General features: G+C 41.4%; 6 protein-coding genes across 9 annotated transcripts; 1 reads left to right on the top strand and 5 right to left on the bottom strand.

Annotated features, from left to right (window-relative positions):
- The first annotated feature begins 10,284 nt into the window (after positions 1-10,284).
- LOC144712718 (hydroxyproline O-galactosyltransferase HPGT3-like) lies at positions 10,285-17,369 on the top strand. Its single transcript, XM_078586997.1, has 12 exons — positions 10,285-10,467; positions 10,547-10,610; positions 10,682-10,725; positions 10,831-11,009; positions 12,108-12,168; positions 12,417-12,489; positions 12,618-12,741; positions 12,854-12,941; positions 13,158-13,208; positions 13,901-13,972; positions 15,663-15,775; positions 16,862-17,369. Exons 1-12 carry the CDS (start codon positions 10,337-10,339, stop codon positions 16,882-16,884), a joined length of 1,023 nt encoding a protein of 340 aa, XP_078443123.1. The 5' UTR covers positions 10,285-10,336; the 3' UTR covers positions 16,885-17,369.
- A 1,006-nt stretch (positions 17,370-18,375) lies between these two features.
- Positions 18,376-33,298, bottom strand: LOC144712717 (Tetratricopeptide repeat (TPR)-like superfamily protein). Its single transcript, XM_078586996.1, has 24 exons — positions 33,043-33,298; positions 32,365-32,426; positions 31,192-31,284; positions 28,170-28,242; positions 27,339-27,632; positions 27,187-27,254; positions 26,651-26,785; positions 26,282-26,323; positions 25,644-26,183; positions 25,409-25,560; positions 24,668-25,148; positions 24,477-24,539; positions 24,285-24,386; positions 23,876-24,202; positions 23,703-23,795; positions 23,452-23,553; positions 23,271-23,375; positions 22,999-23,132; positions 22,299-22,482; positions 21,549-21,680; positions 21,326-21,438; positions 21,160-21,241; positions 19,544-21,026; positions 18,376-18,615 (listed from the first exon to the last, which is right to left on the bottom strand). The coding sequence occupies exons 1-23, from the start codon at positions 33,110-33,112 to the stop codon at positions 19,752-19,754; spliced, it is 4,722 nt and encodes a 1,573-aa protein (XP_078443122.1). The 5' UTR covers positions 33,113-33,298; the 3' UTR covers positions 18,376-18,615; positions 19,544-19,751.
- Positions 33,299-46,836: 13,538 nt separating this feature from the next.
- LOC144713314 (uncharacterized) lies at positions 46,837-49,625 on the bottom strand. Its single transcript, XM_078587895.1, has 2 exons — positions 47,827-49,625; positions 46,837-47,184 (listed from the first exon to the last, which is right to left on the bottom strand). The coding sequence occupies exon 1, from the start codon at positions 49,558-49,560 to the stop codon at positions 47,833-47,835; it is 1,728 nt and encodes a 575-aa protein (XP_078444021.1). The 5' UTR covers positions 49,561-49,625; the 3' UTR covers positions 46,837-47,184; positions 47,827-47,832.
- Positions 49,626-50,147: 522 nt separating this feature from the next.
- Positions 50,148-55,186, bottom strand: LOC144713313 (Disease resistance protein (TIR-NBS class)). 4 transcript variants are annotated; one of them, XM_078587893.1, is made up of 4 exons: positions 54,687-55,163; positions 53,925-54,029; positions 51,433-53,841; positions 50,148-50,554 (listed from the first exon to the last, which is right to left on the bottom strand). In XM_078587893.1, the coding sequence occupies exons 2-3, from the start codon at positions 54,009-54,011 to the stop codon at positions 51,475-51,477; spliced, it is 2,454 nt and encodes an 817-aa protein (XP_078444019.1). In that variant the 5' UTR covers positions 54,012-54,029; positions 54,687-55,163; the 3' UTR covers positions 50,148-50,554; positions 51,433-51,474. The 4 variants fall into 4 exon arrangements, with proteins under 4 accessions (XP_078444019.1, XP_078444017.1, XP_078444018.1 ...); XM_078587891.1 differs by having other exon boundaries at positions 50,148-50,346; XM_078587894.1 differs by lacking the exon at positions 50,148-50,554 and having other exon boundaries at positions 52,603-52,787; positions 52,865-53,841; positions 54,687-55,186.
- Positions 55,187-68,762: 13,576 nt separating this feature from the next.
- On the bottom strand, positions 68,763-75,925 carry TCP-1 (T-complex protein 1 alpha subunit). The gene is made up of 17 exons (XM_078587512.1): positions 75,645-75,925; positions 75,353-75,417; positions 75,116-75,205; positions 74,942-75,028; positions 74,804-74,863; positions 74,585-74,635; positions 74,370-74,465; positions 73,992-74,057; positions 73,430-73,647; positions 72,935-73,031; positions 72,634-72,720; positions 71,814-71,948; positions 71,617-71,721; positions 70,798-70,926; positions 70,589-70,692; positions 69,937-70,027; positions 68,763-69,012 (listed from the first exon to the last, which is right to left on the bottom strand). Exons 1-17 carry the CDS (start codon positions 75,715-75,717, stop codon positions 68,926-68,928), a joined length of 1,641 nt encoding a protein of 546 aa, XP_078443638.1. The 5' UTR covers positions 75,718-75,925; the 3' UTR covers positions 68,763-68,925.
- A 4,084-nt stretch (positions 75,926-80,009) lies between these two features.
- On the bottom strand, positions 80,010-86,006 carry LOC144713337 (spliceosome-associated protein 130 A). Its single transcript, XM_078587924.1, has 3 exons — positions 82,611-86,006; positions 81,119-81,610; positions 80,010-80,261 (listed from the first exon to the last, which is right to left on the bottom strand). Exons 1-3 carry the CDS (start codon positions 85,626-85,628, stop codon positions 80,124-80,126), a joined length of 3,648 nt encoding a protein of 1,215 aa, XP_078444050.1. The 5' UTR covers positions 85,629-86,006; the 3' UTR covers positions 80,010-80,123.
- Positions 86,007-107,500: the final 21,494 nt, after the last annotated feature.

Genomic DNA, 107,500 nt, shown 5'->3' with positions numbered 1-107,500 from the left:
AAGAGGGGGAAGGCAATGAGCAAAATGCTGGCGAAGAAGAGGAGGACGGAAGCGTTGTAAAGGCCGTGGAGTAGGGAAGTGATTGTAGTGCTAGTCTCTGAGGGGGGAGCAAGAAGTTGCTTGAAGGCCACTCGCAGGAGAACACCTGCGATCATCTCTATCGTCTCCATATCTTTGGAGGTCTTCGGAAGAGAGGGAATAGGTTGAGTTGAGAAAATGTGTTCTAAACTCAAATATAAACAGTTAGGATGGGTCAGTTTCTAAACTCAAATAAAAAGATTATGACTGGTATGTGAAGGGCGTGAGGTCCACGTGCCAGCGCTGGATGAAATTAAGGGAAGGTACTCCTCTGCCTTAGGAAGTAAGTAGGGAAGGACACTTATATTGAGGAGTTTTACTCGCCTCCGCCGAGTGGTAGGGAACGACACGTACGGGACATGATGCCCTGGACGTGACGGGACGGATGATGATGCATGACGAATGGTGACGTGACCAAATGTTTGTCACGTCACCGTCTCGTCACGCGTCTGAGGATTTTTAAAAATTCCATCACGTACTCGTCACGCGTCCTTTCTTCCTTGTTCCGTCACATCACCGTCACCGTGACGTCGTTACCGTCACCCGTGACGGAAATAATAATGTTTATTTTTACTATGTTAATAAACATAGTCGAAGCATAATATTATTTATTCTACTATGTTATTATTTATAATATTTATTTTACTATGTTAATCCGTCACGGTCGTCATCCGTGACAGACCTGTCATCACGTCACGCGTCCGGGGTATCTCGTCACCGTCACGTCCCATGCATTCCGTCACCATCACCCTCACGTGATCCGACACATGTCCATCACGGTGACGTGTGACGTGGCGAATGATGTTTGACGTTCCCTACCGACTGGTAGCTTTGGAGTCAGCTCGGGAGGCATCTCAAGATGTGGAGTCAGCTCGGTGGTCTTCTGATAGGGACATAAGAAGATTAGTTAGTAATATCAAATAAATAATATACATACTTGTTAGAGATTAGAAAATAGGATTCAATATATATAGGATCAAACTATAGACAGTGAGGATTAAATCATAGGGAGTTATAACGGTCAGGATTAAATCTTGACATATCCATTATACACGATGGGTCCTTAGCACCGATCAACGGTTGTGATCGGTGCACTCGATATGTTGTAATGGTCAAGATTAGATAACAAGTTCGTTATAAAAGACAGGTATAAGGCACCAATCAACGGTCGTGATTGGCGCACCTGATCTGTTACTACGATCAAGATTAAAAAAACATTTAAAACTTGTATATCCATTGTAAACTGTTACAATAGATATATATACGATAACTACTTATACTTAAGTATAAATATACAACAAATGTTTCAATGACGACTGGCGAGTTAATACAACAATCTTGATCTACATCTGAGTCTCTTTCTCTCTTCTTCCTCTTCTATAGCTTTTCTTTTCTTCTTAGTTCTATATTCTTTCCCTTCGCCTCTTCGTATGGTGATTTGAGAAGATCAAACATGGTATCAGAGCCAATGGTCACCAAAGCAGAAGGAACAATTGTTGCAGCATCTTCTTCAGATTTTTCATCTTCGACGAGAAGCAATGTCACTATTGGAAAAGTCCCGGTGAATATCCTGCCAGGAGCTACTGTCTTAGTCAAGCTCAATGATGAAAATTACCAGACATGGAAGACCTCGGTTCTTCCTATTCTTCATGGGGTACAGCTCGATGCAAATTGGGTACAGATGTCTCTCTCTACAATCAGGTAAATTTTTTATTTCGAGACGTTGTTTTTGATGAACATATATTTCCATTTGCTTCTAACATCTCAGATGGAAAATATTCAAGAATACTTGGATCTCACCCAAATGTAGTATCCAATATTCCAAACATTGATAAACCAAATATAATATTACCAACATCACAAATATATTGGTAATAATATAAATAACTCATCAATATCTCAATCTATACTGGAAGAACAAAATTCTGATGCTTCAGAGTCGATTAATACTCAAGAAAGTTTTACATCAAATACTGATAATATTCATGTTTTAGATATTTCTAATACAACCAATGAAACATCAAAGTTAGATAAGTCTGTTTTAGATATATCTTGCACATTTGATCGAACACCTGAACCAGGAATTCCGATCAAAATAAGAACTGTAAAGGATGTTTATTCCAGAGATGATAATAAAATTACTCATCTCTCCTTTTCAGCTATAAAGCATCCTATTCCCGAGTGTTTACTTGCAAGTATTAGTAACATATAACCGAACACCTATAATGATGCGTCAAAAGATAACAATTGGATGCTAGTAATGAAGAATGAATATGATGCTCTTATACAAAATAAAACTTGGATTTTAGTACCCAGGAATCAAAATTTTCATGTTATAGGTTGTAAATGGTTATATAAACTAAAATATAATACTAACGATACAATAGACAGATATAAGGCTAGATTAGTAGCTAAAGGTTTCAAACAACAAGAAGGGTTTGCTTTTAATGAAACTTTTAGTCCGGTAATTAAGCATACTAAAATTCGATTACTACTCTCCATTGCTATTAGAGAATGTTGGAAAATACATCAACTTGATCTATCAATGCATTTCTACATGGAGAGGTTGAAGAAATTGTCAATATGTATAGGAGCAAACTATGGACAGTCAGGATTAAATCATAGGGAGTTATAACGGTCAGGATTAAATCTTGATATATCCGTTATACATGATGGGTCCTTAGCACCGATCAACGGTTGTGATCGGTGCACTCGATATGTTGTAATGGTCAAGATTAGATAACAAGTTCATTATAAAAGATGGGTATAAGGCACCACTTAACGGTTGTGATCGTCGCATCCGATCTGTTACTACGATCAAGATTAAAATAACATTTTAAACTTGTATACCCGTTGTAAAGTGTTACAAGGGATATATATACGATAACTACTTATACTTAAGTATAAATATACAACCAATGTTTCAATAACGACTTGCGGGTTAATACAATGATCTTGATCTACATCTGAGTCTCGTTCTCTCTCTTCTTTCTCTTCTATCTCGTTCCTTTCTTCTTAGTTCTATATTCTTTCCCTTCGCCTCTTGATACGGTGATTCGAGAAGATCAAACAACGCTCCGGTCAGAGTCTGGTTTTGCCAAAAACCCAAACCTATACCTGAAGTCTCAATCCGGCCTCAAACAATTTGGTCTCATGTTGAGTAGTCAATGTGATCGGCGAGAGTAAGAGGGGAAGGGAGGGAGAGGGATCAGATGAGTGGGAGAGAGTGTGTGTGAGATTGAAAGAGGGATAGGAGGAATTGAGAGGGAGAGAATGCGAAAGGAAAGGGACTACAAGAGGGAGAAAGTGAGAAAGGGAGAGGGAGAAGGCGAGAGGGACAGAGCGAGAATGAGAGGGAGGGAGAGAATGAAAACAAGAGAGAGAGAGAGGGAGCAGGCCTGAGGAGAGAGTTCGAGAGGTAGAGAGTGAGAACAGAAGATAAGGCAAGAGAGAAAGAGAGAGAGAGAGAGAGAGAGAGAGAGAGTGAGAATGGGAGAGAAGGTGAGAGAAAGAGAGAGGAAGGGAGAGATGGAGAGAGTAAGAGAGGAAGAATGAGAGTGAGAGAGGGAGCGAAGGATAGACAGTGAGAGAGGGGGGAGATAGTGGGGGAGAATGAGAGGGAGAGAAAGAGCAGGAAAGAGGGAGAGCAGAATAGAAGGTGAGAGAGTGGGGGAGAATGAGAGGGAAAGAGAGCAGGAGAGAGGGAGAGACTGGGAGAGAACGAGAGGGAGAGAGGGAGAGCAGAATAGAGATTGAGAACGAGAAGGGGAGGGTGAGAGAGAACAAGAGGGAGAGAGTGAGAGAAATCAAGAGGGAGAGCAGGGTAGAGGGTGAGAATGAGTGGGGGAGAGTGAGCGAGAACGAGAGGGAGAGCAGGGTATAGGGTGAGAATGAGTGGGGAGAGTGATAAAGAGAACGAGCGAGGGAGAGTGAGAGAGAGCGATAGGGAAAGAGAGCGATAGGGAAAGAGGGTAACAGGGAGAGAGGGAGAGAGAAAGCAGGAGTGAGGGTGGCGGGGAGAGAGGGAGAGAGCGAGCCTGAGAGAGGGTAACACTGAGAGCAGGAAAGAAGGCAAGCGAGAGAGAACAAGAATGAGAGCAGATTGAGAGAGGGGGAAATAGCAAGAGCAGGAGGTCTTAACAAATACTTTGGGATCAATAAAACCATGCAAGCACTAGAATATCAATTCTATTGGCCTTCGCTCAAAAGAGACGTGAGAAAAATCGTCTCCCAATGCCTTACCTATTCACGGGCTAAGTTTAGCAAAACATTGTTTTAAACACACCTTTACCAGTACCCACTAAGTCATGGGACGATATTAGTAGAGATTTTATTTTAGGTATTCCCAAGACCTCGCGCCATCACGACTCAATCATGGTCGTGGTTGATAGGTTATCCAAGATGGCACACTTTGTGCCTTATTCCAAGACGGCTGATGCATCAGGAGCGGCACAATATTTCTTCGACAATATCGTCAAATTGCACCGAGTACCCAAGAATATCGTGTCAGATCGTAATGTGTGATTTATGAGCTATTTTTGGAAAACCCTTTATGGGAACCCAATTAAAATTTTTCATGGCTTACCATCCTTAGACGGATGGTCAAACAGAAGTTGTCAATCGTAGTCTTGGAAACTTGTTGATATCCATAGTAGGTGAAAATATTACTACATGGGATCAGGTGTTATCCCACACGGAGCTCACGTTCAACTCATCGGTGAACCATACTACCGGAAAGGCACCGTTCGAAATAGTGTATGGTCAACTACCACGTAAACCCCAAGATCTCGTACCATTAGAACCGTATGCTAGAATTTCAGAGGATGCATATGATCTTTCTGAGCATATTAGAAGCATGCATCAACACATACATTCTCACATTGCGTCTCTTAACAAAAAGTATAAGGCAGCTGCTGATTTAAGACGATGGTCCATTTCATTTTAGGATGGTGATTTAGTCATGGTCAGCTTCTGTCTCTCGCGAACCAAACTTAACCTTCAACCAGGCATAAGTAGGTAAGGACATGGTCTGGTCTTGGTCCGGTTTTAGCGAAAACTTAAACCTAGACCTGAAGTTTGGTCTGGTCTCGGTCTCAGTCCAGGCTCGGTCTGGTCCGGTTTTCGGACGGTCATGGTGACTAGTCAACATTAAATTGACTTGGTCTTCTCACTACATCTAATGTCACTTCTAGTGCTGAAGCAGTGTTGAATGAGAATGAGAATGAGAATGAGAGCAAGAGAGTGACACTAAGAGAGTGCAAAGGCAGAGAAAATACCATAGGGAGAGAGTGAGAGGGCGAGACTGAGAGAGAAAGAAAGAGAGAGAGAGAGAGAGAGGGAGAGAGTGAGAGGGCGAGACTATGAGCGAGAGTGTGAGGGGGAGAGATTGACAGAGGGAGAGGGTAAGAAGGAGAGTACAAGAGAGAAAGCAGAAGAGAGTGAGAGATGGACATAGGCGGAACGAGGGGGGGTGAGCCAGAGAGGGAAGTGAGGGGGAAGAGGGAGAGGGAGCAGGCAAGAGAGAGGGAGTTCAGTAGAGAGAGATTGCGAGAGGGAAAGCGTGCGTGTGAGAGAATGAGAGAGGGAGAGCGAAAGAGAGGACTCGAGGGAGAGAGGCCGAGAGTGAGAGCAGGAGAGAGGGTGACAGAGAGAGGGGATGACAGAGAGCGGGAGAGAGAACGAGAGGGCTTGAGAGAGAGGGAGAGAGGAGGAGAGGCAGAGCAGGAGAGAGGTTGAGAGAGAGGAGGAGAGAGGGCGAGAGAGAGAGGAAGAGAGGAGAAGAGGGAGTGGGAGAGTGGTTGAGAGAGACAGAGAGGAAGAGAGGGCTAGAGAGAGAGGGAGAGAGGGAGAGCAGGAGAAAGGGTGAGAGAGAGAGGGAGACAGGAGGAGAGGGAGAGCGGGGTGAGAGAGTGAGAGAGAGGAGAGGGAGAGAGGGTGAGAGAGAGGGAGAGAACGAGATAGAGAGAGGAGGAGAGGGAGATCGAGAGAGAAGGTGAGAGAGAGGGATAAAGGGAAATAATATCAGTGGGAAAGAGTGAGAAGGGGAGCAATGGAAAAGGGAACGAGAAATGGAGAGCGAATGAGAGAGAGAGAGCAAAACCGGAACATGGGAGAGAGAGAGAGAAAGAGAGAGAGAAGAGGAGAGGAGGGAGAGTGGGAGAGAGAGCGAGAGAAAGAGAGGGAGAGAACGCGATAGGAAGACGGATAGAGATAGAAAAAGAGAGGGGGAGAGTGATAATGGGACATACAGCAAAAGGGAGGGAGGGAGAGCGAACGAGAGAGAGAGCGGAACAGAGGGAGAGAAAGAGAGGGAGAGAGAATGCACGAGAGATTGAGAGAGAACGAGCAGGAGAGAGAATGAACAGGAGAGTGAGAGAGAACGAGCAGGAGAGAGGGAGAGACAATGAGAGAGAGAGAACACGCAGGCGAGAGGGAAATTGGATGACAGAGAGAGAGAGAATGAGCGGGAGAGAGGACGAAAGAGCGAGAGGGAGAGAGAGAGAGAGAGAGGGAGAAAGGACGGAGGGAGAGAGGGGGAGAGGGAGAAAGAGCAGGTGAGAGAGAGTAACAGTCTTCGGTCCGATGTGCAAACCAGACCCGGACCGGAAGGTTCGGTCAGCCCTAAAAAGGCTGATTGACGGTTCGGTTCGGTCCGGTCTGACCAAACTTCGGCCAGACCATGTCCTTCCCTAGGCATAAGTTTGCAGGGGGCTGTTAAAGACACACGTCCTTAGTCAGAAGACTTGTGAAGTTACTGCTTTGTCGCCACCTCACTCTAAGCGCCACTTGCCATAACGTGTCATTAAGCCAGACAATGATGACAGTGTCGGCAGACCTGATTCAAATTCTTTCAGTTTAGCTTACAAACCAGGAACATCCGTTCCTATATATTTTAAAGTGAACTAACTATTGTGTATTGAGAAACATCATCTGGTTATCTTCATTGTCGTTTGCATTTCATTCGTCAACAACCAGAGACCAGTTGAAACTAATTTTACACAAGAAGCAGTAAGCAATAGATAGGGAAACCAGCGAGCACTGTAGAGACTAGAGAGAGAAGGTGGAGTATATAGAGTGAAGATCACGATCCCGCCTCCATATATAGATGAACGGCTAGGATATAGAGCGAGAAACATGAGAGAGAAAAATACAGAAGACACTGTACATAGAGAGTGTTAAGGCGGAGTTCTACTCGGCACAGTCAGAGGATGGCTCGATAGGGACTTAACCAAGATTAGCTAGTAATGATTAAACTATCGTATACTCGTTAGAGATAGAAATTAGGATCCAATATAAGTTTCAATATAGAATAGGATTAAAGATAGAAATTAGGATTAAAGATAGAATAGGATTACTCAACAGAATAACTGTCGCAACAGTCTACCGATCCAACGGATGAGATCGGTGGACCCATGTGCGTTATAACGGTCACGATTACTTGTGACCGTTACAGCTCTCGCACCAATCCACCGATCCAACGGATGAGATCGGTGGACCCATGTGCGTTATAACGGTCACGATTGAGCACTTTTGAATTTATATCCGTTGATGTCGTTACAACGGATATATATAAAACAACGGCTCATTACTATATTTACAATTACAAATCCCCTATATATACGCAACTCATGTAAACACTTAAATTTGGGGAAAATACAACGATCCACTATTCCAACTACTCGCTCAGCGTTCATCTTTCTTCTTGCTTCTTCTTTCTTCTTCTCTCTTTCTTCATCTTCTATCTTCAGTTTCTCTCTCGAAGATCTGTTACAGAGAGAATATCATGATCCCTCCATATGAAAATGGATGGCCAATATAGAGAGAGAAAATAACTTTTCATTAGGGTATGACATTTTGGATCGGGGACCGGTCGGACGGGACCAAACCGGGATCGCCGGTCCATCATTTTAGGGTGGACCGGCCATTCGGGCCGGATCCAGTCTGATCGTCAAACCAGACTTGGACCGGATTAAAATAAATAAATAAAAAATCCCTGCCTGGTCGCGTCTCCCCTCCCCCCCCTATCCCTTGCTTTCTCTCTCCCTCCGTCTCTCGCTTTCTCTCTCGTGCTCTTTCTCGCCCCCTCTCTCTCCCGTTCTCTCTCTCTCTCTCTCTCCCGTTCTCTCTCTCTCTCACGCTCTCTCTCGCGTTCTCTCTTTCTCACACTATCGCTCTCCCGTTCTCTCTCTCTCTCACGCTCTCTCTCTCGCGTTCTCTCTTTCTCACACTATCGCTCTCCCGTTCTCTCTTGCACGCTCGCTCTCTCTCTCTCTCTCCCGTTCTCTCTCTCTCCCGCTCTCGCTCTCCGGTCTCTCTTGCACGCTCGCTCCCTCTCTCCCGTTCTCTCTCTCTCACACTCTCTCTCTCCTGTTCTCTCTTTCTCTCTCCCGTTCTGTCTTTCTCTCTCTCGCTCTGTCTCTCTCTCACCTTTTCTCTCTCTCTCTCACGTTTTCTCTCTCTCACACACTCTCTCCCTCTCCCGCTCTCTCTCCCGTTCTCTCTCTCTCTCTCACACGCTCTCTCTCTCGCACTCCCGTTCTCTCTCTCTCTCTCTCTCGCACTCTCTCTCTCCCGTTCTCTCTCTCTCGCACGCTCTCTCTCTCGCACTCTCTCTCTCCCGTTCTCTCTCTCTCTCTCTCGCACGCTCTCTCTCTCCCGTTCTCTCTCTCTCTCTCTCGCACGCTCTCTCTCTCGCACTCTCTGTCTCCCGTTCTCTCTCTCCTGTTCTCTCTCTCTCTCTCACACTCTCTTCTCTCTCTCCCATTCTCTCTCTCTCTCACACTCTCTTCTCTCTCTCCCATTCTCTCTCTCTCTCACACTCTCTTCTCTCTCTCCCATTCTCTCTCGCGCGCTCCCTCTCTCTCCCTCTCACGTTCTCTCTTTCTCTCCCACTCTTTGAGTGCCTCTTTCTTGCTCTCAATCTTGAGAATGTTAGTTTAACCTTGTTTTTTTTTTCCTCCAACTCTGTCAAGTTTGTTTCATTGTATTTCAAGCTATCTTAGGTTTCTCCACTCTACACTCTTCTCTGTCAAGTTTTCTTCATTTCTTTTAGGCTTCTTCTCTTTTTATTTTATTCTTCTTTTCATCATCCGTTCTTCTTTTGCTTTCTTTTTCTCCTCGTTTTTATTATTCTTGTACTCTTATTTTATTCTTCTTTCTTCTTCTTTCAATTCTTCTTTTATTTTTTCTTCTTCGTTACGTTTTTCGTACTATTTCCTTCTTCCTCTTTCTCCTGATTTTCTTATTTCTCATTATGTTTCTTTACCTTCTTCCTTTTGATCTTCCTTTCTTCTTCTTTAATTCTTATTTTATTGTTCGATTATTCTTCTTTAAACCTTCTTTTCTTCTTCTATTTTTATTTTATACTTCTTTTCATTTTTCAAGATGGGCTTCATAAGTGACTTTGAAAAAAACTTTCCCTTTGATGAGAAGTTCATACCATTTTGTTCATTTCTCTATCAACATGATTATACCGGACCGGGACCGTTAAACCCTACTTTACATAAGAAGCAATAGAGAGAGAAACAACGAGCACTGCAGAAACTAGAGAGAGGGAAGACGGCACAGTAGAGATGGAGCACGAAGAAGAAGATGGTCCCTCCATCTGGAGATGGACGGCCAGGATACAGAGAGAGAAAACCGAGAGAGAAAGGACAGAGCAGACGGCAGAGTATATAGAGAGAATATCATGATCCCTCCATCTGGAGATGGACGGCCATGATATAGAGAGAGAGGCTAGCGAGCACAGCAGAGTCTAGAGAAAGAGAGAGAGGATGACACAGTATAGTGGGAGCACGATGAAGAGGATTGTCCCTCCATCTGGAGATGGACGGCCAGGATATAGAGAGAAGCACTGTAGAGTCTACAGAAAGAGAGAAGATTACACAGTAGAGAGCGAGCACGAAGAAGACGGTCCCTCCATCTGGAGATGGACGGCTAGGATACAGAGAGAGAAAGGACAGAGAAGACGGCAGAGTATAGAGAATTAGAGAGAATATCATGATCCCTCCATCTGGAGATGGACGGCCAGGATATAGAGAAAGAGAGAGAAGATTTCACTGTAGAGAGACGGTGGTCCCTCCATCTGGAGATGGACGGCTAGGATCTAGAGAGAGAAAAGACGGAGAATTTCCCCACCCTGTGGAAACTAACTTGACCGAAGAAGATGACACAGTAGAGAGTGAGAGATACAACTCTATATATATAGAGAGAGAAAAGGGAGAGAGAGAGATCTTGCATTTCTGTTTGAATCGGGGGAATGGAATCGCGGAGATGGAAGCCACAGATACGAAGTTCAGCTTCCTTGTTGAATTTCAGCGGCGGCGGTAGCAGAGCTTCCTTGATCATGTGCTTCATCGCTTGCCTCGCTTGGCTCTACGTCGCCGGAAGGTACCAATTCTACGTGATTTCACCTGAATCTCTCTTAGAATGCTTCTAATCTTTGTTTCTGTTGTTTGATTCGATGTAGGCTGTGGCAGGATTCTGAGAACCGCATGATGCTCACCAGCTTCCTTGATCAGAGCCGATCCGAGGTTATTCTGTCGCCGGTGATCAGTTGAATTTTGTTCTGATCTCTTAAATCACTTGATCGCGAATTTTGCAGCGTCCGAAGATCCTCACTCTGGAAGATAAGCTTATTGGATGCAAGTAAGCTGTTTTCGGTATTTAGGTTTAGTTTTCGCGATGATCGTCAATATTATATGTTGAATTTGTTTGAATGACTTAAGATCAAGATTTGTTTGCTCGACGTAGAGGATTGGGAAAGAGAATTTCGGAAGCAGAGATGGATCTGACTTTTGCTAAGAGCCAGGGATACCTGTCGTCGATGTCATCATCGTCTGGAAATAAGCTTCTTGCTGTTATTGGGGTGTACACTGGGTTCGGCAGCCGGCTTACTCGGAAAGTTTCCAGAAGTTCTTGGATGCCAAAAGGTCTTGCAATATTCTCCTTCAGTTCTAATTAATTACAAAAAAGATCTATATTATATTGATACTCGTATTCTTCTTGGCTATACCTAGCCAATTCTTTAAATGCCCCATCAATATGAGGTGCCTGGCTATTCGAGGACCTGCTAACTTTCATCTTGTTCATTTTGATAAGATCTCACCTTATTTTGATTATTTACAGAAAAAAATAAATATTTCTTTTGAAGGAAATTAAATCTCGAATAGTCAGGCATCTCAGTTAGCGTTATCTTGTTTATTTGTATAAAAGTATATGTTACATCTTGAGGACATTACAATTTTCAATTAGCATATTTTTTATCTTGATAATTTCCATAAGTCTCGAGGACCAGTTACCTTTGACCTTGTGAAATTCCATTCGAAGAAATATATGATACTCCTATAAGACATTGACTTTTTAATATTTATCGTGTTAATTTCCATGTCCAAGGACCGACCAACTTGTTGCATACCCACTCCAGCAGCCATTTGATTTTTTATTTTTCTCAGAAAAATTGGGTTTCAATAACGTTACAGTTTTCCATTTTCTGTTGTCTGAATTGCCTCACATAGCACCACAACTTATTTGGCTTGATCTTGACCGTTTGATTGTATCGGAGTTTAAACACCACATTTTTGGCTCTCTAACTTTACTTTCGATATCCCTTAAAGATCAACAAGCCAAACTTTGTTTCTAAATATCCTGGAATTTCAAGTCTTTCCAATGACCTTCTGGTTCATTAGTCTACTGATGCAGCCACTGGCTGTGTTAGCTTTTCATTCTCAATTTTATTGATAGCGTTTGATCTTTGAAGCCACCCTTCTTTACTTTTATTAAATCGTACATTTTAAAGTAGATATATTACTCTAGTTAATCCGTGTGCGATTCCCACATCTTTGATTTCGTTTACAGGCTATCAACTTCGTTACAATCTTGGTTTAAGTGCTTGCTGCTTAATAATGATTCCTTCTGGCCGTGCTTGTTTCTATTTTGATTGAAGTGTATCTGTGTCACCGTCTTCGTTTACAATAAATGTAATCACTACATGTTATTGACTGTCAGTTTGTGTTTTGTGTTGCCTTTAGGGGATGCTTTAAGGAAGTTGGAAGAAAAAGGTGTCATAATACGTTTTGTGATTGGCCGAAGGTTATCTTTCCTCCCTCTCTTCCCCGTCGCTTCATTCTCTCTCTCTTTCTACCCCCTCCCTTCCTTCTCTCTCGCTCTCTTTCTATCATCTCCCTTTCCTCTCTCGTTCTTTCTCTTTCTCAATTTCTAAAGGGCCGAATGCTATTAGATTTTATTTTCCTAACGTTTCAAATCAATTTTGAAAGCAGACACCTGTAGTTTTGTTCTGTGGAAAATTTTAATGCTGATACTCTAGATTTCCTTGACAGTCCAAATCGAGGTGATAGTTTAGATCGCGCCATAGATGAAGAGAATCGCCAGACAGAAGATTTTTTGATATTAGTAAGTTTTCATTTGAAAAAACCCCGAAAATATCTTAGCTTTACCAATTTCACTCTTACTGCGCTGTTTTTTTAAAATCAGTGGTATTTTAATTTTCAACTTACCTCATCGGTCATTTTTATTTGTAGGAAAATCATGAGGAAGCAGAAGATGAATCGGGAAACAAAGCTAAATATTTCTTCAGCACTGCATATGAGAAGTGGGATGCAAAGTTTTATGTTAAGGTCAATGATAACATCAACATTGATGTGGGTTAGTAAATTTTGCTTCTTTGTCAGCTCCGACCTTTATCGACGAATCTCTATCAATCTATTTAACTATATGTCATTACATTTTACTCTTCTTCTTCTTCCAAAACCATTAGATGGACTGATCGAAACTCTTCAAAAGCACCGCAATAAGAATAGTACATATCTAGGGTGCATGAAGTCTGGGTCGGTGATAGCTGAAGAGTGAGTTTTCTGCTCTGCTGAAGGATCTTTTTTTTTCTTTCAGACTCATGACATATGCATATTTCATTTTTGCTAAAATCTTTCAATAATCATCCTCTCAAATCTTATCTTAAACCATGTTAGTTCACGAGACATGGTAAAGTAAGAAGCATTCTTAATATCATCCTTCTTTATGAACTTAGTTTTTTCTGAAAAAAACTTAGTTTGTTATTGCAGGGGGAAGCGGTGGTATGAACCAGAATGGTGGAGATTTGGTGATGAGAAGATGTAAGATTATTTAAGATCTTAGCTATTTCTATCCCTTGATTTATTTTTGTTTTATCACCCTCTCATTATCGATTGACTGCTTCTCTCATTCATTCTTCTTTATGAGGAATACAGCCATATCCTTTGAATTTTGTGTCTGCATAACAAAATGAAACTTTGGTATCAAGCCTTCCAATATTTATTTTTATTCCCGTTGATCTACATTTACAACAGAACAAAGGTAAAAGCTATAGCTGAAAAAGCATGGATGCTAACTTTTCATCTTAAAATCAAGATGTTTTTCTTCAACACTCCCCCATCACACCTGCCTATTTTATGGGCCAAGCGTGCAGTGTGTTGCTTCTGGGATTTGAACCTCGTTCCTGATACGATATTAAGATTCAAGCAGTTACCAACAGTGCTAAAAGTTATTGATGATAGCAAGGGCGCTATAATTCATCTTAAGCAGGATGTTGTTCTTCAACAGGAACGTAAAAAGTCAGCCTTAGGTTGTTGAATTAGAGTAATAAGTATATTTTTTATTGTCGTGAAATGATAATGAATAAGTGTTCTTCATGGGTATGTTATTTTGACCAGGCTAACCAAACCATTAGTATTGTTTCTTCTTTAAATGATTGTTTCCGTACATTCAGTTTTATGTCGATATAATCTGATACTAATTTCATTTATTTTATTTTTCTTCATTCCTTCAGGTACTTTCGACATGCTGCCTCATCATTATTCATCATATCGAAAAATGTAGCTCAGTACATCAACGTCAACAGGTTTTTCCTGTGTCCATTTTACCCCTCTTGTCAATTTTGGCTAAACTAAATATAAAAATACTTAAATTTTATTTGTTATTTGATAGGATCCTTGATAGGATCCTCAACCTATTTAGGGGTAGTTTGGTTATGTTAGCCCATAGGGGGATTTCAGTCATTTGGAAATTATGTATTTCCTTTAAATAGGGATGCCCTCCCTTTAGGAGGGCAGCCAAGAAGAAGAAAAAAGAAGTGTTCTTGTCTCTCCTCTCCTCTTCTAGGTCTGGCCTCCCTCTCTCCCGCTACGATCCCCATCCTTCGTGATTGTCTCTTCCTGACCGCATCTTCAGGCGGCTCGTCCTCAGCCGATCTCTACCCCCCTCTTCTCAGCCTCCTCTCGGTTCCTTCCAGTTTCACCTCTCTACCCCGGGAAATTCTACCTCTCCTCGTCCTCTACCATCCTTTCGATACGAACCTAGATCCAGGTTCGTATCATTATTCCAATAATTACGTGATTTGTCTAATTCGTATCAAGAATCTCGGAGAGTTTGATCTGGAGAAAGGTTTCTGAAAATGGCAAATCGACTTTGAATCCATAGATTGATCGTAAATGTTTATTACACAGACGCAAACATAGACAAGGGTCCTCCCTCCCGGCTGCAGCCGGTGCTCTGGTCTCTCGGTCATTCCTGGCCGACTGGGAAGTGTCTTCTTAAAAAGGGGAATTCTGAGTTTTTTCTCCCTCCCATACCTTATTTAACGGTATTCCACACATGTGCGAGTTTAATCACACGTGTGTCTCATGGAGACCTTCCTCTTATGCCTCCCAGGCCTAGCTGCTACCCCTGCTCTGGTATCACAGTCGTTCCTGACTGAACGGGAACTGACTTCTTGAAAAAGGGAATTCTGACTTTCTTCTCCCACCCGTGCTTATTTAAAGTGTTTCCCCCACGCTTGCACTATTAAAGTGCGAGTATTTTCGCTCGTGTGGCTACGTGGCCACCTTCCTCTTGTGGCTCCTGCAATATTGCCTCGAAAAGAATTTATCACGGTGTTACCTTTATCTGGTGTTCAGTGGTAACCTAAGTCGAACTGACCAAAAGGCCTACCTGATCGGCCCAGTAACCCTGTTTTGTCATTTTTGAGTTTTTTTCATTACGCTCATTAAACCAAATATCAAATATATAATATGTTGTACGTATTTTTTCAATTGATATATTTGTATATGGACATTTTTAGTATGATTCATTTTAATAAATTTATATAACAAACTTTAATTCCATTTTTAGATTGGCATATTTTTTTTCTTTGTATGTTTCTTCTGGACCTAACGCAGTCAGCTCAAATGGCTTGTCTACTCACGTTTTGGGTTTTTGTCATTAAGCCCGTTAAGAAAATAATATAATATATGCATTTTTTTACTTTAATATAAGGCAGGGTTAAAGAATTTTTAGAATCATTTTTTTTTTCTTTTTTTTGCGGACACTCTTTTTTATGGGTCCTGCCTGACCCATTAACCCAACAGAGCATTATGTCTAATTATGTGGCTTAGTCCCCTCAGACTAATTGGGTGTCTTATGCTTTTTCTCTAATTGCAGTCACTAAATATTATTGGACACTTGAATGTATGTTTAACCATTCTCTGTGTCTAAATTTACATTCATTTTCTGGTTTAAAAGCTTACTCGAAGCTCTTTATCATAATTATGCAGTGCAACTCTGAAGAGCTACGCCCATGACGATACATCAGTAGGATCATGGATGATAGGACTCGATGTAACCTACATTGATGATAATCGGCTCTGCTGCGACGGGACGAGACAAGGTGACCAGTCACCCACTCTTTGATCCTTTTCTCTCCCTCTTTATCTAAATAGATCAGTATGTAACCTGCATCTATATGTACATATGTTCATCTCTATCTCTACCTTTCATATATATCTCTCTCCTCTCTTCTTGTTCGCCATCCTTGATGATGGGGATCATGACGATGAATGGGCGATGAAGAGTCGTCATCGTGCTGGTCATTCATCCACGACATAATAAGGGACGAAGAACGATGAGGAAATTGTCTTCGTCATCGTCTTCCCAGTTCTCAACCGATCATCCTACTTTTTACCCCACTCTCACTCTATCCGTATCTCCACTTATTTCTGTCTAACTCTTCATATGAGTAGCGACTGTCTCCCTCTCACATCTCTCCGTCTCTTCCTTTCTCCACTTCCCCCTTCCCATCTTCCCCCCTGAAATTCTCGTCCACCCATCGTCGTTATCCAGTTTTTTCCTGAAAGTCGTGATTGTCATATCGTCACACTCGCTTGTGATGATGATTATTGACGATTTCTGGATGATGATGATGGCTTTGTCCTTGGAAGACAAGATCCATCATCGATCACTAGTTGTTAACCTCCTCTCATTATACTCAGAGTGTGCACTCTTTGGCAATGCCTAGACTGATCATCTCTCTCTCTACCTACCCTACAAAATAATATAAGGTACATGATCTATTGCTACATTCTGGCCCTTTTGTCGTTGGTTTTGTCGATTTTCTGCAGACATTTTAAATTGTGGACGTTTATTTAATCAAACACTGATATGATACTCAGCGCCATAATTTTTTCAAAGAATGTGACCCATCATCCATCAACCCCCATTAGAATCTTTGTCTATCCCTCTTTACATTTGCCTTTCTATATATCTATTCCTGTCTTCATCTCTCTCTCCATCATCAATCCATCATCTATAGAAGATACAATCCGTTTTCTATCACTTTTTTTAACCTTATTTCTCATTAATTTTGTTTTTGCCCGTATCCTGAAATAAGGTGGTTTCTCAATCTTGCTGGGAATTGTCGTGTTCTTTCATTTTATGTTGACATGCTGTTGACATCCCATCGGTATATTATTTTCAGAGAAGTTGTGCTCATTGGGCTGAGTGGAGGAATAGTCAGAAGTATTTCAGAGAATTTCCGGTTCTCTCTCTCTCTCTCTCTATCAATCTATCCATCTCTCTCTCTATCTATATATCTATCTATCTTCAATTCTTGCCTCTTATCAATTCGAACATTACTCTGGCCTATTTTACAAAAAAAACTAAAGTGAAAGAAATGGTGGCACTGGAAGGTTAGTCGACAAGTTGATTGCCTCAGGTCATATTTCTGTTAAGTTGTTAGTAAAGTGTGCAGACGCGGAGGGGACAATGATTCCGTCCGGAGACAAATATTCGTCTCGTCCAGGGGCTTCGGACATCGGACGGGTAGATTTTTTCGTCGAGGGGCCAAAAAACTGTCACTTCCGAGAGCAGTGGATGACGGGCAGGGCCGAAAGTATGAAATTTTCTGTTTATTTTGTCTGAATTCACTGATGAAATTGTCTGGCAGTTTTACCTCCTAAAAATTCAAGTCAATTAGGCATTCCCTTTATCAACGACCACCTTTTTCGCATCATGATGTTACTTGATGTTTCTTCGGGGATAAATATCCAGGAATTCCCTTTAAGTGGTTAGTCCGGGATAAATATCTCCTATTTTTGTTGGAATAGATAGGAATTACATGCGACTAAGTAGAGTATAATTCTGTTCTGATCTTGCTGGAAGTCGAGATGATTCCTGATGTCTTTACCTTTTTTCGCCACAGCTCTTATTGCAGCAAAATTTGTTTCCGGCTTAGTTCTTAATTGTCATTTACAGCAACTCTGTTTGAATTTATGTCATCTTTAACGGGTAGATTCTAGAATTCTTTTTATGAAGCGGCTGTTTCTTCCGATAAATTGAATAAATTTTATCGTCCTGGATATACAGGACACACTTGAAGTAATCTAATTTGATTTTTTATAAAATTCCTTGTAATTTTTTCTACAATGCAAGACCATAGAGAAATTGATTTTTTTGAGATTATACTGCACAAAAAAATTTATTTTACAGGGTAATGAAGCACACAGCAAACAAAAAGGGGAGACTCCAAAATTTTGGAAGATAACAAAAGTCTCAGATGTCGGACTGGACAAATTCTGGACGGGACTGTGTTTTGAGACGAGCCGAAAAAATGGGACATGGGACAAGGACGATAACCATCCCAAACTGACCAATCATACCGTCCCAGACAATCACGCACTTTAGTCTATACTTGATGTATATTTATATATATATATACATCAAGGCATCATGATTATCATGGTTTAGATATGTATATCTATGCCAAATAGTGATAGAGACAAGGAGGAAGAAGAGGGGATAGAGATTACTTTATACTTCTATCTATCATCATACCCTCTAGAATATTGTATATTCTGGTGAAAAATCATTTTACATCTATCTCTCTATCTTCAAATATCTAGCCCTTGATCCTTATATCCGTCAGAAGAAATTCAATTCCTTAATATGACTATCGCTATATCCTTGTATCCATCACAATAGAGACAAGAGATATGAATAAGAGCACATCTGACATGCATTCATCCGTCATAGAATAAAAAATTGACTTCAAATGGAAATCAAGATAATGAAAGTTTTTGAAACCCAGATCAGAGTTAGTGTGGCAATAGAAGTACGGTCGGTGAAAATCTCCATGAAGAATCTGAGCTTGGAAAAAAAAACTTTTTTAAAGATTGGGCGGGCAGCAGCAGGAGTCTCTCCAATTATTTTTTGAGAAACGCCTTTCAACGAACACTGAAAGCAAGAAAGAATAAATAAAATGTAATTAGATTCCGACGGACGGAGATGCCCATCTGAATAGAGTGCAATGAAAGTTAAATAACAAAAAAAATCACATTTAAAAAGTGATATGTCACTCAGGGGACGTGCCTGACTTTGCTGTCTAATGGAGGTGGGAGGGATGGGGATCGAAGACTAACCGTCTGAAGACATAGTGAGGTAGAGATGATCAGGAGGGATGGGGATCGAAGACTAACTGTCTGAAGACGTAGTGAGGTAGAGCCGATCAGGAGGGATGGGGATCGAAGACTAACCGTCTGAAGACGTAGTGAGGTAGAGACGATCAGGAGGGATGGGGATCGTAGAGGGAGATAGGGACCTTGAACGTTGAGGGAGAAGAGACGAGAGTTTCCAAGGGAAAAATACTTCCTGGTTGGCCCCCTAAAGGGATGGCTGCCCTATTTGAAGGGAACACGAAGAGATGAAAAGAGGGGACTGCCCTTGAGAAGAGTTGGGCATCGTATCAAAATGCAAGAGACAAAAAACAGTCTCATCCAAAACCACTGGACGACTTTGTATCTCTACTGGACTCAAATTCTATACAGATTATAACCCATCATTTAGTCCATAAGATGGATGAACAAATTCTACGAAAAAACATTTTCCAATCTTCTCGTCTGGGAGGGCCTTTTGAGAAGATCTAAAATCAGAGTGGATGTCCATTGAGGTTAGATGGAGAATAGAGGAGGATATCTAAGGACTTCCTCTTCATTTCATTCTTCTTGGATTTCCTCCAAGAGACCAAAATGCCCTTATTGGGGGATGAAATGGCAGGATTACCCCTCACATGAGTTGATGCTTGCATCAATCTCATGCAAGAAAAAAGAAACATCATCTAAAAAGGGAAAGGCCAAATAACAAAGGAAAAGATAAAAAGTCTAACCTTTTCTGGCATGAATTGTTCTTCCCATGGAGTTCCGATGCGGCTTCTCATCTTTGGGGCCCTCTTATTATTTTTTTAGGAAGAAGAGCGAATTGAATAATCTAAGACTGCCGATTATTTCCCCATGCTCTGTACACCTTATCCATCATCACCAATCATCTGATAATTTTTTTGGGTTAAACCCTTGGAACATCTCTGGATGATCATTTCAGCCCGCAGAGGAGCAAATTGACTGCGGGCCAATGAGACCATTGACACTTCCGCTGAACTGCTGCTTATTCTTCCTCTTCCTCTCCACCTTTGTGAACCCCTCCTCACTCTCGCTCTTCACCGATGACTCCTCTTTCAAGGGAGAGACCGGCTCCTTGTTTACTCCCTCACCAGTCTCCAATGGACTCTCCTCCCCTCCATTCTCCTGAGGAGCCAAATTGTCCTGGACAGACTTCACAATGAAACTCAGCAGGATCTGCTTGGCCATGTCTGACTCTTTCGGCCTCTTCCCCTTCCCATTTCTCGCGTTTTCGTCATCCGGCTCATCGCCTCCTGCTTTGGGGGAGACTTTCCCTGGAACAAACTCTGCTGCATGGGGGTTCATTGAGCTGGGGGAGTTGCCGGCTGCGGCAGTGGCAGGGGACTGAGGAGCCCCCCGGAAGGAGCCCCCCGGCTTGTAGTAAGAAGGGGACTGAGGAGGAATCACTAAGCTTGGATTGAAGGGCGGGGCCGAAGCCGAGAGCTTGCTGTTCAGTCTGCTGGCCTCTGCTGTTTTCCTTGGATCAGCATTTTTATCAGTCTCTGCTTGAGTCAATCCTTTCTCCTCCACACCCTCTTCACCCTCCTGATTTTGATCCCCACTAATGTGGTGATCTTTGATCTCCTCTTCCGTGGTGGCCTCTCCTGCTTTATCCATGACTGGTTTCAGGACTGATCCGGGAGGCGAGACCGCCACTTCCTTGTAGGAGATGGACTTTGATGCCATTGCAGTGAACCTGGCGATTAAAGTAGGTGATTTGAGGGTCTGTTCTGCTCTGGGTTCTTGTTCTGCCACTTTTGTTTGCTGCACTTTGGGAGTATCATCAGTCAAGACCTTGTTGGAAACTCTCGAGGTGGTCGTCTTTGGCGCCGACGATATGGGTTTTCTCTTGTGTTCCTCGCCTGGAAAAGAGGCGTTCAGCTTAAGCCGGGGGAGGGCTGGCCGCCTGGCTCCAAACCTTTTGTGCGCAGTGTTTGCCGATGACCTTCCTCTTGAGATGGCTTCCTGCCAGCCTTCATCTGAGTCGGGTTCTACAGTTTCCACGCTTGCTGCAAAACTGGGTTCATTCGGAACGAGTGTAGTGGGTTTGTCGGGTAGTTCAGATTGAAGCTGCGCTGGGATTTCTATTTCCTTGTCGCCAAGATCGTTGGTAATTTCTGACGACTTCCCCCCTTCGTCGATCACCTCATCGGCGTTTAGGGTTGGGGTTTCTTGAGAGTTCCGGGAGCTGCCCTGAAAAGCAAGAACATCAATTCATGTAAAATGATTTGGAATTTTAACACTGGACAGATAAAAGCAGGTTTATCAGATACTTGTCAGATATTTCATCGAGGGAATAAACATGGGATTGTTTCAAGTAAAATACCTTTGCCCGCGGTTGCTTTTTCTGGGCGTCCCTATCCCTCGCATCTTGATCCGGATTTATGAAATCAAGAAGATCTGAGACGCTGAAAGCGTCAAGTATTTTTAAACACGGTGCAAAGAATGTCGATTTTAAAGGGAAATTGTGCGAGAAGCAAGTTAATCGCTACCTAAGGTGGCCTTTGCTGGCTATGGAGGAATCAGGCTTGGGAATTCCCTTGCGAGCGGCCTCTTGCTGTTCCAAGACCTTAGACTCAAAATAATCAAGCCACGCGGCGGCATCCTATGAAATTTAATCACCCGAATCAGTAACCAATATGGAATGGAACCCTTGAATTACTGTCTTTTGAAATAAAGGGGTAGAGATTACTGTTTAACAGTAAGTGATAATACCTGGGTACGGAGATCTTCTGGGCCCAGTTTAGCCTGGAGAATCTGCAGCGTGGTTTGTTCGTGTTGCATGCTCAGGGAGTAGGCATCCATCATAGAAAGAGCAATCGCAATCGCATGGTAGCTGGCAGCAGTCTGGAATCAAACACACGGGAAATGATGTTTAGTTTGATGTACATTTTGGGTATAATCTGTTGATTTATGAGAATGGTTGGAGAAGAAAAGGAATCGATCACGGCAAGGTATAGACAATGTTCATTTACTTGGAATCTATAGACCATCAGTCAGAAAATTTGTGAGACTGATTGAAGCAGAAAGGAACTGAAAAACTACATTAATGTTTTTCAACTTATTGTTTCTATCACCCAATATATAGATAATATTTTAGTCTACGGACAAGATCTTGAGAATCTGGGAGAAGGATTGAAAGCCTTCGAAAAAAAAAAATTTCAAGGTATTTCTTTTAATCACAGAAAGACCTGGATACATTTTCATTTACTCGGAATATTTTGACAACAGATTCAATCAGAAATTCGTGACACGGGAATGTTCCAAGAAAATTATGAAGCATTTCATTTACTTGGAGTATAAGGATTACAGATCTCAAATATGAAATCCTATGAGAATTATTGAAACTGTAGACACATTTACTTGGAACAAAATGGTAGAGAACGAAATAATCTTCCACACGGTATTGTCCGATTAAATGAAATGAACGATCATGAATAGGGTGTCAACTGAATCCTGACAAACCTGAATGTGGTCAGCTCCCAATAATCTCTTGTTGCACTTTAGGGCTTCATGCAAATAGCGAAGGGCCACATGGACATTTCCCATTCCTTCTTCCATCATAGCAACATTTATGTATGTGGCTGCCGAGTTGGGATGCGACAGCCCGCAGCAGAAATGAAGAAGATAGAGCGCCCTGTTGGCATACCTGAGGCACCCAAACATGGCATTAACGAACTGACATCACACATGATAGAGAACAAATGTTATGCTCAATTCACAAGGAACAAGAAGACAAGGATACGGACAACCTAAATGATTCTACCAGTTCATGACTTGGAGGAGACTACAACTTGCCAAAAGGACTCCCTTTATTATATTCTCTCAAGGTGGCAACATATATTAAACGGATGAAGATATCAAAAAGATAAAATACAGAAATACCCCTACCATAAAATCCGACACGGAAAACCTAGAGTAGAAAGTTTCACCTACATACTATACCACTTCGTTTTCAATGGTGATTGAGGACACGAGGATAAAATTCCAAAGGGCAAATAAACATTGTACTGGAAACCCAACAGAGAACATGTTTACAGGTAAACACTTCAGGGACATTAAAAGTAGGATAGACAGATGACGAGAGTTTGGCTAAAAGTTAACTCATGCAGATGATGAGAGGGACTTAAAGTTAACTCATCCAGATTTTAAGGAGAGAACATACTTCAAAGCTAGTTCAATGTGCTGGAGACGATAGTAAAACACAGAGAGGTCCCCATAGCTTTTCATTGTCTCAGGATGATCAAGACCAAGCTCCCTTTCATTAATATCTAGCGCCTTTTGCTGATATATTGTGGCCTAAAAGAAAAACAAAACACTAACCACGGTAAGAAAGCAAAAAAAAACAATAATTTCTCAACGAAAGACAAGAAATATCCAATAGCAGCACCAGTTTCTTCCATTCTCTGACAAAGACTAGTATATTCAAGGAAATACCTGATTAAAATCTCCAGTGTGATAAAGTACGACAGCCAAAAGACTGTAAGCACCCGCTGTCATCCGATGATAAGGCCCACAGACAGCAATAATCTTGGACAGCGCCTGTTCAGATTAACGTAACATTTAAGTTATACCCCTCTTCCAAGCAGAAAACTTAACCATAGAATGAATTTCGCACCTTTGTTCCAAAATTAACAGCATCCTCCAGCTTTCCTTTGTCCAGCGCAGTTTTGGAAGATTCTAACAAATTTCTCCCATCCGCAGATGAACAAGCGACATGCTACAACAACATTTTTAAAAAAATATTGATAAGATTTGACTGCAACAAGAATTTAATTCATCTTACATTTAAAACGGGTCTCTCTGTAATTTGCTTTTAGGCTTCCTATTACTATATAAGGATTTACACAGCAGGCCATTCAAAATTACCTTACAGACAGGAACGATGCCGATGATGTCAGTCTTATCAAATGGGCTTGCACTGTCCATGTCATAGTCTCTGGGCGCCATTTCCAGCCCAACCTACAATCATTAAAATCCAATGAGTGGGAAAAAGGCTGTGGATCAATCCTATAAAAAGCAAGCTGGTTCAACAAACTAACCTTGTGGCAGAGCCCCCGTAGGAGAATAAATTTTCTCAAAAAGGGGAACTCGTTTTTCAACTCCCAACGATACCTCTTGGAAATAAAAGCCCTTAACCATTTCATCCTGAGTGCATTATCACTGTCATCATCATCAGCCTGGTTGTTGTCATCGCCTTTCTCTGAGGAACGAAACAAGAAATTCAGAGCTGTGGCTATTGCCGCAGAAAGACTTGACCCATTCCCAGCCCTAGCAATGACAGCCAGTAAGATGTGCTTAAACGCCCTTGTCACCATCTCATGTATGCATAGAGATTGAATATGAGGGAGCTTCTCAGCAAGTTCAATCTGTTGGTCACAGAAAAAAAAATCAATTAAGAAACAGGAAGGGGTGGGTAAACCAGGTCGTTGGAAATCGTTTTTTGCTCACCACACGTCCCAAGGAAGATATTTTGAGTCCCCTCATGTGCATGAAGTCAGTAAGAGTGCGACCATCAACAGGAGAGAGTTCAAGTGATGCGAAGTCAGCGACCTGTTGGAATAAAGCGTTTAGCTTGAAACTGATTTCTATTAAAAAGAACTTTTCTAGCCGCAAATAACATTGTATTGTTTTCTAAATTACCAATTTAGGGAGCGCAATCTGATGATAGTACTCCTGTGCCATCTTGGTTAGTTCATCCAGAGACTGCCAGTTCCAATCATAAGAACGGTAAGGCACAGTATAAGATTGAGAGCTCTCGCTCTATTTTTTATGAAACTTGAAGACGAGATTTAAAGATGGCAAAAACAGATAACTGGTGTTGATCTGAAGACCTTTAAGTGTAGACCAGTTCCTGATTCTTTTAAACGCAGGAATGCTTCTTCAGACAAAACTTTTTGTAATTCAACTTCTTCAATAGATTCTCCTGTCTCTAATCTATCTCCTTCTACTGCTCCCGTCCCAGTGTTCTTGTTTAGATCCGAATCTGACTTCTTCTTTATCTTCTTCAAGGGTTCAAATTTCATGCCAAGGCCTCTGACAGATAGCTCCTCCACAACGGCAGCCTCTGAACTGTTCTTAGAAGGCTCAGTCGCCGGAGTATCCTTCTTCTGCAGATGTTGCATCCAGCTGGAACCAAGTTCCCATCTGATGGCGTTCTCTGAATCCTCAACGCCCTTCTCCAGACTCGTCAAACTTTCACGGATCACGATTTTAACTAACAACTCTGCAGATTCTCTTCCTTCATCAGACTCAGAGGAACCCTGACTTTCTGATGAAGACTCGGAGCTGAATTTCTGGAGAAGAAGCCTTAAGCTGTACACAACAATTAAGAAAGAGTGTGAATGGGTAAGTAGTCACTCAGGAAAACCGAAATTTGTTTTTTATTATATGGCAGATAAAAATGGTTTTCGTCAATGTTCTTATTTGGACTGAATTTGTAATTCTATGAATGTTTAAAAGAAGATGTTGGGTTGGCATAATCCATTTTCAGCTTATATGCGTCACAAAATACTCCAAGTTTTGGGAAGAAGCAAGGTTCCATATTTAATTCAAGTTTACTCCATGAAAAAGACCTGTTCAGATTCAAAGCGTTGGCTCCTCCATCTGGTTGGTCTTCGATCACAATATCGGACCCGGATTGGCTCTTTTTTCCTTCTTGTGGGACTTTCACAGTGGCTGTGTAACCGCAGTGCCTGACGATGACAACACCCAAAGTCGCAGTATCCTGAAATCTCACCAGACACTCAATTAGTTCAAATTTTCATTTCATTTTAGAAGAAAAAAGGCCACACTCGGAGAACAGCTTACATGGAAAACTACATTTTCATCGGCTGTCAAACCCTTGAGAAGATTTCTCTGGGTGATCTCCACAACAGGCAATCCTGATGATTGCACCTCATCAATCCTATCCGCTTTCTTGACGCCAGCATCACCAATGTCTCTTTTGATTGATATGATCATGTCCCCAATGCACTCTTCATGCAGAATTGAGCCTGACAGAGCTTCCGAAGTGGAGTTTGATGGAGAAAGTTCACCCCGGTAAAGTTGCTGGATTTTGGAAACTGCCTTGATGATAGCTGTGTCGACGAATAGATTATGCAATAAGAAAGCCTTCCTATCTCGTGACAACCTCTCTTCCTCTGTTTTGCAGGAAAGAGACGCAATGGCTTCAAAATCTGAAGCCCACTTCCTCCGAGAGTGCTTACTGTCTCTTCCTTGTCCACCTCCATTACCCCCCCAGTTCTCGTCTTCTAGTGGCAGTGACGGAGTTTTGGTAGACTGGGAATCGAGGAAAACTGGAGGAACTAACCATGTATTGGCGCGGAACCCAAATGGGAGATTACCAAACTGAAAATTTTGGAATAGTTTTAGCCTTTTAGTTGGAAAAGTAGATTGAATTAAGAAGTTATACTCTATTTTTTCAATGGATTAATGAGTATTTGTACCTTGTTGTGCTCTTCAAAAGCCTTCATGAGCAACTCATAAGCCTGCATGTGATTCAGAGGAAATAAGTGTAAAAAGGAAGCAGCTTAAGTAGATATGATAGGATCCCAGTTGGATAAGTAGGATACAATCTTTGATTTAGGAATTATCTAGAAGGAGAGATTGGGAAGAGAGGGAGATGTCTGAATTAAGATCGTCAGCGAGAAGAGAGATTTAGGACTTCTTTGGGAGAGAAAACTTCAAAATGATTCTCGCAACATGTACTTTAAGGGAATTTTTTTAGGTACAGGAAATGACCAAAATACCCTTGGAGGGGTGATTGCATCAAAGACAGAGAGGACAGAAATGTAAATGGAAACTTGAGCACTCACGTTTGAGAATCCCCGGCTCACTTGGCGCAAAAGATCTACCAGGGTATGACTCTGGTGAATCTGCTTTGAACCTGTCACTCGGAACCCTTTGACGGATGCCATGACGGTGATCACTTTGCCATTACAGACCTTAATCTGCAAGACATCACAACTTCCATGAGTAAAAGAAGAAGCCTTTAATATTTATCAAGGACATAAAATAATTCGCATTATTTCGTTCTGAGTAGGTAAATGATCGAATTCGAGGCCTTTGTGATATCAATTCCAATCGTCGACCTTAATCTGTACCTAGAAACCAACCTTTGAGACTAAAAAAAATCGCATTATGTCATCGCTTTACAGTAAAAAAGAACATAATTCAAGACAGTTCGAGAATACGCATGATCAAATTCGCCAGTAGACAACATCAATCCACAAAGAGATGATAATTTCCATGACCAAGAAAGGAAGACGACCAACCACAAATGACAAAAAAACAATTCTCCCTCGCCATCTCTTTCAAAAATAAAACGAAAGCAATTTGAGAATCGTCTCACCTCCAACTCGAAGTAATCTCCTTCCTGCCTGTCCGCAGCATCAACCGAGTTCCCAAGCCTCTTAATATCTACATCCGATGGATCAAACCACAATATATTCCATCAAACCGTTAATTCCCCAATCTGATCACAAAACGAGACCGGAAACTCACATTGAACGGGGGAGCTGACGTGCGACAGCGAGAAGAAATCGTAGAACTCGCTAAGCCTCGGCGTCGGCTGAATCGCCGCCATGTCAAACTTCTCCGAGATCGCTGGAATTTCATCTTCCGTCGGCGATGAAGATCCATTGCCACTTCCCGGAGAAGCGATCGATTTCGCGTTCGCGGCGATCTGCTGCTTCTTCGCGATCTTCTGCTGCTGCTTTTTGAAATTGTTCGTGCTGGCGACGATGTCCAGCAACCGCCGTACATGTTCTTTTACGCTTCTCTCGGTCCCGTACTCCTCTGCACTTATTTATAGGCACAAAATGTCCGATCTATTAAATTTTAAATTTCAAGGGTTTTTCTTTTTAAAGCACTGTTTTCTAGGGTTTTAACGATAATTCATATCCGTTCGGATACTTTGAAGGGTATTAGAGAGCCAATACCAAAAAAGGGCACAAATAAAAGATAAATGATAAGTAGGGACCAAGCGAGACATCACGAGGCATTACTCGTCGTGTAATATTATCTAAATTATTTATTAAAATCATGTTTATTCACCAATATCGATGAGATCTTATAAATAAAGTATTAATCCTAAATAAAATCTTAGCATTAAACCCCAAAATATGACGATGAAAACGAGGGCTCTCGGAGTAAAGAGAGAAGGCCAAAAAAAGGCAGCAATAAAAGATAAAAGACAAAAAGGTTATCGGAGTAAAGTCATTAACAAAAAACAGATGTGGACAGTCGTGCGATTTCAGCCGTCCGATGTCGCACTGACGGGGATCTCAACACGAGGACTAAGAAATTAACGGCTAGGATTTAATTTGAACTGACCGTGAGCGATCTTTAGCAGGCAGGGTTTGAGAGAAGAGACTTCCACTGCGTCTCCAAGCCTGCTTCCTCTTGTCTGCATAGGGATGAGAGAGAAACGCACATGAGAAGATACTTTCTAAGAGAGAGAAAGTGGTCAATTCTGTCTCGATTCTAGAGAGAGAAAACAGGGAACTGTAGAGAGAGATAGGCACATGAGAGGGTACTATCTAAAGAGAGAGAAAGTAATGAATTTTGTCTCGATTCTAGAGAGAGAACAGGGAAGTGTAGAGAGAGAAAGGCACATGAGAGGGCACTATCTAAAGAGAGAGAAAGTGATGAATTCTTTCTCGATTCTAGAGAGAGAGAGAAAAAAAAATGTATAGAGAGAGTCACATGAGATGGTACTATCTAAAAAGAGGGAGTGATGAATTCAGTCACGATTCTAGAGAGGGAGAACAAAGGAAGTTTAGAGAGAGAAAGAAGGAAATGGTTGAGACATCTCCCTCTCTCTCCACCTCCCTCTAAAGTAGAAGAGAGATAAAAACGAAGAGAGAGAGAGTCTGTTTTTGGTTGGCTCTCAAAAGGGGATGGAATTTAGAGAGAGATAGAGCTGTCTTCTCAGAGAGAACAGGATAGTATAGAGAGAGAAAGGGTATTGGTTATGACTTTCCCTCATCAAAAGAAGAGAGAGAAACGAAGAGAGAGAGAGGGTCTGCCCTCATTTCTCTCTCTCTACAGAATATGGTTGTGAGATATCCCCCCTCTCTCTCTCCACCTCTCCATTTATTGCCTTCTTTTATCAATCCTTGGGTTTCCTACGAAGAGAGAGAAACGAAGAGAGAGAGAGACAGTCTTCTTTCTTTTGCTTTCCAAAGGGGATGAAATCTAGAGAGAGAAAGAGCAGTCTTATCAGAACGAACTGAAAAAGATAGGGCATTGGTTGTGACTTTTCCCTCATCAAAAGTAGAAAGATAAAATCATTATCGGTTATCCTACAAAGAGATAGAAACGAAGAGAGAGAGAGAGAGAGAGAGAGAGAGAGTCTGCCTAGACTTTTTCTTTCTAGAAGATACGAACCAGAGAAATGGATCAGTCCTCTAAGAAAGATGAGAAAGGAGTAGAGCGAGAAAGAGGCTATTTGCTGTGAACTTATTTTAGATTTTACTCTTTTTCCAACACCTCTCTCTCATCTTGCCCAAGAAAATGAAAACAACTCATCCCTGTGCACTCAGAAGAGAGAGAAACAAAGAAAGAAGAACAAGAGGAAAACGATCAGTCTTCTGAGAAAGGGCAGTGAGGCTTAGAGAGAGAAAGAGGGAGAAGAGAGAGAACAAGAGAAAAAGGAACAGTATTCTGAGAAAGGGTAGCGATGCTTAGAGAGAGAAATAGAGAGAAGAGAGAGAACAAAACAAAAAGGATCAGTCTTCTGAGAAAGGGTAGTGAGGCTTAGAGAGAGAAAGAGGGAGAAGAGAGAGAACAAGACAAAGGGGATCAGTCTTATGATAAAGGGTAGTAAGGCTTAGAGAGAGAAAGAGAGAGAAGAGAGAACAAGAGAAAAAGGATCAGTATTCTGAGAGAGGGAGAAGAGAGAACAAGACATAAAGGATCACTCTTCTGAGAGAGGGTAGTGAGGCTTAGAGAGAGAACAAGACAAAAAGGATCAGTCTTCTGAGAAAGGGAAGTGAGGCGTGGAGAGAGAAAGAGGGAGAAGAGAGAGAAACAGCACTTTCTTCCTCTCTCATCTGGCGTAGAAGAAAAAAAACTTATCAATGTGCACTCTCGTCATTGCACTCAGAAGAGAGAGAAACAAAGAAACAGAGGAGATCTACCCTCTCATCACTGCACGGATAAGAATACGTGCTGTGCATTCTCAGATGAGAGAGAAACAGAGAGAGAGAGAGAGAGGAAGGGGTCTACTCCCTCATCTCTGATCACATATGATATAAAACGCAAGTGGGTAAGTTTGTAGGAGAGAGAAACAAGGAGAGAGAGAGAGAGAATGCACACCCAGTCTCTCTCTAAGGGCCATGCAATGCATAGCCGGAGAGGAAAGAGAATCGACAGAGGTTTTCCTCTCTCACTGTAGTTTCCGCCGAAGGGAAAGAGGTGTCACGGACAGAAAAAGACAGAATGAAAGGCCATCAGAGAAGATGCGCGGGAAGAGAGAGAGAGAGAGAAGTGAAGGTGGAGCCGATTTCTTCGGGGGAGAGAAGTGAAGACGAAGGGAAGTTTCTCTCTCTACAATCGGCGAAGAAAAAAAGGGTTGGAAGAGAGAGAGATGTAGAATAAAGGCACAGCAAGTTTCTTTCTCTACATTCGGCGGATAGAAGATGCGTAGAAAGAGAGAGAGAGAGAAGTCGGAGAGAAGGATGGGAAGAGAGAGAGAGAAGTTAAGGCGGAGCCGATTTCTTCGGGCGAGAGGATGGAAAGAGATAGGGAGAGAGAAAGAAGTGAAGACGAAGCAAGTTTCTCTCTCTAAAATTGGCGAAGAGAAGAAGGGTCGGAAGAGAGAGGGAGAGAAAGAAGTGAAGACGAAGCAAGTTTCTCTCTCTAAAATTGGCGAAGAGAAGAAGGGTCGGAAGAGAGAGGGAGAGAAAGAAGTGAAGACGAAGCAAATTTCTCTCTCTACAATTGGCGAAGAGAAGAAATGTGGGAAGAGAGAGAGAGAGAAAGAAGTGAAGACGAACCAAGTTTCTCTCTCTATAATTGGCGAAGAGAAGAAGGGTGGGAATAGAGAGGGAGAGAGAAAGAAGTGAAGACAAAGCAAGTTTCTCTCTCTCTCTACATCCGGCTGGATAGAAGAAGGGTGGGAAGAGAGAGAGAAGCGAAGGCGGACCCAGTTTCTCTCTCTCTCTCTACATCCGGCTGGATAGAAGAGGGGAGGGAGGAGAGAGAGAAACTGGGTCCGCCTTCGCTTCTCTCTCTCTCTCTCTACATTCGGCAGGAGAGAAGAAGGGTGGGAAGAGAGAGAGAGAGAGAGAGAGAGAGAGAGAGAAGTGCAGAGGGAGGAGTTTCTCGCTCTAGGTAAGGGCGAAGGGATTACCGAGTGGGAGAGTGAGAAGCTCGTGAGATGGCAGGTGGCGGCATGCGATGCGACGAGCCTGCGGACATCGACAAGTCTGTCGGTGGAGATTCCCTGAAATCAATTCAGCTCCTCAAAATCAATGCCCTCTTTCTCTCTCTTCATCTCTCTCTCTCTCTAACTCTCTTTCTCTCTGTGTTTCTCTCTCTTCGGCGGAGAAAACCAGAGAAATCCCTCGATCCGATGAACACGATGAAGATCTTTGAAAAAGTTTGAGACGGCGAACGAGAAGGACGAATTTGTCAATTTGATGATGAGTTTTCTGGTTATAACGGAGAAGGAAGATGATGATGATGATGAATAATAAGAAGATGATGATGATGATGGTGATGATAATGATCAAGAAAGGAGAAGAAGAATATGATGATGATGATGATGATGATGATGGTGATGATAATGAAGAAGAGAAAACAAGAAGAAGATGACGAGGATGATGATAATGAATTAAGAAAGAAAGAAGAAGAAGATGATGATGATGATGATGATGATAATGATCATAATGATGATAATGAAGAATAAAGAAGAAGCAGAAGAAGAAAATGATGATGATAATGAGGAAGAAAGAAGCAGATGATGGTGAAGATAATGAAGAAGAAGAAGATGATGATGATGGTGATGATAATGAAGAAGAAAGAAGAAGAAGAAGAAGAAGATGATGATGATGATGATGATGATGGTGATGATAATGAAGAGGAAAAAAGAAGAAGAAGAAGAAGATGATGATGATGATGATGATGATGATGGTGATGATAATGAAGAGGAAAAAAGAAGAAGAAGAAAAGAATGATGATAATGAAGAAGAAAGAAGATGACGGTGGTGATTATGATTATGAAGATGAAGAAAGTGAAGATGTTTAAGAGGATTAAGAAGAAAAAAAGAATTAAATAAGGCGAAGGATAAGATGAAGATTAAGAAGATGAAGATTAATAAGAAGAAGGATAAGATAAAGAATGAGAAGAAGAAGAAGAGGATAAAGAAGATGAAGATTAATAAGAAGGATAAGATAAAGAATGAGAAGAAGAAGAAGAAGATTAAGAACAAGTATACGAAGAAGGTGATAAAGATGAAGATTGAAGCAAAACAAGACGAAGCAAAAGTTGAAGAGGAGGAAGAAGAATGAATAGATGGATTACCTTGAGAATGACCTGCGCCTCATTCGGTGTCGTTACAGTGATGTCAATGGCGGCAGGAACAACTGAGGATAAGGTGAACAATGAAGGTTAGAGAGAGACATAGAGAGATAGAGATAGAGAGATACATAGAGAGACAGAGATAGAGATAGAGAGATACATAGAGAGATAGAGATAGAGAGATACATAGAGAGATAGAGATAGAGAGACAGAGAGAGATAGAGATGGAGATATGGAGAGAGACATAGAGAGAGAGAGATAGAGATAGAGATAGAGAGATAGAGAAATAGAGATAGAGAGAGACATAGACAGATAGAGATAGAGAGATAGAGAGAGACATAGAGAGATAGAGGGATAGAGATAGGGAGATAGATAGATAGATAGATAGAGATAGAGAGAGACGTAGAGAGATAGAGATAGAGAGAGACATAGAGACATAGAGATAGAGAGATAGAGAGAGAGAGACATAGAGATAGAGAGAGAGAGAAGAAGAGACGATATTGTGGTCGATGAAACCGATGAAAGTCGGGAGGAAGAAGAAGATGAAGATTAGAAAGAGAGAGGATGAATTCAATGAGAGAGACAATAGAGAGAGAGAGACAGACAGACAGACAGACAGACAGACAGACGGAGGTCCAGAAGAAGGAGGAGGTTAGAGAGAGAAAGAAGAGAGATGCAGACCTTTCTCTTCCTTCTTCTTCTTCTCGCCTTTTGCCTTGCCTCCCTTGCCGCGGCCGGTCTTGGGCGCCATTGAGAGCTCAACCAGTTGAGTGTTAGTTCTGCAATTTCATGCCACTTCTCCCTCTCTCTCTCTATCTCTATCTCACTCTATCTCTCTCTCTCTCTCTAGCTCAACACTTGTTCAGAGGAGCAGGAGAGGAAGAGAGGAGAAGAGGAAGGAGAAGGAGAAGAAGGAAAGGCCTCGTGGATAGGATAAGGCGGAGAGAAGGAGGGGGGGTTTTGGGTTTTACCCTGCCATGGATTTCTGTTCATTTCTGGCCGCTCGTTCCTCTCTCTTTCTCTCTCTTGATTCTCCCTCTAGTTTCTCTCTCTTGATTATCACGACGCCCTCCTCTCTTTCCCTCTCTCTCTCTTGATTCTCCCTCTAGTTTCTCTCTCTCTTGATTATTCTCTGCGTCCTTCTCCCCTTCTCTCTCTCTCGATTCTCCCTCTAGTTTCTCTGGCTTGATTATCTCTGCCCCTTCTCCCCTTTTCTCTCTCTTGATTATCTCTACGTCCTTCTCCCCTTCTCTCTCTCTCGATTCTCCCTCTGATTTCTCTCTCTTAATTATCTATACCTCCGGTCTCTTTCTCTCTCTTGATTATCTCTACCTCCGGTCTCTTTCTCTCTCTTGATTATCTCTACGTCCTTCTCCTCTTCTCTCTCTCTCGATTCTCCCTCTAATTTCTCTCTCTTAATTATCTATAACTCTGGTCTCTTTCTCTCTCTTGATTATCTCTACGTCCTTCTCCCCTTCTCTCTCTCGGTTCTCCCTCTAGTTTCGCTGTCTCGATTATCCATACCTCCGGTCTCTTTCTCTCTCTTGATTATCTCTACTTCCGGTCTCTTTCTCTCTCTTGATTATCTCTACCTCCTCTCTTTCTCTCTCTTGATAATCTTTACCTCCGCTCCCTTTCTCTCTAGATTATCTCTACTTCCGCTCTTTCTCTTTCCTGATTATCTCAATCTCCTCTCTTTCTCACTCTTGATTATCTGTCTCCTCTCTTCCTCTCTCTTAATTATCTCTCCCGCTGCTCTCTTTCTCTCACTTGATTATCTCTATCTCCTCTCTTTTTCTCTGTTGATTCTCCTCCTACTAGTTCCTCTCTCTGGCTCCCATCTCTCTTCTGATTATTTCTCCAGCTCCGGTTTCTTCCTCACTCTTGATTATCTCTTTTAACTATTTCTCTCTCTCGATTCTTCTATCTCTCTCTAGCTTCCCTCCTCTCTATCCTATTTTCACTCAACCTTCTGTCTCATTCTCTCTCTTGATTCCCTCTCTAATCCTGTCTGTGGGCTCTCTCTCTCTCCTGTTTTTCAATCAAGCTTCTGTCTCTTTCTCTCTCTTTGTTTTCTCTCTAGATCCTGTCCGTGTTCTCTCTCTCGATTCTCTCCCTAGCTTCTCTTTGTCTCTCCAGATTTTCTTTCTAGATCTTGTCATATTCTCTCTCTGTCTAGATTCTCTCTCTAGCTCCTGGCGCTTCTCTTTCTTGTTGCTCTCTCAGTGTGGGGCCCACAGAGAAAATGGATGTCTGGATGCGGGCAATGACAGGCCGCATCGGCGTGATGGACGGCTCTGAACGTGCCACGTGGACATCTCGCAACCTCCGCCTGCTGGCCGTCGGATTGGATCTGATCCGACCGTCATATCCAATAAGACTCTGCTACATGTGATAAACAATACAGAAGGCGATCAAAGCCGCGTTTTAGAGAATTTTATAAATCTTACTCTCCATCTGACAACTTTAATATTATTATTTATTTGTGGAACACGGGTATCTGAGGACTTCACACGTCAGAAAAATTATAATATTCTGATTGGGCTAAGTTACCCCCTCTGCTTCTATCTTTAACCACCAATTTACTAGATAATGGGATTTCTAAATAAATTAATCATGTGGCATTGTTTTGCTAGAAGCTTCTTGTTTATGGGCATTCATATTTTATCTTGACGTGAATCCTTCCTTGAATATGTTTTAACTGGATTATTTTCCCTAAATTGGCTCTCTCTTTCCTCTATCCTCCCTCTGTCTCTCTATACCTATATCTTTATCCATCTCTCTTCCTCTCCTTAAGTTACCTCTACATTGATATGTATGTATGTATGTATGTATGTATGTATGTATGTATGTATGTATGTATGTATGTATGTATGTATGTATGTATGTATGTATGTATGTATGTATGTATGTATGTATGTATGTATGTATGTATGTATGTATGTATGTATGTATGTATGTATGTATGTATGTATGTATGTATGTATGTATGTATGTATGCATGCATGCATGTATGTATGTATGTATGCATGTATGTATGTATGTATGCATGGATGCATGTATGTATGTATGCATGCATGTATGTATGTATGCATGCATGTATGTATGTATGTACGTACGTATGTATGTATGTATGTATGTATGTATGTATGTATGTGTGTATGTAGTATGTATGTATGTGTGTATGTAGTATGTATGTACGTATGTATGTACGTATGTATGTACGTATGTATGTACGTATGTATGTACGTATGTACGTATGTATGTACGTATGTATGTACGTATGTACGTATGTGGCCGAAAGTCAGAGCTTCTCTCTCCTCCGTCGGAGGAAATTTGCTCATAACTTCTCCATCCGACCTCAGATCGAGCTGAAAGTGGTTTCATTGTATCCGGAAGGCTATAATCTATTGGAATCGATTCAAAAATTTCCTGAAACGGATCAGTATAGCTCATTCTAGAGGAAATTCAAGATCGAAGGTAAGTTTTCACTCCCGAATTTTATTTTTCAAATTTCGGACAATATACAACCGGAATTATTGCCAAATTTGTGCTTGAATTGTTCGTCACGGGGAGAAGATTCGCAAGGTATAATTTGTGCTTGACGTTCAAACACGTCAAACAGCCAGCGGGACCAGCCAGCCCGCCCATCTGACGTGCTTGACATGTCAGAGAATTACAAAAACAGCCAGTGGATCGAACGCTCACGAAAAAACGAAAACAAAAAAAAAACGAAAATTACAAAAACGCCCAAAAACAACCCGATCTTGCGCTGCACCCCGCAATCAACACTGCGGGTATCGTTTGTCCGACTATCCGGACCGTCTGCGATGACAGGTGTCACGCTGAGGACGGTCCGGATGATGGACCTCCGATGGACCCCCATCAAATTCAAAAAAAAAGAGCCGTTGCCGATGCACTTACCGCCGGCGCCCCCTTTTTTTGACCGTTCCACGCCGCCTCCGCCCGCATTTACTGACCCTTCCACGCCACCGCCCGCTTTTATTGACCCTTCCAAGGCGCCTGATTTCTTTGACTGTTCCACAACGCCATCGCCGTCAGATCTACCTGCGGTCCATCTGATAGAAGGCCAGGATGATCCCACGTCCGCCTGTCCACAAGGATCTGCGAGAGAGGACGCCACGTCGGCTGAGTCAATCCAAGTCGACTCTGTCGACTTGGATGACTTAGCACGTGGCGATTCGGCGGGTTTAGGCTGAGCCGAACAGATCGACTCGGCCTTTCCTGACCGAGTCGATCGGGCCGACCGGGCCGACCGGGTCACGAACTACCGAGTCGACCTAGTCGACTCGGCAGTTCAAGAGCAAGTCGACCCGATCGATACTCACCCAGTCGACCCGGTCAACCCGGTCAAGCCTGACCGAGTCGAGCGGGTCGATCGGCACATGGTCTACCGGGTCGACTCGGTCACCACTAACCGAACTGACTCGGTCAACACTGACCGAGTCGACCCGGTCAACACTGGCCGTGTGGTCTCGGTCAACACGGGCCGAGTTGACTCGGTCAACACTGACCGAGTTGACTCGGTCAACACTGCCCGAAACCCCTTGATTGAGTTAGTCACTGTTGACCAAGTCAATCAAGGAGGGGTGGCCCACCAGGACCAACCAAAACCTAATGACCTGGTCACTATGGATGGGGCCGACGCAGCTACTCTAGCCACACATGCACGTATCTACATCACTGTTGACCATGTTGACCGGGTCATCCCCACACACACCCTAGCTACATCACTAGACACAGGGCCACCCCCTACGAAGACATGGGCAGCGAGAGTGGCGGGTCCCTCCCATACACCCTCTCCCACTACCCACCCCAAGACTACGATTCCCCCCCGCTATGACGACACGATTCCGACACAAGGTTACACTGACTCCGAAGGCATACGTTTAGTCACCTTCTCTCGGGAGGAAATATCACGAATGGCCGCCCCATTCGCCCATACACTTATAGGTCGGTTCGCTACGAAGCAACCACTTATAGATGATATTATGAAAGTCTATCTAGCGCAAAGGAATTTCCTTGATCCTGTGGCTATTGGAGCTAGGAATCACAGGAGCGTCTTCATCCGTTTCCAGCTTGAAGATGATTTCAGGAAGGCGTGGAGCCGCACTACATGGACGATCAAGGACTCCCTGATTCACACCTACCGATGGACAGCGGAGCAAATAGGGAGCTCGCGCGAGCAAGGTCCTCATTTTGTCCCGGTGTGGATAGGATTTCCCGGGCCTACGTCCCCATCTCTTTACACCGGCGGCCTTAGAATCCCTTGCTAGTGCTATTGGAACCTTTATACGTGCCGACAAGGATATCCATCTTTTCAGTCGACTTGGTTACGCGCGGGTATGTGTGGAGGTAGACCTTCTTGAACCCTTACATCGTATGATACTCATTCGCAATGGTGATGAGTTGATTCGCCAGCAAGTTGTGTATGAAAACCTTCCACGTTTTTGTACACACTGTAGTCTACTAGGTCATACCATCCACACATGTCGTCAAAAAACATTGACGACATCATCCCCCGGGGAGGAATTTCTTCCTCCTTTGGCCTACGATGACTATATAGCTGCGGCGACTTCCACCCCCACGAGAGACGGCCTAACGAACGACCCTCTACAGGCAAGCCCTCCTCATCTTCTGCCTCGCTGGATATCACCTCTGTCCCCACTTCTACCACACGAGCTCCTACGTCCATCAATCCTCCCATAGCTAAGCCTTCCCTCCCAGCCTCACGGTGGGTAAAGAAGGGCGCTGATAAGCGCTCCAAAACCCCACCACGAGCTAAGGCCCCTTCTACTAGCAAAGGTAAGGAGGCTAGCGTCCCCCCACTGACCTCAAACATCTTTGCCCTCCTAGAAACCATAGAGGGACTAGAGGAGGATGATTCTAGGGAGGCTGATCAGACCATCGCATCCTCTTTACCCACCATCTCTACGAGACCGACATCCCCCCTTCCCTCACCACTGCCTTCACCTATCCCATCGCCTCCCCCACCACATCGCTCACCTCCACCTACATCCCCTCCATCCACTCCACTCCCTCCCCAACGCCTCGCTCGCCACCACCTCACTCATCCCCACATTCCCCCTCATCGCCACCCATCACTACCCCTAGCCTAGCGCCACCCATCCCCACCCCTTGCCTATCGCCACCCATCCCCGCTCCGAGCCTACCCCTTCACCCTAGCCACACTCCCCCCCCACCGGACATCCTCACCTCCTTGCCCGACCTCCACCCATCACATATACCTTTCGAGCGGGAAGGATGCTTGACTCAAAATCAAGCACCAATCTCTAGTACCGAGGACACTTGTGGAGATACTAGAGGCCACACCTCCACAGGAGACGAGGACTATGTCGCCTCCCTCTCTAAGAAGTCAGACGTGGACACTTCCCCTTTACCAGGTCATCACTCGGATACCCCGGATCCACGTCGCGTATATAACACCCGATCGAGGGTGCGTCACACGAGTCAATAGTTCTATGATTCCAAGTATTGTTTGGAATTGTAGAGGGATCCGTAACCCTCTAACCCAATCACACCTCCTCTCCCTAGTCAATAAGTACAACTTGGGAATAGTTGGACTTATTGAACCGATGATTACATCGGACTGCTCCAATTCCATTGCGGGGAAACTCGGAATGGATCATGTTCACTGTCATCCGTCGAATAAGCTCTGGCTCCTATGGAAGTGGGACCTACTAGCTGAAGGGACCCAGTATGCCACTTTTGACATAGCAACCTCCCCAAAGCCCTATAGGATTACTATAGTATATGCCTCACATATACACTTAGTGCGGGAGGCCTTCTGGGGGGAACTCGCCTTACACATTCACTCTCACTCACAGCCTGAAGACCTCCCTTGGATTCTCGCTGGAGATTTCAATTGCATACGGGCAGTCAGCGAACACCAAGGGGGGCGCCTACTTCGGCCACTTGTCGAGCCTCCTACTATCGGTGAGAAGTGGACTTGGTGTAATCAGCGTCAGGCCGATGCACATATGTACCAACGGATCGACCGTTGTTTCACCAATAGTGCGGCGCTGATGCAGTGTACCATCGTGATTGAGCTCCTCCTGCGCTATTATTCAGATCACTCACCGATCCTCCTTCTCCCGGACTCGAGTAATCGAGTTCGCCGCACACCATTTCGTTTCCAAGCCATGTGGTTAGAGCATAACGACTTCTGTCGTTTTGTACACAGCCATTGGCATGGAACGATCTCGACTTCACCTATGGAGAATTTCAGCTATCCCCTGAGGAATCTCAAACTCCACCTGAAGTGGTGGAATCGACATGTTTTTGGAGATTACCACGCGCCAGTCGAAGCACTCAAGATAGAACTAACTGCCGTCGAGCGGCAGTTGCAGGATGTTTGGACGGACGATGTGGGAGTGTGTCACACTCGACTAAAGGAGTAGCTTGAGACTGTCATGCGGCGCCAGGAGATTCTCTACCTCCAGAAATCGTGTATCCAATGGCTACGCGAAGGTGATAGAAACACACGTTTCTTTCACGCCTCGATCCGTCACAGATTTAGACCCAATTATACGACTCTACTAGAGACATATAATCAGGACCCCACCCAACTGGCAGATGCAGGAGTGGCATTTTACCGCTCGCTCCTATCCTCACAACCCACTATGGTTAGTGAGGACCTTCTCGCTTCTATCCCTCACTTGGTGACCGACCAGGACAGCGCCCTCCTCACAACCATACCCCCTCGAGCAGAGATCAAGGAGGTCGTCTTTTCCTTGGCTAGGAACAAAGCCCCCGGACCGGATGGATTCTCCGCGGAATTCTATACGGCTTATTGGGACATCGTAGGCACCGATTTGGTGCTAGCTATCAAGGAAGTGTTTACGCGTAAAGTCTTCCCTCGTAGTTGGAAATCTACTTTTTTGGCACTCGTACCAAAAGTGGCTCTTCCAACTACCTTCCGAGACTTTCGCCCCATTAGTCTATGTAATGTATGCTACAAAGTTGCATCCAAAATCATTACTAATAGACTACGGAACCTCCTTGAGCGACTCATCTCGCATGAGCAATGTGGCTTTGTCAAGGGTCGACAGATCCATGACAACATCATGTTTGTGCAAGAGCTAGCCCAATCCTTGGACGCCCATATTCCGGGCTCAAATGTCATCATCAAACTGGATATGGAGAAGGCCTTCGATCGAGTCGAGTGGAATTTCCTCACCCTAGTGTTGCGCCGCTTTGGTTTCAACACTGAGTTCATCGATCTTGTCAATGTTTGCATAAGAGAGAATCACTTCTCTCTTTTGATGGGTGGAAACTCCACTGGATTCTTCACGGCCACGAGAGGTCTTCGGCAAGGTGACCCTATCTCGCCTACCCTTTTCATATTGATGGAAGAGGTCTTCAGTCGATCGCTCACCCGTGCGATCGATCGCGGCCTCATCCAACCCTACTTTACGAAAAGGGGATGCCCGATCCTTTCACATTCTCTATTTGCAGACGATGTTATCCTCTTCCTCAATGGATATAAAAAATCCATTAGGGAACTTATGAGCGTTCTCACGACATACGAGCAAGCTTCGGGCCAGCTTGTCAACGCCTCGAAGAGTAGCTTTATAGTTGGTCCTTCCACTACTATAAAGTGCCCTCAGATCATTCAACACTATACTCGATACTCACGAGGATGCCTTCCTTTTGAATATCTTGTATGCCCTATCTTTTTGGGACCCGTGAGGCACGACTATTTTGATACTTTGTTGGGTAAACTCCGAAAGAAACTAGAGGGATAGAAACTCCGTTTCCTATCACCCGGTGGGCGCATCCAACTTATTCGACACGTCCTCATGAGTATCCCATTGCACATGCTGGCGGTTCAGTCAATATCTTCTGTGGTTCTCTGCTCAGTGGAACGACTATGCGCACGTTTCTTATGGTCCGGTCACCTCGCGGGAGAATACCGCCACCATTGGGTTTCTTGGGAGAAAGCATGTCAGCCGACGGACGAGGGGGGTCTAGGGATCAGACGCCTCACGGACGTCCAGGACATGCTTCAAAAGAAGCTCGTATGAAGATTGTGCATCACATACTCATTATTGGGTTGTTTTATTTTCGCCAAGTATGGCGAGTGGGCCCATCGTGAGGCTGACGTTCGGGGTCCTCGGGGCTGCCACTGGCTCCAGCTGGCCCAGGTCACTCGCTGGAATATTGGCTAAGGTGAGATTAGCGCCTGGTTTGATACCTGGCATGCTGACGAACCACTCGCGCTCCATCCACAGTTTGTCCCACACGAGGTGCGACTAACAGTGGCACAGCTGCTTAGGGGAACACCCAACACCGACTGCGGGAGCATGGCCTCCCTCTCGATACGCTACGTGAGGTCCAGAGAACCTCGCTCGGGTCCACCCCTGACCTTGCCATTTGGACGCTCACACCCAAAGGCACATACTCATGCAAATCTTCATGGGAGCATTATAGGGAGAAATCCCCCATCCAGCACTGGGGTCGCCGCATCTGGCATCCGGCGATCCTTCCTCGAGTTTCCTTTTTCCTCTAGAGACTCTTGCATCGCGGCCTACCGACTGATGATTGCATGACTCGTAGAGGTTACTCTCTCAGTTCCCGTTGTCACTATTGTACCACAGTACCACACAGTGAGACCATGGATCACCTCTTCTTCCAGAGTGAGACAGCACTCGCATGCTGGCACCTCGTCACTAACCGTTGTCGTCCACTGACTCCGTCTGAGTGTTTTGGCAAGTTCCTTACCTCGCCAACACGCTCTACACGGAGCCCCATTCCACACATCACCATAGCCTATCTACTATGGGAGATATGGAAAGGGCGAAATTCTTCTCGTTTCGCAGGTAAGTCCATGCACGTCGTGGATATTATACGTCGAGTTCAGCTGTGGCTAAGGCGCATTCACCATCTACTTTCCCCTTGAACCAGCACATCCACACTTGCTTGCGACCTCCTCCATTCCGTGGGCATTCCGGCGACACCCGCCCCCATCCGCATTTAGTATCGGGTTGTTTATTGGCTAGCACCCCCAATAGGCATCCTTAAATTGAATGTGGACGGTGCTGCCAAAGGAAACCCGGGGCCCGCGGGGGGCGGAGGTACCTACAGGACCATACGGGGAGTATACTCTTATCGAGGGCGGGAGTACTGTCTTTCCCCACCGCGACGATGCTTAAGCACCGAAATCAATATCCGAATTCGCGTCGCAAAGAAACACTTGAGAAAGAGAGAGAATAAGTGGAAATCCAAACCAAGTGTAATTCTGTCGGCGGTGGAAACTTCTCGAGAAAACATTGGACGGAGAACACTTTCGACACCAAAGGGTTCAGGCGTACGTCGGCACCGTAGTGCGTGAAGAGGATGCGGGAAATTTCGATCATGGCGAGGCTGGGCGAATCCGGGCGTTGAGCGGCCCACTAGACGAGAAAGATTCTCGGCGTTTCGGGCGTTGAACGGCCATGGCAGATAGTAGATGGCGTCGTCATAGAGTCAGGCGAGGCGAATACCCGTGCGCGAAGTGCGCATAGGGTGCACAGAGCAGCGCGCGCGCGGACTGCGCGGAATGGGTGGAGCGCACCCGGAGCGCGCATAGCGCGCGCGGCTCGAAGCGTGGACGGCGTCGACGACGAACCGTTGGACGGCCTCGACGACGTTGGTGGCCGGCGTGCGCGCGCGTGGCGCGCGGCGCGGCGGCGTGGCGCGCGGGCGCAGGCGCGGCGGCGGCGCGCGCAGCGTGGCGCGGCGTGGCGCGCGCGCGCGGCGCGCGCGCGCGCGCAGACGGCGGCGCGGCGCACGCGTGCGGCGGTCGGGCGGCTCTGGGCGACCTTGGATGTGCGGCCTAGGCGGCCCTGGCGGGGCTGCCTGGGCGGCCCTGGGACGGTCTTGGCTGGGGCGGCCTGGGCGGCCTGGGACGGTCTTGGCTGGGGCGGCCTGGGCGGCCCTAGGACGGTCTTGGCTGGGGCGGCCTGGGCGGCCCGGCGGGCTGCTGGCGACCTTGGGGGCTTGGTGGGCAGCTCGGCACCTAGCGGGCTGCCCGGGCGGCCTTGGCTGGGGCGGCCTGGGTGGCCCTGGCGGGGCTACCTGGGCGGCCTTGGGCGAGAGAGACGGTGAGAGGGAGAGGGAGAAAGAGAGAGAGTAAGAGAGAGAGAAGGTGGTGAGAGAGGAAGGAGAGGGGGTGGAAGGCTAACATCGCTAGGCAGCGGCGGGGCGGCGGCGGCGACGGCTAGGGTTAAGAGGGATAGGGGAGGATGGGCAGTCCTCCAAGAAGAGTTAAAAAAAACTCAATTCTTGAAATTATGACTGCCTACTGTTTCTTGAAAACAATGGCCTATATATAGGCCTTGGAGGAAAAAAAATGACGAGAAATTAAAGACGTGCGCCGTGTCACGCCAAAGGGCAGTTGTGGATCTGCCTCTGGCGTCGTGTCATGACGCGCATAGGTACGTGTGTGGGTGGAGACGTGCTTGTCGACGGTTGCGGCGTGTTGACTTTGGTGTTGACTTCGGTTGACCGTGGCGGGTTGACTTTGGTTGACTTTGTCGTTGGGTCCATAGCAGGCATGTTGACTCTGGCTGACCATGGCGACGCTTTCTACGGTTATGTGTTGGCGTCCTCGCCATCACTAAGGATCGCTTACGCAACTTTAACATGAATCAACCTGATTGGTTGTTTAGTGTAATATGATTTGTGGATTCATACGTATTAATGGCTACAAAACTGACCATACTCATCATATGAGTGAGGTTAGATAGTACTGTAATATCTTCCTCGAGTATCCTTTAAATATGAATGTTTGGAGCACATGCTTAAAGACTAGTGATCTTTGTATTGTGATATCGTCTTAATTCACTTAGTCCAATCATGTATTCATAGACTTCATTAAAAGAATAACATGTGCACTATAATGAATACATTGTACTAATAAACATAGAACAATACACAAAAAATGTGATTGGCATGGCGACCACATATATTTCCATCAAAAGTTTCATAAAACTCCCTAGATAAATTTCATAGTCTACGTTTTCATAAATATTTCTTAAAAGTTTCCAAAATTATAATATATCCACCAACATCGAAAAACCCTATGCATCTGATCTTCGAGGCCTATTTATCATTCTACTTAATAGCCCATGTCAGCCCATAGGATATCAAGCTATATCTCATGCCTACAAGACACATAGAAGTCTGTCAACTCTCTCATAAAACATTTACAATCAATTACTATGTATGTATAATTTTTATTCATGCGAGACTCCAAATTACTTAGGGCATGATTTATCGTCATACTCTAGATGGCCATTTTGGTTAGTAATAATGTGTGACAGAAGCATTGGAGAAGGATCATCAAATGGACTGGCTTAATGGAGCCACATTGTAACATCTAACATTACATGCATAATTTGAGAAACATTAGATCAGAGAGGCCACTCCACTAAATGACTTTAGTGCTTGAAATCATTGGCCACCCTATTATACATTTTGTACCAAAGGTTGGTTTTTTGTTTCATAATCCATTGATATAAAGCCCTGCTAATAATCCATATGGCTATAAAGTGAGAGGAGTGTGAGATGTGATATTTGAGCTATATGAGATGTCCTAATCAAAGTGAATGTCATTCAACCCAAAGGGAGAAAGAATGGTAATTACCATTACATAATGTTCCAACATGAAATGATGGCCCAATCCCCTGAATATGAAAGTGTGGGAGAAGTATACATATAAGACATATTTTCCTCTAAAATGTCCTCTTTGTGTATGGTACACCAAGAAGATATTAAAGAATGTATGTGTTTGACATGATTTATTATGATTACCTCCTAGTCTTGTTTTATTATATTTGCAAAAATGTGTTTGGCTGTCAAATCGTTTTACCCCACATGATTGGGAATCAACTAACATAATGGTATTATCTACAGCAAGGGTGAACAACTTCAAAAAGGAAAAACTCTTCTAAAAGACTTCATAACAACTTTATGTCAATGCTTTCTAATAAAAGGAAGCACATTAATCAGGCTAAGGTAAAGGTAAAAGGGGATTATTTATCTTTGATGGGTCGCTGGTAATGCATTAACATAACTTTTTGGTTAATAGAGGAGAAACGCTGATTTTGGAACAGATATCATAAAACTTAAATAAAGACAGGGAATTAATTTATGGAGATTTAGGAGTCTGATTCAGCAAGCCTATTTTTGATTTCAATAACAGACAAATATAAGAGAAAATAACCGAATTTATTTGTAAGATAATTTCTGTTTTATTACAATTTATCTATTTAGGTCTATATTTTCCCGATTAAAATACTACCATTATGAGACCCAATGTGGGTCTTGTATTGGACCCACTTCTAACTCTATTGTTGACTTAGGCAAGGCAGATTGTTTATCACCTTCACCTCAGGTAGGTCCTTAAAAAAATCTGGACTGATACAAAGTAAACAAATGCTGACAGAATTGAAGTAGAGTGGAGTGTTTATTCAACGCTATAAGGTTGAAAGTTTCAAGGATTAAGATAATAAAGTGAATTGAAATAATACAGATTGTGGATGCTCTATATATTACGGTAATCAGAATGCATGCTGCAAACATCTAAGAAAATGAATCAATTCTCAATGATTTAAAAAAAAACTACAAAAATTTTGGCAAACACTGAGTGCAAATAGGATAAAGGAGATGACCTCCTGAAAATTGCAGACTCATCTCCAAAGACTGCAGCACAAGAAACAGTTAGTCGGTGGCAGGGAGATTACCAGTACATACTGAAGACTAGAGCTTGACTTCAAAATAGCCCATAAAGTTTCCGCCTTCTGGCTGACCATGACACTCTAGGTCATCCGAAATGCTGTGAGGTCACCTCTCAAATCCATAGCACAGCCTGTGACAGCGATAATTCGTCTTTTTAGTCAAAATTTCCAAATCAAGGACAAGTTATTTAGACTTGACCTGCTGAGTAAGTGACATCACCTCATTCCAGCAAAGAAAATATCGAGGTCAGTCCATCACTTTGCTTCAAAGAAGATGCTGGTAGCATCAAGTACCTCCAAGACCATGATCCACTACAAAGTAGCTGGTGTCGGCTTCTTTGAGTGAGTAAGATTACCCTCTATCATAAGAACAAGTTCAAAGAATCTAAACTGAGATGTGACTACATCTATCTATCCCTCCAAGACCATATTATTGGTGTTACCTTTGGATGAGGCAGTAAGGTTACCTTCTTTCAGTGAGACGATCAGTGGTGGAAGTAAGGTCACCAAAAAACAAAGTGCTGAGTGGTTACTTCCTTAACACTGAGAGGTCTCCAATCTGTAGGCTTTCATCTGAGCCAACTGCATAACCAACCATTTGGCCATGGTAGTAAGGTTACTGTTACGGTACTCCTGAAGTAATTCGGAAATGTAACGGCCAATTTAGCCGAGACTTCCCCACCGGACGTTCAAGTGGACAAAAGACACTCGATTCAAAAAAAAGAAATCCGTTCCCAATAAGATAACTGTTCCAAGGGTCAATCGATGAGAGGAATATGAAGTTCCAAAGAGAGAAACGTAGCGACGAAGAAAAGATAAATGCCGGATCGGCAACGACTCCAGCAGATGACGAGAGGATCTCCCGCTCTCTTCCGCTGGCTCCCCGTAACACTACTCACAACTTCTTATCGTTTCCCTTCTTCAGGCGCCTTGGCGCCTTACATGTTGTTCGCCATCCTCGTCCCTTGCAGCGTCTGACCCGAAACGGTTGTTGCGTGAGCGACGTGAACGCACTTTTGCTTTTTCCGTTTTTCCAAATAAGCTCCTTATCAGTTACCTCCTTTCATATAGCCCCGCAAAAATTTTGAGGTTATTGTGAGGCCAACAGGTTATTGGTTATGCAGAGAAAAGCCAACAGATAGAGGGTCTCACTTTAACACTAAAGTTTTTGAGGCTAGTTGAAAAGAGGTTACCTTACTGCCTTAGACAGGAAATTGGGAATATGGCTGTACAGAGCAAAACCTACGGATTGGGGGCTTCACAGTAACCTTGAAAAGTTTTGGGGACTCGCTTAAAGGAGGCAATCTTATTGTCTTAAACAGCAGCAATCTGAATGCTTTTCTCCACAGCAGCAATGCACCTAACCATGAGAATTCAGCAACAAGGTTTCCTCCTTTCAACCAGCCTCAAAAACCTTTTCAAATTACTGTGAGGCCCCCAATCTGTAGGCTTTTATCCACAGCAGCAATGCACCCAACCATGAGAATTTGGCAACAAGGTTTCTTCCTTTCAACCAGCCCAAAAAACCTTTTCAAATTACTGTGAGGCCCCCAATCTGTATGTAGCCTTCCCACCGTCGCGGCCACCTGCCTGCGGCGGGGTAAAGTTACGCCTCCCTTTAAGCGGCGATGGAGCCGAGCTCCATAGAAGCCTCCAAGACGGCAGCACTAATGCCATCTACTGTAAAGCCGAGTCATGTTACCTCCTTTTAAGGAAAAGAGCCCCAGAGAACTTCAGCAAGTATGGTGGCGATATGAGCCTCCCCCGCATCCGCCTCCCTCACACAGGCCAAGATGAGCCCCTTGACAGCAGCTTTCTCTCTCCTCCTCATCCCCGCCCCGATCTCGACCTGCACGGCCAACCGCCTCACGCAGCCAGCAAACGGCCGCCTCCTCGGCCCAACCTCCTCCTCGGAAACCCCGCCGAGATCAGACAGCTGCAGCCCCACCAGCTTCCCCACCACGCCAGCCCCTACCATGGCCTCCACGGCCTCCTTCCTGGCGTAGTACGTCATCCGGAGGATGACGTCCAGCGCGGCTTCCGTCATCCCGGCGTCGTCCACGTCATCCAGAAGGGCAACGAGCCGGGGGATTTGACCGTCCGCCTGGAGCTCGTCGACCAGGGCGGACTTGATGGCGCCGACGAGCGAGCCGAGGGCGCGGACCGCGGCGGGCCGACCGGACCCGGCCAGGGACCGGTGCACGGGGGGGCAGCCCATGATGACGTGGCCGACGAAGACGTCGCGGTTGAAGGCGACGGCGGCGGCGACGACGGCGGCGCAGCCGTCGCGGACGGGCGGCGGCGCGGCGGCGCAGGCGAGGGCGGCGGCGGCGGCGGGGAAGACGGCGGAGTCGAGGAGCAGGTCTTGGAAGGCGCGGTCGAACCCCCGGTCGAGCCGGCTGTGGAGGGCGTCCAGGAGGAAGATTAGGGCGTCGGTCGATGACGTGTCGATCGATCGGAGGGAGGCGAGGAGGAGGCGGAGGACTTCGCGGTCGATCCAGGACTGGATCTCGGACTGGATCGAGCGCGCCACGTGGCGGATCTCCTGGCCGTTGGATCGGGCGGTGGAGAGGCGGCGGAGGCGGGAGAGGAGCGCGCGGAGGGAGGAGAGGGCGGGGTCGGCGGAGAAGATTCCGCCGGATTCCGATTCCGTTTCGAGCGCCAGCAGCGCCTTCAGCGACGGAGATTCCTTCAGATCCTCGCTCTTCCTCCTGTTCTTGATCTTCTTGCTCTTGTTGTTGTTCTTGTTCTTGGTCGATCGGAGGTTTGGATCTTCTCGATCCGACGATCCGCCGCTTCCTCGTTGTTTTTCCTCGTTTTCTGTCGGCGATCGGAGACGTTGATCTTCTTGATCTGTTGTTTCTCCTCGTTCGTCTGCATCGTTCTTCTGCTCCGATCGCCCTAAATCTTCTCGATCCGGTAATAATCTGCCTCTTCCGTCGTCCGCGTTCTTCTGCTCCGGTCGCCTTAAATCTCCTCGATCCGATAATAATCCGCCTAGTTCGTCTGCCTCGTTCTTCTGTTCTGATCGCCATAAAAATTTTCCGTCCGACAATAATCCGACTAGTTCATCTTCCGCGTTCTTCTGCTCTAATCGCCAAAAATCTTCTCGATCTGACAACAATCCGCCTCGTGCATCTTCTGCGTTCGTCCGCTCCGATCGCCGTAAATCTTCTCGATCCGATACCAATCCTCCTGGTTCATCTTCCTCGTTCTTCTGCTCCAAACGCAGAAAAACTTCTCGATCTGAAACCGTGGCTCGTTCTTCTTCCACGTTCTTCCAGTTCGATCGAAACCGATCTTCACGATCCGCCGATCTGCAGCGCGCTCGTTGTTCTTCCTTGATCTTCTCCTTGCCGCCGCCGGCCAAGTGCTGGAGATCTGTGCAAGCTTTTCTCAGAATTTCGAGCGCGCGCAGTACGAAATTGTCCTCCATCTCCGCCTCTTCTGAAATCTCTCTCGCTGTCCGTTTATATACAATCCCTCTTTTTGGTGGGAAGATCGAGCGGAAAGTCGTACCGGCCGGCTCGGAGGAAACTGAAGGCTCACGTTAACCCGGTGTTCCGCAGGATTAGTTTACCCGGCATTCTCGTAGCTTCTTCCACGTGGACGAAGAAAAGGATCACACGTGGCTTTCGCCTTCTCGATTGCCACGTGGAGCGCTAATAAAGCTCCACGTCGTCATTAGATGCCAAGCGGATCTGTGGGACCCAGTCGGTTTTGTCCTCTTATCCGCAGATGAATCAGGCTCGCTCCATGGACGGTCAAACTGTTGCCACGTCACGATGTTCTCATTGACACGTGGATAGGCAAAATTTAGCCATGAAAAAATGACTTTGAGACAAATTTCTCTGCCTTCTTTTACAGTGTTGGGATCGGCAGCCGTCATCGTCATCGTCATCGGCTTGTACCGATGACGAGGGTCAGTGCCCTTTATGACGTCAACGGAGAATGAAGACGGCTTCCTCATGACGATGACGACGACAATGAAGGAATTTTTTTTTGTTCAAGATTAAGTTGATGAAATATAAAATATTAAATTAGAGTAGGGCATTGAAAATTTATTGTTTACATTCTACAGAATGTTTATGGCAAGCGAGGGATATAATTTAATTAATAAACATATAAGCAATAAGCTTCAGGAAAACAATAATTTAAAACAAAAACGCAATCAGGGCAAAGTTGGCATGAAACGCATTCATCTGCTTGAAGACCGTCGCAGCTTAAAAACCAAAGGAAAGATAAAATGAGTAAATTATCTATAATTTTGATGATATGAGACAATAAAGGGAAGTTTTTTTATACTTTCAAAACTAATATTATAAAAAATATCAGTTCTCCCAGGGATGTATAAGGACGGTTTGGCACAAATACCTTCCATCAGCACGAAGAATACTTCATAGAGTTGTGATGGCAACAGAGGTTTGTGACTTGGAAAACACAAAAACAACATTCATTCATAAAACTAGTGGAATGTCCATGGCAACAGAGGAAAATGAGTTTCATGCATTGATTAATCAAAACATTTAAGGCCAGCAAGGAAACACGTTGTAATAAAGGGCATAAATTGACAAAAAAATCAATTAATTTCAGGAAGAACAAACTTTTCGTTTAAATACTTTTCTTGATTGACCAGTGGTCATCAACTTGATAAAAACCTAAGGAGTAGTTAAATCTGAGAACAAAATATTTTAATCTGGTCTCCACCGAGGATGTATATTTTACTCTCACAAAATATTTCTAAAAATAATTTTGGAAGAGAGAGATGGCAAAGAAAAGAGAGAGAGAGAGAGAGAGAGAGAGAGAGAGAAGAGACAGAGAGATGAAAAAGACCAGAATTGAGACCAAGTGCCCAGTTCATCAAAATTGATCAACAGAAGCCATGATTATAAGACAAGCTAAATAACATATATTTATCACAAAAATTAGTCAGAACAAGAGCATATATTGGAATCAAGGACGAAAATTGGCGCCAATTACCATTTATCAAACTTAATCAACAAAAAATCTCGGTTATGCAACAAGACCAATGCCATAGATTTAGTAAAAAAAATGAATCAGACAGAGGATGGTTGTTGGAATAAGTTCTAGAATTTAGCAACACTAATAAGCAAAAATCTGGATTGTCCAATAATGTGAGGAATATATTTGTCAAAAAAATTAATCAGACCAAGGGCACCAGTTTATCAAAAGAAGTCAACAAAAGCTTTGACTCTACAATGAGACTGATTGCCGTATATTCATCAAAAAAATTGATCAGACCAAGGATGCATGTCAGAACTAAAGACCAGAAAAGCCATAAAATTACCAGTTTCAAGGATCCTGCAACAAGAACAAGCTTCTCTGCCATTTATCTTTTCGCGGTTGGACTTTTGTGCATTAGCTTAAAAAGTGTCTCCAGGAGAGTTGCTTCCATATAAGCTAATTCTTCGTGAAGACCGGAATCTTCTTCTTTCACCGATGTTCTTTTTCTGAAGATTCTCCGACTTAGACCACCAACTTTGGCCATGTTGCCATCCTCCATGAATCTACCAACCTTGGCCGCTTCCAAGGCCTTCATGGCTTGCTGAAGAAGCTCCAAAGCAGCCCCATACCTCAATAAAACCGAATAAGTGTGCCACGCAAGAGGAAGAACACACTTTCTGATGAAGTCCAGAAGCAGCGGCAGCTTCAAGTATATCGCACCAGGGTCCGAACCAAAGTTAAACAATAGAAAAGAAGCTGCCCATATGTGCTCAGCATGATTCCTGAAAAAATCATGATGAATGATGGCGTTTACCATGGCATGAGCATCGACAAAGTTCCCAGTTTTCCTGGAATAAAGCTTGATTATGTCATGGAAAATAATGGAATCACTTCTAGTGCAAGATCTAGCTACTCGAAGTCGAACCAGTACATCAATTGCCCTCGATTCAATCTGTCGATCATGAGATAACTTCCGACATTGTCCTGCACATAGCCATCTCTTCCAGTTGTGATTTTTGGAGTCAAGTTTAGGGGGGATGTGGGAGGCAACTGTGACTAGAAGATGAACGGGAACTGGCGAGGGAGCAAACCAGCCGCATGCTTGAGCTATTCTGGAGGCTAGCCGACCGTGCTCGCCGAAGAGATCAAATAAGGCAAAGCAGGCATCCATGAGTTGAACCATTCCTCTATTATGCGACAAGATTGGGTTTTGATGACCAAGCCAGGTTATGTTTCTATGAGGCATGTGTTTAATCACATCGAGGAGTCGTGTAGGGCTAATGGAGATCTCCGATAAGATTGCACTGATGATTGATAGCCCCAAGGGGACTCTACCCACTTTTTCTTCAAGGGACTTGAGAGCAAAAACCTCTTCAACAGGTAAACATTCCATGCTCCTCTTCATTAGTGTTAATGCTTCGGCGGCAGACAAGTAATATAATCTGATGGGTTGGATGTTCATTACCTGCGGCATACGGGTAGTGATGATTACATGGGTAGATTGACGGCCAAGAAGAGGGAGAAAGTCAGAAATTTGCCACTGGTGCCACCACTCTCTTTCACTCTCCAAGTTATCAATGATGAGAAGGTAAGGGATGTCTCTCATCAGCTCCCTGCGAACTCGAGAAACGCACTGCTCCTCCAGATTACCAAGCTGCGTCGATTCACTTTCTTTGAGCATTAGAGAACTGTCTATCCCTAGACATGGAAGCAGATTCAAATAGTTATGACAAAGATATCTCGCTTCTCCCCCCACCCAGAGAACCATCTTATACCTTTGTGCAAATCTGTGAGAAAACTCAACAGCCAGTTCTGTTTTGCCGATGCCAGACTCGCCACTGACACAGGCAATCCCCATCTCGGAGATATCAAATCTTGATGCCGTTTCTTCCTTTGGGTCGCTACCCGTATGCTTACTTTCCATTCTGATGAAATCATCGGATTGGTGTTCTAGAATGCCCGACCTATCCATTGACTTTAAATTAGGAGTCAAGGTAAAACTTCTCCTGGATTTGGTTTCCAAGTACTCATTACCTTCGGTATAACCAAATAACTTTAGCTCAAGCTGCAGAAGCTCCTCCTCTCTACCAACAAAATTCTCATTCCTTGGGAACAAGTGCTCAGCCCCTGCCACTGATTCCTTCCAATTCCTCACTTTCTCTGAAATCTCCACCTTCCCAAACCTCTTCCCCACAAGAGAAACAGCCTCCAAGATACACTCCCTCCAATTGGTTTTCTGCATAAAGAGCTTGAATTCCCAGGTAGAGAGCTTGTTCACTGTCTCCTTCCACTCTCTCTCTAAACCTCCATAGCTTTGCCAGAGAAAACCACCAGCATCCTGCCAGAGACTCCCTCTCCTTTCAATGATATCTCTCATTAAACATTCTTCTTGGCACAGCCCAAAGAAGATAGCCACCAAGCTTCCTCTCTCTAGAAATATATTCAGTTCTTCCATGGCATATGGGCTAGAAAAGGTCTTCGGGGTGACCATGATAATACCAAGAGTGGCAGAATCAATGGCGTCTTTGCCCAATTGGTGGGCCCACGCATCGTTGTAGCTACTTCTGTTTTCCACAGCGCAAATGACTCCATGAAGCTGAAGCTCTGCTCTGAGCCAGCGCACAAACCTAACAAGAGATGGGTTGTCCTCGCAAAGGCTTATGTAGGCATCACAGTTCTTGACCTTCAATGAAAGAGAGTTTAACCGATACACGGAGTCGTATTGATTGGGCGATTGTCGCCTCGAAGAATCCTGAATCAGAAAATTTTTCAGTTTTTTAGAGTAATTGGTCCTTTTTTTTGTACAAATCAAAAGCTTAAGAAATGGAGAATTACCAGATTATCTGCACCCAGAATGTCATCACCATATTCAATAGGTTTTTTGTTACGTTTGTTTAGAAGGATTTTTTCCTCTCCTTCCATTGCAGCCACTGTTTTTTCCTAAACAAAGAGGATACAAAAGAACTCCAATAACTTGAAGAGATCATTGCAGAAATAAAACACTATCACAAAAAGGTTCCTGCTAAGAACTTAGGAAACGGTTCGGACCGCAGCTTCATCCAGACATTTATAGATAGAATTCAAAAGTATCAGACTGATATTTCGCGGAGCAATACAAGGAGAAAGAACAGCTAGATGGTTTAAATATTTAGAAAAAATAAATGGATGCATTCAGCATTTTTAAATTGAAACGATCATGGTCATACAACAGCCGAAGCAACTCGAGTTTGATTAGGATTTTAGATTACATATTTCTTTCATGATTACCAGCCACCTTCCGCCAAAAACGTGCCTCCAAACATTTAAATATTAACACGAAACGGAAGTAAATTGAAGATTTGGTTGACATTATCTACTGAACCGATATAAATTTACAAGCATGCAGTCGGCGCAGCTAATTTTACAACGAAATCTCGCCGTTTCACTGAAATCCAACAGAGTCAATCGAAAGTCGAAGAAGAAATCGAAATAATCAAGCATATTAGCAGTCGAAAATGTCATTTTCCAGACGATCAAACGAGAAAAAAAGCCATTTCCGACGCTAATCAAGCAGAAATTACACAAAAAATACAGATGTGAACTTGACTAACAGGACACCTATGCGAAGTGATCTTGAGTCGCGCTCGATTTCAGCAGATTGGGAGAAGAGACTTGCATGCCATCTTCGATTCCCGCGGATTCTCTCGCGCAGAGAACAAGTAATGATCTGATTATAAGAGAGACAGGTCATAGGAAATTAGGAGTCTACGCTGTGCTCATTCGAAGATGAAAATTTAGAGAAAAGATAAAGAGAGAAGGAATGAGAGAGAGAGAGAGCGAATGAGAGAAGGGATGAGAAGGAGAGAGAATCAGAGAAGGGATGAGAGAGAGAGGAGAGAAGAAAGAGGGAGAGAATATGAGAGAAGGGATGAGAGATAGAGTGAGAGAGGATAGAGAGAGATTGAGAGTGGTGAGAGAGAGAGAATGAGAGAGACAGAATGAGAGTAGGAAGAAGAGAGAATATGAGAGAAGAGATGAGAGAGAGTGAGAGAGGATAGAGAGAGAAAGAGATTGAGAGTTGTGAGAGAGAGAGGATGAGAGAAGGAAGAAGAGAGAGTGAATGAGAATGAGAGAAGGAAAGAGAGAGAGAGTGAATGAGAGAAGGGCAGAGAGAAGGAGAGAAAGACAGAAAATAAGAGAAGGGATGAGAGAGAATGAGGGAAGTGAGAGAGAACGAGAAGGAGAGAACGGAGGAGAGAGAGCGAGAATGAGATAAAGAAAGAGAGAGAATGAGAGATGGAAAGAGAGAGAAAAGAGAATGATAGGCGGGAGAGACGGAAAGAAGGAGCGAGAGAGAGAATGAGTGAAGGAAAGAGAGCGAGAGAGAGAGAGAGAGATATTGAGAGAGAGAATGACAGAGAGGGAGAGAGACAGACACAGTAACAGAAACCGACAGAGAGAGAGAGAGGGAGAGAGCAACAGGAAGAGAGAGAGAGAGAGAGAGCAAGAGAGAGAGAGACAGAGACAGGAACAGAGACGGACAGACCAAGCCAGAGGCAAGAGAGACAAAGAGAGAGAAAGAGAGTAGAGAGAGAGAGTGCGCAAGAGATAGAGATAGAGACAAGCCCAGAGGGAGAACGACCAAACAAGAGGAAGAGAGAGACGATGAGAGAGAAAGAGAGAAGTAGAGAGAGAAAAGAGCGCAAGAGATAGAGACAAACAGGGAGGGAGAAAGACCAGTACAGAGGCTTAGAGAGACGAAGAGAGAGAAAGAGAGCGTACAGAGAAACAGAGACTGGCACAGAGAGACAGACACAGAGAGAGATGAAGAGAGAGAGAGAGAGAGAGTAAGAGATAGAGAGAGAGAGAGAGAGACGAAAGAGGAAGCGGGAAAGGACTGAAGATATATTTGAATGCAAGAAGGCTTTCTATTTTATTTTATTTATGCTGCATAAAAAACATGGCTATTATTTCAAAAAGTTATTTTGTTTAAAAACGTTAAAATATAAATAAATTAGTGTTCCGTAAAATGTTAGATTTACTAAGCAGACCATTCGTCCACTATTTGCCGCCTGCTGAAAAACTCACGTTATGCTCAACATATTATCCATTTTTAGTATGCATAAGTTAAGTAATAATGCATTATTATTTCTTTTTTTACTTATTTTTTCTTTAATAAAAAGGTTAAGCATTAATGCATCATTGAACAAAACTGTTACGTTCAAGTTTGATGGAAATGAGATATTGAATGCTGCTTTGGTTTTAAATTGAGTTTGATACATACTTGATTAGAAGTCTTTGATATAGCTTAATTATCAAGAAATTTGTATTTTTTTCCTCTTATTGACAATTTACTGTATCATCAGTAAATAACAGAAAGCCATACATAGTCACATGGCCTCATGATTTGATTGGACGATTACCCAAGCTTTGGTAAGCTTGACTCCTGATGATATGTACTCATGAGTCATGCTTGGAATGTGTATTTTATAATGTTTTGAGAGTCATTTGGGAGGAGATAATATCCAAGCCATGGTGAGGCCCAAGATAAAAACCCAAACAAAGGCCCAAGGACTTCCAAAGTCTACTAAAGAAATATGAAGGTGCCCAAGGCCAAGTCAAGGGTGCAATGATTCAAAATTGGTACACACTTTCTACACTTTTAGGTACATTATAGGTGTGGAAGTAGTTGTTGTGTAAAATGATATTTTCAAGGGAACTAGGATGTGGATTTAAGGAGGTTAATAATCCATCCTGACTTTCCTTTTGATGGCATCCTGACTCTCCACTTTCATCATCAACGTTATCTTCTGACCATACAATTTATATGAATACGTGTTAATATTTATATGTGTAACCTATATCATGCTTCCCTTTTATCTCACTACTCCATAATAAGTCAGTCATACCCTTTTCCCCTTAGCCAATAATTATCATTAAAAAATCATAATATTATATAATAACATTGCATATAACCTACATGACCTAATTATCATCTCTTATTCATACGTATTCATCTGTACTCTCCCAAAGTCCATCCTCTCACTAGTTTGGTTCATTGAGAATCAACCCTTTCTTGTCTCATGCTAGTTATAAAATTAAGGTTTTATCAATATGATTTTCATGAACTTATGAATCAACAACATATCATTATCCTAAGTTTAGTTCATCGACCATGAAGTGAGCCTAAAGCAAACATTCATCAAGACATAGCATATATAGTAAATACTAGTGTCATTTTTTACCAACGTCATTGGCTCCAGTTTTGAATCTGGACGAAGCTACAATACTATAAATTATAAGTTATTTTAAGTGCATTTAAATTTTATTCAATATAATATATAACATTAAATATATGAGTGTAAGTTTCATTATCTTATGCTCATACATTTATTTAGTTACTATTTTAAGTATTCATAGAAACGTCATCAATTTTTCATATTTAAAATGTCATGGATATTTTATTTTAATATAGAAAATTTTAAAATGTTAGCTATGAAATCCCAATTGAGTAGGCCATTAATGTGTGTATTTGATGATGGAGAAAATGTTAGAAATTATTACATTTTATTCAATAATGCAACAGTAAAAACATGAATTATACTATATTATGAATTGTATCATTATCTCTGAAAAACATAGATTCCTTCATAATAAATGCTTCATGTTTTACATACCAAAATTTTAAATTATATTATGCTGATCATTCGAGATAAAGTTTGCATATTTATTTATTGTTTCCATTACCCATATTACAATTGTAATTAAACCATCTTTATCTATATGAAAATAGCATATCTATCATTAATTTTTAAAATGATGATTTTTAAAGCTAAAACAATTTAGAGAAGTTCATAGTGTTTGATTTTAGATAAATTTTAGTACAAGCTTTAGAAGAAAAATAGACATAAAATGCATTGAAGAAAAGTTCTCAATCTATCACTCCAAGATAAACATTATTTTACACGTTATAAAAATAGTTACAAATTTGAAAAATCAAACCTACTAGTCATGAATTGACAAATAACAGCATAAGTATCAGGGTGGGCTATTATGATTGGGTATTTTCATAAATACTCAAAACAGTGGAATTTACATAGTTTTGGGACTCATATTTTTGCATTTTAAGAATTTTTCTCATAAAAAATTAAATAAGTTTATAGTGTTGAATTTGAGATAAATTATAATCCATATTTTAGAAATAAAGCATAAATAAAATATAATTTAAATTACTAATTTATAGATCCATGAATAAGATAAATAGTTTTATATGGATAAAATTTACATATATACCTTATTACAATTATTTAAAAAATCTAAACCTTGTAGTCGTGAATTAAATAATTCCTTTATTCTGAAATACCTGTATGTTCCTCATGGTGGGTCGTTAGGATCATTGGGAATTTTGATTAATATTCTAAATAGTGAATATAACATAAGTTTCAGATATCATATTCTATGTTCTCTAACGTGCAAAAAATTAAAGATGGCTATAGTGCTGAACTTGATGTAAATTGTAATATGAGTTTTATATGTACGAATACATATAGTATAAAGTTAACTATAAATTTTACTTTATTAACTAATGACTATCGTTAAACTATCTCATTATAACATAGCTAACATGAATGTTATAATTGAACTATCCCCTTATATCACAAATATTACTGGTGCCATTAATTTGTTAAATTATTTTTTTATAACACCATTTTTATAATACATAAATACTTTCAGCTCATGGATTTTTACAATTGATCATGAAGCCACACTGCTAGCTTCGAAGCATCAAATGAGTTCAAAAAATGCACTTTCTAAGGTTCCCATGTTTCTTTCTTTTACAATTATGATGCATACATTGTACCCTAAAATTCACTCTGCAAATGACAATAAAGTAAAAAAATTTATGTGTAAAAATTTTAGATGGCTTATTTTACCCAAACTACTCATCCTTGCAATAAACCTACATGTCATCATCAACATCGTGAACTCAATGATTTATGCATTAAGTTTCCCACTTTTGAATGCGAGTGTAACCTGGATAATAAAAGGCACTCTTGCACAAGATTAGTTGCACATAGAGAACAGAACTCTTGCACAATAGTAGCAAATCAAGGGCAAAGTTGTGTGCCAATGTGGTTCCATCATTAGAGCATTGTATCATCGTTTGTTATTTGATCGGAAACGTGTCTCACAGTCCTCTTTGGGGGGGAATCACATGACATTTCCCCTTGTTACACTTGTGCAAGAGTTCCTTTTTTGTATGACAGTAAGCCAGTCTTCTTAGTCAATGAATATAGCCCCAACTCCAAAGGATCTTGTTTTCTTCCTCTTAACCCCAAAAAAGGGTAGTTGCTGGTGCACAAATTTTGAGGCATTCACGTTGACTTTAGGATATTGGGATAAACCTTGTTGAAATGGTCAATAATGGAAGTTTTTTTTGTCGATTGGCTCTTTGATATCATATTCTCAAACTTCACGATTTCTTCTTTGTATCTTGGTAAGTTTTTTGGATTGATGTAGCTAGCCTAGGTTTCAATTTTCACTCCAAATTCAAGATAGTGGAGTTGGCAAACTGTTGTATAAAGGTATGAAGATATCTTGTTAACATTATTGAAATGGAAAGGACTTCCATGACTCTTTCATTATGTTCAAACCACTAAAAACTCGTCTTGTTCTACAAAATGGCTCTAAAATGTTGCAAAAGTTGGACGACATCTCCCACTCATCATGGGAGATTATCACGTCCCTACCCATTGTAGCCAATGTCTAAACCAATGGTTTGGCATTGGTTTCACATTCCACCAGTGAGGCATTGACTATATTGTGTTTTTTTGCTCCATGTTATAGTCCTGTGGGATGTGTGTATGGTCATTTTATTGAATGTCTTTGTATGTCTTCACATGTTTCAGACATCATTGAATCGACGCCTGGATACTGGTGACCCTAAGATAAGTCAAGCTCTTGAACCATGAAGTTGGCTTACACCACCTTAGCATTCCCAATGTCATCCAAACCAATGATGTGGCCTCTATATGCAGTGTCTTCTCCTTCATGGACTACAGCTCCATATGCACTCTCATCCGTACTCTTTTTCAGCCAGAGACACTTTATTTATTTCACTCTTTCTGTTATTTATGTTTCTTTCTGTTATTTCTTTTTTTCCCTTTATGCCTAATCGGCCCATTAAATGGCCCACTACGTGTAAACAGTACTCTGGTATTTAAAACCAGAAAACCTAATGAAATAATCGTGTTCATCCAATACGGGAGTGCTCTTCCTAGGGTTTCTTGGCATGAGAGAAGCTGAAGACAGAAGTTCATGGGAGCACATGGTATTAGAGAAAGGTTGGAAGAATACACATTATCTTCCCCGTGTCGTCCAGTGTGTGTCTTCATACTTCTCCTATCGTCTTGCGCACCGTATACTAGCCTCTGTGAAGCCAAAGCGTCCAATGTCAAACTGTGATTAGATTGACGACAGAGTCGGGAAACCCTAGGCAGCACTCTATCACGAAGGGGTTGTGGATTTGTTGGAGTCATCTCGTCGTAGTGCTGCTGAAATCTGTTAGTAAACTGTTCAAGTGTGGTTATTTTGTTTTCTTTCATAAATGAGATTCATAGTTCACCAGACATTACTGAAACTGTGACCTTGAAGATATTACACCAATCAATGGCAGCTGAGAAAGAGGAGTCTAACGATCTTGAAATTGTTCACCAGGATCAGGGTTTATTTACTTTTATCAACCATGTGACAGCTGAGTCATTGAAATATACTGGACTTAATCTTCTACGCTAGCGAAAATTTGTTGAAATGGTCCTTGAAGCATGAAGGCTGAAACAACACTTGGTTGAAGAGATGAAGCCGACTAGCTCTCATTATGCAGTGTGTAAGTTTGTTGATTCCACTTTCAAAACCTGGATTCTTGGAAGTATGAGAGGAGATCTGATCCCTAAATATCTTATACTTCCTACAGCAAAAAAAATTTGGGATAAGATACATACAAGTGTTCTACTGTCCAATAACGATTGGCATATCTATGAGCTTATCACTAAAGTGACCTTCCATAAACAAGGAAGTAAGACAGTTCAGGAGTATGTGTGTGAACTCCAGGCCCTCTAGGATGAGATGGACCTCTATAGGCCTGTTGTTGAAACAGGTTGTCCATGCCAACACTCTACAATGAAAGATTGGCTCTATAAGTTCCTTATGGGACTTAATCCAGACTACGATTCATTTTTGTGCCAGATCCTTAATAGAGAGACAATCCCAATCTTGGAGCAAGCCATACAGCTGACTCTTGAAGAAGAATGTCATCTACAACAGCCATCCACTATCTCTTCGGGTGAGATTGGCTCTGGACTTGTGGCTACCACTAAAACCCAGCCTCCCAAGTCTTATTCACAAGAAGGGAATGGTCAGTTGCAACAAAAGGAAAGGCCTACATGGCAAGCCAAGGAAATGATTATTTGTACGTATTGCACGAGGAAGGGGCATAAAAAGGAAACCTGTTGGGATCTGCATGGCAGGCCACCCAAGTCGGCTATAGCTCATATGTCAAATGGCCAGGATACAAATTCATGCGAGAAGTCGTCTAATGGTGGGGATGATGCTCCAACCCCAACACTTCAGGATATCTATGCTCATAAGGAAGAGTTGGATAAATTGAAGAATCTTGCATGTCCGGCCACTACTTCAATGATTTGCACTAGTATGCATTCTACTTCCCTTTGATGTCCATAAATCATATCAGAACGCACAGTGTATTGTTGACTCTGGCGCAACTGATCATATGACACCCATCTCGTCTAATTTTTTAGAGTATTCCACCTGTATCGATAGTCATCATGTTTTCACTACAGGGGGGGAAACTCTTCCACTGTCGGGTATAGGAACTATCAGAATAAGACATCTGGGACTGTTGAAACATGTTCTGCATGTTCCTATGCTCAAAGCCTAGCTAATCTCTCCCCAAATATTGGTTAAGGATTCCTTTGTTTCTCTAAGTCTTGATTTTGTTGGTAGTTTTGTATATGACAAGTAGCAAAACCGGAGGATTGGACAAATTGAAGAGAAGAACGGCCTGCTGAGCTTGGAAGATGGTGCATCGGAAGTGCTGATGGTGAGAGGAGGACATCATATTGAAGAAGATAACCTTTCTCTAGTAGAACAAGTTAAATTGTTTCATTGTCGTCTTGGACATCCGTCATTTGAACTTTTGGGGAGAATGTTTCCAATCTTTTCTTGTAATGTAAACCTATTCAACCTTATATGTGATGCTTGTCAGTTTGCTAAACATGAAAGATCATCATAGAAAAGAAAGAATGAGAGGAGTGACAGGCCTTTTGACCTGATGCACATGAAAGATCCTCATAGGAGTGACCACGTGCTTTATCGTCTCTATCTGGTGCTAGGTGGTTTATTATAATTGTTGACGACTGCACTCGACTGATATATTAAACACTTAATTGTCTAGGTGCAGACTCAATATGGTGTACTGGTGAAGAAGTTCAGAACAGATCATGCTAGAGACTACTTCAATGCAATGTTAAAGGCATACTTTCAAACTCGTGGGATTATCCATGAGTCCTCTTGTGTCAATACACCACAACAGAATGGTGTAGCAGAAAGGAATATTGGACATGCTGTTGAGACGATTAGAACTTTACTTGTTCACCGGGGAGTGCCAAACTTTATGTGGGGTGAAGCACTACTTACAGCTACGCATCTTATTAATCGCATGTCGTCAAAGGTCCTAGGTTTTAAAAGTCCACAGGACCTGATGACTCAATTCTTTCCTTCTGTCAGAATGAGAACAGGCCTGAACCCAGAATTTTTGGGTGCACAAAGTTTTTTCATGATCATCCTCCCGTCAGCAAACTCAGTGCAAGAGCACTGAAATGTGTGTTCGTTGGACATACATCAACCCAAAAGGGGTAAGGCTACCATCCTTCCTCCAAGAAAGTGTTCATCTCTCTTAATGTTACCTTCAATGAGTCAGAAAAATACTTCAGACTATGCAATGGGACTATGAACTAGAAAGCCAGAGGGAAAGTCGAAGAAGAATTTTCTTTATGTCATTACCATTTGCAACAAAGAGTACCAATGAAAAGGAGGACCGATCATCAAGTACTAACATTGAATAGTCTGATGGTCCAGAACCAGTTTTTGAAGAAGGAAGCCCCATACCAGTGCCAAGAAATGTGAATGATGATGGTGTTGAGAGTGTGAATCATGATGGTGTTGAGGGACAAGAAAATGAGGCTAGATTGCCATGGATAGAAATGGATACAGATGAATGTATAGCGCAAAAAGAATTGACCCTGCCTTAATAAAGGGGAAGAGGAAGTGTACCCAATGTCACACTTCATTCGTTACTCACATCTGTCTATATCATATCAAACTTTTATTGCAAAAAGTGATGTGATATCTACACCAGGGACAGTGGAAGAAGCTGTGAAAAATTCAAAGTGCAAGGAGGCTATGGATGTGGAGATGGATGCATTCATCAAGAACAAACTCGGGAGATGTCCACCTTACCACCTTGGAAGAAAGCTGTGGGATGCAAGTGGATATATAATGTCAAATATTATGCAGATGGTACCTTACAAAGGTATAAATATCAATTGGTAACCAAGGGATACACTTAATGATACGGGATTGACTATGGTGAGACATTTTCTCCTATAGCAAAATTGAACGCCATACGTATCCTTTGAAGCCAACGTGAATTGGAAATTGTATCAATATGATGTAAAAAAAAAATGTATTTCTGCATGGGGATCTAGATGAGGAGATATATATGGAACTTCCAACTGGATATTGTCAGTCATGATCCAAAGGACAAGTGTGCAAATTGAATAAGGCATTGTATGACTGAAACAGTCACCTAGAGCATGGTTTGGGAAGTTCTCTCAGGCCATGAAATGTAAGGGATATCGACCTAGTATTGGAGATCATAACCTGTTTGTGAAGACTAGTGAAACTGACAAAGTGGTTGCTTTACTTTTGTATGTAGTTGATATTGAAGTTATTGGTCATGATGAAGATGAAATAGCTGTGATGGGCCAGAAACTTGCTCAAGCCTTTGATATCAAGTTCATGCGACTGGTGCGTTATTTTCTTGGTCCTGAAATTGCATATTCTCCTAGTGCTATCTTCATTTCTCAAAGGAAATAAGTTTCGGATATTTTGAAAGAGAAGGGCATGAGCAACTGCAAGCCATCATTGATACCCATTGATGCTAACTTGAAGCTTGGAATGTGTGAAGAAGCTGTTCCGGTAGATTGTGTACAATATCAAAAATTAAATAATCGGTAAACTTATCTATCTCCAAAATTCTAGCCAAGATATTACTTTTGCAGTGGGACTGTTAAGTCAATTCATGCATTGTCCAAAAGAACCTCATATGCATCAATCGACCAATGGATATTGTACATTTATTGGAGGTAGTTTAATTACCTGGCAGAGCCCCATCCTCCCCATCACCATAGCTTATCTTCTATGGGAGATTTGGAAAGGGCGAAATTCGTCTCGTTTTGCAGGTACACCTATGCGAGCTGTGGACATCAGGCGTCGAGTTCAGCTGTGGCTTCGACGCATTCAGCCTCTCCTCACACCGCGAGACAGCCGATCACCACTTGCATGCGACCTCCTCCGCTCTATTGGCATCCCAGTGACCCCCCTCGCCACCCGCATCCAGTATCGAGTAGTTTATTGGCTCCCACCGCCAGTAGGCTTTCTCAAATTGAATGTGGATGGTGCGGCGAAAGGGAACCCAGGGCCAGCAGGTTGAGGAGGCATCCTACGCGATCACACAGGGAGCCTCCTTCTTGCCTTCTCTTCTTTTTATGGCGTACAAACTAATACAGTAGCCGAGGCTATGGCGATACGTGATGGTCTCCTTCTCTGTGAGGAACGGAACCTTCATAATATCGTCGTGGAATCGGACTCACAGATATTAGTTGATATGTTTCGTACAGGCACATGCTCCCAGTGGCGACTACGTCGAGCGTGGAACGACATCATGCGGTGCCGCTCGCGTATCGCGTGCTTTAGTCATCAGCTGAGAGAGGGAAACCAGACAGCTAATGCCCTCGACAACCATGCGGTACACGCTCGCACCCACTCCACTCTTTTCTATTCTTGGCAGGAGCTGCCGCCCATGGCCCGAGGATGTCATCAGCTCGATCGTCTTGGCTTGCCCTCCCTCCGCACACGCCGCCTCCTCGCGACGCCCGGCCCGCGGGATTGGAGGATCGCCTGGAGAGCAGGCGTACAAGGCGTGGACCGCGCCCGCCTCGACTAGAGCGTCACTCCGCCCACTCCGAGCACACATGACGACGACGAAGAACCACCCCGACTAGAGCGCCACAAAGCGCTACAATGACCTCGTGGAATCGCTCCAGAGAAACGACGACGAACACACTTTCTCGAGCGTCCGCGAGGTATCACTCATGTATCTTTTCTTTTCCCTAACTATGGGTGTGGACAAGTGGGATCCGAGTGTAATTGGGATATATATACTCGATCCACGCCCACAAACATTGAAAAATACTACACTTTATAAATAAAAACCCCCTGGGTGGCACCCAGGGCACGGCTGGATCGGACTACGGGCACAACCCTAGGGTTGGACGTACCCGGCACCGTGATTTTTGTCAAAAAAAAAAAGTTTAATTACCTGGCAAAGTAAGAAGCAAAAGGTTGTGACGAGATCATGTGCAGAAGCAGAATTTAGAGTAGTAGGCAATGGGATCTGTGAAGTCCTGTGGATCAGAAGTATTCTAAAAGATCTTCAAATATCACAAAAAGATCCCACAGTATTATATTATGACAGTAAGTTGGCTATTGACATAGCTCATAACCCAGTTCAACACAAAAAAAAAATCATGTTGAGATTGATCGACAATTCATTTGCAAGAAGATTGAATCCAAAGTGATTCAAATGAAGTACATTCAGTCAGCTTACCAAGTCCCAGATCTTCTTACCAAGGGTGTTGTAGGAGGAGTATTTCACCAGCTGTATTCCAAGCTGGGGATGCAGAACATCTACCTACCAGCTTGAGGGGGGGTGTCAGCCGGAGACACTTTCTTTATTTTAATCTCTGTTATTTATGTTTCTCTCTGTTATTTCTTTTTTTTCCCTTTATGCCTAATCGGCCCATTAAATGGCCCACTACGTGTAAACAGTACTCTGGTATTTAAAACCAGAAAGACCTAATGAAAGAATCAAGTTCATCCAGTTCGGGAGTTCTCTTCCTAGGGTTTCGTACTATGAGAGAAGCTGAAGACAGAAGTTATTGGGAGCACACTATTGTTCACATTCTCACCCATATTCTTCTCTACAACCTGAACTAGGGGGCATTATTACTACAATGTAAAATAACCTAAAGTTGGCTTGGACAATGATGTTCTGACATATGGGCAACACATGGAACATGTCTATCCACAATTACATATTCATTTACATCCCTCAGTTATTTAGCAAGTAGCATCATCATTCACCCACTACTTCTGGCATTATGTGAGGAGAAAGCAGTAATATAAATTAGAAATAATTTTCTTTCCACAACTACAATCACAACGCCAATTAAATAAAAGTAGACCACGTCTCTGTCAAATTTTAAATTATTCTAGCATCTAGCGCCTTTGTATTTATTGCAAAAGAGCTGGCCTTTTAGATTCCTCCACATCGGCAAAATAATTGTATTTAATAAAAAAGATCACCATTATAGCTCAAGTCACGTAATCATTATGACACCTTCAATTGCTATCTCAGAAAATTTATATCATGATAACATGTCAATAAAGTCATTTTGTGCCAAATTTTATTATATATGCTTGATGTTTCCATGGTAATTCATAAGTTATCACATTCTGTGATGGCATTATCTAAAATTCAACGACATGTGATAGGACAGGGAACAGGAAAAACTACTTGTCAAACTTCATTTCATGACTAATCATCTGTCCCGCCACATCTGAGATAGTTTGAACTCTATTAAGTCATAATGAATTTCATGATTACATGATTAATCTATTCAAGTTTTGTGAGTTCGATTCAGGAATTGATTGTGGTAATATGTAAATTATGTTACCTTACATAAAATAGTAAGGTTTGATTTGTTCACATTGATTTTATAGTTATGAAACACAATAGCTTGATCAGAGATGATGTTGATCACACACCATTGTTTTCACAAGCAATACTAATGAAATAAATAATCATTGTTCTTGTTGGAAGAGAAAAGAGTGTAAGATAATCAAACTAGGATCTCCACCAGAAGAACGGCATAGCATAGGCCACCATTTCTGGAGAGATATTTGAAGATAATACAATTAAACGTAAGTTTATATGTTGAATTCACTATTCATTAGTGTTGCAAGTTGAAATGGTAAAATGAAAACTAGACAGAAGCTAATTTATATAAAATTTTGGGAGAAGGCAAAATGGTAAACATTAAATTCTCCTACAGGTTCAAAGTTGGACTTAGCCTAGCTCACCAATTAAATGCATATCAATATGATCCCAGAGAAATACCCTCATCAAGCATTTCCTAGGACAATACGCTGGAAAGTAAAAGAAATATTTTATCAGCCATATTTTTGTTCAAAAGTGTATATCAAAAACCTATTTTGATATATTATAAGGTCAGCATTGGACAGCAGCTATATGAAATAGTGATAATTATTTAGCATCAAGGTGAACACCCACACAGTCTTGACATTACAAAGTGTCTGAAACGCTAAACTTAGTTATGCATACTGGGTGTTGATAATTTGCTTATTTTGACAAAGTGGGTGATGATATTAATCTGTGTTTACTTCGAGATGATCTTCATATCTAGCCGCGTTTTTATGGGATTGAATGCAGATTTAAGGAACACATTTGATGTTACAACTCATGCAATAATGTATCAAAATAAGATTTATCAACTTATGGATGAACAATGGAGATAATAATTTTACAAATGAATCAATCGCGAAAGGATTACCATCATTGTAGGCCAGAAACAAAAAATAAAAATATAGATCATGACATTAGCGACTAAAATCACCTTAATCTTGTCGGGAGAATTCCTACTTGTAAATATTGACGTGAATCATTATATACAGATTGAGGAACACAATTGATGTTATAACTCGTAATTTTTCTATTTTGATACACTTGCATATATAAACGTAGTCAAAAGATTTATCAAATATGCACCACAGCAATAAAACCAGATTTTTCAATATTTCCTTTTAAAATTTGAGATTGGGAGACATTTTAATTATAAACATAGAAAAGAGGAAAGAAAAGAGGAATACACAATAGACATCACTAGTTAATCATGTACTAATGTAAATCCAAAAACAACTACATGCGACAGTTATCACATGAACAACTATTTTAGAAGTTATGAACAATTAGAAGTTACCAACAATAGGAGTGCTGCGCCAAGATGCATTCTCTAAGAACTAGATATAGATTTTCTTTAATTTTCATCGCATAGAATAAACAATATCACATCTTACAGAATGAACCCTACTTGGTACCATGAATTGATAAAAGATCTGCGTGCTGGCCGTAATCATGTCATCATAAAAGAAAAAGATAGAGATATCAAAAATTAATATCGTACCCGACTGAGAAAAATTTTAAAAAGAGAAGGGTCAACTGATGAAATCTAGCCCAAATAAGCAAAAATAAAGTTGGACCAACAGATGAAACCTTACCTAAATAAGCAAATTCATAAAATTCAGAGTGTATCACCAAAACTGACGGAACAGCCTTGTTCAAAAGAAAGAAGGCATACCCCATTGGCTGAACCAAACTTCTAATCCACATCTTGGGAATAAAAGAAAGTGTAGCCTTCTAATCTTCATCATTCTGACTTTCATCCTTCAAAAGTTTTATCATGTCATCAATCCGGAGAATAGTGATCGCCGCCTCTGTCGCAAACTGCAATACGAGAACAAATTTGGTTTAAAATGAGGAAATACTCCAATGCCTACCTCTCCCCTGTAATCCACTGAATATATACATCCTAACCAACGTTAACAAACAGTGTCATGGAAACAAGAGACTTCAGGAAAGATATAACCTAGCAGACTCCCTCTCTATATATATATCCCTGTCCCCCCCTCTCTCTCTATCCCTCCTCCCTCTCTCTCTCTATCCCTCTCCTTCTCCCTCTCTCTATATATATATATCCCTCTGTCCCCCCCCTCTCTCTCTATTCCTCCTCCCTCTCTCTCTCTATCCCTCTCCTTCTCCCTCTCTCTATATATATATCCCTCTGTCCCTCTCTCTCTCTATCCCTCTCCTTCTCCCTCTCTCTCTCTATATATATCCCTCTGTCCCTCTCTCTCTCTCTCAATCCCTCTCCTTCTCCTCTCTCTCTCTGTATATTCTTCTGTCGCTCTCTCTCTATCCCTCTCCATTTTTCTCTGTATATATATCCCTCTGTCCCTCTCTATAAATCTATCCCTCTCCTTCTCCCTCTCTCCCTCTCTCCCTCTATATATATATATATCCCCTGTCCCTCTCTCTCTATCCCTCTCCTTCTCCCTCTCCGTCTCTCTCTATATTATATATATGTCCCCTGTCCCTCTCTCTCTATCCCTCTCCTTCTCCCTCTCCCCCTCTATATATATATATATATCCCCTGTCCCTCTCTCTCTCTCTCCCTCTCCTTCTCCGGCTCTCTCTATATATCCCTCTCTCCCTCCCCCTCTCCCCTCCCCCCCTCTCCCCCTATCTCTCTCCCCCTCCTTCTCTCTCTTTCTCTCTCTTCCTCCTCTCTCTCTATCTCCGTCTCTCCCTCCCCCTCTCTCTCTCTACTCAGAATTTGTACAACAAATTGCCCATTATCAGAAAAAGCACCTGTATTATCTTCACTTTGCTCATGGCAGGTTCTATGACTCCAGCTTCAAGGTTGTTCCGAACAGTTCCTTTGAGAAGATCTAATCCCATGCTATAATATAATAAAAAATAGAGAAAATAAGATAAAATTAGAGAGTTTTTTTAGCCCACATAGAAATTTCCGATAAAAATCAAGCCAAGAAAATATATAAGATAGGAGAAATATGGCTTAAAGAAATGATGCCTATGACACTGTTTCTCGATTTCTCCTGAAGCGCCGAATTTGACACAGAACAAGTTATGGGTTGTTGACGAGTATTGGTATCTATGCATGTAGCAAGCATCTCGATTTAATCAGGATACAAATAACAAAAAGAAAAAATAAAATCATTAGCAAAATAACGTTCATATTTTTAATATTTCCCTTTAAATAATGCAGATTGTTGGATTCATCCCTATTATCTTCATCATGCATCCAATTCTTCGATGTTCAACTTATGGTATATTACAAAGAATTCGTTATCTATGATGAATCCTTGGGGATTCTTACACAGGCGGATTATTTATGAATGGAATCTTGAAATTTCATCTTTAGTCTTTAATCTTCAAACATGATCCATTTTTCAATAATTTTTAAATTCAAAAAATCCACGAAGTATTTTATGACGTTTACCTGGAGAGGTGCTGCTTGTCCGCCTTAGTTTGAGCAGTATGATGGTAGGCTCGTAGCTTGGCGACAAGATCGGTAGAGTCCTTGGCGGCATTGACGGCCAACACCTGAAAATTATTTCTTTAAAATCCCTGAAATTTTTTTTGGAAGAAATTTTGGAAAAAAACAATAAATTTTTTTTGGAAGAAAGATAAAAACTAGAAGGTTCTCACCTTGGGAATAATTAAAAGAGATTCGGCGAATTCGGCTATGGCCAGCTGCTCCCTGGACCCGAGAGTGGTCGCGAGATTCTCCAAGTACACAGATAAGGCTGCTTCGACTGCACCACCGCCGGCGACCACCTAGACCGAGAAAGATAAATTAAAACATAAATTAAATTAAAATAGCTGATTTGCAGTTTCGAACTTGAAATACCTTCACACATTCGACCAATTGAATCAGCTCGTGGTATAAGAGAAAGAAAAGGGTATGAGATGTTGATATAGGATTTTAAATTCGAAGAGAAATTTTCAATTACATTAAAATGAAGAGAGAAATTGAAAGCTGATTTGAATGTTTTTCATTAAAATATATTCGTGCATTCGATTGCCACCGAAACCAGAGCATGGTAAAAAATAAAAAGGGAAGGGTTTGAATTATTGATTTAGGGCTGGCTTTTGACGGTTTTTAATTCGAGGTGAAAATATTCAAATTTAAAATTTAAAATTACGCTAAAATGAGAATAATAGTTGAAAAGCTGATTGAACTGTATCGGGTTAAAAATATCATCATGCGCTTGATGCCAACTGAACCAGCTTGTGGTAAAAGAAAAAATGGGAATTTTAGAGTAATTGCTATATTAAGATAAACATTGTCGGTTTAAAATTCAAAATTAAAATACTTAGGTCGATTTCTCAAAAAAAAAACTTACATTGATATAAATTAATTAAGATGAAAAATAGAATCCAGAAAAATGATTTGGCAGTTCTAATTTCAAAATTGTGATAATTTTGTTAAAATTGAAATATCCAAAAAAAGGCTGAAACAAGTACCATGTTGGATTCGAGAGTTCTCTTCACAATGCACAAGGCATCATGGATTGCACGTTCCATTTCATCAAGCATATAGTCATTTGCCCCCCTAAGTATCAAGGACACCTAAACCGAAATGGGAAAAAATAGAACTCATTAGGCTTCATTTAATTCATAAGCTTAAAGGGAGCGATTTCAAAAGTCAAAAAACCACTTACTGCGCTGTTATTCTTTGTCCCCTTCACCAGAATAACATCATCATCGGCAATTCGTTCCTCCACGACCTCATCCGCATACCCAATTGAAGCTGCGTCAAATGTTTCATCTCCTTCCATGTCAGCAAACGTGGTTACCTGAGAGTAATTAAGGAGAAGGAAATATTAGAATGCCATCTTCAGGTTAAAAAGCAATGAACATCAGTAAAACTGCATTTTTGAGATAAAATTAAACATAATCTCAAGAAAAAAAGTGAATAAACACTTCTATTTTTTAACAACTGAGGTGTGCGTGTCTCTAAATGGTTGTCGTGTACGTATCAAGAGGCTCAAAATCAAAGAATTACTTTTATTTGGAATAAAAGGTCTAACTTGAGTTAAAGAATATGCCAAAGAACCAGAAATTTATAGGAAAAAACATAAAAAATGTTGATTCAAGTTTAGGGTTCAGGGTTTAGATTTGATGGTTTAGTGCTCAGAATTTAGGGTATAGGTGCTACGAGGATAGTATCAATAGCTGATCGAACAAGCGTACCACGGAAGCAAGTTTAGGGTTCAAAGTTTAGATTTGATGAATTCGGGCTCAGAATTTAGGGTTCAGGTACTATGAAGATAATACCACAAGTTGATTGAAGAAGCAAACCACGGAAGCAAGTTTAGGGTTTAGGGCTCAGAATTTAGGGCTTAGGTACTATGAGGATAAAATCAATCGCTGATTGAACAAGCATACGATGTTCAGGGTTTAGATTCGATGCTTTTGGGTTCAGAATTTCGGGCTAAGGAACTAAGTGGATAATATCAATAGCTGATTGAACAAGCATACCACGGAAGCGCCTGTGGCCTTGGCAACATGGCGCAAATCATCTTTACGGACACGCCTCACAGCAATAGCCCCAGCCTCAACAAAGTACTGGAAAAAAAATCAGACACAATAAACAAGTAAAAGACGTCCATTAAATGAAAATAAGATCATGGTACAGGAAAATTTGCTTCTTTTTTTGAAGAAAAACAACAGTTATTATTTTTTTTTTTTGAAAAAAAGATAGGGGAGATCACACAAAGTCAGTGACCCTCCCAATTTTGAGTCCCATAACAAATGACAGAAATTTGAAATGAAAGCTTACCTTCAAAGCCATATCATCGATTCCCTTGCTGGTTAATATGACGTTAGCTCCAGTTTTCAAGATCTTCTCAATCCTTTCCTTGGTCATGTCAGATTCTCTGTGAGAACAAACGACGAAGTCATGATTCTCCAGCACAAGAGACAAATTCGCAAAGGAAAATAATAGGTCGAATTATACTAAATCAAATAATTCATTTCCAGTGAAACATGTGTCTAAAGTTTTTAATTTTTTAATCTTTTATTTCGCTCAGATTTTCCTAATTGATGAATCCTGTATCTGACCGCATAATTTTCATTGGGAAGATAGTCTGGACAAGTTAAAGAGAAAAAAGATGAAACAGAAGAAAATAAAGCAAAGAAAATAATGGAGCCAAAAAGTTAACTATAGATGATCTTCCAAGAAACATAACTTAATCGTAAAAACTGATTGGACTCACCGAAAATCTTTTAAAATAGTTATCTGGTGAGAATATTAAAAAAAATATATGACAACAACCTTTGACGTATTTTTTCAAGTTCCCTGGGGTCAGTGACGAGGACTTGGACCCCCATCTGCATTTTTGTCTTCTGAAGATTGAAATCAAGGCAGGCTATTTTAGCAGGCGCAACTCTAATGGGCATCCCTTGCGCAGCACGACCCATGTTTAAAGCATAGCCATTGAGTAAGTAGCTATCTTTTGCGCTTTTCCCATGAGCTTTGAGAATGTTAATCCCCTGAAATATTATTTGAAGAAAAGAGCCGGCATAAAAATATCATCAAAGTCAACAGAACCTGATAAAGAGGCTCTTCTAAAGTAATGCAAGAAAAAGGACGAGATACGAATTGATGAAGGGAGGGAGAGAGGAGGAACCAATAAAAGATGAAAATAGATACCAGAATAGAGAGAGAGAGAGAGATTGAACTGTGATTAAGTGTCGATTCATATTAAACAATCTAAATTCACGGTGGTAATGTTACAAAACAAATAAATGTTCAGGAATAAAGATAGCTACGGTATTTAAATGATGTGGTTTCGAGTTGCACGCCAATATCTATAGAGCGAGGTTAAGAAAAGAACCTTAATCGGATACTTGATTTCACCTCTCACATTTGTCGTCTTTACTGCCTGGACGGCATCCACGACCTGAGAAAATCAACCCGTTGAAGTCACCAAATGGAAATCAAACCAACGACTAAAAACTGGGGAATCGAACTCAAAGAATGCCATCCATCTCAGATATTAAAGAAAGAAAATGAGGATTGGATGCGTCATTCGATCAAGAGCAGGTGAAGTTGGTTTATTTCCCAAATGGCATGAAAAAAGTAATATAAGAACGAAAAAAAAATCAACGATAAGGAAAAAAACGTGATAACTGTCCGTAAGAAAAACGCATATAAGTTGCACGTGATAAAATTAAATTGACAAAAAATGGATTTTCGAGCGCGTCCACTTTACCAGATTTGCGAAGAAATCACTGTCACTGCTGATCAACTTTGACGACATGCTTGTCTTCGCACAATTGATGAGAGAGTCTCTACCAAGCTTTTCCACCTGGAAATAAAGATGAAATTCAGACAAAAAAAAACCAACGCAAAAACAAAAAAACGACACTGAAGAGGAACATAAACGATGATGAAAAATCAAGCACTCTTAAGAGTAAAAGTTATTACCTTGACAGATAGCTTCTCATCCACAAATTTGCAAGCTTCCCTCATAGCCAACTGAGATGAAATAAATCAAGAAAATTAACAAAAGGAAAACAACATTACATTAAATAACTGCAATGATGGATGTAGGGTGAATCGTGTTCCTCACCACTACACACCATTAAATAGGAAATATTTCAAAAGGGTATTAAAATGAGGGGTTGGGGCAGCGTTAAAACTCACTCTGTATCCACTAATGATGGATGTAGGGTGAATCTTGTTCCTCACTAGATCATTCGCTCTCTGTCACCGTTGAAAAATTATTAGATGAGAAAAAATAAAACGAGAACAAATAATTTTTTAATTAAATTTGAATTCGACCTTAAGGAATTCTGCCGCAACTATGACAACTGAGGTCGTGCCATCGCCGACTTCTCTATCTTGGAGTTCTGCCAACTCTACTAGAACCTGTAATCACAAAAAAAGAAATTTAGATTAGACGAAGATCAAGAATGATCTAACATAGACAAGAGGCATCTTAATCTTAGTCTCTACCTTCGCAGCAGGATGCTCAACCTCTAGCATCTTAAGAATCGTAGCACCGTCATTGGTGATTGTCACATCGCCAATATCATCAACTAACATCTAGAAAGATCAAACCACGCAAGCATGAGGCAACTTTAATCGTAAACCGATTTAGAACGGAATGAACAATAAATCTTACTAATACAGTTGTTTATCTTTGATATAATCATAAAATGGATCAGAGATACAAAACAAGCGCAATAGTACCTTGTCCAGGCCGACCGGTCCAAGAGAAGACTTCACAATATTTGCAACAGACTGACAGGCCACCACTGCGCCCAAGAACTCCAATGGAAAAAGGAAAAAAACGATCAGTAACCAGCTACCAGCACAAAAGGATCAAAGAACAAAAAAACGAAAAGATATTTTTCAAAAAAAAGTTCACATTCATAATGTTAGGTTTTCCTTCCCGAACAAAGCGTCACTACTCTCAAAAACAGAAAAACAAGTTTAAACAGCAACAAAAGGAGAAAATAGGCATAAAATCAGTGTTTTTCACCGTTCTGCGTGCGAACATCCTGTCCTGACTGTCGTTCCCCAAGAATATCAGGCGTCTGCGCCGTGATCCCCATACTAATCTCGCGTTACAACACTTATACCGCAAATCTTCAAACGAAAACCGTTCCTCACACAACCGCGAGCGCTGCAAACTTCAAATGCCGGAGAGATTGAAGAGAAGATCAAGAACTAACGAAGAAGAAGAAGAAGAAGAAGGTCGGAGCTCGCTCCGGCTGCTCGAGGAGCTTGCTTCTCTCTCTTCTCTCTCTCTAGAAAGTGCAGGCGAGGGTTTTTTATATGGCGCCGGGCGCCATGAGGTGGTGCACGTGCGGAACCCCTCCCACGTGCGACAACCTCCGCCCTAGGATTAATCAAGCAACGGCCAGGATTTCACGCGCGTGTGATTCAAATTACCCGCTCGATTTTGATCTAACAGCCCACAACGGAAGGTCTCCTGGAAGATTCTGATTCCAGAAATTTTGTTTTTTTACTGCTTTTTCAAAAAAATATTTAGTGAAAATTATTACGCGGGATAGTTATGTGTGGGTCCCATTGCCACGCGGCATACGTGAAACGGGGAAGTTAATACCTGTTTGTCCCCATTTAGTGAAATATTGGTTTCAGGTAGATGTAGATGGATTTTTTTCTTAATACTTAGGGCTAAGTGAACATGTCATGCATATGACAGGACAGAAAATACAGTTTTTTCTTTCTCTTGAAGCAAATAATGTGGGTGAGAGATAGTTATGAGCTACTTCAGATGGATGCAAAATACTATAGAGTTCCTTCATATTGTTACCCGTTATAAGATCCGTATTTCTCATTTAAAATGTGCTACTTAATGAACGAGTTATTTAGATGACATGATCAAGCAATCTTGATCGAACCCTTGATCAAGATTCTGTAGCGCAATCAAGTTTAGATCCTTGTCAAACCAAGCCCCAAATTCCCCAACAGTGTAAACATAACATGTCCTTAATAAATTCTCCTAGCCATATGCATGTTCTTCGTCTATTGAAATTAGGGCGAAGCTAGAAAGGTATCCAAAAGTCACGATAAAAATGATGATTTGTCCCCTGATATGGGATATAAACCAGGAGATAGGCTCATTTATAAAATAAATAAGAATATGTAAGAAAATATGAGGCCTCAAATTTGGCATAATTATGCTCATTTATCATTCTTCATCCTAGTGGTGGATATTAGGCCCTTGATTGAGACAAAACTTAAACCAGTAACCAAAAAATATTGACATGGATTAAACCCATGATTTCTCAGTTCCTCGAGCGAGACATATCCAGTTGTATATGTGTCTAGCCTCTAGATCAATCCGCACAATCCCTAGTAACTCAAATCCCCTCCTCCATCTTGACAGGCCTCACTACCACTCAATCATCATTGTCAGTGATCGATACAATAGGGAGGAGCAAAGGGAGAATGGAGAAGAAAGATGGGCGTTTGACAATTCTGGCCCCAATGAATTGTTTTCAACAATTTATCTTATTTATACATAATTTTTTTTCATAAACCCTTAAACTTTATGTTTTTGGCATACAGAGGACCACATTGTGTGATCCTATGTGCCCAAGTTTTCATTAATTAATAACTCTAATGGCCCAATAACTTTTATTAATTAATCAATGCCAATTAAACCCAATTGATGGTTGAGTTTTCATCGTATGGGATGTCAACCTGCACCTCATTCTCTGTATATAGAAATGAGTATATTGACATTTGTTATTGTATATGTGTCCTCCCTCGTATGTTTGGTGACCCTATAACTTAGGTCATGGTCAATTATCCAACACTAATCAGACATCCGAATTAGTACTACTGCATTGGAAAAATCATTTTATTTCGCTGCAATTTCATATGACTGGAGTTGTCTTCCTTGAATTTTCTCATCTTAGAATGGGGCCGACGATCCCATCTTAACCACTCCATTTTTTTAGAACTTCTTGATGTACCTGATCTAAGATTATTTGGATCCCGTCTTTTGTGTCTCGAGTCCAAGGACCACTTACACATTTGTGACATGAATCAACTTGAATGACAGTTTGATATAATATTGCTCGGGTACTCCTATGGATCAATTATTGTGTTAAATAGCACCCAATATCTATCATTAGTATCTATTCACTAATGTATACGAGATTGACCATACTCATCGTACAAGTAAGACAAGAAATTGTTATTCCATCCTTCTAAAGTATCATTCATACAATATGCTTTGATATCATTATCAAGTATCATTCAAACAATAATGTTTATAACTCATGATTAAGACTAGTGATCTGCGTGTTATGGTCTCATAAAATTCATGAAGTCAGATCATGATGTATCTTCTCTTCATAAGCATCACACAAGAATTATAATGCATATATACTGTGTTAATGAATATGGAATGAGATGCCAATGTGCAATTGGCTTGCACATATTTCCATCACTTGGGGGACTTGCAACAAAGCCACCTAGAAGGCATGATAAAAACCCCTGTATTCATTAAATTGGGGGAGGCAAGTCATAGTAGAAGAAGAGCAGTATTGAAATAAGCATAAGTTGCTATGTATTTGTATATTATGATATTTACTCACCCTTTCTCCTTGATGTAAATGTTACGAACGACGTCAAGGTGTAAATAACAATAGAAAAAAGGGACTATCCTAACATTTTATATTCTGTTTAATATTGTATATACCAAGATCATTATCATATAATGTAACCTTGTTTACTAATTTTAATTTTGTAAATTAACTATCAAGTAGTAAGAGCTTTGTAGTGCATACTAAAACAAGTAAAATAGATATCCTGGCACTCAAGCACACCCAAACCCCTATCCTTGGATGAGAAAATATTACATGGTAAGCAAAGGGAAATCTCATATATTATAAAAGTAATACAAATGAAGGTAGAAAAAAAGATCTGGTGGTTTGAGATTTTGTAAGGTCACATAGTCATGGAGATGACATGATTTAATGATTAGATAGATCATTAGTTCATGCATTTAGCGCTTAACATTCAAACCTTGGGTCATTACGATTGGAATTCCTTTCATCTCCTTCGTTTGGAGGTATCCCTCTTAATTTGAGTTTATTATTAGTGATCACTCCTTTTGTGAATATTTTGAGTTAAGTTGAAATATTATTGCTTCACCAAAAGAAGCAAAAACGATAGAAGTAAATTAGGCCAATTTTCTTAAACCATAAACTGTCTTTTAACAGACACATTAGTTACGATCATCTGGAGTCATAAATACACTCCAATGAGTGATTTAATTTGTTACAAAAATGGTACAAGTAAAGTCTATGAGTGGACAAGAGGCTGCATATAAACTTCAAAATTCCTGTCAATAAACTTCCAAATAAACACAGCAAAAATTAGTTACATATGAGTTAAATGTCAACTGTGCATATACTCAAGATTCAACTTTTCTGCCCTAAAATTCACATCAATACCATAGTGTAATCTTATATTTACCATTCATAAACAGGAACATGCACACACCAACACACTGACTTTGATACATCTAGCATAAATGTTTGACAAGTGCTATTTACCTCAAGATTGAATGCAATACCTTTGATTGAGGCCTTCTTCCATTTACCCTCTTCCATTATTATTTTACTCCATTAGAGGAAGGAAATTAAGTCCAATTTTTGCCATCATAAATTTGTAGTGAATGCAATACATTATAGTGAATGTACAGGCCAGTGAAAAAAGGTACAAAAAAGTAGACAGTGATCCCAATCAGTCCCCGACCCACTCGAAAAGGAAAAATAAAATATTATCACATTACAATCGACCTTAGACTAATTTCTCAATCATTAACCTTTAACAATGCTGGTTTTACTTTCATCATCGGCAAGAAATTATAGAACCGCAAAAGAGGCAAGTTACAAGGAAATAGAACAGGGGGAGAGAGATAGAGGATAAGAGAGTAATAAGAGTTATCTATTTAATACTAAAAAAATACCATCCTTTCTCCTCCAACCCAAGAGAGAGAAAGAGATAAAGTTAGAGAGAGAAAAAATGTGGAAAAGATTAATCAAGAGAGGAGTTGTGTGTTTGAGAGAGAAAAAAGTGAGGGAGAGAGAGATAGCTAGAGAGAGAGATAAAGTGTGTAAGAGAAAATGATAGCGTGTAAGAGAGAGATAAAGGGAAAAAGACACATTGTGTGAGAGAGAGTGCGGAGAGAGAAATGAAGAGAGAGAGATAAGTGTAAGATAAAATAAGAGAGATAAAGTTTGTAAGAGAGAGAACGTGAGAGAGAGATATAAAGTAATACTGTAGTTCATTCATACTTGTCCCTTATGCTTCTTATCTCTCTTGATCCCCCTACGGCCGATGAGTCAGCCATAACATGGCATGAAAAAAACCTGTTTTCTCAACCAAACTAAGAGGGAAGAGGAGAGAGATTAGCAAATGGAGATAGAGAAGTGAAAGATGAAGAGAGAGAGATAGATGTTACATGATGAGTGGTCTAGATAATCTTATTTCTAATATCTTCTAGTTTCTTCAAGATCTCCCCGGGAGTTCTGTCTAGCTCATCTGCGATCTTCCTCTGTAATTCAGGGGTCAAAGAGGGAAACTGCTCGCACAGATCTCCGTCTATTACATCCTGCACAAAATTTACAATAGTTATAATATCTTTTCTTCTCAATCAAACCTTCATTCTAACAATTTTAACCATTTGTAATAATCATTATTCTTGATTTGATTCCGAATGATTTTTTTTTTGAAGAAAGATTTGATTCCGAATGATATCATACCAAAAGATAGCAGACGATAATTTGATTTCAGCAAAAAAAATTAAAGTACTTGTTTTGTTAAGAAAATGTTTACGAGCCAAAAATAGTCACTCCCTCAATACTTATTTTTTGCAGCAATAAAACATAGCAGGTGGTTTTTCAGGAAGACAAGGGTTGACTTGGATAAAATTTTAGTGACTGAAGGAATCTTATGAACTCAAACTTCTATTTTAAGAAACGCTAACCAATTTTTTTGAGTGTTCAATCCATTTAAAGGATAACATTTTTTTTGCAAGAAAGCACGAGGCAATTAAATCTTAAAATCGTTTTTGTGCCAAAAAAAGAAGTTAACTCCACCACTACGCTTTCAGCCATAGGATTGAACATTCTTCAGGAACATAAACTACTTAGACAAAAAAAAGGTTGGAAACACCAAAATATTGCCACAGAAGGAAATAAAAACCAATGCCAAAAAATTGTTCCAATCGCATATGCTTTTACGAATTAAGAAATATGAAGTTTGACTGTTTTTTAGCCAAAAAATTCATTAAAGAGATAAAAATTGAAATAATGATAAAGTACCACGGATGAAAGTAGAGAGACCTATTCCGAATAACAGCTTTAATCACAAAGATCTTACGAATTGAGAAGTATGGAACTTGGTTGCCCTTGAAGTAAAAAATTAAAAAAAAATAAAAAAATAAAAGAAAGTGAGAGGGATTATTACCTTAACAGGAAAGTAAGCAGACCTATAGGACATATGATCCCTGCCACACAATGGGGGGTGCTCTTGTCGCAAGTGCATCTCCAAATGAGAGAAAAAGTCAACATCCTCTCTGGAGGTGAACGGAAGCATAGCCCCGAGGCTGCCCATCACTGTGCCGTAGATCACGCACTCGCCCCCGCCCGGAATCAGCGAAGCTTTCTGCAAGCAGGTGATCACGTCACCTACATGGAACTGCACAATCTCTTCCACCTTGTTGGGAGCCCCATTGAGCTTTCCTTGCTCCCACTTGATCTTGCCGCCCGTTGGATCTTCCTCGATCTCGTCCGACACGTCCTGCGGCAGCCGGGCAAAGAAGATGTTTCCAAACTTGTCGGCACCGGCCACGGTGTCGAAGTCGATGTGATGGGCAGCCGTCAGCCACCTTGGCACGCAGTCATCAGCAAAGATGTACAGCTGGTTCTCATCTCTCCGGTACTTGCAGTAATGGAATGACTGTGTCGGAGGAACAGGGTTTAGGGTTTAAGTGAGATCATTAAGGAGAAAATTTAAGTGAGGCAGTCATAAATTGTGAGTAACCAAATACATTAAAGTAACTAAGAAAATAATTTACAAGCCAGAACGCTACAATTTCTAAGTTACTGAAAACTGGTCTTGGGCATTCCGGTACTTGCAGTAATGAAAATATTGGGTTGGAAGAGCAGGGTTTAGGGTTTAAGTGAGATCATTATGGAGAAAACTTAAGTGAGGCAGTCATAAATTGTGAATAACCAAATACATTAAAGTAACTAAGAAAATAATTTATAAGCCCGAAAGCAATAATTTTTATGTAACTGAAAACTAGTCTTCGGCCTTCCAGTACTTGGAGTAATGAAAAATAGTTCAAAAAAAAAAACTTGCAGTAATGAAAAATAGTGTGTTGGAAGAGCAGGGTTTAGGGTTTAAGTGAGATCATTATGAAGAAAATTTAAGTGAGGCAGTCATAAATTGTGAGTAGCTAGATACATTATAATAACTAAGAAAATAATTTATAAGCCCGAAAGCAATAATTTCTAAGTTAATTAAAACTGGTCTTTGGCCTTCGGTACTTGCAGTAATGAAAATAGTTTTTTTTTTTGAAATAATGCAGTAATGAAAATAGTGTAATGGAAGAGCAGGTTTAGGGTTTAGTGGTCATTACGAACAATATCTCCTTGTTATGTGATAATTCTTTTTAGAAGAAATCAAATATTATAATGAAACATCGTGGTGATTTTTTTTTTTGAATAAAAAAAAAAAAAACCTATTAGAGACAGAGTAACATGACAGTGTAAGAAAAGGAAAATTTTACAGGTACACAGGAAAAACACAATAGATAGTTATACCTCAGACAAAACAAGAAAACTCCATAAAAGTTTCATTAGTGGACGAAAAAAAAATTGAAAAAAGATAAATTTGTTTCCATTTGTTGAAAAAAAGACGAAAAAAAATTAGGACAAAGAGAAAATAAGGTCACCTCTTGAATATCGCCCACGTAAATCCTGTCTCTATAGGTGTGAATGGACATGAGAGTATTGGGAAACAGCTTGTTTTCACACTTCCTTAACAGTCTCTTCTTCCCAAGGTCATACAGCCTAAGGACTGAGCCAATTCCAGCAAGCAGCCTCCCCTGGAACTGGCTCAAGGCAAGAGGAACCCCTTCCACCTGCGTCTTATGCAGCAACTCAAGGCTCTTCCCTTCACCAACAAACCTATAAATGTGAATATAACCTGCAACGATACTCTTCTTGGGGAAAAACTGCAACCCTTTTGCAGTCCCAACAGCCAGCAGCGTCCCATGTTCCTTATCGTTGAAATTCACAGTGCAAACACTGAACGCTGCTTCATTATCCTGAAGCTCTAGCAACGACGTCGTCTCGCCCGTCCTCGGGTCAAGCACCCTAATGCAAGACACCCATCTCTCCGATCCCGCCTTGGGGTAACCGTACTGCTCGTCGGAGAGCGGGTCTCTCTCTTCGTCATTGTCTCCGCCGCCGCCGCCGTTCTCCATCTGATTGCCATTATTCATGCCTGATCCACCGGCCTCAAAGAAGACTTTCTTGTTTTCCTCTCTCTCATGTGCAGTGAAAGCCCCCTGGTCACTCTCAATTATCACCAGATGCTTCTTCTTTGGAGCAAGCACAAACTTCCTCGGCGTGTACCGGAGAGGAACGACAGTCTCATTGAAAGTCTCTCCCAGTCGCTCGATGGTGAACACCCTCAGCGCGTCCCCGGCGACGGCAACCACGCCTTCGGCGCACTGATCTGAGGAGAAAGAAGAGGCAAACTCAAGTGTCTCATACGAAAGCGGGGTCAGCAGGAATCGGCCCTGGTGAATGTATCCGAGCCACGGCCGGCTCGACAAGCAGAGCATCGCCTGGCGGCCCCTGACCATCGCCGAGAAGAGCTTCGGCGGCTTCAAACCGAGGAACCGAGACCGAGTATCGGACAATTGACCCGTGACCATGTCCACCACAGTCCTGAACAGCACCCCATTCTGTAGACCAGCATTGAGGAAAACACTGGCAGGGTGATCAGCCCCATCCTCTCCCCCCGTCGACGCCTTAACCTCCAACAAGAGCAGAGACTCGGGCGGCGACGACACGCTCTGAACGCTCAGTATCTGCATGCAGTCATCCGGGTCAAGAGACAGAATTCTGATGGTGTTGTCGTAGGAGCCGACGGCGAGGAATCGAGATCTCTGCCGGCCTTCGGGCACGGGGGCGATGTCGAGGCAAGCTACGTCGCCGGGCATCTCGTGCTTCTCCACCTCCATCAGCTGCCCTGTAATGTCCATCTCAAAGTAGATGAGCTCCCCCCCACTGAGGGCAATCACAACCTGCTGCCTGTTTGATCCCACTTTGACAACGGTCTTCTTCCCCGGAGTCTTCCACTCGTTGATGCGGCCGTCTTCCCGGATGTGCCTGATCCCATTCGGGTGGACCTGCATCAGTGAATCCTCCCCGACAAGCGAGACGGCGAGGGACGGCGTCGTGTCGAGGAACCCGCTGTCGCTGACCTCTTCCACAGTCTCACCAATGGAGAGCACAAGCGTGGCATTGGCGAAGGAGACGACGATGTAAGCGTCGAACTCGTCCCCGACGTTCTTCTTCACGGTCCAGACGGCGCTCGGCGTGCCCGGCAGCTGCGACACGGCCATCTCGCTGATGGCGAGGCCGGGCCGGAGGATCCGGAGTGAAGAGCGAGGGCCTCTGCCGCAGAGAGCAAAGACCTGGGGAGTCTCCTCCTCAAACAAGTTGAAGACTTTCAAATCCATGATGGGCATCAAGCTCTCCACCTGGTCAATCCTCAGTAAGTTCTTCAGAGGCCGTGGCTGGAAGAACACGGGCTGGAACCCCTCCTCCGTCTCCATGAGCGTCGTCGACGAGGCTTCCACGTCGGGCCCGTCCCCAATTGCCTGAAACTGATACAAAGCGTGGTTCCCAAACTCGGAGGCCGCGAAGAGGAAACCTGTTCTGAGCACACACATGGCCGAGGTGACCGGAATTGTGTCAAAGTACTTGATCTTGAGCTCCTTGACGCGCTCCCCGGCTTCGTGGTCGAGCGTCGCCTTGAAGATATCGCCGTACTCGGTCTGCAAGAGGAAGAAGAAGAGGCTCTTCTGGCGGTGCGTGGCGGCGGAGACGATGAGCACGCCGCGCTCCGCCGGGAGGTCCTCGCGGCGGGGGATGACGGCGCGCACGTCGGGGTGGCCCTGGTTCTTGTAGATGACGAAGTTCTCGGCGCAGACGAGCACGCCGCCGGGCCCGTCCCCGCCGCCCGGCACCGTGACGAGCAGGTTCGCGCCGTTGTCCACCGGCTCGGACCACTTCCTCGACACGTGGTTCAGCCCCAGGTCGAGCTCGTAGAAGGTCAGGTGCTTCTGGGCGTCCGCCGCCGCCTGCCCGGTCGGGTCCTGGTCGGCCTCGCCGTAGTCGAGCTCCACGGCGGCGAAGACCGGGTTGTCGAAGCCGCAGTCGACGCCGGCCGCCGCGTAGCAGACGACGTGGCTCTTGTGGGCTTCCAGCGGGGACGAGATGGTGAGGCGGGCCGCCGCGTCGCGGTTGAGCACGTAGACGAGCTTCTGCTTCTCGCAGGCGGCGATCATCACGGCCCGACCCTTCGGGTCGACGGCGAGGAACTCCCCCGGGACGATGCGGCGGCAGCCGGACTTGCCGAAGGTCTCCTGGTGGACCTTGTCGAAGCGGGCGGCAGCGACGTTGTACTCGAGGATGACGATGCGGCCGGAGTCCGAGCCCACGACGAGGTAGTCCTTGTGCGAGCCGGTGAGGCGGAATTGGGCCAGCGACCGGACCGCGCCGAAGACGTCGACCGAGTGGAGGACCTGCAGGCGGCCCGAGTCGTCGGGTCGGAGGAGCTCGAGGGTCTTGCCGCGGGCCACGACGATCTCCTGGGTCTTCCCTCCCACGAAGCTGCCATTGACGGCGCAGACCACGCCCGTCGCGCGCTGAAGGGTAAGGCTGTAGAGGTACATGCTGCCCGACGACCCCCGCGCTTGTCCGGTTCAAGCGCCGGAGAGGAGCTCGGAGGGGCTCGGAGGAGCTGGGGGGAAGGGGAAATCAATGGCGGAAGACGGGGTTTTGGGGGAAGATCGGCACTTGATTCTTCTTCTAAGCGAGATTTCTCCGCTAGGGTGGGCTCGGAGGAAGGGGAAATCAATGGCGGAAGAAGGGTTTTGGGGGAAGATTGGCGCTTGGTTCTTCTTCCTCGAGAGATTTCTCCGATAGGGTGAGCTCCGAGGCAGGGGAAATCAATGGCGGAAGACGGGTTTTGGGGAAGATCGACGCTTGGTTCTTCTTTTTGCGAGATTTCTCCGCTAGGGTTTCTCCCCGGTCGAAGAACAGGGGTTTCTCTCCCTCGGAGAAGAGAGTGAAGGGAAGAAAAGAGAGGGAGTTTAAATAGCTGTAGTTTATTTTTTTGTTTTTTTTTGTTTTAGGTTGGGTGGGGGCTGGATTTATTGAAGGAATGCTGAAATGTTTTTTTTATTTTTTCTTCATTGAGTTTCTGGGATCAGTAGTTTGGATTAAATGTTTTATAATTTTGCTTAATTGAGTTTCAAGAGGTAGTAGTTTGGATTAAATGTTTTATAATTTTCTTAATTAAGTTTCTGGGAGTAGTAGTTTGGAATAAATATTTTACATTTTTCTTAATTAAGTTTCTGGGAGTAGTACTTTGGAATAAATGTTTTATATTTTTCTTAATTAAGTTTCCGGGAGCAGAAGTTTGAAGTAAATGTTTTACATTTTTCTTAATTAAGTTTTTGAGAGTGGTATTTTGGAATAAATGTTTTACATTTTTCTTAATTAAGTTTCTGGGAGTAGTACTTTGGAATAAATGTTTTACATTTTTCTTAATTAAGTTTCTGGGAGCAGTACTTTGGAATAAATGTTTTACATTTTTCTTAATTAAGTTTCTGGGAGTAGTACTTTGGAATAAATGTTTTACATTTTTCTTAATTAAGTAAGAGGAAGTACTTTGGAATAGTTTTTTTATATTTTTCTTAATTAAGTAAGAGGAAGTACTTTGGAATAAATGTTTTACATTTTTCTTAATTAAGTAAGAGGAAGTACTTTGGAATAAATGTTTTATATTTTCTTAATTAAGTCGGAAGAAGTACTTTGGAATAAATGTTTTATTTTTTCTAAATTAACTTTCTGGGATCAGTAAATGTTTTCATTAATATTTTGGAATAAAAAGGTTTTTTAATATTTTCCTTAATTAAGTTTCTGGGAGCAGTAGTTTGGAATTAATGTATTATAGCGCATAATAGCGCTAAAGCCAGGGAGCAGCTGCTAAGCACAATCATGGAAGCGTGCAAAGTACACAAGAAGGGCCTGACAAAGTGAGCCCAAGGGCCCACAATCTGGAGAATGTATTGAAGAGTGCACGAGAAGAGGGTGTTTTTTTAGTCACCATAAAATTGTGTTTGACATGTGTGTATCAAAAATATTTCTTAACTCCTCAAATTTGGGATTAACTATATTCTTCTCCTAGTCATAGGTAGGACATGCCCACAAGAGAAGAGAAAGATCATGGCGAATTAGGTCAGGATCTTAAGAAAAGAAGAAGATTAAATGATTGAGCTTGGAGCTGACTTAGGCCAAAGACCGAGTCATGACAGACCATTTTATAAATGGCCATCTAATCTTGACCATCCAATATCCTTTTGGAAGATCATCCAATAACCTTTTTTTGTTTTTTTGGCTTTGGTGTTTGTAGGCTATGATTGGCCAAGAGGCCAACAAGGATGGGGGGTGGGTGTCACACTAATAAAAAATCAAAATGGGTTCTACTGATGATGTGGTTGACGTGGCACTGACGTGGTTAAAGGGGTTACACCAAAAGAAAGGGAGTTTAAATAGCCGTAGTTTTTTTTTAGGTGGGGGGGGGGGGCTGGATTCGTTGAAGAAATGCTAAACTGTTTTCTATTCTTCTTAATTGAGTTTTTGGGATCAGTAGTTTGGAGTAAATGTTTTATATTTTTCTTAATAAAGTTTCTGGGGCGAAATAATTTGGACTGAATGTCTTGCATTTTTCTTAAGTAAGCTTTTGGGAGCAGTAGTTTGGAATATTTTTTTAATTTATTTCTTAATTAAGTTTATAGAAGAAATAGTTTGGAATAGATCTTTTATATTTTTCTTAATTAGGTTTCTGGGATCAGTAGCTTGGAATAATTTTTTTCATATTTTTCTTAATTAAGTTTCTTGGAGAACTAGTTTGGAATAAATGTATTATATATTTCTCAATTATGTTTCTTGGAACACTAGTTTGGAATATATGTTTTTTACATTTTTCTTAATTAAGTTTCTGGGAACAGTAGTTTAGAATAAATTTATTATATTTTTCTTAATTAGGTTTTAGGGAGGACTAGTTTGGAAAGTTAGATGTCGTATAACTAATAAAAGGATGCTCAAAATTATTTTTTTATTCATGTTCTGAAAAATTATTCAAAATTTATTTTACTTTATAATTTATGCTTCCTTGTTTACAATGAATTTTCCAAAATATGGAGATTGGATACCAAATCTAAGCAGCTTACCTTGTTGTGGTTCTTCTTTGGTGCACTAAATATATATCATAATAATAGGCTTCACTAGTGTGTGTATGAACATACCTAAGACACTCTAATGAACACTGAGATCATTAAAGTTTAAACGAGACGAGGGATTGATTATCTAATTTTATTTAAAATAACTAAAAAATAGCATGCAATTTTTTTATACCTATATAGATTGGCTCCTATATGGTTCAATTTGCCTTGAACCCAATCAAACAAATTATTTTGAAAATTATAGATGTAGTAACACAAACTTGTGTAGGTACTACTTGAATAATATGTCAAAACAAGTCCCCTTTATCGACACAAATTATTTAATGACATTTAACATTATTTGGATGTATTCCAAATATCTAAGCTAAAAAAATCTTTACATAACTATATGTGGCAGGTATGACAATATTAGATGATATAATATATTCATACAATGCTCGCCCGACGATTATAAGAATTTCCATTAAAATATACTATGACTAAATTAATTTTGATGATATCATAATACAAAAATCAATTCTTGAAACGTATCTTCTAAATATTCATGTTAAAAGGAGATACTTGAATAGAATAACACGATCAAGTCCTACTCATACGATGAGCATGGCTGATAAGGACATAATGGGTGCTCCTTGGGGAAAGAGTTCCTTAAAATGATATATATGAATCCCTGAATGTATTATGTCTAAGTACCAATAAAGTAGTTCTTCGATATGAAACACAAATACACCATGTTTATAGATGGTGGTATTATGACCATGACCTACGAGCCTCTAACCTGAATATTCAAATTACGCTTTGCTTGGATGCAAAAAGAAGTCTATCAAGGTGATCTTGTAGTGAAAATGGGATAATCCACCCTTTGTATGATAGGATACAACTCAAGGAAGATTATATAATTAAGTCATTGACAATGGTAGTGAAATATCAAAGAAACGCTCTCCAATGATTTCTCAATGCATCAAAACTAGTTTGGATGACTATCAAGGTTTTATAGTAGACCATACCTGAAATCATCTCAGGAGCATCACATGGACGAGAGAATATATGTACATGTTAATTGATGATAAAATTAGTATATTCCTTTGTCTCCTCTATAGATTAATTTAGTTTTTTTAATAAGGCTAGAAAACAAAGGTTATTGGTCCATTAGTATTAACCATATTAATACGTAGGCCTAGTAGGTCACATGTAAATGATATATTGGATGTCGGAAGATATAATTAGATTTCAGGATTTTTTAATAAAAAGAATTATAAAATATAAATAAGATAAATCCCTAAATGAAATTAACTCATTAATTCATTTAAGTGCCCATCTTTCTTCCCCTGTCCTCCTTGCACCCTCCCCCTTTGATATGATTGGAATGACGTATGGTGATGTTAGATCAATAAAAAGCCTCATCAAGATGAAAAGGAGGAGATTACGTGTGCTGAGGTTTTCATGGATATATCTTGAGCCACACGGACTAGTGGCTCATAATGAGTTATCTGAGAAACCAAAAAATCACATATTTTTTATCCATACATAGGTGGTTCAACCATTAGGTTTTGATTTATTTTGAAGTTCTGTTATGATTTATTTTGAAGATCTGTTATGATTTTGATTTATCATGTTTCTATTATGATCTGTTATCATCTTTCGATCGCTTCAATGACGGTCATAGAACTCGATACAATAAATGACTAATGGATGAAGTGAGATTTAAATAGTGTGTATGATAAATGGAGATGTGTTTATAGTGAGAATATGTTAAATTTGAAAATAAATTGGAAATACAAGTATACTGGCATCAAGAAAGGAGGACAAAGATGTAGATACCGATGATTCATCTTTAGGGATAGACCTTCATGATGATGTAGTTTTATCCTTTGGGATTTTTGGGTTCTAGGGCCCTGATCTAGGTGAAAAAACATAGTATGATTCACATCGGAAACTTAACAAAATCATAACAACATCGTGAAAACATGAGGCAAATCACCTCGGTATGGGCTTCATCATTGTTTCCTTCAATCATCTCATGAGTCGTGTGGAGCTACTCACGTGTGCAGTCTCTATAAGTATCGAAATGATCACCAACACGTCAAATCTTGTCCTCTGTCTTGACGAGCTTTTTCACACTCGGTTGTCATCACTACGCCATCCCCGTTGCATTGAGATGGGCTATGGGAAAAAGGGAGAAGAAGGGGAATGCTCCTGAAAATTTTTGGTCTAGGTGAATTCGTGTAGGGCCTTCCCCTATTTATATTAAGTTGGTATTTTTCATAAACCCCCCAAACTTTAAGTATATATTTTGATGTTCAAAAGACCATTTGCGTGTGACCCTATAGGCTAATGTATCAGTCTAGTTAACAACTTTAATGACCCAATAACCTTTATTAATCTTCCAAATTAATTATGGAATCATCATATATATTAATTAATGTTAGATTGATTTAACGCAATTAATAGGTTGAGACTCCAACCCATGGGGCCCAAGCTACACTTCATGCTCTAAAAGATACAAAGGGGTGTGTATCCGCTCACTCATGGAACCTGCATGTCATTGGTTATCATGTATGCATACTCCCTCATCCATTTGATGCTCTGAGGGTGACTTAAGATATGGTAAACTTCCAAGCCCTAATTCGTGATCCGAGTTAGTACTAATACATTCATGTATCAACAGAGAACTCTTCTCTTGTATTTTGATATCGTGGCCAGCAACTTCATCACACCCCCATCCTTGAGCTGGATCCTCTTATACCAAGGGTTCACCACTAAATCCTCTTCATGAACTTTTTTGATGCTCATGAAATATGTATGTTAAGAATCCCATGATTAGAGACTCATATATCATAGTCAAAGTACAACTGTTTGTCCACACAACGTCTTTGGTGTCTTAGGTCTATGGGCTACTTACAAAACCACGACACAAATCAAACTGATTGATTGTTTGGTATAATGACATTTAGAGATTCACACAACGTCTTTGTGACATTTCTTTCAATCTCAATAGCACCCACAATCTATCCTTTGTGTCTCAACACTAATGGCTACGGGATTGACAATAGTCATCACACGAGTGAGGACATATAGTGTTATTCTATATGATACTTTGATGTCTTTCTGGAGTATCCTTTGAATATGAGTATTTTGAACACATGCTAAAAGACTAGTGATCTTTGTATTATGATCTCATCATAATTCACTAGGTTCGATCATGTATTCATAGACTTTGTCATAGGCATCACATGCACATTATTCTGGAAATGTTCTATTTAATGAACATGGAATGAGATATGGAATGTGTGGTTGACTTGTTGGCCAATCATGGCCACATATATTTCCATCAGAGATAACCTCATTGTCTTCTAGATCGATTCCAATGTTCACAAGAGTTGGTACTCATCTTATTGATGGATCATGAAATCACTCCTTTACTCGGTTTATAATTTGAGAAGTAATTTTTAGATATTTTTACATCCTTTATGGGGATCAATTTACATATGTGGAGTCGAGTAGCTAGAGGGGAAGATAGAAGAAGCAACCAAAATTTGGGCTCAAGACTTCGAGATCGTCAAATGTTGTGGCTTGAAGTGCTATGATTTGGACTACAAATTAGCTCCCTTAATCATTTTTTGTCATAATTATTATTGACACACTATCAAAACCTTATTCTAAAAAGATTTTGCCTCATTCCCTGCACACAAATAAAAAAGGAGAAACTCTAATGTAAAAAATGATGGTGCCATACTAATATACATTATTATAGTTTTTTGCACTATAAATTGTTGCATTCTTTGACCTTGAATTCGATTAAACACAAGTGATTTCTTCAAGGGAAGACTATAAAGGAAGTCAAAATAACATTCAAATTTGAAGATCCAATCACATGGGCGCATATCAGATTCATGGTTCATTGGATCCTCGAGTGAACATGTTGAACTACTCAAGAGTAAAGCCAAGCCCCATCATTGTAACCTAGTCCTGATCGCATCGGGAAAGGATATGAGCTAAGGGGAGAAGGAGGAAGAAGGGAAAGGGCCCAAAACATTTTGGGTATTTCCCTATTTATAATGAGCAGATATTTTTGATAAAATTCCCAAACTTAAATTAAATCTTTTGACCCCCTAGGCTCATGTATCGGTCTAGTTAATGGCTCAATGTTCCAATAACCTTTACTGCCCTTAAAAATTAAATAATTATATCATCATACTGAATAATTAATGGCGTGTTGATTTAACCCAATTGATAGCTTGAGTCTCCAGTCCTTGGGGTGTCAATCTATACCTAATGCTCTAGAAAATTCAAAGGAGTGTATTGATTCACTCATGGAAATTATCTATTCTCAATTACCGTGTACGTAAATTCCATCATTCCCTTGATATTTGAAGGATGACTCAAGGTATGACCAACTGTCAAATCATAATCAGTAATCTGAGTTAACATCGATGAATTCAAAAATTATTAAACAATTGTTCTCTTATATTCTATTGCCTTGGCCAAGGACTTCATTGCATTGTTTTCCTTGAGCCTCTTACATCGAGGGTAAACAATTCCACCTTGACCGCTTAATCATATTCGTGACATTCTTATTCCACCCTAACTAAAACAATTTTGAATTTTATGATTATGAACTCATAGGCCATTGTTAAAGTACAACTGTCCATCCATAAGACGTCTTTGGTGTCAGGTCTAATGACCATTTAAACAATTGTGACTTGAATCAACTTGATTAGAAGTTTGGTATCAAAACATTCAAGGATCCATACATATCAATTCAATGAACTCTTTTTGCTAAATAGCACCCACTATTTATTCTTATTGTCTTCGTACTAACGGCTACAGAACTATCCATACAAAATCATATGACTGAGACTATATAGTGCTATCTGAATACTTTGATGTCCCTCTTTACTTTCCTTTGAATAAGAATGTTAGTACCACCTGCTTAAAAATTAGTGATCTCCGTATTATGATATTATAATAATTCACTATCGGTTCATGTATTCATGGGTTTCATTATAAGTATCACACGTGGACTATAATGAATCCATTGTATTAAGGAAAGATGAATGAAATGAGGAATGTGTGATTGGCTTGCCAACCACATATATTTCCATCAACAAGAAGGTCACGAATAGTGCAACTCTAGGAATGTTAGTACCACACGTCGACAGAGAGTTTTCACATAGTGCAACTCTAGGAAGCAAAAAAATTAGCTTTTCTGAGAATGCATGGACCTAAATCTGCCTTTTCTAAGAACATAAGGAGCAAGAGTTGAAAGCTTTTATTTTTAGGGTAAAACAATTATAAGCCATTCTTCTTGGAACACAGTTTGAAAAAAATGTACACATTTGTTAATTTTTTGAAAACAAATCAAACTTTTCACTTGATTCCTATATAGGGTTGAATTTAATTTTTTTTTTAAAAGAAGATGGAGTAAAAAATGGGGTTTTGGTTAGCAAGCTAGGCACAATAATGCTTAAGCCAGCTATAGGCCAGCGAGTGCAGAGCACTCAAATCAGGCAACGGCTGGCAAGCACTAGTTTGCAAGAATGCTAAGTACACAAGAAGGCCTAGCAAAAAGAGCCGAATGTCCCCCAATTTTGTGAATGTATCAGAGAGTGTGGGCCCATGCGTAGGAAGAGGAGATTTTTTATTCACTATATAACTAGGTTCAACATGTGTATAGAAAAAATATTTCTTAATTTCTCAAATTTGGGATTAACTATAGTCTTCTCCAAGTCACTGTCATGCCATGTCTACAAGAGAAGAGAAAGATGACGGCGCAACAGCCCATGATCTTAAGAAAAGAAGAAGACAAATGATCGGGCTTTTAGATGACCTCAACCAAAGATTGAGTCATGACATACCATCTAATCTTGACAGTTTGATTTTTAAGTGCTCATCTATTCTTGACCATGCAATATCTTTAAGGAATATCAGACAATTTGATTGATGTCTAGCCTTCCTTTCTGCTTTAGTGTCTGTAGGCTTTGATTGCCCCTAGAGGCTAGCGAGGAGGGGGTGGGGCACATTGAAGAGAAATCACAATGGCTTCTACCGATGGCGCGGCTGATGTAGCAGTTGACTTAGTGAAATGAGTTACACCAAAAGGGAAGGGTTCCATGACTGTGACTTGATTGCAGATGTTGGACCCTACTATGGACATCAGAAGGCCAGCGAAAAAATCTGTCAGACTCCACTGCGTTGCTGTTGTGCCCATCGACCAACTAGTGGAGGCCAGTAATATGAGGCTGTAATCTGATCCAACAGCTGTGGGAGAGCCACTAGATCAGGTTCCATGTAATCTAGGGCTAAGAGAGACCTCTCTAAATCTTTTGAAGTGTTATTTTGTTTGATCTTTATGAAACGAAAGTAAGGGGATAATGATGACTCTTTTAGAAATCCTGGAGAGACGGAATAGGGAACATGAAAATTTTCTGCCATCCTTATAGGCTTCAGGATGATCAAGGAGGATTCGATACCTTTCAAAATTGTGCCAACACAAAGGAGAAGATGGAGATAAGCACACCAATGTTAGGGGATGACGATGGGTGCCTCAATTTGGTGCAATCTATAAGTTCAGAACCCCTCTTGAGAATTCACTGAATAGTTTGATACCTGTTATTTAAACTTTTATCATCAGAATTAGAAATTGGAATCAAATTAGCAGTCAAGTTTGTTACATCATCCCCTTACATATACTGATTATTCAAGTTTACTCCAAACTTCTCTTGTTTTCTTTTGATTTTTTAATAAAATAATAAAAATGTTTTAAATATTTAATCTATACAAGACATTTTATTAATATAATCTCTACCTAACCATATTTAACTTCAAATAACTAACTATTAATTACTTCTATTGTGTAGTATTATCTTCTATTCTCCTTTCTCTATCTAATTTCTTAAATTCTTATAAAAAGGAAAATATATTATCTCCCTATCTCTGTAGCTCATAAAATACTATCTATATCTATAAACTAGCTGAAACAGTTAATATATATGACAAAAATATATGTGGCCGGCAAGCCAATCACACATTCCACATCTTGTTCCATGTTCATTAATACAACATATTCATTATAGTGCACGTTTGCTGCTTATAATGAAGTCCATGAATACATGCTCTGAATTAGTGAATAATGATGAGATCGTAATACGGAGATCACTAGTTTTTAAATATTTATTCTAAACATTCCTATTCGAAGGATACGCGAGAAGGACATCGAAGTATCTGGACATAATAACACTATCTAGCCTCACTCATACAATGAGTATGGCTGGTTCCATAGCCATTAGTGTGGAGACACTAAGGATAGATAGTGGGTGCTCTTTAATAGAAAGAGTTTAATGAATTGATCCGTATGAATCCCTCAATGGTATTATACCAAATTGTCAATCATGTCGATTCACATTACGGTTGTGTAAGTGGTCCTTAGACCTGAGACACCAAAGATGTCTTGTGGACGGACAGTTGTACTTTGACTATGGCCAATGACTCTCTAATCATGAGATTCTAAACGGTCTTAATTCGGATACATCAAGAAGTTCACAAAGACGATTGAGTGGTCAAGATGGGATCGGCCACCCTCGGTATAAGAGGTGACAACTCAAGGAAGATGATGCGATGAAGTCCTTGGCCAAGGCAGTGAAATATCGGAGAAGAGTTCTCAGATGATTTCTGAATGCATCAGTACTAACTCGGATGATCGATTAGGGTTTGACAGTTGACCATACCCTAAGTCATCCAAGGAGTGTCAAGTGGATGAGGGACTATACATACACGGTAACTGATGACGAACATGTTCCATGAGTGAGTCGATACACACTCCTTTGTATCTTCTAGAACACTAGGTGTGGCTTGGCATCCCACGTGTTGGAGACTCGACCTATCAATTGGGTTAAATCGATCTGACATTAATTAATCTATATGATGATATAGTTAATTAATTTTTAAGGCCAATAAAGGTTATTGGGCCGCTGGAGTCGTTAACTAGACTAGCACATGGGCCTAGAGGATCACACCCAAATGTTCTTTTGAGTATCAGAAGATATACTTAAGTTTTGGGGGTTTTTATGAAAAATACCCACTTAGTATATCTAGGGGAAGGCCCTGAACAAAATTCACCCCAGCCAGAATTGTTCAGAGGGCCTTCCCCTTCTTCTCTACTCTCCCCACACCCCTCTCCATGCCCGATGCGATCGGAACGATGTAATGACGACGACAGAGGTAGAATGGGGCTCATCAAGGAGGAGGAGATTCAACGTGCTGAGGATCATGCGGATACGTCTAGAGGCTGCACACTTGGGCAGCTCGACTTGTCCTGCGCCGGGATCCAAGAAATCACGAATGCGATCCATGCAATGGTACTTCGTTTCAATGTTTTAATGATGCCATTGTAATTCCGTTACGTGTCTTTTGATGCGTGGAATCTTCGTCTTCATCGAGATCTAGGCCTCTAGAACCCAAAAATATATACACAATTGATAAAAAATTTCTTACTATCATTCTAGTCCCCTTTCCTCTCTTCTACCTCTTATATCTTATTAAAATTAGATACACTTAGCCATTACCGCCCAACATCTTAATCCATCTTCAATTACTATATCTATCTATCCTATCATACACATAACCAAAATATTACTTAAAATAAATAACCATACTAAGTATATGTCCTATTAGACATATTATCTTCACTAAACATTTAAATTATAAATAAGTAGCTTGCGATAGGATGGCCCCTACATGACCAGGATGTATTGCCACACTTGAGGTTTGTTTGCTTATCTTGCATGTGCTTGGACAGTTTTGGGTAGTTGGCTTACTAGGCTATCTGGCTGCCATCAGCTCATGATCTGCTGCCTGGCTCATGCATGACTTTTGTTGGACCCAATGGCCTTTATGGCTGACTATACTTTATCATGCATGCTAGGCCATCCGGATCAACTCTTGCTTACCCAGCCCTGCATGAACAGGTTTGAGAAGTCACTTTAAATGATCCAAATCCATTAAGTTCTCATGATGGTGAACCTACACCCCCAGAGAGGAAGGCTTGTAAAACTGGTGCCTTCTCCTCTTGTGTAGTGTAAAAAAAATACACCAAAAAAGGTATGGCCAATACCACTAAAGAGATTATAATGTTAGAAAATACCCAGTTCAAGGAATTATCTTGATGATTGATGGGAGAGACTAGTTAATCGGCTTAAACATCCATTAAAAGCTGTGACATTAACTGCTAGAGAAATCTTAATGTGGAAGTATAATGGAATAAATCAAGTTATATAGCGTGAATGGATATTATAAACATTAAAAATGGAGATGAACTCTTCTGTGAAAATGGGGGATACAAGGTTGCACATACTATTGTATATACCCCAAATTGTAGTTGGGGTATATATAAAAGGTTTATAAATACCCCAACTATAAGTTTCTCAAATTATAAAATGTACCATGGGAAGAGTTTTAAACTGACCTAGTTTCTGCACATTTTTTCATCCATGCCTTTCTAAATCTGAGATCCTGATATCATATCACAGTACAGGTATTGGATTTTGAAACTGGATTCCGGCATCCACCACTGTACAGACCAATCCAGCATCCATCCCAATATCTAATTTCAACTACATCACTAATATTCATCCCAATATCCAACACCAAACTGATACTACCTTTCTTTTCCCAGAAACTATCCCAACTTCATAGGATCAAGTTTTTTGGAATACTAACATTTTAATTACCTAGTAAACATAAATATGAGATCCAACATGTCATTCTTTCAATCCCTTTCCTCTCTCTATCTATCTCTCTATCTCTCTCTCTCTATCTCTCTTTGTTACCCTAGAGTTCCTTGGCTGATCCCGAATAACACACAATTGGTGGGTACCCACTTATACGATGCATTGTGTATGTGGAGTATCCATGTATTATGTACCACACTTCATTTCACATGCCATGCTCAAATTCATGGGCTGCGCATAATGTCTCCAAAGGGATACATTTCCTAGATATCCCTAGTTGAAACATGATGCCTATATTCATGCTGATCATGTCATAAAAATAAATCTGATATCACTATCAGGTGTCACCATGATTGAGAGTGAACAAAATTAAACATATGAGAAATACAAATCGAATATCATTTAAAACTAAAACCAAACATTAAACCAGTTGGTTCCTTAAATGCCTAGTCTCAAGCTGTGCAACCTCTTGCCCTCTAAACACATGCTGCATCTTCTCATATTCTTCATGATTAATGTTGACAGAAATATGAAAAGATCTTCTTACCATTGTAGCTTTACTAGGAAGTGAGGCTCTTTAGGAGAAGGGAGAAGGGGGAAGCATACTGATAAGCTCACATGTGGATAAATTATTCAGGTCCTTTTATACTTAATAAAAAATATACTCTAATATATGGTGACCATGAGTTCTTAAAACTCAAGGCCCATGTACCAGTTTTGTTAAAAACAAAGCCTATGAACTATTTATAGCCTATCATAGTTAATAAATTTTTTTAAGGTCCATTAGAGGCACATTTGAAGCCCATTGCCCCTCTCTCACTCATATGTTATCTATCTATGACCATCACCTCTTACTTTTATCTCTTCCTTTTCTCTCTTTTCTCTCCCTCCCTCGTCACACCCTCCATTTCTGACTTATATTATTTCCCCAATTTTTTCTACCATTCCATATTGATAACGCATAAATTATGGGGTTAATCATGGGAATTCACATTTTTATGCATTAAAATGAATATAAATGTGTGTTATAAACCTTCACCTATTTTTAGATTAATATTCTATTTTTTTTGGATTTAATCAGATTTTGAAGGAATTTTCTGACATCATATTTTTTTTTATAAATCTTTTACTGTCAGGCAATAATCGGGGAATTTTCCCTCTTTATGACGTAACCCCTCGTCCATAGTCATTTAGATGAATTGGGAGGGAGGGGGAGGGACGAATCTGTGCGACGCGGGGCTACACACATCAGCGTGTCATTCATTAAGAAATAAAGAAAGAGAAAGAGAAAGTCATGTGGCACGCGCTGATGTGCCACCATGTCACAATTAAGAGTGAAGAAAGAAGATATTTTTGTCTTCTCTGCTGTAGGTACATGTGGCATTCTTGGAACACGTGATTGTGGAAGATGCGATGATCGTGCCTATGATTAATCTCTGGCGATTGAAGCAGTTAATTGACAACAAAAAGAGGAAGCGTCTGCGTCGATGATGAGGAGAGAGAATAATGGACAGCTTATCTACACTTACAGATCAACATAATCCTGGCATAATTTAAGGATGTACGGTAAGCATCTTTGCCTTACATTGTTCTAACCTGACATCGTCAGTAGCTTAGTTCAATTTCACTACACATCTCGTCACTCCATCACCTCCATACACTCTCCAAATCACATGTTAACGCCTTCACATAGTCTTCTTACCATTAAATTACTCATCAATTATCATATTTGAGTCATTCTCTACCTCATTCCCATCACTCTTCGCATCATTTTATTTCATTCTTGCATTCACTTTCTCATTTGTAACCCCAATTATTGCTATCTACAAACTATCTCGCCTCATATTTTCTCATCACTTGATTTAGTATTTAGTATATCAATAATCACCATATTAAAAATATTGAATCCATAATCATCATTCCCAGATTTCCTCTCTCATTACTGTTTCCTTCTCATTTTCCCTCTCCTCCTCTTTGCCATATTCATTGACTTATTTCTCTCTTTCAATATCTTCTTACCACAAGTAGTTTGGGATGGTCGCAGTCTGGTTATGATTTTAGCAAATACTTAAACCTTACCTAAAGTTTGGTCCAATCTCAGTTCGGTCTCTATCCTGTCTAATCAGGTTAGTATTAAATCCAATCAAATCAGTCAATTGTCGTAGTAAAATAAAAAAGCCTAAATAAAAATCTATCATAGACTCCCCATCATGGAAAGTCTAAAATCTAAACGGAGTAAGACTATCAGATTTCCCAGACTACAATTATACACTTCAATTCTTCACAAGGAAATAAAAAATGTGACAAACCTCAAAAATTTAATCAAATTTAGATCCATTAAAAAATTAATTTTATTAACTTCCCACTTATTGATTTCAGTTTTGCTCAAGACTACCTAATAGAGTTAAATCCGTTAGGCATGCACCAAATTGAATGGATAGTAGAGTTATACTGATTGGTGAAAAAAAATGTTTAATACCTCTCATGGTCATCCCAGAAAACCGTGAACCTTTATGAATCTCATAGTTTTGGTTACAAAAAACAGAAAATACAGAAAAGGCAAATACTACTTGAATAGAGGAGGAGATATTTGGAAGACTTTTTATGATAAATTTTGATTGTGTTAACTTATTTTGGTATCCAGCTGCATCAAGAAAGTATATAGAAAAAATAATACAAAAAAGTTCAGAAATAAGATTTATAATATGAATATTAAATTATTTAATATGATAGTGGGAAATTCCCAAAAGTATTAAAATGTCCTAGAGAACATAAATATAAGACCCAATATGCATTCTTTCAATCCCTTTCTCTCTCTTTCTCTCTCTCTCTGTCTCAGTGTGCCCTTGAAGAGTATACCAAAATAATGATTCCACTAGGTTCTTTTCCTAGCCAGGTCAAATCCATAACAAATTAGCAGAAAATGGGAGGGAAGGTGAGAAATTACAGTGGGAATACAAGCCCAAAGAATTAAAACCCATTTCATCTATCGATCAACCTACCCATCTCAACTAGACATGGTCGTTCTGTTTGCTTTGTGCGAATTGGAGCGAATTGTGTGTTCTGTTCGGATTTCCGAACAGAAGAAAGTTGGAAACGAACAGAACTTTGCACAGACCCCTGTGCAGTTTGCATTGTGCCAATTGTGCAAATTTTTTTTAATGGATTTTTAAAAAGTGCGATTTTTTACTCTTCTTCTTTTTCTCAGAGTCCCAGTCTCCCTCCCTCGTTCTCGTTCTCAGAGTCCCAGCCTCTCCGAGAGTCCCAGTCTCCTTAACTCCCTCGTACTCTCATTCTCTCCATCTCTCTCGAGTCTCGATGACAGCCCATACACACCCTAATCCCGTCTCTGTAGTCTATTCTCTGCTCTCCTCTCTATTCTTTGCTCTCCCTCCATCACGGGGACAATCCCCGAGCTCGAAATCATTGCACTTTTGCCTGGCAAATTTGGGAGCTCTACGCCAAACCTGGCGCTCTAGCGCTAGATTCGGACGAGGGTCAAAGTGGGGGCGGAAATAGGAGGCGGGATTTGGTATGTTTTTTTCCTAAGTATTTGGTACTCTTTATGTGTGATTCTCTGATTCTCTCTTTCGCTCTCTCTCTAATTATCTGATTCTCTATTTTCCTCGCTTTCTCCTAAGTAATTTTCTCTCATTCCCTAACTCTGTCTCTAGTTTTCTCTCCCTACTTATCTCTTTCTCTCTTTCTATCATTCTCTGGTGTTCTCTTTTTCTATCTCCAATTCTCTCTCTCCCTCTAATTCTCAACACGCAAATGCTGAGGCCTCCATTTTGCATCAAAACAGCGACAGCAGTGTAGTGGGCGACGTCATGGGTGATGACGTCGGCGACGACGAGGATGTGGAAGATCTGATGGTTATGGCTGCGACGTCAAATCACCTGTGCGTCCACCTCTCTGGAATGCGCGTGACGTAGAACATCATAGGAAATGACTATCCTTTTTATTACATAGTGACCATAAATATGAGACCCCACATGTCATTCTTTCAACCCCTTTCCTTTCTTTGCGTGTTATCCTTGAATAATAAATCAAAAAAATGATTCCCCTAAGTTCTTTTCCTTACTGAATACTAACCCGTTTTATGTTCACTAGCTTTAATGAGCTAAGGAACATAAATATGAGACCCAAGATGCCATTCATTCAATCCCTGAAGAGTATACCAAAAGAATGATTCCACGATGTCCACCATTCATTCAATCCCTGAAGAGTTTTCCAAAATAATGATTCCACTAGGTTCTTTTCCTAGCAAGGTCGAATCCACAACAAATGAGCAGAAAATAGGGAGGAAGGAGGGAGGAAGAAGGGTGGGAAATCACAGTGGGAGTACAAACCCAAAATAATTAAAATCCATTTCATTTAAACTATCTATCATACTACCCATCTCACACACAAATGCTGAGCCCTCAATCCTGCATCAAAACAGTGGCAGCAGCGTAGTGGGCGACGGCGTCGGCAATGACGAGGATGTGAAAAATATAAGACCCAAGATGCATTCTTTCAATCCCTTTCTGATCTCTCTCTCTCTCTCTCTGTCTTAGTATAACCTTGAAGAGTAAACCAAAAGAATGCTTCCACTAGGCTCTTTTCCTAGCAAGGTCAAATCCACAACAAATGAGCAGAAAATAGGGAGGAAGAAGGGTGGGAAATCACAGTGGGAGTACAAACCCAAAATAACTAAAACCCATTTAATATATCTATCAAACTACCCATCTCTACACACAAACGCTGAGCCCTCGATCTTGCATCAAAATAGTGGCAGCAGCGTAGTGGGTGATGCGTCGGCGACGACGAGGATGTGAAAAATATAAGACCCAAGATGCATTCTTTCAATCCCTTTCCTATCTCTCTCTCTCTCTCTGTCTTAGTGTGCCCTTGAAGAGTAAACCAAAAGGATGATTTTGTGAACTTGTCTTAAGGGTGAAACCCTACTTTCACATGGTATCAGAGCATGACCTTGAATCGATGGATCAGGAGCTACTCAGAGAGGAAGGACTCTCCGAAGCATCGTTTATAGACTCGCATTCTGTTGTTCCAAGAAAAAGTCATCACTCCAAAAGCTCCAACCTTTATACTGGCCAATATGATGACGTCGATCAAGCTGTCGAAAGAGAACTATATTGTTTGGAAAACTCAGGTATTGCCAACCCTGAGGTCTCATTGTTTACTAACACACATTATAGATGATCCTCCTCCTGAAGCACAAGATCCCGACAATGAATGGTGGTATTACGACCAGCATGTCCTGGCCTTCCTTTTGTCTTCTATGACTGAATCGATCATCGAATTGTCACCAAAGCACTAACCGCAAAAGCAGCATGGGACATTGTGGCTGAAAACTTTGCGTCATCAGCAAAAGCTCACATCTAGGAACTATTGCGAAGATTACACACTCAAACCAAAGGTAATCAAACACTTGAAGAATACATTACTCAGGTTTGAGTTATGAGCACTGCACTGGCAGCCTCTGGAGAAAGAGTTGATCAATGTACGCTGACTCGGACTTTACTACGCGGATTGGGGCCTCAATATGCGCCCGTCATTACAACTGTGCGTGCTAGTGCACATCTAATATCTTTTGAAACTGTTATCTCTCATTTGAGAGATCACGACGCCATGCTAGTTTGACATTAAGTCAATAAAGAACCCGAGTTCCCAGCAATGGCAAATCAAGCCCAAGCAGCTCCACACAACAACAACAATAAAGGGAAAGGTAAAACTGATAACAATAATCGAGGTCGTAGTGGTTTTGGCAAGAATGGAAGTTGAGGAGGCAGAACAAATAACCATGGTCGACAGGATCCAAGATGTCAAATATGTTTAAGGACTGGTCATAGAGCGCTGGAATGTTATGATCGATTCAATCGGTCATTTGTTCCACAAGATCCTTGCACAAATCAACAATTTTTTTCTGACAGAAGGAGCAACTATAATCGACTAGCTAACTAGTTAGATAAACTTCGACCACCACCTCCACAAGCCTACAACACTACATCCTCTGTGTCTCCGTCATCCTCGTACTAGTATCCACATAGCGGGGTGACCCATCATGTTGCGGCCGATCCGAATCTTCTGATCGACCCTCAAGTATAAGCGAGCAATGACAAACTTTTTATAGGAGATGGATCACGTTTGCAAATTCATTCATCAGGACATGCATCATTACAAAATCCGTTTAGATCATTAACTCTTTAAAATATTTTGCACGTACCATCAATTCCCTGTAATTTGTTATCAGTTAGACAATTTACTGCTGACAACGACTTTTATATTGAGTTTCATCCTGATCAATGTTTAGTTAAGGATCGTCACACCAGGCAGGTACTTCTCAAGGGATACACTGATCCCAGGATGTATCGCCTAGACACATCAAGTCAACCACACACGTATGTTGGAGAACGAAGAACTGCAGATTTTGCGTACAATGATTTTATGTTTCGGCTTATATTAACCTCAACTACCAAAACCTTTTGTTTGTTCATCATGTTCACTATCTAAAACACACAAATTACCTTTTTCTTTGTTTATTTCTAAGTCTTTTAAACCTTTACAACTTATCCAGCTCCAATTAAGTCACATTAAAATTTTCATTATTATGTTATATTTATTGAAGGTTACAGTCGTTACACATAATTGTACCCGTTGAAATAAAAAAGTGATGTATTCGCTACTTTTCTTCACTTTCAATCCTTGGTTGAACGTCCATTCTCCACAAAACTTCTCTCCTTCCAGTCGGACTGGGGAGGTGAATTTCAAGTCCTTCATAAACATCTCAAAGACTGAGGCATTCATCATCGAGAATCATGTCCGCACACACCTCAACAGAACGGGACTGCCGAACGCAAGCTTCACCATATAATTGAAACAGCTCCAACGCTCCTGACGCATGCTTCTCTTCTGCAAATCTATTGGGACGAAGCAACTGCCACATCCACTTACCTCACCAACCGCATGCCATCATCGGTGTTAGAGCAACAACCTCCCTACCAACGCCTCTTCCAAGGTATGCCTGACTTACTATTTCTCAAAACATTTGGTTGTCTTTATTTCCCGAATATATGTGCATATGCAAAACATTTGGTTGTCTGGGATACACTGCGCCTCATCATAGGTACAGGTGTCTGTCCCTTACATCTGGTAAGATTTACATTTCGGGAGATGTCTTATTTAATGAAACTGTGTTTCCATATAAGAAATTGTCTTCGCAACCCCGATCATCACAAAATGTCCAACCTCTTCCATCTGTATTAGCATATCTACCCAATGTTTTATCCTCTGAACAAACATGAACAATTGACCTCTCTAGTCAACCACAAAATCCGTCAGTAGTTAACCCTCCTAAAACAACTACATTACAGTCAACATCACGTTCCTCAGACAAAAATCAATCTCATCTGACCTCTTCGGACCACTCCATCTCTCTAGTCGTCGTCACCTCTTCCACCTCAAATTCTTCCACCGCATCCTCTTCATCTCCACACTTCCACTCCCTCAGTTCCCTTTATTGCCAAACTAATCACCTTGCCACCACTGCGCCTCCAGCTCACTGCCTTACTGTATCCTCTCACCCCTCAGAACCTCTTTCCTACACATAAGCTGTACAACATTCTTCTAGGCGAAAGGCCATGCTCTTCGAGTACCAAGCCCTTGTTCGTAACCATACTTGGGTACTTGTACCCGCTCCTCCAGCTTCTTCCTCCGTACTTGGCTGTAAGTGAATTTTTTGCCTCAAACTAAATCCTGATGGTACAATCGACTGCTACAAGGCACGTCTTGTTGCCCAAAGCTATCAACAAACAACTGGGATAGACTTTCATGAAACATCTTGTTACTACATCCTGATGGTAAAGGTAACATCTATTCGTTTATTATTATCTATCACAGTCTCTCGTTGCTGGCATATTCATCAATTGGATGTCTCTAATGCTTTGTTACATGGTGACTTGCATGAAACTGTGTATATGCGACAACCGATGGGATTTCAAGACCCAAAATTTCCAAATCATGTTTGTCTTCTCTGAAAGTCGCTTTATGGTTTGAAAGAGGCTCCCCGAGCCTGGTTCCTTAAATTATCTCAATATCTCATTCGTCTTAGCTTTACTGGATCACGCACAAATTAGTCTCTATTTTTTAAGATCACACCCTCGACCTCGGTTTCTTTACTTATCTATGTCGATGATTTTTTAGTAATTGGCTCAGTTTGTCGGGGTGTTGCCGATCTTCTTTCTAATCTCCACAAGGTTTTCACCATTTGTGATCTAAGAACAGCCAGTCATTTTCTTGGTCTTCAACTCACTCCTCAATCCCACGGCTTACTTCTCTCTCAATCGCATTATATCAATACAATTCTAAGTCGTGCCAATATGTTAACATGCAATCCAACATTGACTCCGGCACCAACATCCACTGTGACTGGCAGAACTGAAACATGTGATGCTACATTATATCGGAAAATTGTTGGATCTTTACAATATTTAACTTTATCTCGTCCTGACATTTGTTTCACTGTCAACAGAGCATGTCAACATGTGCACAATCCGCAACCCACTCACTGGAAAGCGGTCAAACACTTACTGCGCTATCTTAAAGGAACACAACATCTAGGACTCATGTTTTATCATAATTCTAACTCTTCGTTAAGTTTATTTAGTGATGCAGATTGGGCAGGAGATAGGGATGATCGTTGATCTACTTGCAGATATTTAATATATCTCGGCAAGAACCAGATCTCCTAGAACTCCAAAAAACAAGCAACTATTTCACGATCAAGCACTGAGGTCGAATACAAGTCAATGGCCAGCGTCACCTCCGAATTCATTTGGATCAGATCACTCATGAACAAGTTACAATTACATATCGAACAGACTCCAGTTCTCTGGTCACAATTTGGGTGCAACTTACCTAGCCCGAAATCCTGTGTTCCATGCAAGAACCAAACACGTTGAGATGGATTTTCATTTCGTTCGTGAACATGTGGCAGCTGGTCAACTCAAGATAATGTTTACTTCCAGCCAGAATCAACCTGCTGATATACTCACCAAGATCCTATCATAGAAGCCCTTTCTGCGCCTCCGACCCAAGCTCAATCTTGTTCCGCACATGAGCTTGACGGGGGATGTTAAAGTCAACAATCAAGCTACGGTGGCGGTAACGTATCGTCGTGCAATAATGCACAGAATGCGTCGAAGGAAGACACGAAGACGCCAATGGCCAGCACTTTTCATCATCAACAACGATCTCCAAGACAGTTAATTCATATGCATTTTTCCCATGCTTAGGTTAATCACTACTTAACCTAACCATGGTCAAGCTAACCTTACCATGGTTTAACTAAGGAACTCCCCGTAGGCTATAAATATAGCCATATGATGTACAAAACATATACACTTCTTCTGAATTCATTTTCTTTCTATTGCTCGTCTAGTTCATCAGATCGTGTGAACTTGTCTCAAGGGTGAAACCCTACTTTCACAGATTCCACTAGGTTCTTTTCCTAGCCAGGTCGAATGCACAACGAATGAGCAGAAAATGGGGAGGAAGAGGGGTGGA

The sequence above is a fragment of the Wolffia australiana genome, chromosome 15, assembly GCF_029677425.1.
Source record: "Wolffia australiana isolate 7733 chromosome 15, ASM2967742v1".
Classification (NCBI taxonomy): domain Eukaryota; kingdom Viridiplantae; phylum Streptophyta; class Magnoliopsida; order Alismatales; family Araceae; genus Wolffia; species Wolffia australiana.
This window is presented reverse-complemented; position numbering and strand designations above follow the sequence as displayed.

Coding starts and splice junctions, on each gene's coding strand:
- LOC144713337 (XM_078587924.1), bottom strand. CDS start 85,628: ATGTACCTCTACAGCCTTACCCTTCAGCGCGCGACGGGCGTGGTCTGC. Junction 81,611..82,610: donor ACGTGGGCGATATTCAAGAG/GTGACCTTATTT, acceptor CCTCCGACACAG/TCATTCCATTACTGCAAGTA. Junction 80,262..81,118: donor CTGCTTACTTTCCTGTTAAG/GTAATAATCCCT, acceptor AATTTTGTGCAG/GATGTAATAGACGGAGATCT.
- LOC144712717 (XM_078586996.1), bottom strand. CDS start 33,112: ATGGCGCCCAAGACCGGCCGCGGCAAGGGAGGCAAGGCAAAAGGCGAG. Junction 26,786..27,186: donor GAGATTACTTCGAGTTGGAG/GTGAGACGATTC, acceptor GATGTCTTGCAG/ATTAAGGTCTGTAATGGCAA. Junction 24,203..24,284: donor TATCTTCCTTGGGACGTGTG/GTGAGCAAAAAA, acceptor TGTGACCAACAG/ATTGAACTTGCTGAGAAGCT.
- LOC144713313 (XM_078587893.1), bottom strand. CDS start 54,011: ATGGAAGGAGAGGAAAAAATCCTTCTAAACAAACGTAACAAAAAACCT. Junction 53,842..53,924: donor TTCTGGGTGCAGATAATCTG/GTAATTCTCCAT, acceptor TTTCTGATTCAG/GATTCTTCGAGGCGACAATC.
- LOC144713314 (XM_078587895.1), bottom strand. CDS start 49,560: ATGGAGGACAATTTCGTACTGCGCGCGCTCGAAATTCTGAGAAAAGCT.
- TCP-1 (XM_078587512.1), bottom strand. CDS start 75,717: ATGGGGATCACGGCGCAGACGCCTGATATTCTTGGGGAACGACAGTCA. Junction 74,466..74,584: donor ATGAGAAGCTATCTGTCAAG/GTAATAACTTTT, acceptor CTTTATTTCCAG/GTGGAAAAGCTTGGTAGAGA. Junction 73,648..73,991: donor AAATCAAGTATCCGATTAAG/GTTCTTTTCTTA, acceptor ATAATATTTCAG/GGGATTAACATTCTCAAAGC.
- LOC144712718 (XM_078586997.1), top strand. CDS start 10,337: ATGGAATCGCGGAGATGGAAGCCACAGATACGAAGTTCAGCTTCCTTG. Junction 10,468..10,546: donor TGGCTCTACGTCGCCGGAAG/GTACCAATTCTA, acceptor GATTCGATGTAG/GCTGTGGCAGGATTCTGAGA. Junction 12,742..12,853: donor TAACATCAACATTGATGTGG/GTTAGTAAATTT, acceptor CAAAACCATTAG/ATGGACTGATCGAAACTCTT.